The sequence below is a fragment of the Ambystoma mexicanum genome, chromosome 6p (assembly GCF_040938575.1).
Source record: "Ambystoma mexicanum isolate Mex_15411 chromosome 6p, UKY_AmexF1_1, whole genome shotgun sequence".
In the NCBI taxonomy this organism is placed as follows: Eukaryota; Metazoa; Chordata; class Amphibia; order Caudata; family Ambystomatidae; genus Ambystoma; species Ambystoma mexicanum.
In genome coordinates this window covers 336,906,288-337,050,466 of record NC_090935.1, presented here as the reverse complement: position 1 = coordinate 337,050,466, position 144,179 = coordinate 336,906,288, and positions in this window count along the sequence as shown.

Below are 144,179 nucleotides of genomic sequence, written 5' to 3'. Positions count from 1 at the left end.
TAGCAAAGATCTCTCAAAAACATCTCAATGCAATGAAAGAATCCTACACTTTTTGTGTTATCTGCATCATGAAATCTGCTGATTGCATTTATGTTTTTCCCAAATGTAGGTTTCCAAAACCTGGGAAATGGTTGGGATTGATCTGCTTGGTCCCCTGCCACGTACACCTGAAGGCTATCAGTACATCTTGACTGCTACTGATTATTATTCAAAATGGGTGTATGCGTATCTTTTGCAATCAAAGTCTGCGTTGGAGGTAGCGAAAAATCTTGTTACCATGATATATGAGTAAGGATTTTGTCGGATCAAGGGTCAGAATTTGTAAGTTGGGTAAGTAGTGTAAAAAACAGTTTGGTAGTACCAGATAGACATATTTTTTAATGTGTCCCTTTTGCATATGTTTTGTGAATGGTACTGTATACAATCTGCAATAAACATTAACATGGCAAACCAAATATATTTGTGTATTATGAGTCCATCCAGGGGAATCCATTTGTCTTTTTTATTTTTTTATAAGTATAAAAGAGCTTATATCACAAATATACAGTTTTCTTTTTTTCATTTTACTCAATTTTGCACACCAAATGTAGCACTTACCATTAACTATGCCATGGTCCTCTGTTTCCATTGTAGTTAAATATGGATTTATGTAAAAGTTTACAAATAGAACGCAGCGTGGCAGCAGCCTATCACCCCCAGACCAATGGGTTGGATGAGAAAACCAACCACAACATCAAGAGGTAATCTCCGGTCTATTTGGAATATGTTATACATTCACCATTGTTGTTTTGCAACCATTTTACCCTTAGCAAGGCAAAAGAACATAGGGGCCAGTGGTGGTCATGAGGTGTGACAAGGCAGGGTTGCCCCGCCCTAAACAGAGAGAAAAGCAGTAACGCAGGACAGCCAGAGCTTCAGGGCTCCTGTGAGATAACTAGATGTTCAAACAGTATACATAGATGAGCGTTTCTTATGTGTGGGTTTTGCACGGGCAAGGTACAGCACTTTAGGTCAAGATGGCAGTGTGGAGCAAGAATGGTGTAGACCTCTCACTGCAGTGGTTGGCTACTTATTGTGGCAGTGTTTCTTTAATTCTCTTCCAGCGATGTCTGTGTAAGGAACATTCTGTGTAAGGAACATTTATTCCGTCTCACTGGGGATGTCTGTGGCTTTCTTTAGTTACTGCTATCGAACATGGAAGGGAGTGAACATATTTCAATGTAACGTTATTTTACAAAAAAATGCAAATATTATAACCATGTTGAAATGTTTTGCTTTCATTGCCACCAAAGGTCTCTCCTAAAGGTAGTAAATGAGAAGCAGAATAATTGGAACCAGTTTCTGTTATCCATCCTTTTCTCGTTGAGCAGCAAGAAGCACGGCTCAACCAATTTCACTCCATTTCAACTAATGTATGGGCGCGAAGCGGTGTTTCCATGTGAATTGCCTGTAACTTACGCAGTAAGTTGAACCATGTTGTATGTGAAAACTATTGTGCAAAAACGACTTGTACCATGTCCTGTGATTGGTTCTATGTCACAGTACCGCATTTTAAATAGTGAACACAAAAAAAGCTTTACGGTGCAGCTTTTTTTGTGGTGCCTTTATAAAATGTCATATTTTTACATATTCCCTACCCCAGCATCCCTTGCTAGGCGATTCTCTTCCCCGCCCTCAACCACTTTTGACCTAATACTTCTGTTATATTGGAAGAAGACTTCCAAATTGAACATTCATATGAAAATGACATGGGTGTTACTCGTAAACAAGACCAAAGTTCAAAAGAATTTTTGTGGGGCATACAGGTTACAGCATTGGTGTTGCATTCATTTACTGTCATCCTTCTATTCTGGGGTGCTAAGTATCACCTTTGTACTTTACACAGTGAGAGGTTCCTTATATGTTTGGTAGGACAACATGAGCCATACAGGGGTAGTCTGTATGGCTGCAACACAAGCACATATGTTGGACTCATTAAACTCTTGCTGCAGTGAGTCAAGTGCAGCACATTTGCTTTGATTTGATTTTGATTTCATTTGATTTGATTTGCTTTGATCTTCAGCGAGACTGCTGATTCCAATGTACTCCTCCCATGCAGTGAGCCTAATATGGGCTGTTGCATTGATTAACCTTAACATTTTGATCACCATTTGTAGCATGTCTTTATTATACATCATTAGCTATTGACAGAAAGTACAAAATAAGTTGTGTAACAATATTTTATTTTAAGCTGGATCAGATTTTAAAGGCAGAAGAGAGTGATTATGTTAAAGGAAAAGAAAGGAAACTAGAGCAAGAGTAGCAGAGATTGTTGCTGTCGCCCAACGTATTCAACAGGACACTTATAAGAAAAGAGTTTTAAAGAGGATCAGAAATATGTCTATGAACGTTGGTGACAAGGTACTTTGATTGAACGTCAGGAATAAAAGTCGCAAAGGCGGTATACTGGAACAGAAGTACGTTGGACCTTACATAATTAGGTCTTTTGAGGGAAAGAAAGTGTACCTACAAACAATGTAAGGACAAGACTTGAGGAAAATGATTGATACTAATCATATAAAGCTGTTTAGAGACAAAATGACTCCACAGGATAGCACAGCTGCAGACCATCGGGATATGCAAGTCCCAGGTAATACAAGTATAGGTTATCGATGCCTATTTGCATGTTCTGATACTGAAAATGCAACCCACATTAGAGTACGTACATTGCAAAACATTTTGCATTTTTAGTTTCTCATATGAAGTTATTCGTAAAAGTACATTATATTTTAATTTTGTAAGAGTTTTCAGGGGGAGTAAGCTCACACAATACGTGAGGAGCCCAGCTGCAGAAGAGAAATAATTATAATAATTATAACCCAGGGAGTGAATATGTATCACCCCATTGTCGAGGGTGTGTACATGGCTGGTAACGGGACTTCCTATGCTAGAGGTAGTTTACTGCTACCAACCATTTACGCTGCCTCCCCTCAAATCACCATTTTGACTGTAGCCATTCCCTCATTGATATTTGAACCCTATTGTTTCCTGTGATAAAAGAGGATTAACTTCTGCAGGGCTAACAAAATGAAATGGAGATTTAATGAATAACAGTGTAGTTTCAGGCTTATCCCACCTGCTGCAAGTAATTATTTTCTTTCACCGTTTAAAAATGAATTGCCCAAAAGATTTAATTTGTAAAAGTTACTTTATTGACCACAAAACACATGGCTGAAATGGCGATGGCCATGATAGGGAACTGAATTTCAAACCTTTTTTAATGTACTCATTATGAAACAGGTGAAGTTCCAGGCCATCTCATCCTGTGTAGCAACCAGTATACTAGGCGGACGCTACAGAAACGCCTCATACAAAAAGGTATTTCACTTTCACATGCTGTGTTAGGGTGGCAATGGAACAAGAAAATATGTACACATTATTTGTAATGTGATTATGAACTGTAACTTTTTTTTCCCATTTTCAGTTTCCACTGCAGTACAGTGATGAGCTGTTATGTTCCTACAATACTGGGGATCATTGGATGATTGTGGTACAATTCCTTTTTAATCTTCAACAAATTAGGGCGGTGGGGTTGTTTCCACTAGTTCGTGTGTATGGTGGACACAGTTCCCTAACATACAATTTTTTTAATGTGTAGATTATTGCCTTGAAGGACAGAAACCTTCTTTTAATTAATGCAATGGGGGAAGAGGGTAAGCACAGTCGCAGGATTCTGCAAAACTGGAGGTAAGTAAGTATTATTTGTTAGTTAAGTAGGTTATGTTGTAAAACCATTCTCCAGCATTGGGTCTGTCATCGATTCAAATGCTCATGAATATTCCCCATCATCATGCTGGGAATATTCGGCAAAGAAATAATCAGTTTCAGTTTGATTTCTGAACTGTCTTTCTCCTAACAACCAATCACTGAACTCTGGGTCATACCTCCCCCAGCCAATGACTACCCTCTACCTAAGCCCCTCCTCTGGCAGCCATCTTCAGATTTTTACCGCACAGTGTGTGATTGGAAAACCTATTTGGAAACATGATCTACTACTTTACCTAATAGTGAGAACATATTAGTCAAGTTTTGAAGGCCACCAGATGATTGTAACTTAAATGGTGCATGCCAAATCATAACACCACATGTTTAGATTGTCTGGTATGATATGATATGGCATTTATAACACGTCTATACACAATTGTTTCAAGGCGCGACGAGGCAAGGGGGGGGGGAACAGTGGAAGACAGACATCGATCCTAATAAGCCAGGCATCATTCAGATCACGAAATGGTGACATGAACAGTCTGCTTTCATTATGTCTTCAATTGAAATGAAATCCTAAATTCCGTACGTTAAAAGGAAGTGTGATGCTGCAAGCTTTTAAATCCATGGGGACCTCTGACATGGTTATTTGGTAAAACCATTATTAAATGGTGCAAAATTACTTAGCATATGCGTTAAGATGTACTGTTATCTTTACAGAAAACTTTTGAGAAGCCACTTCCCAGAGAATGTAACATCTTGTTCTTGGAATGTAGAACACTGCGCAGATGAAACACAACAGGATGGTGTCAACTGTGGACCTTTAATCTTGAAAGTAAGACTGTGCTATACATTTCAACATTTGTCATTTATGTGCAATTGCCAACTCATAAGATGTCCTTTCTTTTCTTCTCAGTTTGTGGAGACGTACCTTTGCGGTGGAGATCTAAAACATGTGCAAACAAAAACGAGTGATTTTGATGACTTCAGAAACCACATTGCTGTGCAGCTAATGCAGAATTCCAGTGAGAACACATAACAAATCTTTTAATGTGGTCTCCTGTGTTAATGTCATGTACTGACGACTTTATCTTCCCATGTCTGAATCCAGGTTTCCCAATTTGTCACTGGAATTAATTGTTTTGTACATTTCTTTACTGGTATTTTTACTCCGACCGTACAAAACTGTATACAAAATGTAAAGATTCCCTCCAGTGTAAGGCATACCCTATGTAGCCAACAATAATGTGCTGTCACTAGGAAAGATGTGCATGTGTTTGTTTAGAGGAGTATATTTAAGAAATGATCAACACTCGAGTTATAGAATTAAGCCGTGATTTACCCAGTTACACTTTTCTCTCATGCAGGCAACATTGACGACTACCGTATGGCTTGTAACCTCATTGGGCCTCATTCCAAGTATGGAGGTAGTCATGGCGCAAATACCTCCCATACCGGTACTGTGTCCGGTTTGGTGAGATGGGGACTTACCGGTCCAGTCCGACCTTGGTAGGACTGGTAAGTCCCCATTCACCAAACCATTCCCCATTCCCATTTCAGCCCTCATAGGGCTCAATGGGAAGGGGGAAGTAGCTAATAACGGTACCGCAATTTGCGGTACCGTTATTGGCTCACTTAGCGGGTCCCTTAGTGGTAAAACCAGGCGTTAAGGAAGGGACCTACTAAGGGAACTTGTAGTTGGGCGCAAAGGGATTACCGGCACCGATATCCTTAACGGTGCCCGGTATCCCTTTGCGTCCAACTCAGAATGAGGCCCATTGACTCAATCTGCTTGGATGAAGCAATGGTCAGTTCAACTATACTTCTATTATTCTTTAAAGTTACGTTAACAAAAATACAACTGTAAACATGTACACCCCACCCACTCCCCCCTTGATGGCAGTCCATAGTGCTCAAGTGTCATCTCCAGGCTTTGTTATCCTTGGGGTCATGAGTCAGTGCTGCACTGCGTGCTTCTCTTCAGTCCTCGGGGCACCTCCCCTGTACTTGCTAAATAGTAGGCTTTAAGGTCTGGTTCCCCCAACCTGCCTATAATTTTCATCCTGAGCCTTTCTAGGAGGGGCAGATAATTTTCTTTACAGTTGTTAGACCAATTTGCCAATTTTGATACCCAAAGGCGTAGCAGGTCGTCTTTTTCTTTTCAGATTTAGGGTTATGGGTGTGTGATCTGAGTATGATGGTGTCGAGCGAGATCCCCGTTGTGTGGCCAGGCAGACTTCCGGAGAGCCACACATAATCTATCCTGCAGTGCGTGTGCTGTGCAGGTGAGTAGAAGATGTACCCCTCCTTGTCTTTCTTGAATCGCCCTCCATGCGAGAACCAAGGTCAAAGTTCCCTTTGTGTCCCCTGTGCTATTTTGGTTCTGTCCTTAGAGGGTTGGCATGCTATGTTAAAATTCCCTGTTAGGATAAGTGGCGTTTTTGCACCTGTTTTCAGTTTGGTCAAATGTATAATGGCCTGAAATCATGGTATTTAACGGTGGTGAGAGTATCACTTGTGTAAGTACAGAAAGGGCAGATGCTAGGACATAATTATAACTTATTACACATCTATAGGCGATTATCGGTACAGTTGATGTCTGTAACTTGAATGCACGTTGTGATCATTACTCTATTGCTAAAGTAGTTGTCATTGTACTGAAATGCAAAGAAACTTACATTGGTGTTTTTCTAATTAATAAGCGACTTTACTTTGAATGTTAAAGATTTTTGTTTTATGTCATATGTTTGCTTTACCAGGTACAATGTGAACAATGTAAGAGATGGGCGCATTTCACTTGTCTTCCAACAACCATTAAAACGCAAGACCTACAGTTGCAAGATTTCCACTTCCTGTGTTGGAAGTGCACAAAAGTGCATTAACATTGTAAGTGATATGCAATTAGTACTTCCACTGATTGAATGTCACTGCTGAAGCTGTTTCTTTGTCTTATGTTTCTCCCGGCTGAGGTCTGGTACTCACCTACTGCTCCTCAGATACTCTTGGGCTCTTCTTCTATGGCCAGAGAAACTAGCAACCCATTATGCTCACTAAAGGGATTGCAGCGTCTTTGGGCTACCTTTTCATTACTCTGTCTCCCTGTTGTGAAGACTAAACTGTGTACTAGTGTTGCAGCAACCAGTAATGTAGAGACTGTAAAGCAAAAGAAGAAATCTAACGTGCATAATGTAAGACAGCGAGTTACACGACAAATGTTTCCGAGGGGACATTTACACATAGCAGAAGAATGCAGTGTTAAATGAGCTAACATGAATGCTAACACTCTGACCTACTTATTTCAGCCTTTGTTTCTTTAGTGCATGCCTTAACCATCTACTGAAGTGGCACTTGGGTCTTGTTGCAAGCACAGAACTGACAATCCCGACTAGATGTCCAAGCCAGAGCTAAGTAGCCTTGATTATTCATCAATGCATAATGTGTGTGTGTGTGTGTTTTGAATGCCCTTCTGAATGATTGGCTGCCTAAGCCTGGCTCAGCAATGTGAATGAGAGAGAGATATTTCTGGAACCTCTCACTGACTAGAATTATTGAGACTCAAGCGCTTTAACTCTCCCAAAAACCACCCCACCTTACCCCGCTCAAACACAAATGCCTGCCTTGTCCTGATAATTGTTCAGCTTAGCCACCTGACTCTGGCTCCTTGTGGCCAACCTGGAGGGGCCTTCTGGGCTCGTGCCACTTGCTGTGCTTCCCGTGTCGGCTCCTGTCTCATCCTCAGGTGCACCTTTGTCCCACCACAGGACATGGCTGTCGGGGCCCGCAGCATGTACCGCCTGCAGAACAGGTATTATGCTTCGGTGCTCTGTACACCATCGCCACAGGCTGTGGCAGTGTCAAATTTACAGTGGTCCCACTACCACTCTGCTGCCCGAGGGCCCTGTCAGCAAGGGTCCCGGTCCAACTACTCCCCTATTACTCCTCACTTATGCAGCACAGGTGCCGGAGCAATCAGGCTACCATCTTGTCTTCGCCCATTGTTTTGATAAGGACAACATAGAGTCCATTTAAGTGTGCCTGAGGAAACATACATTGGTTTATTTGGAAGACTTCAGTTATAATTGGAAGCTAAAATGTCACTGGCAAAAAGATAGTGAAGGTAGAAAGTGGTTTTGTTACATTTTAAATCTTCGTAGGACTATAAACCCGGGAACTCTGAGATGTAGCAGAATCTAAATTAACAGCTTGTCTGAAACGTGTATCACTTGTTTCAAAATCATTTTGTCTTGTATTGCTGACATGCGCAGCTGATGCACCTACTTTTTTTTTACTTGAGTTTCCAAACAATGGTCATTGTTGCCATTTGTACGACCACTCTTGACTCATTTCTTTAACAGAATCGGTCGCAAATTCCCTCTGTGAGGCTGGCATTTTTTTTTAAACCAAAGAAGCATACATCCGGATTGCCAACTGAGGAACTAGGAGACAGCTCACAACTGTAAGTTAGAGCTTGAGTTGCAATCATCTTCAGTAGATATCAGATTGTCGTCTGTGTTGGTAGGGAGTCGAACAAACAGAAGTGTGGGCATCTAGACCAATGACGGCTAGATTTCCATTTGAGCTTCTTTCTTTGCAATGCTGCTCATTTCCCTCTGGAATCATGCAGTTGTCAGCTCTTCTTCCCTCTTTGTCTGTGTTAACTGTGGTGGTTTCAAGAGTCTGTCTTGTAAACGACTGTCTGGTAAACCAAGGCTAATCATATCCAGATCATCTTTCAAAATGGTACTGTCATTTTCATGTTTCCTTTTCTACAAGGCATTTTGTCATTAAGTATGACCACGGATCGACTCGCATCTTCAGTAGATATCAGATTCTCCTTCTTATTGGTTGCATTAAGTGTCTTGGCATCATGCTTTATTTCTTTTGTATGTGCAGGAGAAGAAACAGCCATGTACTTAACATTGTATTGAGTTCTGCGCTGATTAAAATGTGGTATCTTGTAGCAGCTACTGTCACTGGTCGACAATAGGTGTAAGTCATCTATCAACTGGGATTCTGAAGAGGCACCCTCTTCTAACATCTGGACATTCATCGCACTTTGTTTTTATTCAGATAGTCCATGTACAAACTCCCTCCTTTCCAGAGGTAGAAGATGTGGCCAGATTGAAAGGACGACAATTTGCTGATTATGTTCCTGTCCTGCCACACCATAAAGACACAACCATACAGAAAATGTAAGGTGGGTACAAAACAAGGAATGAGGAAGCATACTCAGGTGTACTGTCCCCAATGCCCTTCCAAGCCAGCCCTCTGCCTACAGCCTTGTTTCCTTTTGTATCATACAAAGGAAAAGTTCTGGGGGATCAACTGATTTACAGGAAGGCCCATCAGGTTCTCACCTTCTGCCCCTCACACACTCCTGGGCTCTTCCTCTATGCCCAGGGAAACAAGCAACTCATTATGCTCACTTAAGGGATTACAGCGTCTTTGGGCTAGCTTATCATTACTCTGTCTCCCTGGTGTAAAGACTGAATTGTGTACTAGTGTTGCAGCAACCAGTAATGTAGAGACTGTAAAGCAAAAGAAGAAATGTAATGTGCTTAATGTTAAATAAAAGCATAAATCTGCTTATGCAAGTTATGCAACAAATGTTCCCGAAGAGACGCTTACACATATCAAAAGAATTCAATCTTAAATGAACAGAGCACTAACACTCTCACATACTGATTTTAGCCTTTATTTCTTTAGTGCGTACCTTCACCATCTACTTAAATGGCACTTGGAATGTCATGCAAGCACAGAACTGACCATCCTGACTACATCTGCAAGCCAGAGCTAAGTAGCCTTGTTTATTTATTGATGCATAACGTATGCGCATACCAATGTAACTTGTATGAGTCACAACTGTCGCCACGCACTGAATGACCATAACTAATGTGTTATATGCATGCTGCACAGTAGTGAAGCACGCAGTGGGTAAGGTGTTGGGCAGTCTCTTGTCTCAACATAGTGTCAAGGTAATGAAGTGTGTGATGCGCACAGCCTCATCAGGACAGAGATTTATCAACAGTCATGAAATCATTAGAGGAGAAGCAGATGTCACCGAGGAGCATTTGTCCAGCATGCAGTCTGGCATGGATTCAGATGCTTCTGAATATTCCCCATCGTCAGGCTGGAAATCCTCGGTAAAAGGAAAAACTGTTTCACTTTTGTTTATAAACAGTCTTTCTCCTATAAACCAAAGACTTATTATACCGAGGATACCCAGCCCAACGACAGGGAGTATTCATGAGCATGAGTACCAACTTCAGTTGGAATGATAAATGTATGTAAATATGTTCTCTGTAAAACTCTTTCTTTCCACACCATCTACCTAACTCTTTCTGGTTACCCTAACTCGCCGTGCCTATCCAATCCAATGGACCGTAACCCTCTAGCCCTTAGGGGTTACAGTGGCCTGTGTACTACTATAGTGCAGGTGACATAACCCTACGGGGATGCAGGAATTTGTGCTGCCCCTGCGTAACAGACAGAGGACCTGTGACACCTGGAGACACTGCTTCCTCCCCACACTTCCCATTCACTGAATCACTCTGCAGTTGGTAAGCATCTCAGCATCCCGTTCTCCACCCTCTGGGCAGCTGCGGCTCAACTGTTTCTAGTTTGGGGAGGTTCATGGGAGTTTACTAAGTTAATGGGACAGGAATAACAATATCCCATAAACCTAAAATTCACTCACACAACAGAGAACAAAGGAGAAAAGAACCTTAGAATAGTGGTAAACAGGGTGCTGAAGCACCTCAGGCGAAAACACCCCAAGAACTGTGAGAGTAGGCTCACAATTTATTTAGTGATTTGCCGCGGGATACCTGGGCCTGCAGTTGCAGACCATTGTGCTTACTGTGATGACATGTACATTGTAATTTTGAATTTCACATTAATATGTGTCACATGGATACAATCCTTCCTAGCCAACAGAACCATGAAGGTTTTCTCATCTGTGGCTGCAGCAGACCCCATCCCCATCACATGCGGTGTCCAACAAGGGTCCTGCGTCTCCCCTACCCTCTACAATATCTTTACAAAACCCCTCTTTGACAAACTGGACCATCTGGGTGTCACCTACACCAACTACGCAGATGACACCCAGATACTCCTCACCATCACTGGCAACTACAACACTGACGCCACCAGGATCAACGAAATCTTCGCCATCATTCAGGCATGGATGGCCACACGGCCTCTGCCTGAATGATGAGAAGACCGAGCTCCTCCTGGTCGGGTCCCCCAATAACCTACAGAAACTCAGCCCCGACTACTCCAAATTCATCATAGATGGCAAGATCATTCCAGTTGTGAATAACATGAAAACCTTAGGCTTCTACCTTGACGCCAATACCAACCTCTCCAAACAAGTTAATATGACTGCCTCAGCTACCGCCTACACGGGAAAATTAATCAGGGCTTGTAGACCTTTTCTATCTACAAATAGCTGCCTCATTCTGGCGAGGGCCCTCATACAATCGAAGCTTGATTATTGCAACAGCCTCTACCTTGGTGCCAACCAAGTTATAATCAAGAAACTTCAGATCCTCCAGAATAATGCACTGAGAGCAGCATTAAATATTCCCAGGAGAGAGCACATCTCCCACATAAGAATATCCTGTAAATGGTTATCTATTCAACAAAAAATCGACCTGAAAACTGTAACGCTCACCTGATTCCCGTAGAGGCGCCGGTCTTGACTGGGCGTATACCGTATCTTCAAAGGTGATGTGTAACACAAGGCTGGCTCTTTGGGCTGGACCTCTGTGCACTGTATGTCTGACTCGAAGGGTAAGATGTCTGCAGATAGAAAATATGGGATTAATGAACTGGGTTATTGAATGTCTCTCTCTTCTTCCCTTTCTCTTCTCCTGTAGAACCCCAAAGGTCAACGCTCTCACCTTAGGTAAGTGAACGCCGTGCTCTCCATCTGCCTCGGGGCAGGGTGCTGTAACCAGTTTCTTCACTGGATAAGGGGAGCAGGCCTCTTGACTTCAGAGGACTGCTGTCCGTCGTTTACTGCACGAACGGTAAGTTTCGAGTAATTCTAATGTCTTTAAAAGTCTTTAGTAATGATGTCTCTTGTTTTGCAGGGTTCCGGCGATGGCGGATGACGGGCTGAAGTGAGTTGAAGATGGAACCCGTGTGATGAATTGAAGCGCCTGGAAGCACGTAAGTAAGCGCTTGTTGCCTGCTTCACGATGCGCTCTAACTGTCTTTTTATTTTGCAGGTACGAGTTCGGAGCGGCTGCAGGGTGCCGGAATACCCACTGGGTTAGATGTGGAAAGGAGTAATGGCACGTGAGTATTAAAGTTCCCCAATGTCTTTAAACGCACCTTGTTTTGTCTTTCAGATGCGGGATGCAGTGCCGAAGGCCTCCGGAGCGTGCGAAGAGTTGGTAAGCTTTTGCCTTTCAGATGCCGGAATGCAGTGCGAAGACCTCCGGAGCGCACGAAGAGTAGGTAAGCCTTTGTCTTTCAGATGCCGGAATGCAGCGCGAGGCGTTGATGACAGCCGATGGATCAGGTAAGTGAAGCGCTGTCACTGAAGACCGTAATGCTAACCTGTTCTTTCTTGTCTTTATAGGTGTTGCTGAAGACTGGATTCAGGATGGTAAGCCTTTTTCCTTAGGCCCAGGATCAGATGCAGAAGACACAATGAGCATTCTGCTGCAGAGGATGCAGAATAACGCAAAGCAAGATTCATCCATCTAGTGTGGTTTAAATAGCCTCCTGTAGTGCTTAGGTGTCTCCTTCCACAGCCACGCCTAGGTAAGAAAAGAGTTCCTGCTTTCCAGAAGAGTTCCAGTGTTCTGAACCTAGGGAGTGGCTCCTGCCCCACCCAACAGGAAAAGTAGTTCCAAACAGAAGAGGATCAGAGGCTCAACTGGCAGGCAAGTAAGCAGCATGGTCTGCTGCAGGTAAGTCCACCCAAGCATTATGAGCCCGGCGCTTCCAGCGCTGGGACTGGGCATATTTATGAGCCTGGTGCCACTGGCGCCAGGACTGGGTCCAAAAGGTCCCAATTGGGACTGGTTGGCCCTCGGAACCTGGGTTATGGATCTGCTTCCAAGGGAGTTGGGAAAACCCTGACCTTTTGGAAGCAGAGATCATGACAGTACCCCCCCTCAAGGCCCCTCCCAAACCGGGCTTCTCCGGGGGTTTTGGCTTGTCAGGAAATGTTCAGTGAAATCTTTTGATTAGGCGAGGAGCGTGGACATATTCAGCAGGTTCCCAGGATCTCTCTTGGGGGCCGTAGCCTTTCCAGTCAATTAGGTAAAATAGTTTAGATTTGGAGATCTTGGAGTCCAGAATGCTTTTGACTTCAAACTCGAGTTCTCCATCAACTAGGATGGCTTTTGGAGATTTAGTTAGTCGGGTTTGAGGTTGCACGGGTTTTAATAGAGAGACGTGGAAGACCGGATGTATCTTCATGTGCGGGGGCAAGTCCAACTTGACCGCTACTGGGTTTACTATGGTAGTGATGGAATAGGGACCAAGGTATCTTGGGTTGAATGTGCGTGGCCCTTTTAGAGGTAGATATTTGGTGGATAACCAGACTTGATCCCCTATTTGATATTGAGGGGCTTCCTTCCGATGTTGATCTGCTCCTTTCTTGTATTGTTCTTTAGCCCTTTGAAGGTGAGAAACAGCTTCCTTAAAGGCTTGAGTGATTGTAGAATGCAGGTAGTCTACTGCTGGTGTTTCAAGATCTTGGAGGGGATCCAACTCCGAGGTTCGAGGGTGACTGCCGTATAAAAGAAAAAACGGGGTTTTCCCAGTTCCCGAATGGACAGAGTTGTTGTAGGCATATTCGGCTATCCAAAGGATGTCTTTCCAAGTTTTTTCAGTTTGTTGCAGCATGCAGCGTAAATACTGTTCCAGAGTTTGATTGGTCCTCTCGGTTTGTCCGTCGGTCTGAGGGTGGTGACTGGTCGATAGTCTCACATCAATTTGAGCCGACCGACAGCAACTTTGCCAAAAATGAGAAATAAATTGACTACCTCGATCCGAAATTAGAACCGAAGGAAAACCGTGCAGTCGGACGATGTTTTCGAGAAATTCTCGGGCCAGAGTTGCTGCTGTTGGCAAGCCTTTGAGCGGAATGAAATGCGCCATCTTGGAGAATAAGTCCACGATTACTAGAATCGTATTGTATCCGGAGCATGGAGGTAGATCGGTGATGAAGTCCATAGAAAGCGTATGCCAAGGGCGAGGTGGGATGTCAATAGGGCGTAAGAGGCCTGCTGGTCTTTCCTTTTGACTCTTGTTTTGGGCGCATACTCCACAGGACATTATAAAGTCTCTGATATCTTTTTTCCAAGACGGCCACCAGAAGTAGCGCTTGATTTTTTCTGAGGTCTTGGCCATACCGGGATGTCCTTCCATTAAAGAATCGTGATAACAAGAGATTACTTTTTTCTGTAAATCTGTGCTGGGCAGGTATAATCGTTCTTGGAAATACAATAAGTTGTCCTTTACTGCAAAGTCCTTTCCCTGCAGATGCCAATTCTGTATGTCTGCTGGAGTTACAAGTTGCCTGGCTTTATCCTTAACTTGCTCTATGGATTGTGTGGCGATTACACCCAGAATTCTTTGTTCGGGAATGATTGGTACAGGTTTAGGGTTGATCAAGTGTTCTTCCACTCCCATCCGAGAAAGGGCATCAGCTTTACCGTTTTTTGTACCAGGTCGATAGGTAATTATGAAGTCAAAGTCGGCAAAGAATAATGCCCAACGGAGTTGTCTAGAGGATTGGGCTTTTGCGGTTTTCAAATATTGCAGGTTTCGGTGATCCGTAATCACAGTAACGGTGTGTCGGGCCCCCAGCAGATAATGCCGCCAAGCCTTAAAGGCAGACTTGATAGCCAGAAGTTCCTTGTCAGTAATCGTGTAATTGATTTCAGGAGGCGAGAATTTGCGGGACCAAAATGCCACGGGATGCAACTGATTGGTTACCGGGTCCTTTTGTGATAGAACTGCCCCCATGGCAAGGCTTGAAGCATCAGTTTCCACGATGTAGGGGAGTTCGGGGCGAGGGTGTTTTAAGATTGGTGCAGAGATAAATCTAGTCTTCAAATCCTGGAAAGCTTGTTCCGCCTCGGTAGACCATTCAAAACGTTTGTTTTTCTTTAACAAGGAAGTGATGGGCTGGACTATCCGAGAAAATTCGGGGATAAACCTGCGGTAAAAGTTAGCGAAGCCTAACATGCTTTGCACACCTTTTACGGAGGATGGTGATGGCCATTTGAGAACTGCATCGACCTTCTTTGAATCCATACGCACTCCGCTAGGTGATAATATGAATCCCAAGAATTCAACTTCAGTCACGTTGAAAACACATTTTTCCAACTTAGCGAAAAGTTTGTGTTGACGCAATCTTTCGAGGACCATTTTCACGTGTTTCCGATGTTCAGATTCCGATGAAGAATAAACGAGGATGTCGTCAATGTAAACAACAACACACACATCTATGAGCTCTCTGAGGACATCGTTCATAAAATATTGAAAGGCGGCCGGGGCATTGCAAAGTCCGAAGGGCATGACCTGATATTCAAATAGCCCATATTTGGTGCGGAAGGCCGTCTTCCATTCATCGCCCTCTTTTACTCGTACCAAGTGGTAGGATCCTCTAAGATCCAGCTTTGTATATATGCATGCTTTTCTGACTTGGTCCAGGAGTTCAGGGATCAAAGGTAACGGATATCTATTCTTGACGGTGATCTGGTTCAGGGAGCGATAATCTATACAAGTTCTAAGGTCTCCTTCCTTTTTTGGAACGAAGAACAAAGCTGAAGAAGCAGGGGACTTGGAAGGACGAATAAACCCATTTGCCAGGTATTGATCCAGGTATTGTCGAAGGTGAAGGTTCTCAGGCTCGGTGAGGGCATAAATTCTACTACAAGGAGGAGTAGATCCAGGTATCAGGTCTATCTGGCAGTCATAAGACCTATGAGGAGGTAGAGAGTTAGCCTGATCCGTCCGGAAAACATCTTGGTATTCTAGGTATTCGGGAGGTAACCGGGGAGTCTCTGAAGAAATTGCTGCCAGTGCAATACCAGGTGGAGGGTGACAAGTAGAGACACATTCTGGAAACTGGACCGTTCTTGCTCGCCAATCGATCAGAGGATTGTGTTTCTCTAACCAAGGTATTCCTAGAATAATCTGAAACTGAGGAGCCTTGATCACATCGAACACGATCTTCTCATGGTGTCCATCTTGATTTACTAACGTCACTTCTTGAGTGGTATGCATTACTGGTCCGGAGGCTATCTCCGTTCCATCCACCGTAGTAATGACGTCCTTTACAGCCTTGGGACAAAGAGTTAGATTCATCCTCAAAACCATTCCATGATCCACATAATTGCCGATGGCACCGCTGTCGACGTAAGCTTCAATTGCATGTAATCGATCCGGATTATCAGGGCTAATGAGGACCATGGGTATCACGAAATGCGAGGTCACGGAACTGGTTTTCACGCTCGGCAAGAGGACCTCTATTCTTGTCGGGCGAGGTCGTTTCCCTGCTCAGAGTTTGTAACTTTGGTAACTGCAGCTCCTACTGCCTTCTTGGCAGGTTTCACCGGACAGTCTCGAAGAAAGTGCCCTGAGTTTCCGCAATAGAGGCATAATTGCAACTGTTTTCTCCTTTCCCGCTCCTTTTGTGTTAGAGGACCTTTCAGGCCCCCTATTTGCATGGGTTCCCCGGAGTCTACTCCTTTGGAAGGAGTTGGCGGTTTGGAAAATACTCGAGCATCAAACTTGGAACGATCGGCCTTCCTGTTCTGCAGTCTGTGATCTATTTGAACGACTAAGTCTATATAGTCCGAACAATCTTGTGGGGGATTCACTACTTGGGCTAACACATCTTTGAGCTCTCCACGTAGACCTCTATAAAACAGCGTAATCCTTTTGTCCTCAGGCTATTGAGTTTCCACTATCAGTCTGTTGAAAGACGCAATATAAGCCAAAAGGTCTTGATTACCTTGTTGCAACGAAAGAAGCTCATTGTCCAAGGCCTGCCCCTGTGAATGTCTTGCGAACAGTTTTTCCATACTGAGCTGAAAAGCTTGAAAATCATGGAGGACCGGATCATCTTGATTTACTAGAGAGATCGACCAGTCTGCCGCATTGCCACTAAGGTACGAAAGCACGAAAGCTACTTTAGCTTGATCAGTTGGAAAGGCTGCTGGCCGGCATAAGAAATGCAACCGGCACTGATTGATAAATACTGCAAACCTCTTTGGGTCACCAGAAAATCGTTCGGGCGGAGCCAGAGGTACATTCCCAGGTAGGTTGATCTGCACTGGATTCATAGAGGATGTAGAAGGAAGATTTCCCCCAGATGCGGGTAACGGGGTCTGTCCGGCTTGTGACTGTAGCAATTGTCTAGCGAGATCATCTGTTCGCTCCTTGGAAATAATCAATTCCCTTCTTAGAGCGTTTGTTTCCTGACGGGCTGCATGCACTTCTGCTCTTAGTTCCCCAAGTAACTGGGCTAGCTGGTCGGTATCCGAGGTTTCCATAGCGCCTGGACGGGAGTTTTGCGGTAGGCTTTGCGTTCTGTAACACTCACCTGATTCCCGTAGAGGCGCCGGTCTTGACTGGGCGTATACCGTATCTTCAAAGGTGATGTGTAACACACGGCTGGCTCTTTGGGCTGGACCTCTGTGCACTGTATGTCTGACTCGAAGGGTAAGATGTCTGCAGATAGAAAATATGGGATTAATGAACTGGGTTATTGAATGTCTCTCTCTTCTTCCCTTTCTCTTCTCCTGTAGAACCCCAAAGGTCAACGCTCTCACCTTAGGTAAGTGAACGCCGTGCTCTCCATCTGCCTCGGGGCAGGGTGCTGTAACCAGTTTCTTCACTGGATAAGGGGAGCAGGCCTCTTGACTTCAGAGGACTGCTGTCCGTCGTTTACTGCACGAACGGTAAGTTTCGAGTAATTCTAATGTCTTTAAAAGTCTTTAGTAATGATGTCTCTTGTTTTGCAGGGTTCCGGCGATGGCGGATGACGGGCTGAAGTGAGTTGAAGATGGAACCCGTGTGATGAATTGAAGCGCCTGGAAGCACGTAAGTAAGCGCTTGTTGCCTGCTTCACGATGCGCTCTAACTGTCTTTTTATTTTGCAGGTACGAGTTCGGAGCGGCTGCAGGGTGCCGGAATACCCACTGGGTTAGATGTGGAAAGGAGTAATGGCACGTGAGTATTAAAGTTCCCCAATGTCTTTAAACGCACCTTGTTTTGTCTTTCAGATGCGGGATGCAGCGCCGAAGGCCTCCGGAGCGTGCGAAGAGTTGGTAAGCTTTTGCCTTTCAGATGCCGGAATGCAGTGCGAAGACCTCCGGAGCGCACGAAGAGTAGGTAAGCCTTTGTCTTTCAGATGCCGGAATGCAGCGCGAGGCGTTGATGACAGCCGATGGATCAGGTAAGTGAAGCGCTGTCACTGAAGACCGTAATGCTAACCTGTTCTTTCTTGTCTTTATAGGTGTTGCTGAAGACTGGATTCAGGATGGTAAGCCTTTTTCCTTAGGCCCAGGATCAGATGCAGAAGACACGATGAGCGTTCTGCTGCAGAGGATGCAGAATAACGCAAAGCAAGATTCATCCATCGGGTGTGGTTTAAATAGCCTCCTGTAGTGCTTAGGTGTCTCCTTCCACAGCCACGCCTAGGTAAGAAAAGAGTTCCTGCTTTCCAGAAGAATTCCAGTGTTCTGAACCTAGGGAGTGGCTCCTGCCCCACCCAACAGGAAAAGTAGTTCCAAACAGAAGAGGATCAGAGGCTCAACTGGCAGGCAAGTAAGCAGCATGGTCTGCTGCAGGTAAGTCCACCCAAGCATTATGAGCCCGGCGCTTCCAGCGCTGGGACTGGGCATATTTATGAGCCTGGTGCCACTGGCGCCAGGACTGGGTCCAAAAGGTCCCAATTGGGACTGGTTGGCCCTCGGAACCTGGGTTATGGATCTGCTTCCAAGGGAGTTGGGAAAACCCTGACCTTTTGGAAGCAGAGATCATGACAAAAACCCTCTGCCTCACCTATAAAGCCTTAAATCACCTAGCCCCCCAGTACCTCACCAATAAACTCTCCCTCAAGCCTAGCACAAGATTCACCAGATCATCCAATACTCTCTGCCTCACTGTGCCCAGATTCTCTGCCAAAAGAGCGGGAGGCTCGAGCTTTAATGTCCTCGCCCCTCAACTCTGGAACACGCTGCCATTGAGTATGAAATTGACCAAATCCTTCCAATTGTTCAGAAGATTAGTCATTAGTTGGCTTCTGGAGAAGGCAATCCTCAGATAAACTAAGCTCAGTCCCAACTACACATATGGTACATACTTCGAATAGATAGACTAAGCTCAGTACCAACTGTATATATTGTACATACTTTGAAATGCTTCCTACTACCTGCCTGTACATACTATATTTGGCATCTTAACACACAATTGTATAACTGCTTATTTACTGTAACTATGTAACCTGTCCTTAAGCGCCCATTTACCCCTGGGTCTGGAGCGCTATACTAAATAAAACAAACAAACAAACAAACAAATATTATAAATATATTTGACTTGATGCACCACTTGCTGTATAGGCGCATTATAAATGCCCAATTAAGTATTGATAAATATGTTCATGGTGTCATATGTTACATTTTGGTGGCTATTGTATGCATCTTTGTTGAGTCTTACGTATTTTCATCTCTTTACATTTACAGAGAAGTCATCCTCATTGGAGCATTCAGCCTTGGCTTGTGTGGGTTACCTGAATTTCACACCAACCTCCTGATTGACAATGCTTCGAAGTTGTCAAAGAAAATGTTCTTGATGACTTTTGTAATTTATTTTCTGTTAATACATATTTCATTGAAAATAATAAAATAATTAGCATAAAACTTGATTGCTTCTCTACTACTTTGATTCTTTGTGTTAACATTAATAAAATCAGCGTAATTTCAAGTGGCCTTCAACTACACAGAATGTGGCCCAATAAAGCAAATGGGGGGCTTGTACATCTATGCTTGCTGACAGGAGCAACAGATTGCGATGGAACATCACATACTGTTCAGTAGGAACAATTTTGCTGTGCCTTGAAACTTCATCCTGGAGAACCCCTTGGTAGTGCTAATGAAGATGTAAATCATAAGCTATACAATATATATAATTGAAATCTGTTTTCTGACACAACATTTTTGATTGGGGTGTATGTCTAGGCAAACAGCCGGACACTCCTGGGCCACAGTGCAGGTCAATTGAGAGAGTAAGTGTCGTAAGGTGCATGGGTGAACCAGTTATGTGTGTAGTTGATGTACTCACCTGATGGTAGTTGCATCCTAGCATTAGGTGTGGTGTTGATATTAGTTGAATGTGTGAAATCTGGTGGGTGGACACCCAGACTGGGTTCTGGCTGCGTTATGCCTGTAGGACGCTTATGTGTCCAGCTAGTCTGGTTTGTCATGGGATAGTGATGAGGTGTTTGTGGGGTAGTGGTCGTATATGAGCAGCTACACCGAATTGATTGAGGGATATAGGTGCACTCTAATTGTGTGATGGTGTAGAGTAGAGAGTAAGCATACTGATATGATATGATTTTTCATCCACACGGCGCCTGAGCGCAATGCGCTTCAAAGGCATTCGATGTGGAAGGGAGGGAAAGAGGGAGAAGGCAAAGACACTCCCACAGGGCATGAACAGCTCAAATGTCAAGAATAGCTACTGCACTCGGTCTAGAGACACCTAGACAGTGTAGGTGATAGTGCACAGACAGGAGGGTATGCCTGGGAACTGGGAACTGTAACATGGACCGGAGGGGTTGGGTACACAGCGGCAATGCAGGGGACCGGGGGTAGGGGCAAACTGCAACAGCATGCAGGGGGCCAGAGGGTACAGAGACATCACAAGACCAGAGGGGCTGGTGGTATACTACGACATTAAGGGCGACCAGAGGGGGCTGGGGGCACACAGCGACAACATGGGACATGAGAGGGGCATGGGGTAGACAGTGATATCTTGGGGGACCAGGCGAGAAACAGGGGGCATCACACTGGATTGGAGGTTGTTGGAGGGGCAGTGACGAGATGGGAACCAGGGGGTCGAGCCACACAGTGAAACGTTGGCACCTAAGGGGTTGTGGGCACACAGTGACGAGGGAAATAAGGGCAGTGGTACACAGTGACAACTGGCGGATAGTAGTTCAAGAAACTCATATCAGTTAAGACTAGAGATCTGACCAATAATCTGACCAATCAGGGAGGTGAGACGGGCAGGGATCAGGAAGAGTAAGCTGGTGGGGAAGGCAGGGAGAGGGATTCACTGAGGCACAGAGCACAGATTAATACAATTAAATGGCAAAAAAAGGCTTTCAGGAGCTTTTAGATGCTTTCCACTCACCCCGCTTTCACAAAACCATTATTTACCAAAGCAAAGACATTGGGTAATAATTGTATTATCGCTGTGTTGCAACTAACCATCGATCCACGACTATTCGGAGATAAACCTGCCACACCGTCCATGTTACCAAAATTAAACAAGGTTTATAATTTGTTTAGGTTTCCAATCTGTTCAGATCCCTTATGGTGTACTAGAGATTGTTGGGTTGTTCCATGGTTTAGAAACCAATATTTATCCCTGCACCACTGGTGCACCGGAAGTTGGTTTGTCACAGTGTGCCTCATATCCCAAACAGAACGGCTCTCCTAATTAGCTAATAGTCACCAAAGAGCAATACACCCAATCGGAGGGTTTGGATAGCCAACTATGATTCTATGAAGGCCACTTGCCTCCGGAACTAATACAGTTGTGTCCTTCTGGGAGAAGTTAACGATTGGCAGGTAAAGGAGGAGTGCTTCAGTCAGGAAGGGTTTCGAATACAGAGGCAGTCAGGCACATACGATGTGGCCTTGAGAGATGCAAGGATGACAGTGAGTGTCTCCAATTGTCCAGATGGATGCGGTTTTGTGAGGTGGGATGTGTAGTGTGCAGTCAGTTGTACCGTTGGTTTCAGAATGAGTGTAATTGTTTCAGTGAGGGGAGGCGGGACAGGACTTCTCTTCAATGGGCGATAATTGCACGAGACAGAAGCCACACTTTTCACTTGGTGTGTGATACTTAGCAACACTTTATGCACCAGGTTCCCATACAGTCCCCAGGAAGTGTTTGAGCACGAATCAGGAGAACCCACAACCAGCCCTCTGCAAGAATGTTTTATATGTTACCTATACCCTGCTACAAGTACTCCCAGGGCGTTAAGTGGGGTAAGAAAGTAAGGGGGTGGGGGCTCATTTGGGGGGCGTGTCTTGCATGATGGCCATGGTCTAATAACAGATGGGGGCGGCCTACCTACGAATATTTTAAAAATGGTGTGGCCTGCTAACTAAGTGCATATCACAACACAGTGTGCTTGCTACATTCCTTAAAGTATTAGAAATCAATGCTCAATATCATTACTTATTGGACCCTCACAAAAGGGTAGTTTTATTAGCAGGTTCATTGGCATCCCATCACGTAATTTGGGCAAGACTAACCCTTCAAAGGCACTACTCATCTCCTCTGTCGGGCCTTGAAAGGGAGCCCCAGGCAATTCAGACACTTTCATCTGCCTACAGCACCTAAGCAGCTAGTTTTGTGGCAAGGAGCCTCTCCCTCCATTCAGTAATTTATGAGTGGGAAAGCAGCCGGAGCCAGCCCTGAGCCTTGAAGGGGGAAGCGTAGAGGAGAGCAACAGGAGGATAGCAGGAGCCTTGAAGGGGCAAGCGTAGAGGAGAGCAACAGGGGGACAGCAGGAGCCTTGAAGGGGCAAGCATAGAGGAGAGCAACAGGGGGACAGAAGGAGCTTGAAGGGGCAAGCGTAGAGGAGAGCAACAGGGGGATAGCAGGAGCACCCGTGGAGCATCATAAGGACCCCGACAAGCGCAACAGGTGAGGCCCCTCCATTAAGGCGAACACACAGAGGAAGATACCATAGGACAGAGCAAGGGAGGGAGGAGGCTTCGGGCCACAGAGCAGTCAGCTATACCCAGAGGACTACATCACAACCCCCAACACACCAACCATCCAGGAGAAGCTTGAGGCCAGGGAGGTCCAAGGCACCGCACCCTGGAGGCCCCGGAGAGATCTGATCAAGGGCCCACAAGAGTGACGCCAGACCCCCCAGTTCCCCAGAGCAGGATAAAGGAGATAAGGTGGAGCTTCCAGGGGGGGCAGGCACGCCTAACCAGACAAACGGTGGCAACCACAGGAGATGAAGCCTCTAATATGAAAAGGGGCAAGGCTGACACCCCAGGTTGGGGGGGGGTCGCTGGGAGATGTTGCCCTCTAAAAGCGGGGGAAATAAAGGACCAGGGGCCCCGCAGACCGGGTCCAGGAGAGAGAGAGAGACAACCCGCCAGGTATAGCGCCCTGGACCTCCACGAGGAGAGAATCCCCAAGTAGCTGCAGAACAGAGGTCCTACAAAAGGAGGCCCACGGGAGAAGGAGGGGGACCCACCAGCACCTCATTACCACAAGACCGGGCCTCAAAGACATTACATAAAGGGGTTTCTCCCCCCCATGAAGCTTGCGGTGTCAGAGAGGCCCAGAACCAGAATAAAAGCAACAGGGAGCTAAACTTTAAGGCAAAATGAAAGCTCGGGGATGATAACCACCCCAATAGATAACACCACAGGGGGTTTGGGGCTCTTCGAATTGAAAATGGGCCCGGACAAGCGCACAGGTTGTACAGTTGGGAAAAGGAAAGGACTCAATTGTTTTTTTTATTTTTATTTTTTTATTGTGTATGGTTAAAATGTACCTTTACAAAACAATCATCACATTAACAGTAAAATGTGTAAACTTCTAAGCAAAAACAGCCTTAATACTCTAAAATAAAAAAATAAAAAATGAAAGGACTCAATACCCGCGAATCCACAGCACATTCGCCGCCAGATTTTGTTCTCACTACCTAAATGATGCAACATGGGATTAAAAATGCTGAGGCACAGCTCCTGTTGCCCAAGAAGGACGGTGCCAAGCCGCCATAGGGTTAAGTTGGCACAATTCCTCACAGGCGGCTTTGCAGGGCAGCAGAAATGTCATTTTACGTGCCGTCAAAATTTGCTTAGGCTGCCGTCAGAATTTACTTAGGCTGCCTAAATGATGCAACATGGGGTTAAAAATGCTGAGGCACAGCTCCAGTTGCCCGGGTAGGGCGGCACCAATCTACCATAGGGTTAAGTTGGCACAATTCCTCACAGGCGGCTTTGCAGGGCAGCAGAAAATGGCAATTTACGTGCCGTCAAAATTTGCTTAGGCTGTTGTCAGAATTTGCTTAGGCTGCCTAAATGATGCAACATGGGTTAAAAATGCTGAGGCACAGCTCCAGTTGCCCAGGAAGGACGGCGCCGAGCCACCATAGGGTTAAGTTGGCATAAATCCTCACAGGCGGCTTTGCAGGGCAGCAGAAAATGGCATTTTACGTGCCGTCAAAATTTGCTTAGGCTGCTGTCAGAATTTGCTTAGGCTGCCTAAATGATGCAACATGGGTTAAAAATGCTGAGGCACAGCTCCAGTTGCCCGGGAAGGACGGCGCCGAGCCACCATAGGGTTAAGTTGGCATAAATCCTCACAGGCGGTTTTGCAGGGCAGCAGAAAATGACATTTTACGTGCCGTCAGAATTTGCTTAGGCTGCCATCAGATTTTGCTTAGGGTGCCTAAATGATGCAAAATGGTGTTAGAAATGCTGAGGCATAGCTCCAGTTGCCCGGGAAGGATGGAACCAAGCCACCATAAGGTAAGTTGGCACAATTCCTAACAGGCGCTTTGCAAGGCAGCAGAAAAAGGCTTTTTACGTGCCGTCAGAATTTGCTTAGGCTGCCTAAATGATGCAACATGGGGTTAAAAATGCTGAGGCACAGCTGCAGTTGCCCGGGAAGGACGGCGCAAAGCCACCATAGGGTTATATTGGCACAACTCCTTAAAGGCGCCTTTGCAGGGCAGCAGAAAATGGCATTTTATGTGCCGTCAAAATTTGCTTAGGCTTCCATCAGATTTTGCTTAGGCTGCCTAAATGATGCAACATGAGGTTAAAAATTCTGAGACACAGCTTCAGTTGCCTTGGAAGGACGGCACCAAGCCACCATGGGGTAAGTTGGCACAATTCCTCACAGGCGGCTTTGCAAGGCAGCAGAAAATGGCATTTTACGTGCCGTCAGAATTTGCTTAGGTTGCCATCAGATTTTGCTTAGGCTGCCTAAATGATGCAACATGAGGTTAAAATTTATGAGACACAGATCCAGTTGCCCGGGAAGGACGGCGCCAAGCAACCATAGGGAAAGTTGGCACAATTCCTTACAGGCAGCATTGCAAGCCAGCAGAAAATGGCATTTTACGTGCCGTCAGAATTTGCTTAGGCTGCCGTCAGATTTTGCTTAGGCTGCGTAAATGATGCAACATTGGGTTGAAAATGCTGAGGCACAGCTCCAGTTGCCCGGGAAGGAAGGCGCCAAGCCGCCATAGGGTTATATTGGCACAATTCCTCACAGACGCGTTTGCAGGGCAGCAGAAAATGGCATTTTACGTGCCGTCAGAATTTGCTTAGGCTGCCGTCAGATTTTGCTTAGGCTGCATAAATGATGCAACACAGGGTTAAAAATGCTGAGGCACTGCTCCAGTTGCCCGGGGAAAGTGGCGCCAAGCCACAATAGCGTTAAGTCGGCACAATTCGTCACAGGAAGCTTTGCAGGGCAGCAAAAAATCGCATTTTACGTGCCGACAGAATTTGCTTAGGCTGTCATCTCATTTTGCAATCGCACAATAAATGACGTAACATAGGGTACAAAATTGCCACCATATGGTTAATGCTGCACTGCCCTGTACAACACAGGTTTAAAATTGATAACATGGGGTTAGTAAAAAAATTGGGTACAAATTGCTAACATAGGGTTAATGCTGACTGCTCCGTACAACATAGGGTTGGCTACAAAAAACACTGTCAAAAAAATGCCATCGGGAGCATTCTCTGACAGGTTAATGCTGCACTGCCCTGCACAACATTGGGTTAAAATAGATAATATGCCCTGTGGAAACACAGGGTTAATGTACCACTGCCCCTGGCCTGTGGAAACATAAGGTTAATGTAGCGCTGCTGTCAAAAAATGGCATCGGAAGCATTTTCTGACGGGTTAATGCTGCACTGCCCTGTACAGCATAGGGTTAAAATAGATAGTATGCCCTGTGGAAACATAGGGTTAATATGGTTAATGTGGCGCTGCCCCTGCCCCGTAGACCAGAAAGCATTTTCTGACGGGTAAGCAAAATCCAACGTTACATGCATCGTCGGATTTTGCTTTGCCATTGAAATTCACGCATGCGCAGTAGCACCCTAAGCATTTTTCGACGCGAAGCAGATTTCGACGTTACACCGGTCGCAGCGGCCACAGTATGCATACCGGTCACTGAAGCCCTGGCTATTAGCGCCTTGGTTGACGCCATTATCTTTCCGACTCCGCCATGGTGAATGGTGGAATTACCGCCCCATTCTAAGGTTGGCGGGTTTGGTAATTCCCCATTCACCAAGGGCCCTTCCCCATTCCCATTTTTGCCCCATAGGGCTCAATGGGAATGGGGAGGGCGCTAATTACGGCACCGAAAATTACGGTGCCGTAATTAGCTCCTAGGTCCCTTTGCGGGTTGGTTTTTTAACGCCTGCAAAAAGCAGGCGTTAAGTACCAACCCGCAAAGGGAACTCAGAGTAGGGCGGTAAGCGTTTAACGGCACCGGTCTCGTTAACGGTGACCGTTAACCCTTACCGCCCGACTCGGAATGACCCCCACAGTATGCCCAAATGACATGAGTGCTATACTGGTTGAATCATCAAAATCCAGAAGCTCATGTCCTCAATATATCACTTTATACATAAAGTCCAGGATGAGGTGATATAAGGTGAATGACACAACATATATGATAAACAACAATCCCAAATAGGCCAAATAATCGGTGCACCGTTTGCAAGGAAAACTACGTTTTATTACATGCAAAAGTATCAGCTGGTCTCGTAGAACTGAACTGACACAGAGCTTGCCCACCCCAAGAAGTTACATCTTTTATAGCGCAAAACCGCAAATTAACAAAATAATATAGATCACAACATGATACCGCACTCCACGTTGGCTAACACCTATGTACAATTCTAATGATCCCTTACAGTCCATTACACTATTGGTCATATTTTATCTAAACACATTCCACTAACACACGTGACCTACTATATCATCAGTAGGTGATTGATTAACTGCCAGGTACATTATTACCATAATACATTTCTTCAACAGGTAAATATTCCTGACCACCGCGTGATGTGCACACCTCCGTCAGCTCCTGATCAAAGTGTGACTAGCGAGGTCAACTCTGCTTTTGATAATACAATGGGTCTCTTCATTATACCTGACACTATGACATGCATAACTAGCTCCCTGCGCTTTTAGATACATTTATTGGCATCACCTCTCTCCTCCCATCCCAAATCACAGTACAGTCCTAGCAGGTCTCCCCGCTTATCTCTCTGGGAACCCAGGTGCCCATGAATTACGTGATTGGGTACCACTCTTATGTTTGAATTTTGCATATTTATTGATCCCAAGGTACAGTTAAAATGGAATGCCCACTTTTCAGGTGAGGGCAGTAGTGCTCTAAATCTTTGGCAAGTCTCTTGGTATCACAGAACCCTTTGCCCTGCTCCCATGAATTCAACCTGCAAAGGGTGCCGACCTACCCTTGCTCTCTGGATCCAACATTACCTTCCCAGCTCCTCCAAACTCTTCAGATGGACTCAATTAACTGTCATTGACACAGCACAGATGGCTGTGACCTTGGCCGCATAACTACTCTCTTAGGAATGGAAGGGGGACTAAACTAAAAAGAGCTGCAGCTCTAAGTTAGACCTTTTTCTCATTACTCATACTCCTACCCACGTCAGCAACCTACTCACAGATCCCGTGAAACATAACACTGAACACTACTACTAAATAGAAACTACATCACCCTATATTCAACCTCTGCAACGTAAATACATTGTTGCTCTTTCTGTGTGACTATATGGTGTTTCCAATATGTGTCGAAGCAAACTACAAATGGATACATATGCATTCTACTGCATGCAATGAGAACTGCTAGCACTAGGACACCTTCTAATATGTTTTTCGCAATATAAATCTCTTCACCTGACTGGGAATTTGGACCTGCAACCCAACAGTGAAATCCATTCTAAATGATATGAATACATTTCATGGCCCCCTTGAACATGCAGAGGAGAGGATTTCTATGATAAAGCACAGAATGTAAAGTATGGGGCACCTCCAGGGAGGATTCAGTGAGCTAGACGGAAGTGTTAAAATGCTGGAAGAGAGAAACAGGATGAACAATATAAGAATATTCTTCTTTCCATAGAAAATGGAGGCCTATGGCCTGGCTGGAAATGGCGACCATCAACAGTACAACTGACTTTCTCTCCCCCGCTTGTGTTATTTTAAGGCATAAAATAAGCATTGACACAGCAATGTGCTTCTTAATGCTGGAGGTTTGCTAATTAAATTGGCACTTGTGTAGCACAGCAGGTGATTTAAGTTACCTATTTAATGGAAATACAGATCACCCTGCATTCCTCTTGCCCTCGGGGCTCTCTCCACCCTATTTCCTCTGTTCACTCAAGTTCAAAAGTGCTAGAGAATCCAGCAGTAATCGTCTTCTCCCCTCTTCAAAGTGGCAAAGGCCTGTGTGGGAGTGCTAGCTAAGAAAAGGTCTTCCCATTTCATATGAAGACAAGGCAGAAGTAATCAAGGTGATACTTTAATTAAACTGACTATATTCTGTTTGGCAAAGACCGTGCTAGCTTTATTTTTTTTAAAGCCCGGCAATATCAATATTTAAAATTTGAGCTGTTACATAATGCATAATTAAAATATTTCTTTTGTAAAACACTGCATTTGTTCAGTAAAGTTTAAGTTAGTGTATCTAAATCTCAGTGTCAACTGCATTTCATTTTGTAGGGGAAGGTGCATCATTTTGACAATTGAACACTGGGCATTTTGACAATCAGGCACGCATGGCAGCAGTGAACGCTCTACCAACTGAGCTATCTTATCGGCTATAGCTACCAGAAGACCAGCCACTCCAGAAACAAAGAGCCGCATGCTGCTGGCCACAGTCTAGGGGCCTCAATGAAAACATTTTTTTGGGGTAGCAAGGGAGACCACAGGGGTAGCAAAGGAGACTTCAGGGGTCACACTTGTAACCCCTGGCGACCCCTAAATGACGTCCCCGTATGCAACGCAAACACCATGAGTGAAACAAATATTCTGCTGCTTCGCCATGTGAGCTTCAATGTATAGAGCAGTGTTATATTTCAATGGAACTTGCAAAATGGACTTAATTTGCAATGGGGATTGCTACTTACGTATGACATTTGATTCAATGGTTGTTTTCAATGACTCAAGTTTAGAGTATCCTTAAAGGGCAAGCTCCTATATTTCCCTACCTTTACTCTAGAGGTCACTTGTTTCCTAAACACTGGCTGGCTAACATGGGTAGCAGCTTGGGTATTAAGCTGACACTGGGTCTTATATTTGTTCTATATGAAGCGCTTAAGCGTAAGTGCTATATAATAACACATCATTATCGTTTGGCCTTGGACGTCTGCTTTCACCAGAGGGAGATCGGTATATGCTACGGGGGCTTGAGGCCTGACTGCCCATGAATGGGGGGGTTCCCATATTAGCCACACATGCCACCCCTGCCTCATGGTGGGGACCTAAGGAAGAGACATGGGGATCCTCCTCATACCACCCAGGTGCCCATCATCCATTGTCTATGAATCATGCCCTCACCTGACCCCACCACCAAACAAGGATCACCATTACATGGGTTATGCGCCCCCTGTGATCCTCCTTTGGCCACAAGTGAAAGTTCATGAGCATCATTGTGGTGCCCAAGACAGAGACCCTGCTTGAATGCCTTAAGGCAGAGCATGCCTATTGCTACACCCCCCCCATCCCTCTACCTGCCTGTCTTTCCCTTTGGCAAACTGAAGTAGTCACCGTCCCATAACCAGATGGGCAATGCCATGGGTTGGGATACTGCTGACCTGCCAGAAACGTCCTAAGGAAAGCCTTAGCCTGCCTTTCATTCTCCTCTTGGGGAGTCAGTGTTGTAGTGGCCCCAGCCTCCTCCTCTGCCATCTGCTGGGCATCCCTGATCCACTGGCTGGAGCCATGCAGTCTCCTGCAGCAGCCACAGCATCTCTTCCCTCTCCCCGTCGTGTTCACGCAAGACTCACACAGACAATTGGATAGAGTTATTGGTGCACACCCTAGGGAATGGGAGTGACTGATCCAAAGAACGAAATCTCAGATTCACAGAATAGCAGCAGGATAGGTACAAGGGAAAGGTGTACGGAAACGTGTGGTTTTCTTACTGATCTGTAGGTGACCAATGGAGAAAATGTGTTTTGTGTTGTCTCGGATGACACCAAGTGGAAAGGAAGCACTAGAAAATGCAAGCAGTCATTGTATTACAATTACGAAGCAAGCCTAAAAAGGGCAAGACAGGAGAGGAGGGCCTAGAAATGAGTTTATAAAAAAACACAATCAGCTAAAGACACCATTGAAGTCCTCAAGCACACAAAATGTCTCCATAAATACACCAAAACTCCTCCAAAACAGGTTATGTGTGTCTGTCTTGTATACATACCTCTCAACAGCAAAAGAAAAAAACAGATTAAGCAGAAAGTTAGATGGGCCTTTATCAGGCCCCCAAAACCTCTTTAGATACTTCATGCCTGGCTGGCTGAACCCTGTTTTAAGTTTCAAGACCCCGGAGTGGCCGAGAATCGCAAGCTGCCTCCAAATCCAATGTAGGTTTCAACCTAACAGAAATGCTGGGGTATCCTCGTGAAGTGGGTGAAAAATAACAAAAATGGCCTGGCAACCCAGCATCAGCATTTTGAAGAAATGCATGCTCCCCTCTTTATTGATAAGCATTATACCACATAGATGCACACGTGACAAATATATACTAAACAAACAATAATACTGTACACTGAACTATCTGGCCTCACGTGATTCACCTTTACTGCTACCCTTGTGATGTATCTATTTATTTCAGATGCAGTAAGCAAGGTGGGGCAGTCTTCATCTCAATGGGATGATGCCTCAAGTTTATCCAGGACAATCTTGATTAGACATCCAGTCCTGTTTTCACTTTAGCTTTGATTATCCCATTTTATACCTGAAATGAAACAGGAGAAGTGTGGTCATCTGAAGGACATATATTTTAATGATTAGTTTGTGGGCTGTGTACCCTGGAGACCAATTTCGCATCTGTTACGTTCCTCACTAGGCCTAATTGTATATGTTCGATCAAAATATGTATTCCCTTTGTAGTTTTATTCCTGCATTTTCCAGAATTTTGAAAAGCTTGGAAACAAAATACACACCAGAATGAAGCACCACACAAGAAATTAACATGTACACTGGCTCTTTGAATGTGGCTGCCTCTGGAAGACAATCGGCCTCATTACGAGTATTTAGGTAGCCATGCCGCTTTTTGCAGAATGGCTACCACCATACCGGGTACCGGGTCCGGGTTCCAGGAATAGGGAAATACCGGGCCATGCCGACTTTGGCGGGCCCGGTAATTCCCATCTACATGACCCGGACCCGGTACATCCCCATTCCCATTTGAGCCCCCTTAGGGCTCAATGGGAATGGGGACGATGCTAACAACTGGCCCGTTAATGATGGGCCTGTTGTTAGCATCCTGGTCTGCTAGCAGGTCCCGCTAAGGACTCCTGGTCTGGCCAGTCGTCCTGAGCGGGACCCGCTGCAGACCTCGTAATGAGGCGGCCCGTAATGAACGGTGCCGGTCCTTACCAGCACCATTCATTACGGGTCCGCACTGGTTGTAATGAGGCCCAATATATGAACATTCCGAAAGTGGAAGACAATTGACACAAAGTTATTATTTTAATGACACAACATTTTCAGTTTCTCTTGATAGATAAACACCATCCTAACAGCCTCGGGGATTGGAATTAAGGTTCACGCTTTCAGTTGGATTGCTTCCTTCCTTTGAGATAGAGAGCTTCAGGTTAGGTCACACTTCTTCCTCTCCATGCCTTCTGCCTCAAGCTGCGGTGTTCCCCACACACCTGTCTTTTCGCCATCACTCTTAAGGTGTACTTATAACCTGCTAATATTACTGCTTACTATGTGTCCTTTAAGACTTCCAGATGTTGTGCTATGTGGGAAATCCCAATCAAGATCTAGCATTCATATTTGTGTGTCTGTTCGGCATAACTGACTGGATGATTGATAATTCTTTTTGCCTCAAAACTTCAAAAAATATATCAGCTTGCTTATTTCTCCCATCCTTCCTGAACTGCCTGTCTCTGAGACTACTACTATGAGTTCTGCTCCGATCCTTGTATCAGGTGCATCCCCTTCAATATCTTACTGCACTTAACACTTAAAATTCGGACTGTTACCAGGAAAGTGCTGTTAAGCGGCTTCACTTCAACAATACAGCTAAGTCAATGCCTAGTCTGGGATGCTGAGGGAAACCCTTATTGATATATTTTTAGGTCCAGTTCATGTACTCTGGATGACAACCCTTATATAACACCCCTCTCTTAGAATCCCCCCGACCACACTGAGCCAAGAAGTAGGTCTGTCTTGCAAATTTAAAAGGTTTATATGAGAAATATAACAATATATATCTATCACACTTTTATAATAAATTAATATTGGATATCACACTTAAAATATGACAGTGATCAACAATGGATAATGTTCTACTGGTAAACTGATTTGGTTACTTAGAAGTAGTATAGAGGATGAGGTAGCTGAAATGCTTTTTGGTTTCAAGGAAATGCAAGGTGGAATAAATGCAGTACAGAAAATAAACTGATATGGTTTCACAAGAGATAATATGTTCACTTTTCCCCTGGTGGCAATTCACCCCCCCTATATGCAATGCAAGGAGATGGAAGTAACACATACAGTCTTCAGGAATACAATCAAATACAATACGGAATTCAGTTCCCCCCACCAGCAAGCTTAGACAACAGGTATGCTTTTTAAAACACGGGCAAGAGTGCTTTGTAATGTGGTGGCAAGGAAGTGAAAAATGCTAAACTTGCTTTTAATTCCCTATAGGAGGTTCAGGGTGAGTGGTAGACACTTTAACTAAGTTCAGGTCAGCCCTAACAATGGTTCAGGGATGGTTATTAGGTTGCAAACGAATTTTAGCAGTTCAGGCAAAAGCGGCTATCTTTTTACAGATGACAAAATCAGGCTAAATCGCAAATCATGGTACATTTTGCGAGTGCGTAAATCGCGATTGCGGTAAAAGTATAAGGAGTAGGAAGTCGGTTCTAGGCTTGTTGGAAAGCTTAGATTCTAGGATTTCAGAGGAAAGTTAAACTCAAAATGACAGGTGACAGCTTGCAGCTGCAGAATTGACAGGTGACAGTTGTGCAGCTTTAAAAATGACAGATGACACGATTTCTAGGAGGCTGTTCTAATTAGGTTAAAATAGTTTGGATTAGATTATTTTAACTAAGAGATTGGGTTCTGCACAGTTCTGGCGGATACTCACTCCTAATTTTGAAATGAATGGGCCTCGTCACGGATCTGGTCAACACGTCCAGCGGCGGTTCTCTCTGCTCGGCGGGTCAATCAGGCACCGGTTCTGCTCACAGCAATCCGGATCCCTGGTTCTGCTCACAGCGGTCTGGGTCTGGTCTGTGGTTCCAGCAAAAGTTCTTGGCAAAGAATTCAAACAGCTCACCCGGCTGTTGAATAGTTTGGTTAGGTTTGCTGGATTCTGAAGGCCTGCTGAGAATACTTTTGCTTGCAGTGGGCCTTCTAGGTTCAAAGTTCTGTAGTCTATGGGTCCCTGGTTCTGGTCTCTGTCTGGATGGTATGTCGGCCATCAAAATGCTCCGCAGAAATGGAAAATGAATCTCTATCTGTCCTGCACTGTCTGCTTTTATGTGTTTAGAAAGTGGGTGGAGAGGCTAGCTTCACTAAGCCTGCCCCTCTCTTAATTTAATAGGTCAATAGATTCTTTGGTCTCTGATTTGGGAAGGGATGTGTGTCAGAGTGATGTCATTTTTATGACCTACAGAAATGACACTCCCCTGGTCAATGTGCACACAAATCTCTTTCTGATCCAAATACATATTTCCCAGGTACACAAGTGGTTGACATTACATGTACATATTACACATTGCTTAAGGTAGTCTCTGTTCCGACTCTGGCGTTCCTAGGAGCTTGCATTCAAAAATGGCAACTTATTTTCAATTTTAGTGGGTTTTGCAACATTGGTTTTTCATCAAAAATGATACAAAGGTACACCCACCTTCTCCAAATATCCCATTAAATTTCCAGGTCTCTAGCTTAAATACAGTGTCTACAATATTCATAATTAGCAGGGTTTTGCCCCAGAACATGGTACAAATTGGAGTTTGGACTCAAATCGTGAGGGCATTTTCCATACTAAGACTCTCAAAGCTGTACATTCCTGTCATTTGGTTACAATAAGTTATCACTGTTTCTATAAAATATATATTTGTTGCAATTCAACTCCCCAAAGTGTTTGGGTCCGCCTCCAGAAGTCTGGGTGGGTCAGTGATCACATGTCTCTCCTTGCTGGCAGAGGGCTGTTGACAGGAAACACTCAAAATTAACATACCCCATTCAACTGAAAGGGGCTATTGTCTCTCTCCTCCAGGCTGAAGGGGAGACCCCCTCCCTCTCACTCAGAAGGGCCATGTGATATCCTGCCTCCTGTTGTGAGTCTCTGGGGTGTTAAGAGTACTCAGCCTCTTGGCCTTTGGGAACAGCAGGTGGCTAAGATTTTTTAATTAACCCACAGGCTTTGAAGTCCAGTTGACTCAGGTCCCTTTTTCAGCCAGTTCTCCTGTCAGAGTTTAGACCGCTAGCGCCGTCTTGTGGAATTTGTCGGTACTGCATCCATTTTTGAGTTGTCTTGAATTTGACAGGAGATTTTTGCTATTGTTCTGATAGGCATCCTGACATTAGAGTGGTTATGTGGAACCCCCCCACAAGAAGGTTGAATCTTTAGAGTGGTCTTGTGCCCATGATTTCAGCAACTTTTTGACATCAGTAAAACTGATTTTTGAACAAAGGTCTCCGGTATTAGCTATCTTGCAATGTTTTAACTTGACATTTGGAGCTTGATCTCAAAGAAACAGAGGTGATTTAAAAGCGCTTTTGCTCTGACAGGTGCTGCTATTTTTCCTTTGGCACCACCTTTCACCCCTGGCGCTTTTGGTATGCGCACAACTGCGCGGTTCTCCTGGACTCTGGGATGGAATGATGGGCGGCGACAGCTCATCCCCACATCTACCCAGTCTATTGATTCAGCATGGGTCAAAACCCTTCACAGTGCATTATCAACTCCGGATATTGAATCATACTCTACCTTTCCTCAACATGTGCCCTAAGGTGGAGGTGAGACACGAGTTATAAGTAATCCAGAACAAAGATTGCTGTGATGATACTTGTCTCGAAACCCAGAGACCATATAACACCAGCTCTTAAATCCTTACCTGTGGAGAAGAGTCTATACATTAAAGCACTGAGCATGATCCAGTATGTTCATTGTGGAGTGGGTCCTGGCTATATCCTACAGAAGACCAAGAAGTACTGGCCTACTAGCTGTTGGTGTTGTTAATAGCTTTATTTTGGCAGAGCTATGAAAGTATGTCCAGCGTACATATAAAAACAACAATAAAATATTCCACGCAGGGCAGCACAATTTCAACAACGTTAAAGTGCAAAACAACCATTAAAAAGCACCCCACTTGCATACCAATCATAACATGGTCAATCAATTCATCAGCACAAATCACACAACTTCATTTGTCAAAATTTAAAAGCACAAATGATGCTAAAACTTCACAAATTCATTAACATGTAAAGGAGGACCACAGGTTATTCAATAAAACTGAAACTAAATATATGGACACTAACGTTTCAATAAACCAGAAAATGATGAAGGTACAAAATATCAAAAATAGCTGTGCTACACCGTGAATAACCCTGTACAAAAGGTTGGTCCCTGCAAATAAAATAATAACACGGGCCACTTGAATTAAAACCCTGTAGGTGAAGATGCCAGAAAGATTAACCTCTGCAATTTGTCCTAATAGAATGAGAGACTTTGTTCTTAAAGCACCTGCTATATGAATATAGGGTGACAGTGCAAATGATATCACCTAGTTGGCTTTAGATTTACCAAGTACCAAGCCATTCCTAAGATTTTGGACTAAAGCTATTTCAGCAAAAGCTTAAGAAAACATGACCTGAGGTTGTAAATGGGGCACACAAAGAGGAAACTGCTCTGGATTTTCCCTGTGCAACAAACACAGGGGCCAAAGATGGTAATATTCCTAATCAGAATTTTATATAGAGGGCACAGAGATATGCAGGAGATCCAAAATCCAAATACTCTTCGTGATTAAAGTCCAATTTAAGGTACCAATAATCAGTTGCAAGAGTGGCCCTGGAACAGGGTAGCATTGCCCTTTCCCTCTGCGCATGGTCAATCCTATGACCCAATAGACACTTCGAGCTTGCTACTATTTTTGGCGCGTTACGCCAAAGCTCAACAAGATCAAGCTCCTGCAATGAGGCACAGACATGAAAGCACCTTTTCAAACCCTAACCACCACTGTGAGATAGAACATCCCCCATTTCCTCTCTGTATTTTCCTAAAATGGGGTGTGGAACATAGAAATAGCCAGTATCAATCTGGGGATGGCAATAATGTCAGATGTGAGTCACTGGTTAGGTCCCAACCATAAAGTCACATTTGTGGTTGATACTGGAAGGCACAACCCTTTTTTGAGGATTTGATTCTCAATTAAGACTTGTTTAGTCATTGATGAGTAGCCATAAACCTGCACCGAAGCTGGCTGACAGCTTTGGTCTGTTGATCATAAAGCTTCAGCAAAAGACAATGCATGCCATTACTGTTCTTTTGGCTGAACGTCAAGATAACATTGCTCTGTCTCTCTGGGACAAAATAGTCTTATCCATCCACCATTATCGGGAAACTGGATACACAAATCGGTCCACCTGCTCAATATCATGACATTCAATCATAATCCTCAATCTGGTGGACCCCCTCTGTCCTGTCTTGTGAAAGACGATTGACTTGGCCATATCACAGTTAATGATAAGGCTGAAGCATTTACAAGTGTCTTAAAACACTTCTGACTGCTTGTGGAGACCAGCAGGGGTCGTTGAGAGCAGTACGGCATCATCAGCAAATAATAAAATTGCGATTTTATGCCCGCCTAATTTGGGTGCGTCAGTTTGAAGATCTGTGAGTCTTAATATAATTGTATTAATAAACAAGAAGAATAAAGTTTGTGCAAGCACACCCCCTTGTCGCACCCCTAGTTCAATAAAAATTGGTGCAGTCAAATCTCCTGCTAGATTCCTCCTAACTCTAGCAGTATTGCCTTTATATAGACCCTGAATTCCATGTAGAAGCTGTAGGGGTATATTAAGCTCTTGTAGTGCCTTCCAAAACTTTGCCCTAGGGACAGCATCAAAGGCACATTAGGAGTCAATGAATAAAATATACGGGCACATTTTCTTTAATTGAACATACTTTTGGAACAGCAACTGAAGTCGAAAGGCCTAGTCCATGGTGCTCAGGCCAGGTTGAAATCCAGCATGCAGGTTACTGATGATGTTCTCACCACAAGCCCAATCTTCCAAATGTGCTTACAATGCCCTGGCAAAAATGTTGCCGCAAGCATCCAAAAGTAAAATAGTCCTATAGTTCCCAGGGTGATCCCATCCCCGTTTATGCACAACAGAACCTTGGTGCAAGATTCCAGTATCTTATCCAACTTGATAACTACATTAAATAGGCAGTTAAACACAGATTCCCAAATATCAGGAGCTTTTTTGAATAGATCAACAGGTACCATATCAGGGCCAGTGGCCTTATCCAATTTCGGCAACTACAGTGCTTTGTTTATCTCCGACAGAGGAAAACCCAATGGTAAGATATCCCCTTGACCCTGAGGATATGATGCCACCTGATCAGGAGTGCCGGTATCCACATAGGGACCATATAGATTTAGTGGACCAGCTGTGCATTATCATTGCATCTGGCCACTGAGACCTTTCTCCAAATCTCAGCACTTTCTTTACCAACTACAGCCTTGATCAACCCCTGCCAGGCTTCATTATCAAATTCCCTCTTTTTAGATTTAACAAAGCTTTCATAATGAGCTCTACTTGGTTGCAAAGCAGGGGTGTCATGCAAGGCTCCATGTATAACCAACTCGATGATGTCACTGATAGCTTTACGACAATCCCTGTCATACCAAGTGTTGGATGTGATTGGATCCTGAGCCAGATTACAGGGTTTAGTTACCACCGCCCCTAAAATCATCATCATATCCTCAGATAAAGAAGTTACACATTCCATAGGAACATTAGGGCTAAAGATATGCTCCATCTCTGGCAAAATGTTCTCATAGATAGGAGATTCCAGAATGTCTTCAACTATTGTTTGCCATTTGATCTTTCTCCTGGCATGACCGGACATGACTATATTATGAGTAGGAGAAGCACTGACCAAAGATCAAGCAATGTTCTCCTTTAGCGCAATGCTCACACAGAGCGGTCTGTGGTTGCTGTCAGATCGAAAATCGGCAAACATGTCCACTAGCATGGGCCAATCTCTCATGCTCACAAATACATAATCTATGTGAGAAGATTTCGTTCCACTAGAAAAGGTACTCCTGTCTGGCTGATCACTTGGCAATCTGCCATTGACAGCCCTAAGCTCCTGATTGATCAGCACACGACTAGTGCTAAGTGCTAGCTTGAATGCGCACTGTGGATAGTCTTCTTCTAAGGTAGTGATGTCCCACGTTGTATCTTCATCATCCGGCACATGCTCAATTGGGTGCAGGGGCTCTAACTGCAAGTTAAAATCCCCCACTAAAATAATACAATGTTAATTCTGAAATTTAGCTCTGGCCAACTCTACCCTATTTATTAAGAGATTGATGGTACAAGTTTCAGGTTTGCTCCAAGGTCAATTATAGATGTTAAATAAAATGAGGGTCTGAGCCTCACCCCTTACAGGGGTGTCATTAAAGTGGATTTCCTGAAGATCATCAGAGCCAGTAACAACAGGTGAAAGAACAAATTAAATAAATGTTGTGTCAATCCTTGTGGTAAAAGAACCCTCGGTCTGCCCCTCGCTCCTTGTTTTCCAACAATGTGAAATGTTTCATAGCCCTGCAAATGATAATCCATTAAAGCCCATGTCTCCTGTAGACAGATGATGCTAAATGTCCTTATGTATGCCGCCCATTCACTGTTATTCAGGTTCTTGGACAGTCCTGCTATATTTCAGGACACTATTTTATCCACCCCAGGTTCCAATACCGGAGTCTGCATCATCACAGCTGGTGGACTAGAGATTGAGAAGAGCCTAGACACTCAACAAAGTCGAGGCCCTCCCATTCAATCTCAGATTAATTGTAATGGACAAAATTAGCCAATCTGCTCTTTCACAGAGGGGCTGAACTGGCATCGGACAATATGGGGTGCTGTGGTCCTAATATAAGTGGGTGAGCATCAGTATGTGAGGGCTAGGCTCTGATGTCTAGCATATTAACATCTGACAGTTCAGGAGAATTAAATACCCACCCCAAATCATATTAGCACAATTATTATTTACTTTAGAAAGTTAAAGCCGGGACACGACAGTTTAAGAATATTGATTCCTTACAGCCTCCCTCCACTTTTGGGATTAGCAACACATAGGATTGCGCAGAAAGTCTATTATTTCAAAATAGAAATAATCAAACAATTTAAAATATATACAAAGTATACATCTTTAACATTCTCTATGGAATCCAGATGTCACTACCTACTACAATGATAAATGATCAATACACTGGTCAATTCAATCGTCAAAGCGGAATTTAAATTTGATATAGACTGTTTAAAATCATACACACCGCCATATGTATATTTAGTTTACACAGAGTGCACATTCTCCATGGGTTCAAAAGTCAATGGGTTCAAGAAAATAAAATTAAATTAGAATAACAGTGCCTATCTAAATCTCTGCTTTTCAATAATTACAAATAAGTACCCCTTGTTTTGTTTAAATGGCTATGTTAGTATTTCAAACAGCACTTTAGAAAACTCAATTTAAAATTAGGTTACTTGATATTCACGCATGTAAAACGTTTGAAAACATTTCTATTTAAAATGTATGTGTGAGGAATTGTCATCTGGAAAGGGTGCAAAGCCCCGTCAAAGCCCTGGCTTGTTTGATTTTTAGCAGATAAAAGGATGCAGTGAATCATTCTCGAAAGGGGTAATCTGCTAACCAGATCCCCCTTTGTCCCACCTCCATGCCAAAAGCAAAGTGTGCTTGTGCCCTATTGCATCAGTAGCCTGATCCACAACACCCGCTCTGCTTGTGGTGCAGAGCAGGTTCAAAGTTCACAAGATGCCAACTCGACCGCCACAGCGATGGCAACGCCTCTGCAGCACAGGGACAATATTTAAGTTTTACCCCCCTGGACCCACACTACTATGATCATGAGTACCCCATGCTGGTGGCAGAGTCATTTCTAAGAATAAGCTAAGCCTGAGTTTAGGCATAGTGCATGGCGATATTTATGATCATGGCCGCCACATCCCAAATGATATTCCACATGTGACAGCTGTGCGTCACCTCTGCGGTGGAACGGAATGTGTATTTTGCCAGATGGACCGATGCTGCCACATGCGGGAACAGAAACCCAGAGCACCCAGCCTCTCTTTGATCCTCTTTGGGAGGGTCGGTAACCTCTTCCTCCAGAGACAGCTGCACAGCAAGCAGCTGCCATGGGTCCAGGTATCAAAGGAGCACACCCATTTAGGAGGAGGAGCCTCACACCAGGGTGCTGCATATCCAAAGGTCTTTGTTGTCAGTAGGAGGGATGGGGGGTGGGAGTAGGATAGGCAGTAGTACTCTGGACACTGGAAAAAGCCTCCCATCATCTTTCAATGATGCATCAGCTCAATGTAGGAGCAACTCACAGAGAAGATTTTGCCAGTCCTGTGTGCTTTCTCAAATGTTTCTCTGTTCATTTCTCTGCCCTGCCTCCCTCGACTTAGGCTTTCCATAACCACTTACCACTGGCTGCTCTGCACCATTATCGGTGCGTTCTCATGGTCAGCTGACCGAGCCACACATACTCTTTAGTGGATCCTCCAGGGTAGCCTTGCCTGGGCAGCCAGTGAAGGGCATAGGAAAAGGGTGCTTTCCTTTGGGTGCTCACCATCCCTGTTTGCCTGTTCGCCCTGTGTGCCCCAGCCCTGCCAGATGCCACACCCTCTGCAGCTATTTCCAGGCAAGGGACGCCTTCATTGAATCTTACCACTGGGATTGTTGCAACTGTTACTTCTAATAGTGCTCAAGATGTAGCTTTGTTGCTCTCAAACGTGCCACTGTTCATACTCGGACACTCATTCTTCTTGCCCCAAACGCAGGATTTGTAAGTCTGCTACTCTAATCCACCTACTCTTGGGTTTGGCCACTTATGCATTCCTCTGCCTGGATGTGGGTTTCTCAAATTAATTGCTTTTGTTTTGCTCTGCATACTTGAATTTTCTTCCTTCCGGGTCCAGGGTGTGGGTTCCCAATTGAATTGTGCTGCTGTTTTGCTCTGTCATACTTGCATCTTCTGCCCTTGGGGTCCTGGGTGTGGGTTTACCAATTGAATTTTGCTGGTGTCTTGCACTGCCATACTTTCATTTGTTTCCCTTAGGATCCAGGATGAGGATTCTCATTAGAATGTTGCTGCTGTTTTGCTCTTCCATACTTGCATTTTCTTCCCTTAGGGTCCAGGTTGTTTGTTTCCCAACTGCATTGTGCTGCTAGTTGGGTTTCCCCATTGAGGTTTGCTGCTACTATGCACTGCCATACTTGTATTTTCTTCTCTTAGGGTCCAGGGTGTGGTTTTCCCAATTGAATGTTCCTACCGTTCTACATTGATACACCTGCATGTCCTTCCCACAGGCTTCTAGATGTGTGCTTCAATTTTAATACTTGCTACTGTTTTGCGTTGCCTTGCTTGCACTTAGCCTCCCACAAATTTCAACAATTGGGCGTCCCACTCAGCATCTTGCTACTTCTCTGCATTTGCACTGCATGTACTCCTCCAAGAGTTCTCCAGGTTGGATTTTGCAGTTTTGTGCTTTGCCTATGTTGTGTTTGCCACATTTGCATTTCTCACTCCTTGAGCCAGACAGGTGTGGGTCAACCACCTCCATTCATCCCCAACCAGCACTGCTCGACTACATCCATCCAAACACACATCACACAAAGACACATCACATCAAATATAATACAGCCGAGTCCCAAGCCGTTGACATAATCTGACTCTTTCGGCTCTCCTACTCCCTTGACAGGATCAGGGATTGGTCCCCTAAAACAGACCTGAGGACTTGTGCCCTTAAAAGAAGAAGTCTCACAGGCCTTCAGCAGAATTCCCTCAATTCCACAAGGATCTTTTAAGGCCAAAGAGACATTCTCAACATTCTCACCTGGACCTCCCTTGGTACAGTTGCACTTCCCAAAGCCCTGCGCCGGAGTTCAAGAACGAGCCGTCCTAGACAGAGAGGAAGTTCTGCCCCCTAACCACTCCCAAAGAACATCAGGAGTGGGAAGGGCTATGAACCCGGACCAACCATTCTGCAATGGATATTCTGTGCCAGATGAGCAGAACCCGAACTGGAGTATTCTGCCCTCTAGTCCTTTGTGAAAGCCTCACAGCAACCAGAGGGTCATACCAGCCGAAGCTCCTTTTTCTACCTCACCGAACCAGTCGCTCCATATACTCTGCATCCTGAACAACAGGGATGGTTCTGGTGTTGATGTCTGCATTCCTCCAACCAGCCAAACTATTGCACTCCATCTAAACTAGCTCAACACTGTACTGTCCCTTGCAAAGCACATAAACAGCTAGGCCCGAAGAGACTGCTCAATGCCGGAACCCAAACTGATTCTCTGGAGGGTTACTCGCTAACTCTAATTGGGGTTGCAACCATGGTTCAGCACAGCTAGCCAAGAACTGCCGCCTCATTGAAGGCACATTGATGCACCCTAGATCACCACTTCCACGACCATCTCCCTCTAACTCGAACCACTTGTGCATCACTTGCTCATCACTCCAAGAGGCATAATCCCTGGCTAACTGTGGAGGGTTCGTGAAACCACCCCAACATGCATCATTTGATCTGCCGCTGTTCGACCACACAGAGCACCCGCATTCATCCCTACTTGTTGCCCGCCTGCTGCCAGGGCCCCATGATGCTACGTGCCGACTGAGCCTGATTAGCTTGCATCAACATTCAAACCTGGGTCTTATGCTTCAGCCCGCCAAGAACTGCATCCAGGTACTGTAACCCTGAATTGCCCCCAGGGTCCACTCGGACCCTAGCGACTGGTTAGGTCATGATCGCTCCTGTTTTCAACCCAATATCCTTTTTGATGTAGTACCTTACCTACCACCCTGAAACTACGCTGAGAGTGCTACTTGCTACTGGCTGTCGCATCTTCTACCGTTCTTTCCTTTGGGGTGTGTTTATGTGCAGTAATCTCTTTTAGTTATACTTGCAGATGATGTGTTTCATTAGTGTTTATATTTTATAGAACCTTGATTGAACATTCCCTTTATTTTGGAGTTGACACTGTTGTTTGGGTCACTACTGGTTCACATTCACACCTCTCTTAAGTGTGTAGCCTTTCCTCAGCCTATGAATCCACAAAAGGGAAAGGAGGTGTATCTCTTAAGCGCTTTGAAACTTGTATATAGGCACTATATAAATAAACTATCAATCAATCTCTTGATTGTATCTGTTTTACCTTTTTGATTGTGTTGTGTTTTGTTTTGTTTTGTGGAATTATGAGCGCTGAGTGGGCCTTTTTACCCCAACTCATTCTTGTACTCCTGCGAGGCAGAATCCAATTTTTCACAGTGTGTTTACTAGATTCCCTTCACTGGTGTTTCTATTGTGTCAATATGTAGGAATAGCACCTTTGTCATTTTTCATGGGCAATTTAAAGTGGGAAAAAAATAGGTGGCAGTGAAAAACCCTTCCCTTTCTCCTTCAGTAGTACAAAGACAAAAACATGATTTTGCTCAGTGGATTTCCCAAGATACATAAGTATTTGGTCAATTTGATCAAATTCCAAGTTTCAAGAGTAACTTACACTTCTGAAATATTTACTAATTTCATATGATGTACAATCAATTAATATACCCCCTTAGTTATTTCACCAATAAGAGGTGCTAGGATATAATCTATTCTTCGTTACAGTATACCTCCCCTCAAAATTATATTTCCCCATGGCATTATACTCACATAGGAATTTCTTTTGGCTGTTTCACAGGCAGGTGAGTCCCTCTCAAGGACTGGTTCAATGAATCCCCTCTGGTAACATATGGGCATTAGTCGGTGAGATGGTTCAGCTTCCCTCCACCACCTGGTTTCTCTCTTTCTTTAGTGGCCCATCTGCTTCCTTTTCTGTTAAGAATGGCTTGAGGATGAACTCCATATAAGCATCTCTCACAATGGACTCCCAGCAATCCAAAATGGGTCCAAAGGAAAGCAAGCTATTATATCCTCCTTTCTGTTGTTTAGAAATGTTTTCTGATACCCTTCTTCCAGTCAGTCTCCTCTATAGTCAGTCAGTCACTTGTGTGTGACAGACTTTTTATTTGTATTGTCTGATACCTTCACTCAAAAATTCAGTTCCCATTTTGGAATATTGGCCTGGCCAGTATGAATGCTAGGATATATGAATCACTGGTGTGTGGCTCTTCTCTAGAAAAATATTGATATTCATATAATTTGCATAATTAAAAGAATGCTGGGGGGCGCTGTTGTGCGCCGAACAAGATGGCCGCCTGAAACGTGAGCTCCGTGGCAGGCAGATCGCTCGATCCTGATCTTGGGCATTTATGATCTACAACTTGTATCAGACTGCTACGATTCGCGAACTGCTGGACCCCAAAGAAAATTGGCGCCGGTAACCCTGTAATCGGGAACTGCCGCGACCATACCCCATCGCCCGCGAATCTGTGCGCCGAAATCTGGCACTCGAGGAGAGCCAGACTGTCCAGGCCTTCGGTACTGTAGCACCCCACCACCCCCATGGAGGCCCGAGTGGCGGTGGAATACCTCTGAGTCAGTGACCGGGAGCGAACCACGGGATTGCTTGGGCCCGCGCCCAAGCCAGGCGGCCCCAACTCAGGCCCTTATCGACTCCTATATCGGCCCTCACCCTGCTGTCTCCCCCCGCTGTGCCCCCCCCTCCAACGAGATTCCAGCACCGGGTTAGAGCTGCGGCACACCAACGGACACCAGGTGCTGCGCTCCCCCGCTGTCGTGGACTGGGTTTCCGGACCGTTGGCGCCCGTATGGAACGTGGGGGTTGGGGTTGCTGCTAACCCCTGGCCGTCCTGTAGCGGAGAGAGGGACAAATTTATGCGTTGCTCCGCGGGGGTCACCAACCATCCGCACCCAATAGAGGACGACCTGCTCCCGCCGAGCGACGTGCTGGGACCCTCTCGCAGACTGCACTAGATCCTTGCCAGCACTTGGAGGGGCCCGGACCCCTGGCGGCCTGGCTGCGGCCTGCTAGGATCCCCCGTCTTCCGCGTTGTCTGACTTTGGACTCCCCGGCGCTGCTTGGGTTGCACCCTGCCAGCCTCTGCCTTAGAGGCCTTGATCCCCTGGGGGCTGCGCCTCATTGTTCCTATCCGTGGAGGCGAGGGACACCATCGGCTCTCCTTCCTCTCTCCTGAGTCACATCACTGCCACAATGACTAAAGGGACTGGGAAAAAACAGAGCTCCATAAACATGTTCACGAAGACTCCGGTCGGCCCTGCTGAGGCGGCCTCCGAGCAGGCCCCTGCCACTACCTCATCCCTTGCTACCTCAGAATCTCAGAACATGATGGACTTTATCCGTGAGGGGTCTACCACGCTCCACTCAAAGTTAGATGACACGAATGGTACTATATCCTCTATCAAGGCCCACATTGAGAGGACTGACAGTCGAGTGCTGGAGGTCGAAACCAGGGTGAGCTCCGCCGAGGACGGTCTGGGGGCGCTGCGTTCGGAGGTCACAGCTCTATCTAATTGCGTCCTTGAGGTGGAGAAGAAAAATGAGGACTTGGAATCTCGCTTGAGGCGTAACAACCTCCGTATCATTGGGGTCCCTGAGAGTGGCATCGGAGAGCCGATGGAAGACTTTGTGGAACGCACATTACTGTTGCTTCTGGATTCACCGAAGCTCTCTCTGCAGTTTGCCATAGAGCGGGCACACCGGGCCCTGACGCCTAGGCCCAAGCCAGGTGCACCTCTGCGACCCATTATAGGTCGTGTCCTTAACTTCCGGGACCGTGATGCCCTCCTTAGAGCTGCAAGACTCAAAGGTGAACTTCTACTTGATGGAGCAAGGATACACCTATACCCTGACTTCTCGGTGGCTGTCCAGCGGGAGCGCAAGACTTTCTTGGCTGTGAAAAGGAGGCTCAGGGATCACAGAGTCAAATACTCCATGTTGTACCCCGCTAAGCTACGAGTGTAGCACAACAATCAGGTGTCCTTCTTCACGATTCCGGAGGAGGCCTCCAGGTTTATCGACGATCATTTCCCAGGTTGACCTTCCTCCCCAGCTATTCTGCTACAACTACTCGGAGTGCCCGTTGGGGGGGCACCGACACCGGCTCTCCCCCGACACCAAGAATATACCACACTTGTACTTCTCAACAATTGTCAGTTGGATTACTCTACATGACTGTGCCAAGGTAAATTGTGTCAATTATAGTTTTCAAGTCACGTCCGTAGCATCATTGTAGGCACCATGTTCTAGCTGGATCTGCCACAGGCCCGGAGCGGCGTCATCAGTCCGGCCCACAGGCCCCCAGGCGTTGATGCCACTGGTTTGGATTTGGTTAAGGGGTTTTGGGGTTGTCATTCCTCGTGTTGGGGGAGGGATGTAGGTGGGGGTGGGTGGGGATAGGTGTTTTGTTATAAAAAAGTTTGGCGCTGGCAGCGAGGGTGGACCGCAGGGTAATGCAATGTTAATGGGGCTACAGGGCTGCAGCATCGGCCCACTGGACATTATCCCGGCGATATGAGCGTCACTGCTCCTCTGATGGAGGACAATCTAACTTTCATAAGCTGGAATGTGAGGGAACTGGGCAATTTTAAAAAAAGTGAGACGGATACCGCTGCATGTGGAACAGCATGGATCCAAGGTTCTGTTCTTACAAGGGACACATGCGCGGTCTGAACATTGTTTGAGATTTGCTAGAACCTGGGGCCCCCAGAGATACTTCACCAACTTTTCCACTCAAAGTCGTGGGGTTATGACTATTATTCATAAGAGTCTAAAATGTACACTCATTTCGTCACAAATAGACCCCCAGGGTAGATATGTACTTCTCCATGCAACACTCCAGAATAGGGAGGTGATCTTGCTGAACATCTATGGCCCCAACACAGATGACCCGGAGTTCTTCACACACCTCACATCTCTCCTGGGTGGTTTCCCTTTGGTTCCTATCCTCTGGGGGGGGGGCTTCAACACCATTTTTGATACAGACCTTGACAGATCTGGTTCCAGGCCCCGCCAACTTACCAGGGCAGCCTATGCTACACTGTCGTCCCTCCCCCGCCTTGCGGCTGTAGATGCATGGAGACTGCTCTACCCTGATTCCCGTGTCTATTCCTTTTACTCTTCAGTCCATGATTCCTATTCCCGAATCGATAGGTGGGTGGTCTCTGATGTATTGATAAAACATGTGGTACAATTAACGATCCTCCCTAGGACCCTATCTGACCACTCCCCGGTGACCATCACCATGGGCTGGGGACTGGACGGTGACCGTACCAGACGCTGGAGGATGAAACCTCATTCTCTCCTTGACCCTCTGTTCAGATCGGAGCTCGAGGTAGCCACTGAGGAGTACTTCGAAATAAACAAGGACTCAGTGTCCTCCCTGGCCACCCTATGGGAGGCCTTTAAGGCATATATTAGGGGCATAGCACTGCCCAAAGAGAGTGGCATACTTAGAACAATTCGAAGGGATATCGCTGTCAGCGAAACCAAACTGTCAACCCTGGAGGCCCAGTGCTCGCGGTCCTCACCCCCCGCGACCCTTGCAGCTATAGGAGTAGAGCTGGACGTTTTTCGATCCCTGGCGGAACGGGAACAAAAATTCCTAGATAGCCCCGGCCTGGCGAGGAGATACGAAGAGGGCGAGCGCCCTGGCCGCTTCCTTGCTAGACTCGTCCGTCATGAGCTGGGTGCTCCACATATACCTGGGATTGTCCGATCGGATGGCTCCTTGGATACCACGTCACAGGACATCAACTCGGAGTTCTTTGCTTTTTACGAAGCCCTATACTCCAATTCGGACGAGGCCACAGAGGCAGAGGTGGACTCCTATCTTACGGCTCTCCCCCTAACGGTCCTCTCTCCCGAGACCGCTGGTTCCCTTGATTGTCCACTCACCCCTGAAGAGTTTACGGAGGCCATAGACTCTCTCTCCTCGGGGAAGGCCCCCGGCTCTGATGGCATCCCGGTCGAATTCTATAAATGTTATAAGACTCTCTTACTCCCTCACTTACTAGCTCTCTGGGAGGAATCGGTGGAGACAGGCACACTTCCCCCATCACTCCGCGAAGCCACAATTACAGTACTGCTTAAACCTGGTAAACCTGCCACTCAGTGCAGCTCATATCGCCCACTTTCTCTCATAAACTGTGACACAAAAGTTTTTGCTAAAATGTTAGCGACCAGGCTTGCTCCCTGTATGCCATCCATTATACACCCGGACCAGGCGGGGTTCCTTCCAGGCCGCTCCACCGCTCTGAACATTAGACGGCTCTTTAATATAATCAGCAGGATCAGCCCCAATGTGCAGGTGGTCGCCGCAACCCTCGACATGCAGAAGGCGTTCGTTTCTTGGCGGTACCTCTGGCGGGTGCTCGAACAATGCAAATTTGGGCCGGTGTTTCGCTCCTGGGTCAAGGTACTTTACTCAGGGCCTGTGGCCAGTGTCTGCACGGAGGACATATGCTCCCCATGCTTTAATATTGCCAGGGGCACGAGACAGGGCAGCCCGTTCTCCCCCCTGATCTTCGCTTTAGCGATAGAACCTTTCGCCGACATGCTTCGACAACTTCACTCGCACTGAGGGCTTCGCTCGGCGGGTCAGGCTGATATCGTATCCCTCTACGCTGATGATGCACTCCTTTTTGTGCGGTCCCCCTCCACTAATTTACCCCTGATATTGAAAGATGTTATCCACTTCGGGTACATCTCAGACCTCAAGGTGAACTGCACAAAGTCTACGCTCTTTCCGCTCACGGAATGCACCCTTCCCCCCCCCGATACTATGGGGTTCCTGTGGGCGCCATCGAAGTTCACATATCTGGGGATTGAAATAATACGTCAGTTTGAGACGACCCTCGAGGAGAACTATCAAAACTGGCGGGTAGAATAGGGTTATTAAAAATGATAGTATTACCCCAACTGCTATACAGGTTCACCAACGCCCCCCTGTGGCCAGGTGAGGGTTTCTTCCAAGCATTGACATGCAGTACCAACTCATTTCTGTGGCATTCGGGCGCGGTCAGGCTCAAGCTTGGGACCCTGTCCGCCCCGATGGCTGACGGCGGATTTGGGGCCCCCGATTTTCTTAAATACTGGTTGGTCTCCCAAATCCAATACACGTCTTACTGGTTTAACACAGCAGACCCTCCTCCACATGTTAGACTTGAAAGGCTGGCGGTCAGCGACCGAGACATCCGCTCCCTGGTGATACAGCCCATTCCTGGATCCGGTGGCCTGCACCTCCCTGGTGCTAATGAAAACGTGGAAATTGTTAGATACTCCTCATCCATTTCATGGCAATCTCCCCCTCTGGAACTTTCTCCCCGGGATCCCACGAGTTCCGCCGTCGACTGCGCGCAGATGGGCTGAGGCGGGATACGAGTTGCTCCGTGACGTATTCGAGCAGGGTAGCTTTGTTGAATGGCCCGACCAGCCGCTGCCCTTGAGGAGTGGCCCGAGTGCATGGCTTCAGTATTCAGCTTTACGTAAAACCCTTAAAAGAAACTACCCCATGTTTCCGGCAATGCCACCAGATGATCCTGCTATCGAAGAACTGACTTCCCCCACACTCACTAGAGGGAAAATATCTAGGCTATACACAATGATGCAATCCAGAACCACTCCGAAATTCACTGGGCTAAGGCGGGCGTGGGAGGAGGACCTCGGGGTGGAGGTGACGGACGAGCGCTGGACCCACATGTGCGCCCGTATACACCAGGTATCTTTCAATTCCTGTTTTAAATTAATTCAATTAAAGGTATTGCATAGGTTTCACTATACCCCGAGCAGGTTGCATCGTATGTTTGGGGATTACTCCCCGAGATGCCCCAGGTGTGGGCAGGATGGCGCAGACTATATGCACATGATCTGGGATTGCCCCCGCCTCTCCCAATTTTGGGAGATGGTGTTCACAACTGTATCTGCTATACTCGATCAATCTATCGACCCCTCCCCAATGAAGGGCCTGTTCCATGACTTTCCAGAACTACCCCGAAACTCCCGGAAACTGGCCGGCCTTTGCATGCTCCTTGCGGTACGAGCCATTCTGCTTTGCTGGCTTCGCCCCACACCCCCCACACATACGCAATGGCTCAGAGGTCTCACATGGGCCTCAGACACTGAGGAGGCATGTACCTGTCTACAACCAGTCCACTCGAGGCCTTGGGATGTCTGGGTCCAGTTTCTCTCCTATATGTCAGATCTAAATGCGACTCCTGATACAACTTCCCCAACTACTACACCCACCCATGCGGGTGATTCATCCTGAGCCAAGGGCTCGCTTATACTGCATTTACACTGTATGCATCCTTGATGGAAAATGTTAATGCTAGATGCACTGCCTGTATGCCTGTATTGGTTTAACTGTTCCTACCTTGTGCTTACCTTGTGTATTGTTCGCCTGTGTTCTGCTGCCAAGCTGTTTAATAAAAAAAGGTTTAAAAAAAAAAAAAAAATTAAAAGAATGCTGCAAAAATATAATTTTACATTCAGCTGATAGACTTTTTCACTCTGAACAATTAAAAAAAGCATGTTCCTACGACAGGCTGATCAAAAGAAATTCAGTAAAATATTATCCCATGTGTAAGTTTTAAAGATGCACTTATTTTCCTTATTTAACAAAATATTAGATAGCAGTTCACATTCCCAGGCCTGGCAGTAACCATATGGTGTCCGTTCTTTGAGGCTCAGAGCTGGGCTATTAATGACCCCAGAGAAGCCAAGGTGTCATGGCACTATTGTAAGAAGGTACATTGAAATTAGGCTGTTTAGAGCACAAATGTTGACACAGTTCTCAGCCTCTTAAGCGATTATATCAACTGGCTTCATAGATGCCAGAGTTTATGTCATTGCAAGCATGAATGGCATCGCTAATGGACCTGTTTGATGAAAGTTGCTGATAATTTGGGCAGGCCCACTGCAAGTCCAGGTTTCAAAATATATTTCTGTATTAGTAAGAAATCCATGGATAGACCAAGTGACAAATGTAAACTGTTAATGGACATCATTAGTATAATTACCAAGGACTGCATTTCGGAACAAAGAGAGCTTTTGATCCTTAGCTTTGGGATCATTTCTTCTGGTTAACCCTCTCTTCACTACTGTTTGCGGGGTCAGATTAAATGCTATTTTGCATTTTAGCCATTAAGGCTGGTTTTATGTGCAAATGTAACATATGAAGTCATTTTCTTTTCCACATCATATTTTGTTCTTTAAACAGCAGCATTATAGCAGTTGTGCAATCACGCTCATGTTGATAACAACTTTTGTCTTCAAGTCTCTGTAGGTGTCTTATATAAGGGTGATTCACAGTCCTATAAGGACAAAAGGAGAAATAATGTAGGCCTCAACTCGATTTTCACTTCTCATTAATAAAATGCTGTGCTTTTCCATCCCATTCCGATGGCCATCCATTTAATACAGATGGATGTATACTTCATTGTAACTAAAAATATTTATTTTTGTGCACTGTCATTTATTTGAAAAAATATACAATTGTTGTACCTGGTCTACTGACATCACATTTCCATGCATGTGTTTCTTTCAAATGCTTTGCGAAGAATGAAGTTCACATATTTATTTATTTAAATGTGGAATTTTCATTTGCTCTTTTTCTTGTGTACACAATATACTGTCACTATGAAATCCGTGATTCTGCCTAGCGTGCTTCTACTCTTAATGTTAATGTTAAAGGACATTTGTACTGTGCACTATCACCACCGGAGTGGTCCACTGGCGCTCTGGCGGCCCTGAAAGAGGGGAAAGGGAGGGTGAGTTAGTGGGAGGAAGCTGGAAAAGTGCAAGAGAGCAGTGATCTGCTGTTGGCAGCCTCAGTCCGGTGGGTCAGTTGGCTGGGCCTTGGGTGTTTGCGGCTGTTAGTTGTCGTGTACTGTTGTGCAAGTCTACGTGTGTTTTTGTTTTGTTGTTGCAATGTAGTGAAGTTTGTGCGGTTTGTTGTGCTGTAGGTTTGTGGTTGTGCTTGGTTTGGAGTTTGAGAGGTGTATGCAGAGGGGAAAATTGTTAGTGGATTGGCTAGTTGGCATTTCTGTTTCTAAGTGAGGTGCTGGGTTTGCGCAATCTCTCTCAATGGCGTGTGGGGGATTTTCTGCGCCTCTGTCCTGATCTGAGATTGTCCGGTATTCCTACTGTCCCGTTCATATCTGGCCTTCCCTTCCATCAACTTCCTTCATAAACCTTACCTGCCTTCCAGGTGCTACAAGACAAAAGGAGGGGACGCATAGGAAAATAGTTACGGTCGTACTAGGCTTTGTGAAGTTCTTATCGTGCAAGTGCAGAGACAAAAAGTGCAGGGGAGGGTGGATGTAGTGGGACAGTGCTGGGAAATGGGGTAGGGGGTTACGTGCAGGAGAGGAGGGCCTGAGCGATGAGCAAGTGCTGAGAGGAGCTATGTAGGCAAGCGGCAGGGGATAGGGAGAAGGGAAACCAAGTGCGATGGACGGGTGGACCACATTCAGGATAGTCTGGGAAGGGTGCCCCAGGGCAAGTGCTGCTTAGGGACGCTTGGGGAGACTGGTCAACGAGCGCCTGACCCCTGTAAGACTCATAAGGGACCTGGCACCAATCCCAGCGGCATAGGGGAATTAGCAAGGGTGTAGGAGAGGGAAGGAGGAGAAAAAAAGGAATTTATTGAAAAGTTTCTGCTACTTATGGTGGTCCAACTCAAGTCTGAGGGGAGCAGGGAGGCCATTCCTGCCAGAGAAAGGGATATAACTCCGGCTCTCTGTTTGGAGAAACGTTTGAGCTGCAGAGAGTTGGAACTAGAGGACCGAAGGACTCTAGCAGGGAGGTATTTAGAGAGAGCAAGCTGGATGTAGAGAGGCCCCAGGCCCCAGACATCCTTGTGGATGATGCAGAGGGTTTTAAATTGATCCTTGCCATCACCGGAAGGCAGTTGACAGATTTTAGGGCTGGAGATACGCAGTACCTGCCCTATTGTGGATTATTAGAAGACGGCACTAATCCAGCCTAGAGAGAACTGGAGCTCTGGAGACATTGAGCTTCTGGGGGAAGGTGCAAAAAGGGAGAATGCCTCTGAGGAGGTGGAGTTGAAAGTTGTACTTCTTGGCAAGGTCCATGATGTGAGGAGAGAAAGAGAGTGAGGAGTCAACCATGACCCCAAGGTTTATTGTCTTACAAGAGGGTGCAGGCAGGGGGGCCAAGAAGGGTGGCCAGAGGGAGGGAGGAAATGGGAGGCAGGCGTCCCGATGAGAAGGATTTCCATCTTAATGGCATGAAGAGAGAGATCATTAGCAGAGCACCACGTCTGGATCAGACAGTCAGGTATGAGAGAGGAAGGAGAGGCGGTAGAGGATGGAAGCGTAAAGGAGAGCTGTGTGTCGTCACCATAGCACTGGAAGTGAGGAGAGAAGGTGGTGATCAAGTGGGCCAGAGGGGCAAGGTAGATGTTGAAGAGCCATGGTGATAGGATAGAGCCCTGGGGGATGCCACAGGTTGAGGAAGAGGTGGAGGAGAGAAAAGGGCCCAACTGCACGTTGGAGGGTCGATTTGAAAGGAAAGAGGTCAGCCAAGCAAGTGACATGTTGGTGATGCCTTGGGTATCACAGATAATTTATGAGGATGGCATGATTGACAATGTAGAGCATAGGTGCACAATTTACAGCCCGTGGGCCAGTTGTGGCCCACCACACTGTTTTGTCCAGCCCGCCAGGGACAAAGACATTCCTAATGGAGGGCGGCCCACAAGCAGCATTGGCCGCCCTCCATTAGGAAAACATCTTTGTAACTCTTCTGGGCCAGACAAAACACTGACCCTCATTGGCTCAGTGCACACGCACCACGTAGCTCCTACGAGTCACATAGTGTGTGTGTGCTGTACCAATGGTGTTCCAGCACTACGACTGGCGTGGTCAATAAGGCTTGATGCCAGAAGGTATTTCAGCCTTGCCACACCAGCTGTAGTAACAGAGACCTCGCCAGTATTGTAGCACGTCCGCGGTAAGTACCTATTTGGGAGGGGGGATATCTGTCCTACCTGTTTCTGTGAATGCATGTGTGTGTGTATGTTGAGATGCGGGCGTGGGGGGATGTGGCAGGTTTGCCTGCCTGCATGTATGTGTGTGTGTGTATCTTGAGATGCAGTAGTGGGGGGATGTGTCGGGTCTGCATCGGGCCTGCCTGTATGTTTGTTTTTGGGGGCATATTGAGATGCGGGGTGGGGGGATGAGTCGGGTTTGCCTGGATTTGTGTTAGTTTGTGTATGTTGAGATGTGGGGGTAGGGGGTTGTGTCGGCTCTGTGTCGGGTCTGCCTGTATGTTTGTTTTTGTGTGTATGCTGAGACGCAGGCTGGGTGGGATGTGTCGGGTCTGCTTGTATGTTTGCTTTTGTGTGTATGTTGAGATGCGGGTGTGGGGGAGTGCCGGGTCTGTCTGTATGTTTGTTTTTGTGTGTATCGGCAGTGTATGCTGAGATGGGTGGGGGGTGCTGGTCTGTATGGGTGAATGATGTATACTTGTTGTTGAAATGCTGAGTTGGGGGTGGGGGGTTCCGGTCTGTATGGGTGCATGGTGAATGCTTGTTAGTGGTATGCTGAGTTGGGGGTTGGGGTTCGGGTCTGTATGGGTGCATGGCTTATGCTTGTTAGTTGTATGCTGAGTTGGGGGGTGGGGGTTAGGGTCTGTATGGGTGCATGGTTTATGCTTGTTAGTTGTTTGCTGAGTTGGGGGTGGAGGGGTTCAGGTCTGTATGGGTGCATGGTGTATGCTTGTTAGTTGTATGCTGAGTTGGGGAGTGGGGGAGTTTGGGTCTGCATGGGCATGCTTGTTAGTTGTATGCTGAGTTGGGGGGTGGGAGGTTCGGGTCTGTATGGGTGCATGGTGTATGCTTGTTAGTTGTATGCTGAGTTGGGGGTGGGGGGTTTGGGTCTGTATGGGTACATGGTGTAGGCTTGTCAGTTGTATGCTGAGTTGGGGGGCGGGGTGGTCTGGTCTGTATGGTCGCATGGTGTATGCTTGTTAGTGGTATGCTGAGTTGGGGGTTGGGGTTCGGGTCTGTATGGGTGCATGGCTTATGCTTGTTAGTTGTATGCTGAGTTGGGGGGTGGGGGTTAGGGTCTGTATGGGTGCATGGTGTATGCTTGTTGTATGCTGAGTTGGGGGTGGGGGTTCGGGTCTATATGGGTACATGGTGTATGCTTGTTAGTTGTATGCTGAGTTGGGTGTGGGGGGTTTGGGTATGAATGGGTGCATGATGTATGCTTGTTAGTTTGTATGCTGAGTTGGGGGTGGGGGATTCGGGTTTGTATGGTTGCATGGTGTCTGCTTGTTAGTTGTATGCTGAGTTGGGGTGGGGGCGTTCAGGTCAATGTGGGTGCATGGTGAATGCTTGTTAGTTGTTTGTTGAGTTGGGGGTGGGGGGTTCGGATCTGTATGGGTGCATGGTTTATACTTGTTAGTTTTATGCTGAGTTAGGGGTGGGGGGTTCAGGTCTGTATGGGTGCATGGTGTACGCTTGTTAGTTGTATGCTGAATTGGGGGGTGGGAGAGTTTGGGTCTGTATGGGTGCATAGGGTATGATTGTTAGTTTGTATGCTGAGTTGGGGGGTGGGGATTCGGGTCTCTATGGGTGCATGGTGTATGCTTGTTAGTCAGTGTGGTGGGGTGGGGGAGTTCAGGTCTGTATGGGTATGTTTGCATGGTGCATGCTTGGTAGTCTGTATGCTGAGATGGGGTGGGGGATCGGGTCTGTATGGCTATGTATGCATGGTGCATGCTTGTTAGTCTATATGGTGGGGTTCGCGTCTGTATTGGTATGTATGCATGGTGCATGCTTGGTAGTCTGTATGGTGGGGGGTTCGGGTCTGTATGGGTATGTATGCATGGTGTATGCTTGTTAGTCTGTACGCTGGGGTGGGGGGTTCGGGTCTGTATAGGTATGTATGCATGGTGTACGTTTAGTAGTCTTTATGCTGTGGTGGGGGTGGGGCATTTTAGGTCTGTATGGGTATATATGCATGGTGCATGCCTGTTAGTCTGTATGGTGGCAGGGTGTGGGTCTATATCGCTATGTATGCATGGTGTATGCGTGTTAGTCTGTATGCTGGGGGGTGGGTTCGGGTCTGTATGGGTATGTATGCATGGTTTATACTTGTTAGTTGTATGCTGAGTTGAGGGTGGGGGGTTCAGGTCTGTATGGGTGCATGGTGTATGCTTGTTAGTTGTATGCTGAGTTGGGGGGTGGGGTATTTCGGGTCTGTATGGGTGCATGGTGAATGCTTGTCAGTTGTATGCTGAGTTGGGGGTGGGGGAGTTTGGGTCTGTATGGGTGCATGGTTTATGCTTGTTAGTTGTATGCTGAGTTGGGGGTGGTGGTGTTCAGGTCTGTATGGTCGCATGGTGTAAGCTTGTTAGTTGTATGCTGAGTTGGGGGGTTTGGGTCTGTATGAGTGTATGGTGTATGCTTGTTAGTTGTATGCTGAGTTGGGGGCTGGGGGATTCGGGTCTGTATGGGTGCATGGTCTATGCTTGTTAGGTGTATGCTGAGTTGGGGGGTGGGGTGGTTGGGTCTGTATGGGTGTATGGTGTATGCTTGTTAGTTGTATGCTGAGTTGGGGGTGGGGGTTCGGGTCTGTATGGGTGCATGGTGTATGCTTGTTAATTGTAGTTGTAGTTGTTAGTTGTAGATAATAGGGTATGGATGTCTTCCTCAAATGTTCTGAGTGGACCGGGCTGTCTATAGATTAAATGGATGGTGAGGGTCTCGGAGTTAATTAGAGAGAGTTTAATGGTGAGGACTTTGCATGATTGTAAAGTTTGAGGGGAGCTGTCTCAGAGGGAGACTACATTTGCAAATGATAGCAATACCTCCGCCTCGTATTTTCTCTCTGTCCTGTCTGAATATCGTATAGCCGCCTGGGACAGCTACCAAGAGCAGTGGTCCTGCCGTGTTATGTAGCCATTATTCAGATATGGCAAGGAAGTCAAGTTTATCTGCCAATATTAAGTCAGAAATGTCCGTTGCGTGGGCAACCAGGGACCTAACATTTATAAGGGCTCCTTTAAGAGGGTGGGCCTCGATTATGGCTGTGGCATGGATAGGATTGGTTAGCATGGAATCAGCTCTCTTAGATTTATGCAAAGTCTGCTGCTTCGAGGTGGCATAAAGGTGAGGCGAGGTAATAATAAGGTTGGCATTGTTAAGCTTCTCGCAGATATGGAGGTTCGCTTTTTTGTTTGTCGAGGGTAGTGATCTTGTGATTTTTGTTAGTCTAGCGCAGATTCTAGAATTCCTATTTTTTAAGGTGCAGGGAGTGCTTACATATGTACTGATCGGAATGCTATGTAGTGACATTTTAGTCAGTATAGGTAGGGCTTACACAACACCAGGGGGTAGTAGCCAGTCACAGTACGATAGGAGACTAGGAGGCTAGTTATAGAGAGTATACTAATAGCGTAGAGGCTGTGAGTAATAGTGTGCATGTTTGGCAGGATATTTGCTAGTAGTTGGGCACTTCGAGCAACACAAAATAGGCAATTTGTGTGGGCACAGGATAAACAGTAGGCTAGTTCAATTGAGCACAAGATACACAGTAGACCAGTTCATTTGGGCACAGGATACATAGTAGGCCAGTCCAATTGGGCACAAGATACACAGTAGGCCAGTTCAATTGGGCACAGAATACACAGTAGGCCAGTTCAATTGGGCACAATATACACAGTAGGCCATTTCAATTAGGCACCGGATACACAGTAGGCCAGTTCAATTGGGCACAGGATACACAGTAGGACGGTTCAATTGGGCACAAGCTACACAGTAGGCTGGTTCAGTAAGGTGGTGGGGCGGCTAACATTTAGCGTGAGAGGATAGCAGTATAGCCATAAGCAATAATAGACCCCCCAGTATGGGTTCGTGGGATAAGAAGGAGACTGGTCGTGGCAATGTTCATTCAGGCATGGTCAATAAGTAAGGTGATCAATGCAGAGTGTCGTTGTACAAGGCACATTGGATAGGGTACATTCAGTAAGGCATGATAGGCTGAATTGCCTGTATATCCTGATACAATTTGGAGAGCAAAGCTTCAAATCCACGTTCCTGGCCACGTTATAACATATTGAGCGTTAGTACAGTATGCACATGTGTCTCTTGACAAGCGGGTGACATCAATTGCAGGTGGAATGGGGTTGTGACACAGTGCTCATAATTCGAAATAGGGGGGTGTTGGTGATGCAAATCACCAAACGTGAGGAATGAGGGATTGCCTTGGTAACGATGTACAGTAGGGCAGAAGGGTCGATAGGTATGGACTCAAGCGCGGGGGTGGTGGGTTCGGCGATGGACTCAAGCGCGGGGGTGGTGGGTTCGGCGCCGGAGATGATGGGGTGGCTGCTTGTGATGAGGGAGGCTGGCAGTGACTGGGAGAGCAGGTGCAGGCACAGCATAATTCCGGGAGGAAGCATGTAGGAATCAGCACGGTCTCAGAGGCAACAAAGCTGGCATAGCAGGGAGTAATCCAGTTGCATAGAAGAATAGGAGCAAGACTGCTTTTATCTTTAGTGTTGGCTAGATCTGTAAGGTGTCTAAGCAGTGCCACTTTGGGTTGGAAGAGCATGCAGGCCGGCATCAACTTTGAGGATTCGGCGAGTGGAGTAGGTGCAGCACTAGAGGCACACACGACAGGACAGGGCCTGGCAGGGGTAGCTATTGCCCTCAGTAATTGGCCTTTTTAAGAGTCCGGCTTTGGCTGCCGTCTCCATAGGTCGGAAGTGGGTAGATGTACAGTGGGCCAATCTGCACAGCGTGGAGGTAGGCTTTCAGACAAAGAAAGTAGGCATGCTGGTTGCCATGCAATGACAGGCGCTATTTTTTACTTCATCGGATTCACTGGATTCAGTGTAAAAAGCCCATCAGGGCTTGCCTTTGCATTGGTTAAAGTTGTATTTTGCAGGTTATACAGCAATGAGGATGGCAAGGCAGGGCTTTTCATGGCATCATAATGTATTACATGCGGTGCATGGCTCACAATATCATTGTACCCACTCTTGGCATACCTGCGCAGCAGTGGAGACTCGACTTCCCCAAGGTGCAGGGAGGCACCTGCAATTATCTAGAGGGCACAGGACATCTTTGCCCCACAGGGCTCTGGGACAGACAGGGGTAGCTAGCTAGAGGCCTTAGTAATCATCCTTTGTAAGGGGCCGGCTTTGCCTGCAGGCTCCATATGTCAGAAGGAGACAGCTGCACTGTGAGGCAATTCGCACAGCGCGGAGGTGGGTGGGCTTTCAGACAAAGGGATGGTGGTTATGATGCAATGGCAGCAGCCATTTTTGACTTTATCGGATTCACTGGATTTGGTGTAAAAAGCACATCAGGGCTTGCCTTTGCATCAGTTAAAGTCATATTTTGCAGGTTATACAGCAATGAGAATGGCAAGGCAGGACTTTTCGGGGCATCAACAGTTATTACATGCAGTGCATGGCTCACAATATCATAGTACCCAACTGGGAATACGTGCACAGCAGTGGAGCTTGGACTTTCCCAAGGCACAGTAAGGCACCCACGATCATCTGGAGGGTGCAGGACATCAATGCCACATGGGGCTCTGGGCCGGATAGGGGGGGGGGGGCTAGAGGCCTTAGTAATTGGCCTTTGCAAGAGGCTGGCTCCATTAGTCTGGAGTAGATTGCTGAACTGTGGGCCAATCCGCACAGTGTGGAGGCAGGCTTTCAGACAAAGAAGGTAGGCATGCAGTGATGGTGGCCATTTTCGACTTCATTGGATTCACTGAAGTTGGTGTAAAAAGGCCATCTGGGTATGCCTTTGCATTTGTTAAAGTTGTATTTTGCAGGTTATACAGCAATGAGAATGGCAAGGAAGAGCTTTTCAGGGCATCTACAGTTATTAGATGCGGTGCATGGCACACAGTATCATTGTACCCTACTGGGCCTACCTGTGCAGCAATGGAGCTTGGACTTCCCCAAGGTGCAGGAAGGCACTCACGGTCGTCTGGAGGGTGAATGGAACCACATAACAAATCACCATTGTTTTGTTATGCATTTGTAAATGCTGGGCAATAAGCCTCTTTGCTGCGGGACCCCCTTACCTATGCACTTACCTTACTAAACCTTTCCCATATAGATACATTAATCCCCATACACACTGTAGTATAATGCCTGGTAGCTCCCCCAGCACATTGTAGCCACTGTGGTGTCATGTCAAGGACTCTCTCAATGACTCCAATCTCAACCCGTACCACACGTGCACTGTTAATCTCCCAGCACAATCACACTTGTAATTAATTGAACTTGGGTATTATCCTGTTCTTTTACAGATACCACAAGCGTCACCACCAGAAACTATATAAAAATAACCCAGAAAACATGAAACAGGTACTTCAGTCCTGCATTCATCAACATCATAAGATCTGTATCTTCTCTTTCAGAACCAATGTTCCTTAAAAATAACTACAACCAAAGGTAGCCTGCTGAGGACATAGACAAGCAATCCATTTTATATGTCTATAGTAGTGGGTGGAGTGAGATTCTTTTACTCATATTCAGAACAGACTATTCCATCTATCTTCGCCGAATATGGATAGCCAAAACCCAGAGCCACTGACTGACCCACACATTGGAGGACTGAAGGCATAGTGTGCTCTCTTTATCTAGTGTTCCTTGTGCAGAGCCAGGAAGTGCGTGTGGTAGTGCTTCAGAAGAAAAGGTAAGTAGATTAGGGGGGAGTTGGGGTCTGGCATCAGTTTAGAGGTCCTGGGGGCAGGGTGAGGGAGTCCAGGCAGAAGGCGTCATGCTGGCTGGGTCCCAGAGTGAGGGTATGAGGCACAGCCTCCATTACACATCGATATGGGATGGTGGTGGTTCTAGGAGGGTATGTGGGGTGAAAGCTACCATAAGTGAGGAACACAGAGGCCAGGTGTTATTGGAGTTGGGTTTGATGGGTGGGATTTGGTGGGAGGTCTTTCAAGGATCTGTGATTTGATTGGTTGTACTTTGGTTGAGTTTCATAGATCCGAGAAAGACAGAGTGCATTAGCACATGTAACTGGGACCTGGGCAAAGGGTGGTGTAGGTAGCGGGAGCATGGGTTGAGGGGATGCATGTGGGGCCTGGAGGATGTGGGCAGGAATGAGTGGAGCAACCTTAGAAGGTGTGCTTTCATTGCACAGTAAACCTTGCATTTCTGGCCACCTGACTGTCTGATGCCAGTGGTAGAAGGGGCCCCCTTTTGCACAATGTTACATTTTGACAGGTGGACACGCTCCCTGCTTATGGACTTAGTCCCTCCTCCTTTTGGCAGGCTTTGATATATAAACTTAATATAGAAATGATATAAAAAATGTTTTCTATCGATTTTATATGAAATGTATATTTCACATAACGTGTATATAATTTATATCAGTTTTGATATAAGTGAATACATTTGCTATAAAATCTATATAAAGATGGGAGCAGTGGTTGACGGTGTTGCTTGGTCAAGCGCCAAGAGCGAAGTGAGCTCTGAAGACAGGGACTGTCAATCTAGGTTTTCGCAGAGTGACACAGCGATAACTTAGCAGAGGGTTTCCATCCCGGGGTGATAGGAAGTGGATATACATTTTAAATCAAATTGATAAGCCCCCCAAAGTTTTTGATAGCAATTTTATTGAACCCCAATAATTTGTTCATAAACTTTATTTACATTTGAAATGATTTTTATATAAAGTTGCTGTACATTTGATAAGTACCCCAATATTTTGATATATGTTTTATATATTTTAAGAACCCCAAGAACGTTTGATATAATTTTCAATCTAAAGGGATGACACAAAGACTATGATGGTGTGGGGCCAAGGGCTTACAGCCCCGAAAATATATAGCCTTTGTGGTAGGCCTGGGAAACACGGGCACTCTTTCAGCATTCCAGAGGTTTATTCAGGAAACGACGATTATGAACGGCCGTAGTTATGATGAGGGAAAAACACCTGTGGAAGCCCTGGGCGTTCCGAGGATAGTTATACTCCTTATTGTCTACTGGGGGTGATGAGCTGGAGGTCGCTCAGGATATGATTGCAGAATGCAAGGCATGTGAGCTCTGTGAGAACATATCTACACTCTCTGTCGGCAGCGAGCCGTCATTCACTATTACAGCTATGGGGCACTCTGTTAGAGATTGCATTCAAAACCTTAGGCAGCATGTGACCATAACAGTGCTACTCTGGAAATGGTGACTTGGAATGCCAATTGCGTAGTTCTGGAGCGGCCACTGTTGTGGTACCTGGGAGACCATTCAAAGCCAATGTGTGTTCTGAAGTCAGTGGTCATGTATCTATGGTTCTGCAGGCGGACATGATGCCACAGAGTGATTTTGTCCCACTGGAGCATTAGGACAAAAGGGGTTATAAGTAAACTGTGTTTCACAGACCCCTCTGCGGCTCTGCATCCCTGCAAACAACATGTGACAGGGGAATTGCTGTTGGATGGTGGTTTTGTACTGTTCAACCAAAGACGATTAATACACAATGGAATGCCAGGAATGCCAGCAATTCTGATGACTCACACCAAGGCTTGTGTGGGCAGCAGGAAACACAGATAGATCTTTGTATTTAGCTCACCGGAATGCAGGCTGTTATGCGACAGCTATTTAAACACACCTAGGGAAATACACAAGGACATTTGTTTATCAACTAAACCCAACGGCAGACAGCAAGGCTATTTTTAAATTATGACAGAAGGATTGCACATGGAAAAATCTGCAGGCTGACCATAATTTGCCGAATATGCAGAAAATAGAATGCTGCCCTTTGTTGATAAGAAAAGTGTCTCTGGACCCAGGAAACAGCTAAAATTAGATTTTTACAAATAAAAACACACACATGAGTTCAGGAAGCATTAGTGTGTTGATAGGAAACGTGGCGCTGGACCCAGGGAACAGCTAAAATCAGATTGTTACAAACCCCATTTCCCAAGTAAGCACAAAATACATGAGTTCAGAAAATCTGTATGTGTTACTAAGAAAACTGTTCAGGGAGGGGATGCGTTTTCACCACTTAAAACAGGGTTTCTGACACCAGCAGGGGTTTTATCAAACCCACTGTCAGAGTGCTGGCCTGATGATCCCCTTTCAGCGACACTAATTGACTTGGAACAGCTGATTTCAACTCTGCAGGGGACCTTTCTTTTCATCTGGATTTGAGCATGGTACCGGGAGACCCCTGCAAAGCCTTTTCATTGGAAACTGGGCCTGCTGTTTATGTGGAGTTGGTTTCAACAACATCAAAAAGGTGTGTTTGGGGGATGCTGTTGCGCACGATAGAAATGGCCGCTTGATCCACGAGCTCCGACCCGACTGAAGCCCTGAGCTAAATTCATCCTGCATAGGAGCCACCCACAAAGCTGTAACGTCGCAGACCATACAGTTGAAGGTTTTGGGTACGTGTACTGAAAATCCTGGTCTGAGGAGACAGCGTAATCTGTGAGAAACACTGTGCCAAAGTTTCACTGGGGCCAAGCAGTGGCACAAGCCGCCCATGAGAACCAGGTGACATAGAGGCTGAGACGTGGACGCTGTGCTGAGGTGGGCCACAAGAGGAGCAGCCTCGTAACTTTAGTGAATGCCACTGCATGGGCGAGCCAAGAACATGACGGTGAAGAGAACCCTTGATTCCACAAACACACATACATAGGTGGATGTGCGGCCCAGCATTTCGGCTGAAGGAGGTACTGACTACACCATCAGCTGTGAAGCTCCACGACGACCCTTAGCCTAGCGGGACGTGGCGCTATCGTTCGGAGTGCACCATCTAATCGGGAGGGATTCTAGATCCTGCGCCACAGACACATAACAACTATTGCCGGCGCTAGTGGAGGGAACTCGGTGGTGGACCCGGCCCCACACAGGAAAGGCAATAATTACAGCCCCGAGGACAGCGGAAACTGAGAGGGACATGGCGCGACACGCGACTGTCGGCCCAAAAGCAGTGACGGGCGGTAACAGGACAAAGCACCAGAGACAGGGGACTACAACACCGCGGACCGTGAGTACTGCCCATAGGACCCTGGAAATACATATCAGCCCGTAAACACTTACGCCGTCAATATGGGGCCAAAAGGGCGCCAGGACAACCCCAGACCCCATACACAGCATGTGGAGTCGCTAAAGACAAGGATACGCCCAGCGGTTCTGCCTGCTGGCTCCCGGGCTGGGCACCTGCTATACCAAACCATGCACACGATCAGTGACCATAGTGCTGGCGAACATTGAGGGGCAGTGATAAACCTATATCTGGGATCACATATACTATAAGAACAACCTTTCCAGTACTCGTGGCTCACTGACGGTCCATAACCACACGGGAAGCCCTGTGCACCCAGCATTGAAGAACGGCAAGGCAGTTGGTCACACAGACCCCATCGCTAATGAGGGGGTGCCGAGGATATTAGTGCACCCCACGCCCCTGAATATCAGCCCTCTAGTTGAGTTTTCTACGATACTTGGGTCCACACAGGGGGGACGCCCGGGTCTCATGTTGGCAACAATCTGAATCAAGCAGCCCATGTAGGACTCGCATCTCACAGCTGAAACAACATATTGGTGGCATGTGGTCATAACGCAGATCATGGGTGCCAGCTAGCTTGGGTCAAACAAAGACACTTATAATGGAGGCTGGAGAGGGCCCTGTTGGAGACTGAACCGAACACCAAGGCCTGAAACAAGAGCCGACATCATTTTTGCGGGGTTATAGCGCGTGTGCAGTCAATGACTGGACACAACACTCCACACTATGTGGAAAGACATAACCCACTCGTCGGTCATTACGAGAACACACCCGAATAAGTGAATAAGTTAGACATGACGGGCTCCGAAGCGGGCTGAGACAGAGGGCCTGATCCTGTCCTCAAAGTGCAAAATAACGGGAAGTGCAGGCTCCTCCACACCACCATGTCAGCAATACTGAAGGCTGACCATGAAGGGGATCTGCCACTACACATGAACATCCGGCTTCAGTGAACTCTGAAGAGATACTACAGATAGACACATTCATACCCGGACTCAAAAGTGAAAAGAATCCGTCGGCACACAAGCCCTAATGACACATGTGCAGACAAGATTTTGAGACTACCACAAGACACTAAGGAATTAAACAATATCAGAAGCAGGTCATATACCTTGGTCCAACCGGTACTAACATCCGGACAAAACAAGTCCATTAACTCTGGACAGTACGCTACTTACCATGGGAGAGCCACAAAAATCCAGGAAAACGACGAAAGGTGCGGGCGCAAAAAAGAAAGGCCCCATGGACTCATTCACGAACAGTCAAACATAGGGCGTGACCATTCAGATACCCACAGTTTCCAGTGCTGTTGGGTGTCCTGACCCACGTTTAAGCTATCATGCTGCAACATTTGGTGCTGTGGGCTTAGAAAATTCAAGATGGCGGAAAACCCACATGTGCGCCGAAATCCAGGAAAGCTGCGCAGCTTGTGCGCCCACCAAAATGGTTGCCTCACTTGCCACCCACCAGTGCGAGAATGAAAGGCCGGGTTGCCATGAGGGAAATGGGTTGCCAAAGGAAAAACAGTAGCGCCGGTTAGCTTCAAAGCGCTTTAAAATCACCATTGGACTACCCGCACAGTAGTCTGAAACCATTGGGAATGGCAATGCTGATTGCCAAATGCAACCTAGAATTGTTGGGAATTCATTTTCTTAAATCCCAAAAATGGGTGCAGTACCAGTACTCACCACTATCCAAAAGCCGGCAGTTTAAAACCACCCTGTGTTTCTCTGAAGGCAAGCCAAAGTGCCTATTTCAAACATTGCAATATGTGCAAAATATTCACTGAACACCAGCAGACATTTGGTAGAATGGAGTTTTGTGTGCCTACAAAATCTGGGAAATGAAGAGCCCAGAACAATGCTTATAACAAAACTGGCTGAGCTATGGAGTCAGCAGTTTAAGTTGCACTGGATTTAAAGACACTAAAATCGAAAATGTTTAGATTAAATGAGTGACCTATGTTTGGTGTCACATGCCTTTGTAACTGTTGAAATGTCATAGTTTTGCACTTAGAATCAGCATTCTAGCTGCATATGTAAAAATGTTTAGTTTTATTTGAATGCAGGAACTGGGGAACAAAAAGTGACATTTTATCTGAAACCTGGCTTAAGGAACTAAATTCTGCCTGGCAACTACCCCCATCAGGAGTGAAACTTGAGTCACAGCTGTGTTCCCAGGCCTAGCTGCCCTTTTGCTGCTCACACTAAGGATATGCCATCTATCTGATAATTGAATTACCTGTGCTCTGCAGGAAAGTGAACAAAGCCCTGTCCTGGCTCAGGCAAAGGTTTTATTGGCAGGAGTCGTAAATGGTCATAAAAAGTGGCTTCCTCCTGAGGAAAGGGGAGGGGCACTGCCTGTGAGAGCAAGCTGGCTTGGCAGAACTGGAAAAACCAGAAATTCAACCTTGTGCTGAGGGTAAACCACACCCCTTTGGAGCCAGAACATAACTTTAAAAAGATGAATAACTCATAGAGCGGACATGTGAAAATTTTATAAATGATACCATAATTCTTGTGATTTTTCTGCCCACAGTTTAAGAGGTTTTTAGAACCGGTGGTATGTTCAGGGGGGTGTCAGCGGAAAAGTGGGGATAACTCTAAATGTATGCATGTTAAAAATCTGAAACTTCATCAGTTAATGTCCGTACTCCCTGCGCACATGTATGTAAAGTTGGGTCAATGTCAGAAATTGCAAAATCAGTTAAAAAGTGAAATATGTGCCATTTCTGAATGCAAGCTCCCAGGAAGAGCAGAGTTTGAACAGGGGATACCTCCTGTAATGCATGATGGGTGCATATGATTTTAAAACAATATGTACCTCTGCAAATATGTATTTGTTTCAAATCTAGATTTGTGTGTAAGTTGACAGGAGGAGTGGACTTTCTGCAGGCTGTAAAATGACATCACTCTGACTCACAGTTCATTCCCCAATCAAATGATAAATGGAAGTTTGACCAATTAGAAGCTGAGAGAGAGGTAGGGTCAGTGATGCTAGAACACACCCACATTCTAAACACATAAAAGCAGACAGACAGGACAGATAGGGACTTTTCAATTCCATCTGCAGCGGGACGCTCTGCCGGAAAAATCCATGCTTTACCTCCATCAAACCTCCAGAGAGCCAAACTAGAGACTTCAATCTATCCAGAACTAGAGACCCAGACCAGAGAACCAGAGAGAGCTGACCCAGATCCCTGTGAAGTGCAGAGACCAGAGGCGAATTTAAAACCCTGACCAGATCCGTGATGAGGCCCATTTCACTCAAGAATATAGTGTGAGTACCTAGAAAACTGTGCAGAACCAATCTCCTAGTTAAAATAATATAATTCAATCCATTTTTAACCTAAGTAGAACTGCAGCTTAGCAATTGTGTTATCCTGCCATCATTTTTAAAGCTAAAAAAGTGTGCGTTTAAAATTTCAAATCTGAAAAACGACCTTTATTCAATCGTTCATATCTCCGCAACCGTTTGTGCTAGAGACTTGCAGTAACTTTCATTTTGAAGCTGAGATCCTAGGCTTTCCTAGGACCCCAAAACGATAGAGATAGTCCTTGTGGTTCCTCTGTAATAGCGCTCGGCGCATCCGCGAATTTTACCGCGATTTGCAAATTTCTTCACATGTAAAAACTGCTGTGGCTTGCCTTCCATTTGCCAGAAATTCGTTTAACCTGCTAACTATCCCTGCATCATTGCTAGTGTGAGCCTGGACTAATATTAACTAGATACCACTCACCCTGAACCTCTGAAAGGGAATTAAAAAGCATTTCCAGCATATTTCTCATCCATTGCTAGCACATATCAAAGCATTTGGGCCTGTGTTTTCAAAACTCCTATCTGTGTTTTCAAACTTCTGTAGTCTAAGCTTGCTGGGGTGAACTGAATCACATTTTATTGCATTTCTGAGAACTGTGTGTTTTCCTTCCATTTCCTTGCCTTGCATCAAGGGGGGGAGGGGATTGCCAGAGAAAAGTGATTACATTGTTTTGTTGAAATCATATTGAGTATCTCTATACTGCATTTCATTCATTCAACCTTGCATCCATTTGAACTCTATAAAGCATTTTGTACCACCTTCTTCTTTTGTTCCTATTTACCAGTGTGCTACCTTATCCATTTCATCTCAACTCCTTAGTAATTATAAAGAAGTGTGCTAGTGCCAGATTCTCTGTTGTTAATCTGTATCATATCAGATTAAGTGTGATATTTAATTATTAATTTATTATAAAGTGTCATATATATATCTATTGTTTAAATTATCAAATAAACCCTTTTAACTTGCAAAACAGAACTACTTCTTGGCTCAGTGGGGTCAGGGGGATTCCAAGAGAGGGGTGTTATATAGGGGTAGTCATCCAGAACGCATGAACTGGACATAAAGATATATCAATAAGGGTTTTCATTCAGTATCCCAGACTAGGCATTGACTTAGCTGTAGTGTTGAATTGAATCCTCTTACAAATTGGGGGCTCGAGCCGAGACGTTGGGTTAGATTTACCACTTGTGCAGCTTAATACAGTGTGCTAACTGACGGGATACATACATCCGGTCGGATCACCACGCTGCATTACGCTGTGAAGCATTCCTCAAAAGGGACACCCCAAGAAAAGTTCTGTTCTGCAAAAATAAAATACAAACTTCTGTAAGTCAGGACAGAGACCAATCTCTAGAATGACGACCTTAGTAGACATGAAAATGGCCAGAGAGCACCTCTTGCATAAGCTATTTGTGAGAGGTGAATGGACCGAACAGGGCCAGGATGCGTGGTTGCAGGCAATCACACAACAGGTCACTGAAACAGGGTCAGATATATATAGAGATCAGGGTCCATTACATGTGGCCCTGAGCGAACTATATATGGCTCCTAAAGCCAAAGAGGAACACAATAAGATTGCCAGGATAGCAGCATACCTGTACCTATATATGGGAGACATGCAGGATAGATGTGCTGAAAGCCAAAATCTGGCAAATAGGCAACAGATGGTGTTAGAGAAGGTCCAATCTGACCTGGTCTCTTCTGAGCAGAGGCTGCAGAGGAGCCAGGAGTCAGAAAATGACAGCAGACTGTACATCACTAAAATAACGGAGGATATGGATGTGCTGCAAAAGGAAAAGTCAGAACAGGATACCAGATTTCTGGCCTTGCAGAAGGAACACCAAGAAGGTTTGGACTCCCTACTGCAAAGCCAGAAAAAGCTGGAGCAACAGCTAGACTTCAATAGGGCATGTGCTGAGCAGGTAGTCACCCTGCAAAGCCACCTAGATAGAGAGAAGGCAGAGAGCAACAAACTAATTCTGAAAGACCTGGATACCCAGGCAGAGTTTGATGAGGAGCGCCAAAAAGCTGGTGCCCTTCAACGGCAAAGGGACGACCTGGCGGCACAAATGCAGGCTCTTAGTCAGGAAAGAGACGCCATAGGCCAGGAAGTCTGCCATCTAAAAAGAAAAATGGAAGAAAATCACCTGGCCCACCAGGGACTGGGTGACCTCCAAAAAGAACACCAGAACTTGTTAGAGCACACCAGGAGGGTGGAGGATGCTCTAGCAAGAAAGGAGCAGGCCAATAGGGACACAGCTCAGGAGGTAACCCTCCTGCAGCAAAGACTGGCCCAGTGCTCCAGGACCAATCAGGAAACACAGAGAGAGAATGAAGCTCTCTGCCAGCACAATGATAGGCTCCAACAGCAGGTAGCGATGCAGGAGAGACTGATAGAGTCGAGTAAGGCCTTAACTGAGGAACTGAAGGCACAAATGCAGGCTCTTGCATTGCAACAGGGAGCAGGGGCGGATAGAGATGAGGTTCGCTGGGAAATGGAAACTCCGGAGCATAACCTCAGGAGCCCTAGTACCAGAGGCCCTCATACCTCTCAGTCCCTGGACTCTGCCACCCCCGTGTCCCCTGGCGCACATGAGCACAGGGCCACAGGGATGGCAGATTACTATCCAGCCAGAAGCATGGGGCTCATAGGCCAGTACCATCCAGGAATGGAGGGGCGGGCATCCGGGTATGGGCACCCAAGCATGGTGCAATTCAGTGGGGAACCCCGGGAGAATAGGCCCATTAAGGGCATCCTGAAAACCTCTGCCCAGTTAGGTCAGTGGGGGGGGTACCCAGCAAATCCTGGCAGCAAGGAGGAATCTGAAGACTCCTCTGAACTGCGCAGGACACAGGAGACCAGGTCCCCACATTCTGCCAGCCATTCCCAGGCTCGCAGAATCCGGGAAAACCTGGAAGAACAGACGGGAACCTCTGGGAGCAGTGCCTCTGAGTCCGAGGATGAATGGACAAGGGTTACCCGAACCAAAAAGGCCAATAAGGCAAAAAGGGCCTTGCTTAAGGACCCCTTAAAGCAGATTAAGGCGATCAGGAGCGTCATCACGCCTTACCATAAGAACGCTAAGTATTCTGTTTGGGAGCACTTAGAGTTGTTTGAACAAATGATGGAGACTTTCCATTTGAAGGACAGCCAAAGCTGTATTCAATATGTAAAGTGGACCTTCTCCCCGGAATACTCCAGTTTCTTTGCAGGGCTGGAGGACCAAAATCATTTAAGATGGTCCACCTATAAGGCGGCCATCTTGAAACATTTTTCTGTTCACAGAAATCCTCAAGAGGCTCGCAAGGCAGCCTACAATTTGCAATGTGGGGAGGATCAGGCCCCACAAGAATTTGTGCAGGAGTTAAAGCGTGCTTTTGCGCAGACCACCAGAAGGGTGCGCACAGACAGTCGAGAATTCGTTAATACATTTTTTCATGCCTTGCCCAAATATATCATGACCCAGCTCGTGAGGGATTTTCACGAGAAAAGATCTTTAGACTGGGTCATTGAACAGGCTACCCGGATCTATGAGGTGCAGAAACCGGTAGATAGCAAAAGTAATGCCCAGAAAAACCCCAAAGCCAACAGCACCCCTGCTGCTGCCAAGGTGGCAGAGGTAAAGGTCACCCCCGTTTTGGATTTGGAGATGGGGGGGCCTAAAAACCTACCTGCACCTAATAATGCTAGGCCCAGGAGGTCCTCGGGTCAGTCACAGACAGGGAGCCAAGGAGGCAGCCCCACAAATGGGGTCCCTCGCTCTCCTTATTATGTAAGTCCCCGTTACAAGGGAAATCGACCCATCCTGGGTTACGTGTGGACTCCCCCAGCCCAAGGGGGGGGATCCAACCGAGCACCGAACCCAGGGAACTTCCCTCCAAACTTCCCACAGGAGGGCAGAAATTTACCAAACCCTGGGCAGAACTTTTTCCCCAGATATCCACCCGACTTTCAGCCCCAAAACCATCCATCCTTCTTTCCCCAATTCCCTGAGCCCAGACCACTGAATCCGGGAGAGGGGAGGCCAAGGGTGGAGGGGTACACAAATCTTCCCAACCCGGGGTATTACCAGAGGAGGGACAGCTACCCTTCCCGGGATCAGCCCAGGGGAGAAAACAGGGCCCCGTATCAGCCTGAGCGGGTTTCCCAGTTAGAGCGCCAGGTTCAAAACATGGCGCGGGATCTGGGTCACATACTGAGGGCTCAGCAGAACCCTCAGATGGGCGTGCCGGCGCAGAACGCACCCAACTCTGGACCTGGTGCTCCAGAACAATGACGGGGGCAGCACCCCGATAACTCACCGGTTCCCAGGGAGGAGGCACAAAGGGAAGGGGGGTGTAAAGCCTTGGAGGAAGCTTCCTTCCTCACTTGTAAACAGCCCCTGGAAACCCAGGAACCGGAAACGAAATCTCTTGCCCCTGAAAGTCTGCCTCCTAAGGAGCAGAGGGGGGGTAGGAGAAACAAAAGACCCAAACAGACTCAGTTTGAGGAGGAGGTACAGATCTTCCAATTTGAGGGAGAGGGATCCTCAGAGGATCCTGAGAAAAGGATCTTCTCCTTCAGAGAGGGGGGAACTCCTCCCAAAGAAAAATGGGTCCCTAGGGATGCAAATCCAGACTGGGGAGATGTGGAGACTGAGCTACCGCCGCCCACCATCTCATCCCAGAACCAACCGCAAGAAAATCCCCTGGTTCAAACCCATCCTGGTGGCTGCCTCCAAAAAGGGGGGGGCGGCCCAGAACCGGAGCCAGGGGAACCCACAATGGCTCTGATCTCCAGTTGCCAACTTTTTCTTTCAGATTCCCAAGGCTCTCCACAGAATTCTGCCCAAATCTCTTCGCTAGCGATGTCCAAAACCAGAAAATTAGCCCACCAGTTGTCCAAAAATGTACATTATCTGTGCCCCCTTGAGGAGAAGGAGCGAAGATATTATGCCCCGGTACAAGTACAGGGGCAGGGTACAATCTCGGCACTGGTGGACACTGGATCTCAAGCTACCCTTCTGTCCAGAAGGGCCTTTGACGAACTGAATGCAGGAAGGGGAGAGAATTACCAAATTCCTCTCACCTCTCTTCCGGGACAACTACAGAACTTTGACGGGAAGGAAATTCCCGTTGAGGGGACTGCAGACTTGGACATTAAAATTGGGCGACACAAGTTGAAACACCCGGTCATAGTTGTGACCCCAGAGGGCACCCCTTGTTTACTAGGGAATGACCTCCTGAGAAGGTTGTCACCCCTAATAGATTGCGTAAACAAGGTCCTCTGGACCCAGACTAGCCGACCAATAAAATTAAAACAGAGTGTCAACCATGTTAGTTTAAACGGCACCTGCCACATGGTTGAACAAAAATCTGACCAAGTAGAATTTCACTTCCAGAACAACCAAATTCCAGACGTGACAGTAATAGCAGTAGGACAACAGACTGGTGATGGGGGGTCCTCTCTATTTCTGAAAATCAACCTTCCTTCCAGTTTAAGGTGGTATTCCACGCTGGAAGGAAACACTCTGAAATTCTATACCAATCCACAATCTGAAACTCCCACTCCTGTAGTCCAGAAAGATGTGAAATCAGCTCAAAGCCTGGCTGATATTCAGCAAATTGGAGAGCAGTTGTTCATCCCTGTTCAGTTAAATGATGGGAAGGACTCTGTTCTCGCTCGAGTGTGCGTGAACAATGGTAAGAGCTTCATCAGCGAAGCCATGTTTCGCCAACTCCCAAAAGATCCAGCCATTCCCACCTTCAAACTGATAGACAAGTGGGAAATGGACCTGGAAGCACCCTATTCAAAACATCTCCTGCCAAGCAGGTGTATGCTCAAAATCTCCATTGGCAACAAGAGCATAGTCCACAATTGTTGGGTCGTGCGAGACGTCACTGCCGCCTTTTACTTAGGCAGTGACATTCTCAATCGCTTTGCCATTAGTTTGGACCTAATAAACTTCAAAGCTTGGTCCCGATTAGCGGATAATCCCATGGGCTTTGATGATCCAGAAAAAGCATTTAGGTCAGCTCAATTGCTACCTTATGCAGTTGAAATTCAGGTTAAAGAGGAAGTCACCATCCCAGAAAGGACCCGACAATTCTCCCTGGAAGTGAAAGTTAAAAGGGGACAAGAGTTGAAAAACCCTGATGCTTACATACATCTAAATGCTTCTCTCCAACAGCAAGGGTTGGGGGTAAACCCAACTCCATTAGTCAACATAGAACATGACACCATTCCAATAGAGGTGGATAACAGCGACTTAAAGAGTATTACTCTAGCCGCAGGCACCATTATTGGAATGGCGGTTGATGACCGACATTTCTCCATTGATCTTGTAAATGAACTGTTAGGACCAATCCCCAAGGACTGTGTTGACAGTGACAGTGAGGACAATACAACACCAGACAGGATTTTCACCCGGCATGGGGGGAACTTCCTGGTGTACACTTCCTGCCCCTATGGTAAGGAAGATGTGACGTGTGACTTCAGGAGGGATGAGGTGATTTTCCAGGTACATAAGGGCTGCCTTTCCCACCTGAAGCCTCCGGTCCAGATCAGCACTCTGACCAGGGACTTCTCCACCCAGCTGGAGGAGGCCGCGGAAATAGCCAAACCAGAAGTCTTTCCAGGCTTCAGGCAGATGGTGGAAGAGAGAGTCAACCTAGCTGATGCCTGTGGGACTGTGGAACAAAAGCAAAAGTTGAAACAAGTTTTCTTGGATTTCCAAGATCTCTTTGCGGTAGACTCATATGACTGTGGTCGCACTGACATCCACACAACAACAATCCCCACGGACCCTGGCATGACTCCTGTGTTTGTGAAGCAATATCGCTTGCCTCTCGCATCAATGGAGTCCCTTACTGAAATAATTAAAACCTTGAGTCCCGGGGAATAATCCGTCCAGTCCACAGCACCTTCAATAATCCGGTGCTGGGGATATTGAAGCCAAACGGCCAGTGGAGACTCTGCGCCGACCTCAGGGAGCTCAACAAACGGGTCCATACTTCCCGATGGCCTCTGCCCTACATTGACCAAGGGCTGGCCCAGATTCAGGGGTCACAGGTATTCACTGCAATAGACCTGACCAATGGATACTGGACCGTGCCTGTCAGCAGGGAGGACCAATACAAACTGGCTTTTACCTTTGGGGGCCAGCAGTACACATGGACCCGGACTCCCTTCGGATACCTCAACTCCGGCAATGAATTCAACATTTTCCTACATAAGGCCATGCCCGACCTGGGTGCGAGGGGTAACCTGTCTTATGTAGATGATGTCCTCATCAAAAGTTCATCTGTGGAGGAACACATAGCGGAGATCCGTTATGTTCTGACACAGTTGAGGGCCGCCGGAGCAAAACTTTCCTTTCAGAAAGCACAGTGGTGTAGAACCCGTGTTAATTTCTTGGGGCATGAGATTACTCCTCAGGGCCTCTGTCCCCAGGAAAAGAAAGTGGAAGCACTTCAGAAACTGAAAGACCCCACAACTCTGCGGGAACTAAGGAGCCTCCTTGGACTGACTAATTACAGCAGAAAGTTCATTGAGGGCTACGCAGAGATCACCAGACCCCTGATTCATCTCCTAAAGGGGGGGGGTCAAGTGGGAATGGGGTCCAGAACAAGCCGAGGCAGTAAGACAACTCAAAAGAAGCCTCTCACAAGCGCCTTGCCTAGCTTACCCTGTCAGAAACAAGGAGTTCTTCCTGGAGACGGGGTTCTCTAATACGTGCTTGACGGCAGTATTATACCAAAAGCATGACAAGGTCAATAAAGTAATCTCATATGCGAGCAAAACTTTATCCTCTGTGGAGGAGAAATTCAACGATTGTGAGAAGGCACTCCTGGCGACGGTGTGGGCATTGAAGAATTACCGCCCGTTTATCCAGGGGGAACACATCATAGTGGAGACTCCACACTAGCCTCTGCAATATCTCCAAAGTGATAGAATCCGGGCCGGAAATGTGAGTAATTCCCGAATTACTTCCTGGATTCTGTCAATGCAAGGCTTTCCTGTGGAGGTCAGATATGGCCAAAACAAGAAGAGTCCCCTCGCGCAAGGTCTGGCGGACTTGCATGATTGTGCCAGAGAAAACTGTCTCGAGGACGAAAGTCTAAAAATAAAGGACAACATGGAGGCATACCTTAATTCCCCCCACAAAGTCTTTGAAGAAGACAAGTGTGAGGGAATGCCCACTGTCTATGTGGATGGATGCTCTTACCATGTTGACAACAACGGGGAGAAAGAACTGGTGGCCGGCGTAGGGAATGCATGGGTGAATGAGTCCCCAGAACCCTCCGCTGGATACAAAATTGGTCCCCGAAGTAGTCAGGTGGCAGAATTGATGGCTGTGCATCAGGCCATCCTCACTGCTGTCCAGCATCAACTCCACAAACTGGTCATAATCACAGATTCGGATTATGTACGGAACGGGTTCGTGGAGCACCTGGTTAATTGGAAAACCAGAGGCATGTTATGTGCTAACAACAAACCCTTGAAACATGGGAAGTTGATCCAAAACATTGATGATCTGGTCACATCGAATGAGATGACCATCTATTGGAAAAAGATCAAGGGTCATTCCAAAGTAGAGGGACCAGACAAAACTGGAAATGACTTAGCTGATCAGCTGGCCAAAACCGGGGCCATCCAAGGGGATCTAATTGAGATTGAGTCCCTGTTGGGGGAAATCCAGGTCACTGCCATCACTAGGTCCCAGACAAATGCTCACAACGACCTTTCAATTGCACAATGGAGTAAGGAGACCCCTGATGCTGATTTGATTACTGCTCAGAAGGGGGATCCAATTATTGGTAAATTTTACCAGCACCTTGAGGACCCTGAGAACTTTCCCCTGACGGATACCGATTACATTGGGAAAGAGGACCTAAGAGTGTTGATGAAATGTCCAAAAATGTTCCGAATCCAAGACGGTTTGCTGGTAAGGAAATCCAAAGCTGGCCACGATCAGTGGGTGGTTCCTACCTCATTCCGAAGCCTGATGTTAAGTCACGCCCATGATGCGGCCACTGCCGGTCATAGGGGGTTTCACACAACATTGGAAATCTTAAGAGAGTTTGCATACTGGCCACACATGGGGCAGGACCTCGACCAATACTTGAAGGGGTGTCTTGTGTGTGCACAATTTCAGCCGACATCCCTCACACACCGGGCGCCTTTACAAAAGAGGGGAATGACACTGCCATGGTCAGATTTACAAATCGACTTTGTAGGCCCTGTGATTCGCTCAGCTAGGGGGAATAAGTACATGTTGACTGTGACATGCTTGTTTACCAAGTGGGTGGAATGTCTCCCAGCCCCAAATTGCAAGGCAGAAACTGCAGCTGCCTTGATGATTAACCACATCTTTTCCCGTTTTGGTCTACCTCAAAGGATTGAGTCAGACAGAGGTAGCCACTTCACCAGTGAAGTAATGACAAAGATGTGGGAGATACTGGGGGTCAAGAGAAAGCTGCATATTGCTTATAGACCAGCTTCCTCTGGGGCAGTAGAGAGATATAACCGGACAATTGTGAGCATATTAAAGAAGTTTGTGGCAGATTCTGGGCCAAGTTGGGATATCCGATTACCTCTGGTCCTAATGGCTATCAGATCTACCCCTTCATCTGCAACCAAAATGTCACCATTTGAGTTGATGACTGGACGCAAGATGGTGCTTCCTCAGCATTTGCTCTACAGGACCCAAGAGCAGACACTGATAAATGCCTCCACTACTCATGAGTATGTAGAGAATTTAAGGAAACACCTCCAACATGCTTTTGCTTATGCTCAGCGGAATCTAGAAAGATCAGCTGATAGCATGAAGACCCATTATGACCTGAAAACTTCCAGGAAGGAATATCAGGTGGGAGACCGGGTCTATCTATACAGCTTCCAAAGGAACCAGGCCAAGCAGCGCAAATTTTTGCCTACATGGAAGGGACCCTTTGAGATCGTCGATAAGATCTCCCCTGTGGCCTACAAGATCCGCATCCCCAAAGGCGGTTCGGCAGAGGGAGAAGACAAGTGGGTCCACATAAACCAGTTGAAGTGTTGCCATCCCAGGCACACTCTGCAACAACTGGAGGAATCCTCTGGAATCCTAGCGGGTACTGTCTCAGACTAATTCAGTTCCAATCATAAAACATACCACATCTAGTCTCTAAAATATTGTGATTTGCATGAAACTGTCTCTTAGTTATACTGTTTTTTATCAAAATAAGAATGTAATGTTTCGTCATGATGAAATGCATATGCTATCCCACCATCTCAACAGTGGTGGAAAAACGTCTATGAGTAGGTATTGCCGCTCTTCCTTTGTCGTCCTAGGCGAAAGAAGACCTTGAGACTGGCCAAGGAGGACGATCCGGAGACCGGGAACGAAGATCCAATGGGCCCAGTGGACCGCCCAATACTCCCATCAGGACTGGCGAGGAGAACCGATCGATCAGTACCGGATGGAGAAGAAGATGCTGAACTGTGCCATCTACAGAAGAGGAAGAAGATTATGCGGACAGACCGGTGCGTGGGTCAAAACCCTTGTGCACCCGACTCCCCATCGACTCAAATTCAAAGTGTAGTCGCGTGGGGGGGCTTGTTGGGTGTCCTGACCCACGTTTAAGCTATCATGCTGCAACATTTGGTGCTGTGGGCTTAGAAAATTCAAGATGGCGGAAAACCCACATGTGCGCCGAAATCCAGGAAAGCTGCGCAGCTTGTGCGCCCACCAAAATGGTTGCCTCACTTGCCACCCACCAGTGCGAGAATGAAAGGCCGGGTTGCCATGAGGGCAATGGGTTGCCAAAGGAAAAACAGTAGCGCCGGTTAGCTTCAAAGCGCTTTAAAATCACCATTGGACTACCCGCACAGTAGTCTGAAACCATTGGGAATGGCAATGCTGATTGCCAAATGCAACCTAGAATTGTTGGGAATTCATTTTCTTAAATCCCAAAAATGGGTGCAGTACCAGTACTCACCACTATCCAAAAGCCGGCAGTTTAAAACCACCCTGTGTTTCTCTGAAGGCAAGCCAAAGTGCCTATTTCAAACATTGCAATATGTGCAAAATATTCACTGAACACCAGCAGACATTTGGTAGAATGGAGTTTTGTGTGCCTACAAAATCTGGGAAATGAAGAGCCCAGAACAATGCTTATATCAAAACTGGCTGAGCTATGGAGTCAGCAGTTTAAGTTGCACTGGATTTAAAGACACTAAAATCGAAAATGTTTAGATTAAATGAGTGACCTATGTTTGGTGTCACATGCCTTTGTAACTGTTGAAATGTCATAGTTTTGCACTTAGAATCAGCATTCTAGCTGCATATGTAAAAATGTTTAGTTTTATTTGAATGCAGGAACTGGGGAACAAAAAGTGACATTTTATCTGAAACCTGGCTTAAGGAACTGAATTCTGCCTGGCAACTACCCCCATCAGGAGTGAAACTTGAGTCACAGCTGTGTTCCCAGGCCTAGCTGCCCTTTTGCTGCTCACACTAAGGATATGCCATCTATCTGATAATTGAATTACCTGTGCTCTGCAGGAAAGTGAACAAAGCCCTGTCCTGGCTCAGGCAAAGGTTTTATTGGCAGGAGTCGTAAATGGTCGTAAAAAGTGGCTTCCTCCTGAGGAAAGGGGAGGGGCACTGCCTGTGAGAGCAAGCTGGCTTGGCAGAACTGGAAAAACCAGAAATTCAACCTTGTGCTGAGGGTAAACCACACCCCTTTGGAGCCAGAACATAACTTTAAAAAGATGAATAACTCATAGAGCGGACATGTGAAAATTTTATAAATGATACCATAATTCTTGTGATTTTTCTGCCCACAGTTTAAGAGGTTTTTAGAACCGGTGGTATGTTCAGGGGGGTGTCAGCGGAAAAGTGGGGATAACTCTAAATGTATGCATGTTAAAAATCTGAAACTTCATCAGTTAATGTCCTTACTCCCTGCGCACATGTATGTAAAGTTGGGTCAATGTCAGAAATTGCAAAATCAGTTAAAAAGTGAAATATGTGCCATTTCTGAATGCAAGCTCCCAGGAAGAGCAGAGTTTGAACAGGGGATACCTCCTGTAATGCATGATGGGTGCATATGATTTTAAAACAATATGTACCTCTGCAAATATGTATTTGTTTCAAATCTAGATTTGTGTGTAAGTTGACAGGAGGAGTGGACTTTCTGCAGGCTGTAAAATGACATCACTCTGACTCACAGTTCATTCCCCAATCAAATGATAAATGGAAGTTTGACCAATTAGAAGCTGAGAGAGAGGTAGGGTCAGTGATGCTAGAACACACCCACATTCTAAACACATAAAAGCAGACAGACAGGACAGATAGGGACTTTTCAATTCCATCTGCAGCGGGACGCTCTGCCGGAAAAATCCATGCTTTACCTCCATCAAACCTCCAGAGAGCCAAACTAGAGACTTCAATCTATCCAGAACTAGAGACCCAGACCAGAGAACCAGAGAGAGCTGACCCAGATCACTGTGAAGTGCAGAGACCAGAGGCGAATTTAAAACCCTGACCAGATCCGTGATGAGGCCCATTTCACTCAAGAATATAGTGTGAGTACCTAGAAAACTGTGCAGAACCAATCTCCTAGTTAAAATAATATAATTCAATCCATTTTTAACCTAAGTAGAACTGCAGCTTAGCAATTGTGTTATCCTGCCATCATTTTTAAAGCTAAAAAAGTGTGCGTTTAAAATTTCAAATCTGAAAAACGACCTTTATTCAATCGTTCATATCTCCGCAACCGTTTGTGCTAGAGACTTGCAGTAACTTTCATTTTGAAGCTGAGATCCTAGGCTTTCCTAGGACCCCAAAACGATAAAGATAGTCCTTGTGGTTCCTCTGTAATAGCGCTCGGCGCATCCGCGAATTTTACCGCGATTTGCAAATTTCTTCACATGTAAAAACTGCTGTGGCTTGCCTTCCATTTGCCAGAAATTCGTTTAACCTGCTAACTATCCCTGCATCATTGCTAGTGTGAGCCTGGACTAATATTAACTAGATACCACTCACCCTGAACCTCTGAAAGGGAATTAAAAAGCATTTCCAGCATATTTCTCATCCATTGCTAGCACATATCAAAGCATTTGGGCCTGTGTTTTCAAAACTCCTATCTGTGTTTTCAAACTTCTGTAGTCTAAGCTTGCTGGGGTGAACTGAATCACATTTTATTGCATTTCTGAGAACTGTGTGTTTTCCTTCCATTTCCTTGCCTTGCATCAAGGGGGGGAGGGGATTGCCAGAGAAAAGTGATTACATTGTTTTGTTGAAATCATATTGAGTATCTCTATACTGCATTTCATTCATTCAACCTTGCATCCATTTGAACTCTATAAAGCATTTTGTACCACCTTCTTCTTTTGTTCCTATTTACCAGTGTGCTACCTTATCCATTTCATCTCAACTCCTTAGTAATTATAAAGAAGTGTGCTAGTGCCAGATTCTCTGTTGTTAATCTGTATCATATCAGATTAAGTGTGATATTCAATTATTAATTTATTATAAAGTGTCATATATATATCTATTGTTTAAATTATCAAATAAACCCTTTTAACTTGCAAAACAGAACTACTTCTTGGCTCAGTGGGGTCAGGGGGATTCCAAGAGAGGGGTGTTATATAGGGGTAGTCATCCAGAACGCATGAACTGGACATAAAGATATATCAATAAGGGTTTTCATTCAGTATCCCAGACTAGGCATTGACTTAGCTGTAGTGTTGAATTGAATCCTCTTACAGTGCCCAGGTTGAAACCGAAAACAATCAAAGGGAAGACCGGCTAACAACTATAGTGCAGAATGGATTCCTGGCAATCAATGTTAAGTTAGATGACATTGTTGCCACCATTGGTTCTCTGAAGGCGAGAGTGGATAACGAGAGCTCACAAATTACTGAGGTGGAGGGAAGAATCAGCTCAAATGAAGATACCATTGCCCACCAAAGCTGGGAGATCACCCAAATGGAAGGAAAACCTGTCCAAGCTACAGAATAAGTGCGGGGACCTCAAATCAAGATCCAGGAGAAACAATGTTCTTACGGTGGGGGTGTCTGAAAAATTCGGAAAAGGCCCAATGGAAACGCGAGTTGAAAACCTGCTTAAATCCCTTTTTGGACCGGAATCTTTTTCTGAACACTTTTTAGTTGAAAGAGCACATTGTACGTTGGCACCTGCACCTAGGCCGGGAGCACCACCTCGCACGATCATTGCCTGCCTCCTCAATTACAGAGACAGAGATGCAATCCTGAGGATGGCGAGGTAACTGGGCACACTGCAACAGGAGGAAAGCTGCATACATATATATCCAGACTTTGCGGTAGGGGTACAGGTGAGCAGAAGATCGTATGAACCAGTCAAGAAACTCCTAAAAGCAAGACAAATACCATATGCCCTGATATTGCCGGCCAAGATGAGGATCCAACATGCAGAGAGGGCACATTTTTTTGAAAACCCGGCTGCGGCAATGGCCTATATTGAGGCCTCCATACCCCTGCCCCCCAGAGAGAGGAGACCCAACCAGAATGGCAGAACCCACCCTGATGATGAGAGACACGACCCAGATGACTGAGTGCAACATGAACCTATATTCTTTGAACTAGTTACCGTATTGGTTTGATTCTGCAGGTGGCCCTGTATGCTACCCTTGAATGGGATCGGGAGCCTGGATCTGATGGCCATGTGATAGCAGCATGACTACCCCGGGAGAACTCCACAAGTTTACAAGGGAACATCATCAAGTTGGGGTGGATGATGCAGGTAGGTGAGGGGACATGGGGGGAGGAAGGGAAGGGCGTTCCGCTAAAGCCATCACAACATGGTTTATATTGAGCGGACTGTTTGGGTTTATAGGTTTTAAAAGTTGTCAAATTCATGGTCATACAGATGCTGACGCTACCCACACTGAAGTTTGCATATTCACTAATAAATTGCATAGTTGGATACAAAGATACATCAATCCATTGCAGGTGACGGGCTAAAGATCAAACTAATAACATGGAATGTTTGCGGGCTTAACAACCCCATGAAATCCAGAAAAATTGGGGCATACGTGAACATGTACAATCCTTACATAGTAACGAGGGGACCAGTAATGCGAACATATTGGCCACCTGGGGCAAACAAAGGTACCATACTGATTACTCTACCCAGGCAAGAGGGGTAATAACAATATTGCATCTATCATTGGGATTCTGGACCAAAGGCCACAAAGTGGACCCCCTTGGGAGATATGTAATAGTGTGGGGTGATATAGCAGCCAAACCAGTCATTTTAGTCAATACCTATGGCCCTAATGTCGATGATCCGAATTTCTACCTCAACATTTTAGAAATACTCATTTCTTTAGAGGACTCCGACATAATTTGGGGGGGGGTGGTTAACCTGGTCTTAGACATGTCATTAGATAGATCCTCAACGGTCAGAAGGGTGCCGGCTAAGGCAATGATTGCACTTAGCCAAATCATACCACAACTATCATTGATAGACGCATGGAGTGAATTGTACCCACAGAATAAGGAATATACATATTATTCCACAGTAAATGACTCAGAGTCACGTATTGACTACTAGCTCCTTTCCACTTCCATGTCAGACTCATTAGGAAAATGTGAGATCCACCCTCGGACATTATCAGATCACTCCCCCGTATCTTTAGAACAGACCTTTCGAAACTCCCCAAAACCAGCAAGACGATGGAGAATGGCTGCCAAAATACTACTAGACCCCATGTAGTTGAGTCCCTATACATGGAAATCGAGGAATTTTTCACCATCAATATGGGAATGGTAGAGAGATACTCCACACTCTGGGAATCATTTCAAAGTATGGATAAGGGGGGTTCTGATATCCAAAACCACAGGCCTATTATAATCTGTATGGCGTGAGCTAGCAGAGGTCGAGTCTAAACTGCAAAATCTGTAAATAGCCTATAGTGTCACACACAATAAAGATACACTTGCTGACATTAATGCACTATTAAAGGACTTTGATGGGTTGGCCACCAGGGAGATACAATATGTGGGATGTTTTTACCCATGCATCCAAGCCCTACCATAAAACCGTGCAGTACTGGCATGGAAAACATCATGATGGCCAGAACTCCCCAGAGAGTGCACAGGGAAAAGATGAAGAATAGGCTGCCACCCATTTTTGCCTATGTTGTGAGCACAGGAGGGCACCTCCTAAAACCACCATTGGGCTACACACACAGTAGCCTGAAACCATTGGGAATGGCAATGCTGATTGCCAAAAGCAACCCAGAACTGTGGGGAATTCATTTTCTTAATGTCAAAAATGGATGCAGTACCGGTGCTCACCACTATCAGAAAGCCAGCGTTTTAAAACCACCACACTTTTGTTTAAAACTGAACAAATGAACCGAAACCAGGCCAAGGAAAGACTTGCTAAGAGGTGGATACAATGTAAAACTATATTCTGAAATGACTTGAAGGAAGTAATTATTTAATGTATATATAAAAAAAATAGCTGCATGTAAGTTGGATTTGAATGTAGAAAACTGGGAACTAAAGTGACATTTAGCTGAATTCTGCCTGACAACTACCCCCGACAGGAGTTGAACTGGCTCAACAACTCTTCCCAGGCCTGGCTGCATCCTGCTGGTCCCACCAAAAGGAGATCACATGGCCCTGTTGTTTGAAAGGGGAGTGGCACCTGGGGACTGCAGGGAACTGAACAATGGGCCTTCTTTGGCTCAGGCAAATGTTATATTGGGGGGGTCGTAAAATGGCTTCCTCTTGGGGGAAACTGGGAGGGGCAGTGCCTCTGCTAGCAAGCTGAGCTTGGGGGAAGTGGATAAGTCAGTTATTCCACCATGTGATGTGGGAAGCCACACCCCTTTTTGACCAGGGCATAATTTTAAAAAGATAGATAACTCATAGTGCGGACTGGTCAAAATTATATAAATAGTTTCATTATTCTTGGGATTTTTCCGTTCACATTTTAAAAGGTGTTAGGACCTTGTGGGATATTCTTGGGGATAGTAGCGGAAAAAAGGTTGTTACTCCAAATGTATGCATGTTAAAAATCTGACACTTTATCATCTGAAACCCATATCCCTGGTGCACATTTGTGTAAAATCTGGAAAGGTTTAGAGGTCGTTATCTGGATGAAAAGGGGAGAATTCTGTCATCAGTGGGCATAACATCGTACAAAGACAGGGATCGATGGTTTGGTGCTACAGAAAATATGTTAGCTGGACCTATAATATGAGAAAAATGGTACATAGATAAATATGTATTTGGATCAGAAATAGATTTGTGTGCAATTTGAAAAGGGGAGGTTCCTCTGACCATAAAACCTACAGCATCACTCTGACACTCCATTTCTCCCCCACAATCAAGGGAGAGAGGAAAGCTTGGCCAATGATAAATGAGAGGGGCAGGCTTAGCTAGGCCCAGGCACACACCCATTTTCAAAACACATAAAAAGGGCCACTGAAACCCAGGTAGGGGATTCACTTTCCACTTTCTTGCGGGACGCTTTGCCGGGAGACTCCAGACTTCAAATCCATCAACCTCCAGAGACCAGAGATCCAGAGAGACCAGAGATCCAGAGAGACCAGAACTGTGCAGTGCTGAGAGCAGAACCAGAGACCAGACCGCTGTTAAGAACCACCCGCCGGAAGTCCCGTCCAACCTGACCAGACCTTGACGGCTTATTTCAAAAATATAGTGTGAGTACTCACTGTGCAAAACCAATTTCTTAGTTTAAAATAATCTAACCCAAATTATTTTAGCCTAGTAGAACTGCCTCCTAGAATCGTGTCATGCTGTCATCTTTAAAACTGAAAACTGTCATCTGTCATTTTGAACTTTTAAAATTTCAAATCCGAAAAACTACCTTGACTAAATCGGCTGTATCTCCGGAACCGTTGGTGCTACTCCTTATAGGGCCTCCGTAATTACGCTCGATGCGCGCAATTACATTTGACGCGATTTGACATTTTGCACAATTTCAGCCACGTGTAAAAATCAGCAGCTCCTTGCTTTCCTTTGCAAAAATTTGTTTAACCTGCTAGTTACTCATAGAGCATTGTTAAAGTGAGCCTGAACTAATATAAAGTAGCCATCACCTACCCTGAACCTCTAGAGGGAATTAAAAGCAATTTTAGCACCTTTTCACTTCCTTGCAAACCACATTAAAGTAATTTGCCTGTGTTTAAAACTCATACCTGTATTTCTCTAAGCTTGCTGGGGGAACTGGAACTGTGTATTGCATTATAAAGTGTGATTTGTTGGGATTCTTGAAGACTGTGTGCTCTCCTTCCATTTCTTATATTGCATAGGGGGGGGAGTGAATTGTCAAAAGAAAAAGTGATCATATTACTTTTTGCTAAAATCATAACAAGTATTTCTGTACTGCAATTTATTCCTCATTGCTTTTCCCTTGAAACCATAAAAGTATTTTCGCTGCCTTATCCATCCTATACCAACTCCTCATTGATTGTAAAGAAGTGTGCTAGTGTTAGGTTACCCATTGTTGATCAACATTATATTCATAAGTGTGATATCAATTATTAATTTGTTATAAAAGTGTGATATATATATATTGTTTAATTTTACAAATAAACCTTTTAAATTTGCAAAACAAACCTACTTCTTGGCTCAGCGGGGTCGGGGGATTCTGAGAGAGGGGTGTTATACAAGGGTTCATCATCCAGATTATAACGTGCCATAAAAATATATAAATAAGGGCTTCCCTTGGGCATCCCAGACAAGCCACTGACTTAGTGAGATTGCTTGATTGGAGTTACTTACAGAGTGGGGGCTCGGAGCTGGGATATTCTGGGTTAGATTTACCACTTGTGCAGATTAATACAGTGTGCCAACTGACCAGATACACATATCCGGTTAGATCACCACACTGTTTTACACTGTGAAAGCACCCCTCAAAGGAACGCTCTAAGGAAACGGTCTGTTTTGCAAAACAAAATACTTACTGTTGTAAGTCAGGAGGGAGATCAATCTCCAGCATGACGACCGTGGTAGATATGAAAATAGCGAGGGAGCACCTCTTACATAAGCTATTTGTGAGAGGTGAGTGGACTCATCAGGACCAGGCGGTCTGGTTGCAGGCAATCGCGTAACAGGTCACTGAAACAGGGTCAGATAAATGGAGAGATCAGGGTCCCCTACATGTGGCCCTGAGTGAACTATATATGGCCCCTAAGGCAAAAGATGAACACAATAAGATTGCCAGGATAGCGGCATATTTGTAGCTATATATGGAAGTCATGCAGGACAAATGTGCTGAAGGCCAAGATCTGGCAAATAGGCAACAGATGGCATTAGAAAAGGCCCAATCTGACCTGGTCTCTTCTGAGCAGAGGCTGCACGGGAGCCAGGAGTCAGAAAATGACAGCAGACAGCACATCACTAAAATAAAGGAGGATATGGATAGGCTGCAACAGGAAAAGGCTGACCAGGATACCAGATTTCTGGCCTTGCAGAAGGAGTACCAAGAAGGTTTGGACTCCCTTCTGCAGAGCCATAAAAAGCTGGAGCAACAACTGGACTTCAACAGGGCATGCACAGAGCAGGTAGCCACCCTGCAAATTCGATTAGACAGAGAGAAAGAGGAAAGCAATAAATTTATTCTGAAAGACCTGGATACCCAGGCAGAGTTTGATCAGGAGCGCCAGAAAGCTGGTGACTTCCAAAGGCAAAGGGACGACCTGGCGGCACAGATGCAGGCTCTTAGTCAGGAAAGGGATACCTTAGGCCAGGAAGTCTGCCACTTAAAAAGGAAAATGGAAGAAAATCACCTGGCCCTCCAGGGACTGGGTGACCTCCAAAAAGAACACCAGAACTTGTTAGAGCACACCAGGAGGGTGGAATATGCTCTGGCAAGAAAGGAGCAGGCCAATAGGGACACAGCTCAGGAGGTAACCCCCTGCAGCAAAGACTGGCCCAGTACTCCAGGATCAATCAGGAGGCACAGAGAGAGAATGAGGCTCTCTGCCAGCACAATGATAGGCTCCAGCAACAGGTAGCGATGCAGGAGAGACTGATAGAGTCTAGTAAGGCCTTAACTGAGGAACTGAAAGCGCAGGCTCTTGCATTGCAACAGGGAGCAGGGGCGGATAGAGATGAGGATCGCATAACCTCAGGACCCCTAGTGCCAGAGGCCTTCACCTCTACCAGTCCCTGGACTCTGCCACCCCCATGTTCCCTGGCGCACATAAGCACGGGGCCACAGGGATGGCAGATTACTATCCAGCTAAAAGTATGGGGTTCATAGGCCAGTACTACCCAGGAATGGAGGGGCGGGCATCCGGGTTTGGGCACCCAAGCACAGTGCAATTTAGTGGGGAACCCAGGAGAGTAGGCCCACTAAGGTCATCCCGAAAACCTCTGCCCAGTTAGGTCAGTGGGGGGGATACCCATCAAATCCTGGTAGCAAGGAGGGATCTGAAGACTCCTCTGAGCGTCACAGGACACAGGAGACCAGGTCCCCACATTCTGCCAGCCATTCCCAGGCTCGCAGAATCCGGGAAAACCTGGAAGATCAGACGGGCACCTCTGGGAGCAGCGCTTCTGAGTCGGAGGATGAATGGACCAGGGTTACCCGAACCAAAAAGGCCAAAAAGGCAAAAAGGGCCTTGCTTAAGGACCCATTGAAACAAATAAAGGCAATAAGGAGTGTCATCACGCCTTATCATAAGAACGCCAAGTATTCTGTTTGGGAACACTTGGAGCTCTATGAGCAAATGATGGAGACTTTCCATTTGAAGGACAGCCAAAGCTGTATTCAATATGTAAAGTAGACCTTCTCGCTAGAATACTCCAGTTTCTTTGCGGGGCTGGAGGATCAAAACCATTCAAGGTGGTCCACATACAGGGCGGCCATCTTGAAACATTTTTCTGTGCACAGAAATCATCAAGAGGCTCGCAAGGCAGCCTACAATTTGCAATGTGGGGAGGATCAGGCCCCACAAGAATTTTTGCAGGAGTTAAAGCGTGCTTTTGCACAGACTACAAAAAGGGTGCGCACAGACAGCAAAGAGTTTGTTAATACTTTTTGTCATGCCTTGCCCAAATACATCATGACCCAGCTAGTGAGAGATTTTCACGCGAAGAGGTCACTAGACTGGGTCATTGAACAGGCTACCCGGATCTATGAGGTGCAGAAGCCCATAGAAAATAAAAATAATGTGCAGAAAAACCCCAAAACCAACAGCACCCCTTGCCCCCGTTTTAGATTTGGAGATGGGGGGGCCTAAAAACCTGCCTGCACCAAATAACTCTAACACCAGAAGGCCCTCGGGCCAGTCACAGACATGGAGTCAAGGAGGTAGTCCCACAAATGGGGTCGCTCGCTCCCCTGATTATGTAAGTCCCTGCTACAAGGGAAACCGACCCATTCTGGGTTATGTGTGGACTCCTCCAGCCCAAGGGGGGGGGATCCGGCCAAGCACCTAACACAGGGGATTTCCCTCCTAACTTCCCCCAGGAGGGCAGAAATTCACCAAACCCTGGGCAGAATTTTTTCCCCAGGTATCCACCCAACTTCCAGCCCCAAAATCATCCATCCTTCTTTCCTCAATTCCCTGAGCCCAGACAACCTAATCCGGGAGAGGGGAGGCCAAGGGTGGAGGGGTACCCGAATTTTCTCAACCAGGGGTACTACCAGAGAAGGGATAGCTACCTTTCCCGGGATCAGCCCAGGGGAGAAAACAGAATCCTGTATCAGCCTGAGCGGTTTTCACAACTGGAGCGCCAGGTCCAAAACATGGCACGGGATCTGGGTCACATACTGAGGGCTCAAGAGAACCCTCAGATGAGCATGCCACCGCAGAATGCCCCAAACTCTGGGCCTGGTGCTCCAGAACAATGACGGGGGCAGCACCCCGATAACCCACCGGTTCCCAGGGGGAAGGCACAAGGGGAAGGGGGGTGTAAAGCCTTGGAGGAAGCTTCCTTCCCCACTTGTAAACAGCCCCTGGAAGCCGAGGAACCAGAAACAAAATCTCCTACACCTGAAAGTCTGCCTCCTAAGGAGCAGAGGGGGGGGTAGGAGAAACAAAGTACCCAAACGGACCCACTTTGAGGAGGAGGTACAGATCTTCCAATTTGAGGGAGAGGGATTCCAAGAGGATCCTGGGAAAAGGATCTTCTCCTTCAGAGATGGGGGAACTCCTCCCATGGAAAAATGGGTCCCAAGGGATGCCAATTCAGACTGGGGAGATGTGGAGACTGAGCTACCGCCGCCCATCATCTCATCCCAGAACCGACAATACCAAAATCCCATGGGTCAAACCCATCCTGGTGACTGCCTCCTAAAAGGGGGGGGCGGGCCAGAACCGGAACCAGGGGAACCCACAATGGCTCTGATCTCCAGTTGCCAACTTTTTCTTTTAGATTCCCAAGGCTCTCCACAGAATTCTGCCCAAATATTTTCTCTTGCAATGTCCAAAACCAGAAAATTGGCCCACCAGTTGTCCAAAAATGTGCATTATCTGTGCCCCCTTGAGGAGAAGGAGGGAAGATATTATGCCCCGGTAAAAGTACACGGGCAGGGTACAATTTTGGCACTGGTGGACACTGGATCCCAAGCTACCCTTCTGTCCAAAAGGGCCTTTGATGAACTAAATGCAGGAAGGGGGGAGAATTACCGTATTCCTCTCACCTCTCTTCCTGGACAACTGCAGAACTTTGACGGGAAGGAAATTCCTGTCGAGGGGACTGCAGATTTGGACATTAAAATTGGGCGTCACAGGTTGAAACACCCGGTCATAGTAGTGACTCCAGAGGGCGCCCCTTGTTTAGTAGGGAACAACCTCCTAAGAAGGTTGTCACCCCTAATAGATTGTGTAAACAAGGTCCTCTGGACCCAGACTAGCCGACCAATAAAATTAAAACAGAGTGTCAACCATGTTAGTTTAAATGGCACCTACCACATGGTTGAACAAAAATCTGACCAAGTAGAATTTCACTTCCAGAACAACCAAATTCCAGACGTGACAGTAATAGCAGTAGGACAACAGACTGGTGGTGCGGGGTCCTCTCTATTTCTGAAAATCAACCTTCCTTCCAGTTTAAGGTGGTATTGCACACTGGAAGGAAAGACTCGGAAATTCTTTACCAATCCACAATCAGACACTCCCACTCCTATAGTCCAGAAAGATGTGAAATCAGCTCAGAGCCTGGCTGATATTCAGAAAATTGGAGATCAGTTGTTCATCCCTGTTCAGTTAAAACATGGGAAGGACTCTGGTCTCGCTCGAGTGTGTGTGAACAACGGTAAGAGCTTCATCAGCGAAGCCATGTTTCGCCAACTCCCAAAAGATCCAGCCATTCCCACCTTCAAACTGATAGACAAGTGGGAAATGGACCTGGAAGCACCCTATTCAAAACATCTCCTGCCAAGCAGGTGTATGCTCAAAATCTCCATTGGCAACAAGAGCATAGTCCACAATTGTTGGGTCGTGCGAGACGTCACTGCCGCCTTTTACTTAGGCAGTGACATTCTCAATCGCTTTGCCATTAGTTTGGACCTAATAAACTTCAAAGCTTGGTCCCGATTAGCGGATAATCCCATGGGCTTTGATGATCCAGAAAAAGCATTTAGGTCAGCTCAATTGCTACCTTATGCAGTTGAAATTCAGGTTAAAGAGGAAGTCACCATCCCAGAAAGGACCCGACAATTCTCCCTGGAAGTGAAAGTTAAAAGGGGACAAGAGTTGAAAAACCCTGATGCTTACATACATCTAAATGCTTCTCTCCAACAGCAAGGGTTGGGGGTAAACCCAACTCCATTAGTCAACATAGAACATGACACCATTCCAATAGAGGTGGATAACAGCGACTTAAAGAGTATTACTCTAGCCGCAGGCACCATTATTGGAATGGCGGTTGATGACCGACATTTCTCCATTGATTTAGGAAATGAACTGTTAGGACCGATCCCCAAGGACTGTTTTGACAGTGACAGTGAGGACAATACAACACCAGACATGATTTTCACCCGGCATGGGGGGAACTTCCTGGTGTACACTTCTTGCCCTTATGGTAAGGAAGATGTGACTTGTGACTTCAGAGGGGACGAGGTGATTTTCCAGGTCCATGAGGGCTGCCTTTCCCAACTGAAGCCTCCAGTCCAAATCTGCACTCTGACCAGGGAATTCTCCACCCAGCTGGAGGAGGCCGCTGAGATAGCCAAACCAGAAGTCTTTCCAGGCTTCAGGCAGATGGTGGAAGAGGGAGTCAACCTAGCTGATGCCTGTGTGACTCTGGAACAGAAGCAAAAGTTGAAACAAGTTTTCTTGGATTTCCAAGATCTCTTTGCGGTAGACTCATATGACTGTGGTCGCACCGACATCCACACCACAACAATTCCCACGGACCCTGGAATGATTCCAGTGTTTGTGAAGCAATATCGTTTGCCTCCCGCATCCATGCAGTCCCTTACTGAAATAATTAAGAACCTTGAGTCCCGGGGAATAATCCGTCCAGTACACAGCACCTTCAATAATCCGGTGCTGGGAATATTGAAGCCAAACGGCCAGTGGAGACTCTGCGCCGACCTTAGGGAGCTCAACAAACGGGTCCATACTTCCCGATGGCCTCTGCCCTACATTGACCAAGGGCTGGCCCAGATCCAGGGGTCACAGGTATTCACAGCAATAGACCTGACCAATGGATACTGAACCGTGCCTGTCAGTAGGGAGGACCAATACAAACTGGCTTTTACCTTTGGGGGCCAGCAGTACACATGGACCCGGACTCCCTTCGGATACCTCAACTCCGGCAATGAATTCAACATTTTCCTACATAAGGCCATGCCCGACCTGGGTGCGAGGGGTAACCTGGCTTATGTAGATGATGTCCTCATCAAAAGTTCATCTGTGGAGGAACACATAGCGGAGATCCGTTATGTTCTGACACAGTTGAGGGCCGCCGGAGCAAAACTTTCCTTTCAGAAAGCACAGTGGTGTAGAACCCGTGTTAATTTCTTGGGGCATGAGATTACTCCTCAGGGTCTCTGTCCCCAGGAAAAGAAAGTGGAAGCACTCCAGAAACTGAAGGATCCCACAACTCTGCGGAAACTAAGGAGCCTCCTGGGACTGACTAATTACAGCAGAAAGTTCATTGAGGGCTACGCAGAGATCACTAGACCACTGATTCATCTCCTGAAGGGGGCGGTCAAGTGGGAATGGGGTCCAGAACAATCCGAGGCAGTAAGACAACTCAAGCGAAGCCTCTGACAAGCGCCTTGCCTAGCTTACCCTGTCAGAAACAAGGAGTTCTTCCTGGAGACAGGGTTCTCTAATACGTGCTTGACGGCAGTATTATACCAAAAGCATGACAAGGTCAATAAAGTAATCTCCTATGCGAGCAAAACTTTATCCTCAATGGAGGAAAAATTCAACGATTGGGAGAAGGCACTCCTGGCAACGGTGTAGGCATTGAAGAATTACCGCCCGTTCATCCAGGGGGAACACATCATAGTGGGGACTCCACACCAGCCTCTGCAATACCCCCAAAGTGACAGAATCCGGGCCGGAAATGTGAGTAATTCCCGAATTACTTCCTGGATTCTGTCAATGCCGCTTTCCTGTGGAGGTCAGATATGGCCAAAACAAGAAGAATCCCCTCGCGCAAGATCTGGCTGACTTGCATGATTGTGCCAGAGAAAACTGTCTCGAGGACGAAAGTCTAAAAATCAAGGACAACATGGAGGCATACCTCAATTTCTGTAACGCTCACCTGATTCCCGCAGAGGCGCCGGTCTTGACTGGGTGAATGCCGTATCTTCAAAGCTGATGTGTAACACACGGTTGGCTCTTTGGGCTGGACCTCTGTGCACTGTATGTCTGACTCGAAGAGTAAGATGTCTGCAGATAGAAAATATGGGATTAATGGACTGGGGTTATTGGGTGCCTCTCTCCTCTTCCCTTTCTCTTCTCCTGTAGAACCCCAAAGGTTAACGCCCTCACCTTAGGTAAGTGAACACCGAGCTCTCCATCTGCCTCGGGGCAGGGTGCCGTAACCAGTTTCTTCACTGGATAAGGGTGCAGGCCTCTTGTCCTCAGAGGACTGCTGTCCGTCGTTAACTGCACGAACGGTAAGTTCTGGGCACTTCAAATGTCTTAAAAGTCTTTTGTAATGATATCTCTTGTTTTGCAGGGTTCCGGCGATGGCGGATGGCGGGCTGATGAGAGTTGAGGATCGAACCCGCGTGAGGAATAGAAGCGCCTGGAAGCACGTAAGTAAGCGCTTGTAGCGTGCTTCACGATGCGCACTGACTGTCCCTTTTATCTTGCAGGTACAAGTTCGGAGCTTTAGAGAAGCTGAAGGGTGCTGGAATACCCACTGGATTCGGCGTGGGATGGAGTAATGGCACGTGAGTAATAAAGTTGCCCAATGTATTTAAACGCACCTTCTTTTGTCTTTCAGATGCGGGATGCAGCGCCGAAGGCCTCCGGAGCGTGCGAAGAGCTGGTAAGCTTTTTGTCTTTCAGATGCCGGAATGCAGTGTGAAGACCTCCGGAGCATGCGAAGAGTAGGTAAGCCTTTGTCTTTCAGATGCCGGAATGCAGCGCGAGGCGTTGGTGACAGCCGATGGACCAGGTAAGAGATGCGCTGCCACTGAAGACCGTAGTGCTAACCTGTTCTTTCTTTGTCTTTACAGGTGCTGCTGAAGACTGGATTCCAGGATGGTAAGCCTTTGTTCCCTTAGGCCCAGGATCAGAAGCAGAAGACACGATGAGCGTTCTGCTGCAGAGAATGCAGAATAACGCAAAGCAAGATTCATCCATCGGGTGTGGTTTAAATAGCCTCCTGTAGTGCTTAGGTGTCTCCTTCCACAGCCACACCTAGGTAAGAAAAGAGTTCCTGCTTTCCAGAAGAGTTCCAGTGTTCTGAACCTAGGGAGTGGCTCCTGCCCCACCCAACAGGAAAAGTAGTCCCAAACAGAAGAGGATCAGGGGTTCAACTGGCAGGTAAGTAAGCAGCATGGTCTACTGCAGGTAATTCCACCCAAGCATTATGAGCCCGGCACTTCCAGCGCTGGGACTGGGCATCTTTATGAGCCTGGTGCCACTGGCGCCAGGACAGGGTCCAAAAGGTCCCAATTGGGACTGGCTGGCACTCGGAACCGGGGTTATGGGTCTGCTTCCAAGGGAGTCAGGCAAGTCCTGATCTTTTGGAAGCAGAGATCATGACAGCACCCCCCCTCAAGGCCCCTCCCAAACCGGGCTTCTCCGGGGGTTAGGGCTTATTAGGAAATGTTCGATGAAATCTTTTGATTAGACGAGGTGCGTGGACATATTCTGCAGGTTCCCAGGATCTTTCTTGGGGACCGTAGCCTTTCCAGTCAATCAGGTAAAATAGTTTAGATTTGGAGATCTTGGAATCCAGGATGCTTTTGACTTCAAACTCGAGTTCTCCATCAACTAGAATAGGTTTTGGAGATGTAGTTAGTCGGGTTTGAGGTTGCACGGGTTTTAATAGAGAGACGTGGAAGACCGGATGTATCTTCATGTGAGGGGGCAAGTCCAACTTGACCGCTACTGGATTTACTATGGTAGTGATGGAATAGGGACCAAGGTATCTTGGGTTGAATGTGCGTGGTCCTTTTAGAGGTAGATATTTGGTGGATAACCAGACTTGATCTCCTACTTGATATTGGGGGGCTTCCTTCCGATGTTGGTCTGCTCCTTTCTTGTATTGTTCTTTAGCCCTTTGAAGGTGAGAAACGGCTTCCTTAAAGGCTTGGGTGATTGTAGAATGCAGGTGGTCTACTGCTGGTGTTCCAAGATCTTGGAGTGGATCCAACTCCGAGGTTCGAGGGTGACTACCGTATAAAAGAAAAAACGGGGTCTTCCCAGTTCCCGAGTGGACAGAGTTATTGTAGGCATATTCGGCTATCCAAAGGATATCTTTCCAAGTTTTTTCAGTTTGTTGTAGCATGCAGCGCAAATACTGTTCCAGAGTTTGATTGGTCCTCTCGGTTTGTCCGTCGATTTGAGGGTGGTGGCTGGTCGAAAGTCTCACATCAATTTGAGCCGACCGACAGCAACTTCGCCAAAAATGAGAAATAAATTGACTACCTCGATCCGAAATTAGAACTGAAGGAAAACCGTGCAGTCGGACGATGTTTTCGAGAAATTCTCGGGCCAGAGTTGCTGCTGTTGGTAAGCCTTTGAGTGGAATGAAATGCGCCATCTTGGAGAATAGGTCCACGATTACTAGGATCGTATTGTATCCGGAGCATGGAGGTAGATCGGTGATGAAGTCCATAGAAAGCGTATGCCAAGGGCGAGGCGGGATGTCAATAGGGCGTAAGAGGCCGGCTGGTTTTTCCTTTTGACTCTTGTTTTGGGCGCATACTCCACAGGACATTATAAAGTCTCTGATATCTTTTTTCCAAGACGGCCACCAGAAGTAGCGCTTGATCTTTTCCGAGGTCTTGGTCATACCGGGATGTCCTTCCATTACAGAATCATGATAACAAGAGATTACCTTTTTCTGTAAATCTGTGCTGGGCAGGTATAACCGTTCTTGGAAATATAATAGGTTGTCCTTCACCGTAAAGTCCTTTCCCTGCAGATGCCAATTCTGTATGTCTGCTGGAGTTACCAGTAGCCTGGCTTTATCCTTAACTTCCTCTATGGATTGTGTGGCGATTACACCTAGAATTCTTTGTTCGGGAATGATAGGTACAGGTTTAGGATTGATCAAATGTTCTTCCACTCCCATCCGAGAAAGGGCATCAGCTTTACCGTTTTTTGTACCAGGTCGATAGGTAATTATGAAGTCAAACTCGGCAAAGAATAGTGCCCAACGGAGTTGCCTAGAGGATTGAGCTTTTGCGGTTTTCAAATATTGCAGGTTTCGGTGATCTGTAATCACAGTAACGATGTGTCGGGCCCCCAGAAGATAATGCCGCCAAGCCTTAAAGGCGGACTTGATAGCTAGAAGTTCCTTTTCAGTAATAGTGTAATTGATTTCAGGAGGCGAGAATTTGCGGGACCAAAATGCCACGGGATGCAACTGATTGGTTACTGAGTCCTTTTGTGATAGAACTGCCCCCATGGCAAGGCTCGAAGCATCAGTTTCAACGATGTAGGGGAGTTCTGGGCGAGGATGTTTTAAGATCCGTGCAGAGATAAATCTAGTCTTCAAATTCTGGAAAGCTTGTTCCGCCTCGGTAGACCATTCAAAACGTTTGTTTTTCTTTAACAAGGCGGTGATGGGCTGGACTATCCGAGAGAATTCGGGGATAAACCTGCGGTAAAAGTTAGCGAAGCCTAACATGCTTTGAACACCTTTTACGGAGGATGGCGATGGCCATTTGAGAATTGCATCGACCTTCTTTGAATCCATACGCACTCCGCTATGTGATAATATGAATCCCAAGAATTCAACTTCAGTCACGTTGAAAACACATTTTTCCAACTTAGCGAAAAGTTTGTGTTGACGCAATCTCTCGAGGACCATTTTCACGTGTTTCCGATGTTCAGTTTCCGATGAAGAATAAACGAGGATGTCGTCAATGTAAACAACAACACACACATCTATGAGCTCTCTGAGGACATCGTTCATAAAATATTGAAAGGCGGCCGGGGCATTGCAAAGTCCGAAGGGCATGACCTGATATTCAAATAGCCCATACTTGGTGCGGAAGGCCGTTTTCCATTCATCGCCCTCTTTTACTCGTACCAAGTGGTAGGCTCCTCTAAGATCCAGCTTTGTATATATGCATGCTTTTCTGACTTGGTCCAGGAGTTCAGGGATCAAAGGTAACGGATATCTATTCTTAACGGTGATCTGGTTCAGGGCGCGATAATCTATACAAGCTCTAAGGTCCCCTTCTTTTTTTGGAACGAAGAACAAAGCTGAGGAAGCAGGGGACTTGGAAGGACGAATAAACCCATTTGCTAGGTATTGATCCAGGTATTGTCGGAGGTGAAGATTCTCAGGCTTGGTGAGGGCATAAATTCTACTACAAGGAGGAGTAGATCCAGGTATCAGGTCTATCTGGCAGTCATAAGACCTATGAGGAGGTAGAGAGTTAGCCTGATCCTTCCAGAAAACATCTTGCAATTCTAGGTATTCAGGAGGTAACTGGGGAGCCTCCGAGTAAATTGCTGCCAGTGCAACACCAGGTCGAGGGTGACAAGTAGAGACACATTCTGGAAACTGAACCGTTCTTGCTCTCCAATCGATCTGAGGATTGTGCTTCTCTAACCAAGGAATTCCTAGAATAATCTGGAACTGAGGGGCCTTGATCACATCGAACACGATCTTCTCATGGTGTCCATCTTGACTTACTAGCGTCACTTCTTGGGTGGTATGCGTTACTGGTCCGGAGGCTATCTCCGTACCATCCACCGTAGTAATGACGTCCTTTACAGCCTTTGGACAAAGAGTCAGATTCATCCTCAAAACCATTTCCTGATCCACATAATTGCCGATGGCACCGCTGTCGACGTAAGCTTCAATCGCATGTAATCGATCCGGATGTTCAGGGCTAATGAGGACCATAGGTATCACGAAATGCGAGGTCACAGAACTGGTTTTAACGCTCGGCAAGAAGACCTCTATTCTTGTCGGGCGAGGTTGTTTCCCTGCTCAGAGTTTGTGACCCTGGTAACTGCAGCTCCTACTGCCTTCTTGGCTGGTTTCACCGGACAGTCTCGAAGAAAGTGCCCCGAGTTTCCGCAATAGAGGCATAATTGCAGCTGTTTTCTCCTTTCCCGCTCCTTTTGTGTTAGTGGTCCTTTCAGGCCCCCTATTTGCATGGGTTCCCCGGAGTCTACTCCTTTGGTAGGAGTTGGTGGTTTGGAAAATACTCGAGCATCAAACTTAGAATGATCGGCCTTCCTGTTCTGCAGTCTGTGGTCAATTGGAACGACTAAGTCAATATAGTCCGAACAGTCTTGCGGGGGATTCACTACTTGGGCTAACACATCTTTGAGCTCTCCACGTAGACCTCTATAAAACAGCGTAATCCTTTTGTCCTCAGGCCATCGAGTTTCCACTATCAGTCTGTTGAAAGACGCAATATAAGCCAAAAGGTCTTGATTACCCTGTCGCAATGAAAGGAGCTCATTGTCCAAGGCCTGCCCCTGTGAATGTCTTGCAAACAGTTTTTCCATACTGAGCTGAAAAGTTTGAAAATCATGGAGAACCGGATCATCTTGATTAACTAGAGGGATCGACCAGTCTGCCGCATTGCCACTAAGGTACGAAAGCACGAAAGCTACCTTAGCTTGATCAGTTGGAAAGGCTGCTGGCCGGCATAAGAAGTGCAACCGGCACTGATTAATAAATACTGAAAACCTCTTTGGGTCACCAGAAAATCGTTCGGGCGGAGCCAGAGGTACATTCCCAGGTAGGTTGATCTGCACTGGGTTCATAGAGGATGTTGAAGGAAGATTTGCCCCTGATGCGGGTAACGGAGTTTGTCCGGCTTGTGACTGTAGCAATTGTCTAGCGAGATCGTCTGTTCGCTCCTTGGAAATAATCAGTTCCCTTCTTAGAGCATTCGTTTCCTGACGGGCTGCATGCACTTCTGCTCTTAGTTCCCCAAGTAACTGGGCTAGCTGGTCGGTATCCGAGGTTTCCATAGCGCCTGGGTGGGAGTTTTGCGGTAGGCTTTGCGTTCTGTAACGCTCACCTGATTCCCGCAGAGGCGCCGGTCTTGACTGGGTGAATGCCGTATCTTCAAAGGTGATGTGTAACACGCGGTTGGCTCTTTGGGCTGGACCTCTGTGCACTGTATGTCTGACTCGAAGAGTAAGATGTCTGCAGATAGAAAATATGGGATTAATGGACTGGGGTTATTGGGTGCCTCTCTCCTCTTCCCTTTCTCTTCTCCTGTAGAACCCCAAAGGTTAACGCCCTCACCTTAGGTAAGTGAACGACGAGCTCTCCATCTGCCTCGGGGCAGGGTGCCGTAACCAGTTTCTTCACTGGATAAGGGTGCAGGCCTCTTGACCTCAGAGGACTGCTGTCCGTCGTTAACTGCACGAACGGTAAGTTCTGGGCACTTCAAATGTCTTAAAAGTCTTTTGTAATGATATCTCTTGTTTTGCAGGGTTCCGGCGATGGCGGATGGCGGGCTGATGAGAGTTGAGGATCGAACCCGCGTGAGGAATAGAAGCGCCTGGAAGCACGTAAGTAAGCGCTTGTAGCCTGCTTCACGATGCGCACTGACTGTCCCTTTTATCTTGCAGGTACAAGTTCGGAGCTTTAGAGAAGCTGAAGGGTGCTGGAATACCCACTGGATTCGGCGTGGGAAGGAGTAATGGCACGTGAGTAATAAAGTTGCCCAATGTCTTTAAACGCACCTTCTTTTGTCTTTCAGATGCGGGATGCAGCGCCGAAGGCCTCCGGAGCGTGCGAAGAGCTGGTAAGCTTTTGTCTTTCAGATGCCGGAATGCAATGCGAAGACCTCCGGAGCATGCGAAGAGTAGGTAAGCCTTTGTCTTTCAGATGCCGGAATGCAGCGCGAGGCGTTGGTGACAGCCGATGGACCAGGTAAGAGATGCGCTGCCACTGAAGACCGTAGTGCTAACCTGTTCTTTCTTTGTCTTTACAGGTGCTGCTGAAGACTGGATTCCAGGATGGTAAGCCTTTGATCCCTTAGGCCCAGGATCAGAAGCAGAAGACACGATGAGCGTTCTGCTGCAGAGAATGCAGAATAACGCAAAGCAAGATTCATCCATCGGGTGCGGTTTAAATAGCCTCCTGTAGTGCTTAGGTGTCTCCTTCCACAGCCACGCCTAGGTAAGAAAAGAGTTCCTGCTTTCCAGAAGAGTTCCAGTGTTCTGAACCTAGGGAGTGGCTCCTGCCCCACCCAACAGGAAAAGTAGTCCCAAACAGAAGAGGATCAGGGGTTCAACTGGCAGGTAAGTAAGCAGCATGGTCTGCTGCAGGTAAGTCCACCCAAGCATTATGAGCCCGGCGCTTCCAGCGCTGGGACTGGGCATCTTTATGAGCCTGGTGCCACTGGCGCCAGGACAGGGTCCAAAAGGTCCCAATTGGGACTGGCTGGCACTCGGAACCGGGGTTATGGGTCTGCTTCCAAGGGAGTCGGGCAAGTCCTGATCTTTTGGAAGCAGAGATCATGACAATTCCCCACACAAAGTCTTTGAAGAGGACAAGTGTGAGGGAATGCCCACTGTCTATGTGGATGGATGCTCTTACCATGTTGACAACCACGGGGAGAAAGAACTGGTGGCCGGCGTAGGGGATGCATGGGTGAAGGAGTTTCCAGAACCCTACGCTGGATACAAAATTGGTCCCCGAAGTAGGCAGGTGGCAGAATTGATGGCTGTGCATCAGGCCATCCTCACTGCTGTCCAACATCAACTCCACGAACTGGTCATAATCACAGATTCGGATTATGTACGGAACGGGTTCGTGGAGCACCTGGTTAACTGGAAAACCAGAGGCATGTTATGTGCTAAAAACAAACCCCTGAAACATGGGAAGTTAATCCAAAATATTGATGATCTGGTCACATCGAATGGGATGACCATCTACTGGAAAAAGATCAAGGGTCATTCCAAAGTAGAGGGACCAGACAAAACTGGAAATGACTTAGCTGATCAGCTGGCCAAAACCGGGGCCATCCAAGGGGATCTAATAGAAATAGAGTCCCTGTTGGGGGAAATCCAGGTCACTGCGATCACTAGGTCCCAGACAAATGCTCACAATGATCTTTCAACTGCCCAATGGAGTAAGGAGACCCCTGATGCTGATTTGATTACAGTACAGAAGGGGGATCCAATAATTGGTAAGTTTTACCAACACATTGAGGACCCTGAGAACTTTCCCCTGACGGATACCGATTACATTGGGAAAGAGGACCTAAGAGTGTTGATGAAATGTCCAAAAATCTTCCGAATCCAAGACGGTTTGTTGGTAAGGAAATCCCAAGCTGGCCATGATCAGTGGGTGGTTCCTACCTCATTCCGAAGCCTGATGTTAAGTCACGCTCATGATGCGGCCACCGCCGGTCATAGGGGGTTTCATACAACACTTGAAATCTTAAGAGAGGTTGCATACTGGCCACACATGGGGCAGGACCTCGACTAATACTTGAAGGGGTGTCTTTAGTGTGCACAATTTCAGCCATCATCCCTCACGCACCGTGCACCTCTCCAAAAGAGGGGGATGACACTGCCATGGTCAGATTTGCTAATCGACTTTGTAGGCCCTGTAATTCGCTCGTCTAGAGGAAACAAGTACATGTTGACCGTTACATGCTTGTTTATCAAGTGGGTGGAATGTCTCCCGGCCCCAAACTGCAAGGCAGAAACAGCAGCTGCCCTGATGATTAACCACATCTTTTCCCGTTTTGATCTACCTCAAAGGGTTGAGTCAGACAGAGGTAGCCATTTCATCAGCGAGGTAATGACAAAGATGTGGGAGATACTGGGGGTGAAAAGGAAGTTACATATTGCCTACCGGCCAGCTTCTTCTGGAGCAGTGGAGAGATACAACCGAACCATTGTGAGCATATTAAAAAAGTTTGTGGCAGATTCTGGGCCAAGTTGGGATATCCGATTACCTCTTGTCCTAATGGCCATCAGATCTACCCCTTCATCTGCAACTAAAATGTCACCATTTGAGTTGATGACTGGACGCAAGATGGTGCTTCCTCAGCATTTGCTCTACAGGACCCAGGAGCAGACACTGATAAATGCCTCCACAACTCATGAGTATGTGGAGAATTTAAGGAACACGCACTATGATTTGAAAACCACCAGGAAGGAATATGATGTGGGAGACCAGGTCTATCTATACAATTTCCAAAGGAACCAGGCCAAGCAGCGAAAATGTTTGCCTACATGGACGGGACCGTTTGAAATTATAGACAAGATCTCCCCTGTAGCGTATAAGATCTGCATCCCCAAAGGTAGTCTGGCAGAAGGGGAAGACAAGTGGGTACATATAAATCAGCTAAAGTGTTGCCATCCCAGGCACACTCTGCAGCAACTGGAGGAGTCCTCTGCAATACCAGAGGGGACCACTCCAGAGTAATTCAGTTCCAACCCTAAAATATTCCACATATAGGATATAAAATTCTGTGATTCGTGTATATATATATATGTTCTTGTCTCCTAATTTTAAAAAAAGAAATGTATATGTTCATATCTTCTGATTTCTAAAATGTATATGTCGCCCCCTATATCAATAGTGGGGGAGAAATGTCTATGAATAGGTATTGCCGCTTTTGCTTTCTCATCCTAGGAGAGAGGAAACCATGGAGACTGACCAAGGAGGACGACCGGGGACCGGGAGCGGAGATCTGAGGGGCCCGTGGTACCGCCCAATCCTCCCATCAGGACCAGCAAGGAGAACTGATTGATCGACTGGAGGGAGGAAAAGATGCTGAACTGTGCCATCTATGGAATTGGAAGAAGATGAGGCGAACATCCGAGATCTTGCGAGTTCCATCAGTGAAAGATCAGAATGGCCGTCGCAAGAGGGGGGGCTTGTGGGATGTTTTTACCCATGCATCCAAGCCCTACCATAAAACTGTGCAGTACTGGCATGGAAAACATCATGATGGCCAGAACTCCCCAGAGAGTGCATAGGGAAAACATGAAGAATAGGCTGCCACCCATTGTTGCCTATGTTGTGAGCACAGGAGGGCACCGCCTAAAACCACCATTGGGCTACACACACAGTAGCCTGAAACCATTGGGAATGGCAATGCTGATTTCCAAAAGCAACCCAGAACTGTGGGGAATTCATTTTCTTAATGTCAAAAATGGATGCAGTATCGGTGCTCACCACTATCAGAAAGCCGGTGTTTTAAAATCACCAGGTGGATACCATGTAAAACTATATTCTGAAATGACTTGAAGGAAGTAATTATTTAATGTATATATAAAAAAATAGCTGCATGTAAGTTGGATTTGAATGTAGAAAACTGGGAACTAAAGTGACATTTAGCTGAATTCTGCCTGACAACTACCCCCGACAGGAGTGGAACTGGCTCAACAACTCTTCCCAAGCCTGGCTGCATCCTGCTGGCCCCACCAAAAGTAGATCACATGGCCCTGTTGATTGAAAGAGGAGTGGCACCTGGGGACTACAGGGAACTGAACAATGGGCCTTCTTTGGCTCAGGCAAATGTTATATTGGGGGGGTCGTAAAATGGCTTCCACTTGGGGGAAACTGGGAGGGGCAGTGCCTCTGCTAGCAAGCTGAGCTTGGGGGAAGTGGATAAACCAGTTATTCCACCATGTGATGTGGGAAGCCACGCCCCTTTTGACCAGGGCATAATTTTAAAAAGATAGATAACTCATAGTGCGGACTGGTCAAAATTATATAAATAATATCATTATTCTTGGGATTTTTCCGTGCACATTTTAAGAGGTGTTAAGACCCTGTGGGATATTCTTGGGGATAGTAGCGGAAAAAAGGTTGTTACTCCAAATGTATGCATGTTAAAAATCTGACACTTTATCATCTGAAACCCATATCCCTGGTGCACATTTGTGTAAAATCTGGAAAGATTTAGAAGTCGTTATCTGGATGAAAAGGGGAGAATTCTGTCATCAGTGGACACAACATTGTACAAAGACAGGGATCGGATGGTTTGGTGCTACAGAAAATATGTTAACTGGACCTATAATATGAGAAAAATGTTACATAGATAAATATGTATTTGGATCAGAAATAGATTTGTGTGCAATTTGAAAAGGGGAGGTTCCTCTGACCATAAAACCTACAGCATCACTCTGACACTCCATTTCTTCCCCTCAGTCAAGGGAGAGAGGAAAGCTTGGCCAATGATAAGTGAGAGGGTCAGGCTTAGCTAGGCCCAGGCACACACCCATTTTCAAAGCACATAAAAAGGGCCACTGAAACCCAGGTAGGGGATTCACTTTCCACTTTCTTGCGGGACGCTTTGCTGGGAGACTCCAGACTTCAAATCCATCAACCTCCAGAAACCAGAGATCGAGAGAGACCAGAGATCCAGAGAGACCAGAGATCCAGAGAGACCAGAACTGTGCAGTGCTGAGAGCAGAACCAGAGACCAGACCGCTGTTCAGAACCACCCGCCGGAAGTCCCGTCCAACCTGACCAGACCTTGACAGCTTATTTCAAAAATATAGTGTGAGTACTCACTGTGCAAAACCAATTTCTTAGTTTAAAATAATCTAACCCAAACTATTTTAGCCTATTAGAACTGCCTCTTAGAATTGTGTCATTCTGTCATCTTTAAAACTGAAAACTGTCATCTGTCATTTTGAACTTTTAAAATTTAAAATCCGAAAAACTACCTTGACTAAATCGGCCGTATCTCCGGAACCGTTGGTGCTAGGAGCGAAATTTAACTTTTATCTTAAAGCTAAGATTCTAGGCTTTCCAACCTAGAACCGACTTGCTACTCCATATAGGGCCTCCATAATTATGCTCGACATGCGCGATTACATTTGCCGCGATTTGACATTTTGCACAATTTCAGCCACGTGTAAAAATCAGCAGCTCCTTGCTTTCCTTTGCTAAAATTCGTTTAACCTGCTAGTTACTCATAGAGCATTGTTAAAGTGAGCCTGAACTAATATAAAGTAGCCATCACCTATCTTAACCTCTAGAGGGAATTAAAAGCAATTTTAGCACCTTTTCACTTCCTTGCAAACCACAGTAATTCGCCTGTGTTTAAAACTCATACCTGTATTTCTCTAAGCTTGCTGGGGGAACTGGAACTGTGTATTGCATTATTAAGTGTGATTTGTTGGGATTCTTGAAGACTGTGTGCTCTCCTTCCCTTTCTTATATTGCATAGGGGGGGAGTGAATTGTCAAAAGAAAAAGTGATCATATTACCTTTTGCTAAAATCATAACAAGTATTTCTGTACTGCAATTTATTCCTCATTGCTTTTCCCTTGAAACCATAAAAGTATTTTCGCTGCCTTATCCATCCTATACCAACTCCTCATTGATTGTAAAGAAGTGTGCTAGTGTTAGGTTACCCATTGTTGATCAACATTATATTCATAAGTGTGATATAAATTATTAATTTGTTATAAAAGTGTGATATATATATATATATATATATATATATTGTTTAATTTTTCAAATAAACCTTTTAAATTTGCAAAACAAACCTACCTCTTGGCTCAGCGGGGTCGGGGGGATTCTGAGAGACGGGTGTTATACAAGGGTTCATCATCCAGATTATAACTTGCCATAAAAATATATAAATAACGGCTTCCCTTGGGCATCCCAGACAAGGCACTGACTTAGTGGGATTGCTTGATTGGAGTTACTTACAAATATATTGCCGCCCCAGCTTGAGCTTGTCGATATGGGGAAAGCAACAAAGCTGGAAGGTCCCTGGCCAACCTAATCAAAGCTGATCGACAACAAAATCTTATTACAAGAATTAATTCGGCTGAGGGGAGGATAGTAACAGGGGAGGTGGCCATAAACCAAGAATTCTCCAAATTCTGTCAGGAGTTGTATGCAAATCGGGATACAAGAACGGAGCCAGACATACGGGAATACCTTGACTAGCTGGAATTCCTGAAGCACCCCCTAGAAACTAAATTAGGTCTCGAACAACCGATAACTGAAGAAGAAATCACAGAAGCAATTAAGTCATTGACATCCGGGAAAGCCCTCGGTTCAGATGGCCTGGGGTTCGAACTCTATAAGGAGTTTCAGATGGAACTAGTCCCGATACTGTTAAATGTATGGGATGAGGTGCTGGAACGGAACATACTGCCTGATTCAATGAGGGAAGCAATAATTACTGTATTACCGAAACCCTGACGTCCGCCACAGGACATGTCATCCTATAGGCCCCTGTGACTAATTCATGCAGATGCCAAAATATTCACTAAAGTGTTAGCGAATAGACTGCTACCCAGCATGCCAACGTTGGTACACTCAACCAATGCGGGTTCATTCCTACAAGATCCACTGCCCTGAATCTACGTAGACTATTTGGGATAATGGCACAAATAGATCCAGGTGCACGTGCAGTAGCAGTATCCTTAGACGCCGAGAAGGCATTCCACTCAGTGTCATGGGTGTATCTCCTCACGGTGTTGAAGAAATTCAGAATAGGCCCTAATTTTTAATAAATATGTAAAATATTGTATACAGCACCAGGTGCTAGAGTCCATACTAATCGCACGATCTCCAATCTGTTTTCATTGGGTAGTGGTACCAGACAAGGCTTCCCATTCTTGCCTATACTATTTGCACTTACCATAGAACCTATGGCAATATTCGTTAGGCAGAAACACGGGGACAGAGGGATACAAATGTTAGGCCCAACTGACTCTATCTCGCTGTATGCAGACGATACCCTCCTATATATCTGAAACCCAGAGGCTAATCTATTACCTCTTATATCTGGCATACACAAGTTTGCTGAATATTCCGGATATAAGATCAATGAAGGGAAATCCGAAATATTCCTGTTAACTCCAGCCACCACATGCCCAGCGGTAACAGCGGGACTTAAGTGGTCAGCCCAACACATTAGATATATGGGCATATTGGTCTCTAGAAACAGACAGACACTGTATGCAAACAATCAGGAACAAATATGTACAGCTCCTTAGTGCAAAATTTCCCATATCTATGTATGGCCGGGTTGCTATCTTGAAGATGGTTTTTCTCCCTAAATTGCTCTACCTCTTCATGAACATGCCCATATGGCCAGGAAGAACCTTCTTTGGGAGGCTCCACTCCATGGTGATATTGTTCCTTTGGGATGGGAAAACAGCTTGAATGAAATGGGAGAAAATGGTCGAACCGTACTGCTCGGGTGGCATTGCAGCCCCTGATTTTGAGTTGTATTACCAAGTCGCACAGGAGCAATTCGCCAAACACTGGTATGATTTATCAGACCACTCGTCCCACATATGAATAGAGAAATTTTCTGCATCCCCTATCAATCTCCGCTCAGTTATCTTCAGTCTACACCACAGGGATACATGCCCCTTCATACCCGTTAGCAGTATGGTGCGAGCATGGGACGCACTATACAAGAGATTAAAGATAGATGCGCCCTACGACCCAGACGTCCCCTTTTGGAATTTCCCAGACATCCCTCCAATGTTAGACAAAATTCTACAGAGAACCTGGGACCCCAACAAAGAAATCAAGATGCGGCACATGTTCCCAAACGGGAGGTTTGTGACCATGGATGATTTCAGCAATTCGGTTGGAAGGGGCTGGCTCATAGCACTACAATATCACAGAATTAAATCAGCATTTAGAACACGATGGCCGCTTTTCCCAGATGAACCCCCCATACATCCATGCTTGCAGGCAGCGAGATCGGGCAAGGGCCTGAGCATCTCTAGACTGTATGAACTGGCACATACACACTCCCATACACTTAATGATGTTAAAGACCAATGGGAAAAAGATTTGAATACGCCCATCACTGACGAGAAATGGTCCAAATACTGCATGCTCACAAAAACAGTATCACTGAACGCTGGCCTGCGCTTGATTCAGTTCAAGGTTCTTAATAGACTTCACTACACTCCAGCCAAATTGGCCAAATTCACAACTTAAAACACTGGGTAATGCCCAAAAAGCACGGCACCCCAGGCGGGGTCGTTTCACATGTATTGGGAATGCCTGGTGGTGGTGGGATTGTGGAAAAAAGTAGCAGATGTTATAGAGGAGATAACTCATATCCCAGCCTCTCTAACTCCCAAAAATACTTGTTCAGGGACATCGGTAAGAGCATGGAAACCACCAGGCATCTATTTAATGTCTCATGTGTGATCGCAAAAAAGTGTATATTGCAAAACTGGAAAAGCGCCTTTCCACCACGAATCGAGAACTTCCTCCGAGAACTGCCCTATGTCAACGAATGTGAGGAACAATATACTCTGTATATACCCAGGATGTGGCGCCCCAAGGACATATGGGCCCCGTTTTGAATGTACTTATGCAAAATGGTATCAGATGAAGAAGCCTATATGTAAATTTAAACATTAAGACCATCAGTGAAAAGAGTCTTAAAAAAAAGGTGTGTTTGGGGGTATTTTAAGAAATGTGCATTAATGTATTGTTTTTGTCTTTTTTCTAAAAAATTACTGTGGTTTTATTCAAGCATTGATGAGGCGTATTGTACAGTATTTATTGATATTCAGGCCCTTTTTGAGATAGGCCAATTAAAGATGTTTCATGGTGCTTTGAATTCGCTCAAAGGTACTAGGCTGTGCATTTTGAAACTAAACAGCTGGGGCTTTTAATGACATGTCATTGAAAATAATGTACAGTTGTTGATTAGAATGGTCTGTGGTTTTGCATGTAATTTAGGATAACGTAAATGTGTTGGTAGAACCGGATTGTGTGTTAAACTCTAATTGCACTTTTGGTACACTTGTCTTTTTGTTATGCAGTATATGTGCATGCACACAATGAATTGTTTCAGTTTCACACTGCCGATAGAGTTGATAAATATTTTTAGTGTACAATATTCAGATTGTATTTAAATATGTGCAATGTGAAGTTAGTATTTGGGTATGTGCCAAATATCACAAATGTTGTGCAAATGGTATAGCCAACATTTATTTGAACAAAGCACTAGAGTTGATATGTGTCAGGCCATGAGACAGGCCATAAGGTAGGCCAGTATAATGTGTTTCATAGTGCTTAGAATATGCTCAAAGGCACTGTCACCGCCACCCTTATAGCCATCCCAAACATTTTGTTAAAAAACAAAATGCCAAAGTATTTGTACGTAATAAACCCTGACTGCACTTTTGGTGCACTTGTCTTTTTGTGATGCAACATATTTGCATGCAAACAATGCAGTGTTTTTGTTTCACAGCATCAATAAAATATTTTAGTGTGTGAAATAATCAGATTGTATTCAAATGTGTGCAATGTGAAGTTAGCATTTGAGTATGTGCCAAAGATCACACATGTTGTGTTTAATAAAAGAATGCTGGAATGCTGACTTTTTTTTAAAGGGTTGCACGTGGCAATGTTGTATACCAGGCTCTAGATGTTTGGGGATGTGTAAAATTCAGTTACTTTCAAGTTTTCATGACTGTAACAGTGCATGTTTTAGATTGTGTTGGATTTGTTTTATACTTCCAAGTAGGCTTTGCATTTTATTTTATTACGCGAGCAAAGTGACAAAAAGCAAGACAGAATGCAGCTATTCTTTGTCTGCAATGGAAGCTCAGAGTGTCGGCCGGCATCTTTAAATGTGAAAGCTGCAATGTGTACTTTAAAACCTGTTTGTGAGGTAGAAGTGTGCTAGGACTTTAAAATATGGTTTTTAACTTTTGCAGTGTTTTATGCAATCTTGACAATGTGTACAATGTGAAAGCCCAATTCAGGCACTGTGGGAATCGAATTTTTGCCAAAGATCACACCTTTGATGAAGTGATGTAGCCGAGATTTATTTTGTACAAAATGACAGTATGACAGATTTCATTTTAAGGGAACATTTGCTGAGGTGTTACACCTGGCTTGTTTGGTTATGTGTCATATATTAATGGAGGATTGTTTCTGTGTAAAAGGTGTTCTATTCTGATTCCATATTCTTTCTGTTTAGAACCGGCGTGTCTTCCAACAAGTGGATGGTGCATCGGGCAGATTCTGAAAAAATGGCCTTTGGAGCCCATCACCCGACGTCCATTGGATTTATGGATCTAAGCTTACCCATGGATGTGGATTGTCGACCGTCACAACCAAAATATGCTGATGCCATGGAACTAGGGCTGCCACCGCATACGGCTACAGGACTCTTGCATCGAGGATGGATGTGCGTAGCAAGGTCTTGAGGAATGTACCATTGGAGGGGGATGTTTTGAGGGGGATTGAAGCCTCAGTAGTATGGGGTGGCCACCAACAATGTAGAATGGCTTTTGGGGTACTTCAAAGAGCATCAGCAACCAGTATCATGGAAATGTTTCGAGAAGAGAGCAGGGTTATTGGACTACATTGCTTTCTGCAAGTACAAGCTATAGAGTGGTTAGTGGCCCACACTGCTTTGTCATTGCAAGGGGGTATACAGTGGAGGAACTACTGCTAACGAGGTGGCAGGTATGCCGTCAATCTCTGTCCAGGCGAACTGGCTTGACTGGTTTGATTTTACCCATGCAAGTGTCAACACTTTGAACAATTGAGTTTCATGGCCCTTTTTTTTACCACATGACACCTTTCTATAGTCCTGTCCACACAGCAGAATTATATAGGCAAGCGCTGGGGATTTGAATACTGCTGCCATTTGAGAGCCCAAGGATCTGTAACGGGGTTAATGTTTTGTCATTATCAGAGGATATTTAGTTGGGGGGTGCTACAGCTATCAAGGTATCTGTCATAGCTTTCACCACAACAGCCACCACTACAGGATGTGCTTGTGGCAGCTACAATTTTTAAGTGTGAAGTATTGCCCTGCAAGTATCATGGAGTGGGGAAGTCATATGTTGGATGATTCAATATAACATCTAATGTTTTGTCGTGTATCATAGACAGTAGATGTGCGTTTTATATAGTTTTAAAAACCATGGTGTTGAAACAGACAGATATGCAAAAGCTGTCATATGTTTGTATTCACCGCTTCTAGGTAAGCCAGAGTAGACCATGCATTTAATTTGTAGGTTTTCATGTGGTGTTTAAGTGCCGAATATACACATCCAGATACAGCAGTGTTTGTTTTACAAACACCTAGAATGTTGAAAGGCTAACCACCTGCTGTGATTTAACGTACCCGGGGAGTTTGCACATAGATATATGTACATGGTTTGTTAGTGTTCAGGTATATGTCATTGTGGATACCAGGCTATGACATTCATTTGTGTGTGTGCTGGCAGGGCCTTTGAGCTACGGCAAGAGTTATTTTGTCAGAAAAACTCTAGAAAACACCAGTCACTGCAATGAAACTAGTTCCTGATAATATTGTCTGGTTTAACAGCTGCTGGCAACCACCTTATACCACCTTCCAACAGCAGTTTAAGCACCTTTTGTTGTATACGATATGCCCGAAAGTCTCAATGATGATCGTTTCCTTCTGCCAAATATGGTGACTACGGTCATCGTGGATAATTTGATGACCAAGGAGAGCCAGAATGCTGAGCTAAAAAAAGCCTTTACTCAATACTCACACCAACACAATCTGTGCATTTGTTACATCATGCAGATCTTGTTCCACAAGGGAAAGAGTAACAGATCTATAATGCTAAACTCTAGTTATATAGTGTTATTTAAACCCCCTAGGATAAACTACAACTAGCTATGATAGCCTGCCAGATGTTTCCGTCCAAAAACGTGTTTCTTAATGGAGGATTTTGAATAAGCAACCAGTATGCCCTATGGATATCTCCTAGTTGATTTAAAAACAAACACTGTAGAGCATTATAGGTTGCGCAACAATATATTCCCGCTGGGGTTACCCAATGTGTATATTCCTTAAAGGACATCTAAAAAACATGAATCACATTGCCATTTTAGTTGTGATCTCTGATGATTTGGTGGCCGCTATTTCAAAAATTGCTCAGACCGCTTTAAACGATGCGTACCCCTAACACTAAAGTATGTTGAAAAAGAAAAAGAAGGTCATCAAGAAGCTGGTCAATAAGCTGATATTGCTAAGGCTAAAAGAAAAGCAGTCTTGCAGCCTGGCGGATTCATAGGATCTTTGATAGACATAGCCCTAGCACTAATCACCAGCTTTCTTAGGGGGTAGTGATGGAGCACACCCATAAAATGTATTTGGGGGACAAGCGGCAGTTTGAAAGTCTGATGACCACCACACCGCTGCCAGAATGGGATATACGGAAGGTTGCCACAATGTGACTTGACTCAGCAGTGAAGGATGTTTTAAACAGACCTAATTTGCCGGTTCATGATAAAGTAGCTCTTATGTACGGATATTTTGCATAGATATTTAAACCACGCCTGACGCAGCGATGCAGAGAATAACAGAATATCTTTATACATGCAGTCCAAGGAATCTAGAGGTGTGAAGACACCACTAGGGCCAGATCCGGTAGTGGCACCCATGCTGAATACTCTTAACCATTGCTATAAACCTAACGCGGAACTATTGCTACATTAGATGGAACTTGCAAAGGATGTGGCTTGCTGGACCGATAGGGGTGAGTTTATTTACAGAGGCTGGGTTTTAAGGGGTTCAAACCTGTAGGATGCAGTACGGGGTGTTATGAATCAGCACGCCACATCTATAATAAATGCCCCCATCAGCTGTTACGAGTTTATGCAAGCAGTCACTGATTTAAATATCCCAACAGCCATTGTGGGTAACGTCACTCAACAATTTCTTCTGGAGTGGCTAAAGACTGGTTCCCCCATTACTCGTCAACAGCACTGCCTTCTAGATACCCCTATAAACAGCCCCCATACTCCCAGTCCCAAAGTGGCATGCAATAGCAGCTGGTATAAGGAATCTTTACCCATCCCCTCACAAATCTATGATGCCCCCATCAATCAGACAGCTGAAGCGTCTAGGGATGGAAAGAGATACAACTCCCCTATATGGTTATATGGTTATATGATTAATGCGCTCCTCATGATGGTCAGAATGTATACATTTCTTTTTTCTGTATTGGCATGTTTGTGGTATAATGTTCATTCTCTATGTATTAAGTATGTCTTTTTATTTTTGCAAATATAAAAAAAAAATCTAATCATAAAACGGACTGGTTCTTTATTACGTTGTATTATTTATTACGTATAATGACACACGACGCTTAGTGAATTTTAAAAAAGTAATTTTATTGATAGATGTATCACTAGATAGGTGACCCACTTTTACATTTTTGGCACACTGTGAACATTTTGCGAGATCTTTACACATTAGGTAACACCTTGTTAACAAATCTGGCCACCATTTGATCATTTTGATTGTGATTTTTCGAATACTTTTTCAAAACAGCTGATAGCGATCTCCATTCATACATTTGACTGATAAAGAATATATAGTGCTGACCACAGGTCATGGCTTTGAAGTCTTCAACTGGCCCAGTGATATAACGTAAATACTTTGCAAGGCTTTTCACATAGTCCTTTAAAATTCTAGTGTATATGGGATATTGTAGGAAGTGCGGCAGACTATCAAACACTGTTAGCACATCCCCCTCCAATCACAAAGCTATCCATTGTGTTCCACCATGGACTTGCAGATCGGTGTTCACCATCAACCTAATCAGACGATTCATGGGTAGGTGCTTGGGACATGTATGGCTGGCATACACACCTGAAATGTTTTCTAAGTGTGTCTATGCATACACATAATCCTTTTATCTGTAGAGTATCCATTAAATATCAAAACATATTTTTCTTTGTTTGTTGATCTCGAGAACGCTATCAAAAACTCTCCACACTAGTAGCGAGTGCATGGTGGTTAGGTTTCTTTCAAAGTTTATTTCAGCATGTAGGTTTCCGCTCCTCAGGAAGTTGAAATGACGAGCTGATGCACTGTCGGGTCTTAGATTGAAGGTCAGTTGTGTTTAGCCAAGAGCATACTCGTTGCATGTGATTGAGACCGGTGCATCGTGCATGTACTTCCCTGTGACAGCCATCAGGCCCATGTATTCACGGATCATGTTTGTAACTCCAAAGTTAGGAGCGTATTCTTTGCCAGGGATCAGGATTCCATCCTTATGCAGACCTGCATGGTTCATGCAACAATGTTTGAAGTCAAACGTATTTCGATCATATGCGCCTGTCATCGATACTGTTTCAAAAATACCCTTGATGATTATTTTTGGAAGGTGCCCCATGAACAGGTTGTCTTGACTGTTATCCAGCTACCACTAGGAATGTTGAATACTTTAAGGGCTACTCTCTCCATAGGATCCTTCACGTTAGATATATGCATTGCCTCTACATGTGCCATTCTAATGGTCAAAGAGACGCTTACTTGTTTGATGAATAAACTAGGAGATATGATGACTAATTTGCATTATTGAGAACCTCTGCTCATAAGACAAAAAGCGTCCTTATTTCTGGATAGTTTTACTTTAAGGTCAACACTGTTAATCAATAGTTTATCCTGGAAGAAAAGGTCAGTGTGTGACGGCCTAGTAAATTGAATACTCTACTGGGACAGGCATGAAGGGCTCTCTTCACGAACCCCTTGTTATCACTGTCCAGAGCGGTGTTGTCAAAATGTCCCGCATTGTCGTGAAAAAAGAAGCCTGCTGAGAGCTGCTTATTTAGGACATTGTGGCCACAATTTAGTAGGCTCTCTATATAGGCCCTGTATGCATACATATTATCACTCCGCGTGATCGTTCTATTGTCCAAAATCACGTCAACCTGGTTGAACATGCTGCCTATCGGGTAGGCGATCGTGGCCACTCGTGCTGTAGCCGCAGTGTCGGTCCCATCCGCCTTTGTTATTTTACAGGTTAGAGGCAGCAGCATGTCACTCAAATACAGATACATCTCAGTCGAACCTGATACAAAGAACACTATGGGGGATATCAGAGACAGAGCTGCCAGGAGCGAGACTTACATGTATAATCTGTTACTGGTATGGGTTTGAAGTACATAAAGAGATTGAGCTCCAATTTCACACACTCCCGGGAGGCTCTGTGTACGAAGGCCATTGTTCTTTAAAAGATATCACCACCCGAATATCTTCTACGGATAACAGTCTTCTTCTTCTTACTCGGTTGTCCGCATCAGGCTTTTGATCTACTTTTCTTGGTTGGTTTCAGGGGGCCGCGCAGCGGGAACGCTGACCTCTTCCTCTTAACGCTCCTGCGTGAATTATAAATGAGTCCTGATCCATCCTGGCCCTTCTTTGTCTGTCTGGTGAGATGCTCAGCAACCACTGTCATCACGCTTCCCATGACATCTCTGCAATATTGGTGGCAGCCGTTTTCATGTGCGGTTTGACTAATTCAAAACCGTGATGTAGGAAGGGCATTGCATGTCTAAAAAGACATCTAACGATACCGCTGAGCCCTGCACCATACATTACGGGGGTCACGCTAAAATATTGCTGGTCGCCGTAACCGGCCTGGTTCATGAATTATTCCATATATGCCCCGGGTCTCCATAGTTCTTCACTGCAGCCATTATAACATTGTTTTATAAGTCTTTCAGCCAGAGTGGTCTGAAGTGCAACCACAGACAGATATTTCTGCATTTAAATGATACAAGCTGCTCTGCGTTGTCTCTTATCTGTATATTGATGGTGTCTAAATGTTTTTTACACACAGGGACATAATTGGGCGTGTTGTATTGAATGTTCACAATATTGTTGTTTTTCCTTTAATCTCCACAGTTCTAAGCAGTGGGGTATAGCTATCCCCCACCATTTCATTCTCCAAGATATTGCTGTAAAGCAGTAAGCTATAAAAACCCCTGTTAATATTGGCGCAGGTATTATCCCAAGTTTCTTCACTTCCAATGTGTTGCACGTTTCCCAATATGTTAAGCAGTTTTCCCGTTGTTGAAAACCTAACAGATGCATCCGGCCCCTGTTGCGGATCTAGGTGTAGCATTGTATCGCCATACTCGGGTATGATTGATGCAGCTTTGTTGATGACTGACATAGTTCTGTATATTTGGATAATGCTCCTCAGGGAACCCGCCTGGCCAGAGCCTCAGAGAGTTTGTTCATTTTATGATAAACGTGGCTTACCCTGGGGCTAAAGTGTCCCACTTTTGGAAATACTGAACTTCAGTGAGCTCAACTGTCCATTGCCCCTGCAAATGTATGGGTTTGGCCAGCTTCACTGTGTATTTTGTTCCCTGTGCATGTCTCGGTTGAAGCGTAGCTGGGCAGCATAGTAAAAAAGTGCATACTCCATGCCGCCCTGTTACATACCCGTGGCCTCTAGAGATTGGCTGACCACCCAACTGTTGAATTTGTAAGGCCACCCCAGCCATTTGATTAGATATTGTTTCCTGGCTCCACGTCCTTTACTCTTTATGACTTTTTCAATTCTATAAACTCTCTTGGTTTTTACTGACTTTATTGATCTCCTCTCTGTAAAAAACACCTTGAACACCCTCCCCTGAACAATCAATTAGTGTGTATATGTAGAGTCTTTCCCTTTGAGTCACTCTATTTATGTTAAAGATCTTGATGCTGTAGTTCTGCTCATATCCCTTTGTAAAGACGGCATTGCGTTTTGAGATCTGCACATGATCCCCTTTTTAAGGGGCATAAGTGTCGTCTTTCTAAAAAATCTATTGCAGTAAAAAAAAATCCAGAATGCCAGGTAATTTTGCAGCGATACACCAGTGGGGCTGATTTTGATAGATCTATAATGCATGTTGTTATACACATGTATAAATGCTGGTAACACCTCCACATACCTATGGGTATTTTTAGCCATGGAAAATCACCAGAGCCGTGTTTTAAAAGTTTGTATAAAATGTTCTACAATAGAGGCTTTAACTTTGCGGTGTGTTATGAAGTGATACACCCCGTGTTGCTTTAGAAGATGCTGTAGCAGCTTATTTAAAAACTCTTTACTGGCATCCGTCTGTAGTTAAGCAGGGACTCAGCCTTTGTTAAATATGCGTTTTAAAGCCATCGCCACGCTGTGACCCATCTTGTTCTTTAACGCCTCAACATAGCTGTATTTTGATAGAACATTGATGCCGGTTAGAATGTAGCAGAAACCAATGTTGTCCTTGCGGAACTGGCTCAAATCCATAATATCTGCCTGCCATTGTTGGTCAACATCAGATACCAAAGTCCTTTGATGTTTAAAATGTTTTTGGACTAGCATGTGTAGCTTCTAGCCCTCCTCCCTGAAATCTGGGTCTTTACTGCTCCCTGTGACACCTGCTCACCATCAGTTTGCAGTTTACAGCACATGCTGTCAACCTCTGCATAACTACCAACACCTCCTTCATCATAATATAGTTTTGACAGCTTTAGATCAGACATGTTCTCCAATAACCGCTCAACATAAAGATGTAGCCAAGATGTATAAGCAGCACATTTTTATTAACATTTAAACAAGTATTTGAATTCAAAATGTATTCACATTACTAGAACAATTGGTCCTGCTACAGGCTTGGTAGTACATGCGATTACTGCACAGACACATTGCACACCACTTTTCAAAGGGGGGTTATTCGCCGATTGTTTTAGACATGCATTGTTCAGCCCCTATGCAAATCCTTATATGTGACAGCGGCTGTGTCAAGTGCAGCAGATCTAATACTCTTTTAGGGCTCAACACGTAACATATTTTACTTAGCAAGTTATCAGAGTAAGATAATTTCCAAACATTCGTGAGCGTCCTGCCAAGGATCATAAATTGCATGTCCTTAGCACCATCTGTAAAAGTGATGTTTTAAAAACGCCCCAGCTACTACAGCCTTAAACCCCTCAGTAGCCTGAATATCAATGCAGGAGGGAGCCGTTGTTTCTGTATCATCTTCATTACCAAGATACAATCCTTACACAGACTGTTATTGCCCAGACTTTCAATTAGTTTTGAACAGCAAGCACAATGAATAATAACATTGTCTTTAAGGCTGTCAGCCTCCATTACCGAAACACAGTCTAACATAGGCTATTATCAGCATTACCTCATGATTTCAAGTTGATTTGAACAGCAAACACAGTAACTATTGATTGTCTCTGTTATAGCTTGGAGCTCAACACATGACCCTGTTTTTCATCAAGTTCTTGTCTCTGTTATAGCTTGGAGCTCAACACATGACCCTGTTTTTCATCAAGTTCTTGGGGGGTGGGATCAGTCTCCGGCGTCATCACGTCCTGAAAAACCCTACATTCACAGTCCATGTCTTCGGAGCCCACATTGGCAGTGGCTGATTGCCCCAAAACCACATCGTTGTTGTCCCAAAATTCTTTGGGTTCATAGTCAGCCATTAAATCCTGAGCGTTTTCCATCTCATCACACACCATTAAAAAAATCAGAAATGTGACTATCTTCATAGCCCCTGGGGCTTTCCGAGGGTGTTTTCCCCTCATCATAACTGTAGCTGTTGATAATCGTCATTTCCTGAATAGCCCCTGTAAAGCTGAAAGAGCTAACGTGTTTCCCAGGTCTACCATAAAGCGTATATATCCGGGTTGTAAGCCCCTCCCCCATGCCATCATAGCATTAGGGGGGTCCCTTTAGATCGAAATATACATCAAACATTTGTGGGATTCTTAAAATATATAAAATGTATATACAAATATTGGGGTTCTTATCAAATGTATGCCAACTTCATATAAAAATAATGTATGATATGATCGTTTATTTATATAGCGCCTATACACAATGTGTTTCAAAGCGCTTCAAGGCAAGGGAGGGAACAAGGGAAAATACAACCACATTCTTACAGGCCATGAACAGTAAGGATGTGAAATTAACTATCGTACTCGGCCTGACGACATTTCAGATAGTGCAGGAGCTAAGACATAGATAAGGAAGGGAGGGGGAGAGTGGGAAGGAAATGGAAATAGACAGGCGACTACCGTACTAGGCCTGACGACATTTCTGGTAGAGCCGGAGAAAAACAAAAGGTGAGGGAGAGGGGTGCAGAAAGGGAGGGGAGGAACAAAACAAGCGACTATCATACTAGGCCTGTCGACATTTCAGATAGTGCTGGAGGGGTGGTGGGGGGGGAAAAAACAGTAATGGGAGGGTGGAGGAAACAGACGAGGTTGCTATCATATTAGGTCCAGGGACAATTCTGATAGAGTAAGTGCATAGAAGAAAGAAAGGGGAGGAGATAGGAAAAGGGAGACGGGAAAGGAGGAGAGAAAAGAGAGTAAGCAGTCAAAAAGAGTGGAGAAGCAAGAGTAGAGAGCGAATACAATTGCAGAAGTAAGTAGTAACACATAATGTTGCAAGCCAGGATACAAGATGAAGATGGGAACAGCATGATTCAGGGCCACCGTAAGTACAAGATGCAAAGGAAGTCCAGCATGAGAGTTGAGAAAGAGTGACGCACCGTGAATGAATGAATTCCATAAAAGTCAATCCAGCATTGGCCACAAGGCAGTGATGATGAAGGAAGGCACCAGTGGGCGGGGCTTACTAAGTGGTAAAAAAAAGCATCAGCAGGTAGGAAGGTACCAGTCGGGAGGGGCTTAGGCCAGGTGAGCTAGATCCACTTGCACCTGCTCCCCATCTGCAAAGGAAAAGAAGCCGGAGGGCTCCTTTAGTTGGGAAACAGAGCAGCAGGCAGGAAGGCACCAGGTGGGCGTGGCTTGCTACGTGGTGAAAAAGAGCAGGAAGCAGGAATCCACCAGGTGGGCGGGGCTTGCTAAGTGGTGAAAAAGCGGCAAGCAGGAAGGCACCAGTTGGGCGGGGCTTGCTAAGTGGTGAAAAAGAGCGTCAGGCAGGAAGGCACCAGGTGGGCGGGGCTTAGGCTAGGTGACCTCGATCCACTTGCACCTGCTCCCGATCTGCAAATGAAAAGAATGTAAAATGTATATAAAGTTTATATAAACATTATTATGGGGTCAATATAAAATTGTTATCAAAATGTTTGGGGGTCTTATCAATTTGATATAAAAATGTTGTCTGCTTCCTATCACACGGGGGCAGGACCCCTCTGTGACGTAATCACTGTGTCACTCTGAAAAACTGTAGATTCACAGTCCCTGTCTTCAGAGCTTGCTTCATTCTCAGCGCTCAACCAAGCAACATTGTCGATCGCTGCTCCCATCTTTATGTAGATTTTATATAAAATGTTTATTCACTTGTATTAAATGATATAAAACATATACCCACTTTATCTCAAATATGCATTTGATATAAGATCGATGTAAAAAATATTTGTTATTTTTATATCAAATTTATATTAAGCTTACATCAAAGCATATCAAAAGGGGAGGGACTAAGACCAGAAACATGGGGCGTGCCCACCTGTCAGAATTTTGATGGAGACAAAAGAGGGCCCCTCCTACTTCTGATGTCTTTTCCTGCAGGTGCTAATTAACAGTGATGCTAGGAAAACAGTGAGGCAGGATATGGACTAGGGGATGGGAATTAAATGAATTGATTTCTTCTTGTAAATAGAAGAAACATTTATCTTGAAAATTACAGTAAGTGATCAAAATGTATTACCAGAGAATCAGAGGCAGGATATAGGGCAGGGGAAGTGATGTGGTTTGATTTTCTGGTGTTTGCAAATGGTGTAGAACTTTTTGTTGAAAATTACAATATGTGATCAAAATGCATTAACTTCATTGGTATATGAGACTCAACTAACAAAAGAAAAGTCGAAACGCTATTCCAATGAAACTGAAGGTGAACGAAATGCTGCAGAATCACTTTTTCTGAAACAACGTTTGTTGGAAAAAAGGAACTTGTTAGTGTCTACTTTTGCTAGCAGCAACATCACAAGCTCCCATTAGGCCCTAAAAGTAATCCCATATTTTATTATTATGGTGGTGAACGTTCTGAAGTCTCAGGAGTAGTGTACATAATTCAGTGCCTAGGTGGAATTGCTTGTTATAAAACAATACGCTGCACCCACACATCATTAATATCACATGCTGCATGGGCCATCCTACTGTTGTATAAATGTAAACCAACAGAGCACCTTTGGGCAGTCATCCTAACGCTGAAGGTGTGCACAACACATGTTTGGTCTATTGAACAGAAAGGACAGATAGCAATAAAACACTTTATTTGTTTTAATATGAGCATAAGCATAAACTATGTCAGTGATCAAATTCCTTTTCCGCCTGAATGTTCAGAAATCCTCTCAGTTTCTGCTGTGGCAATCTCCTCATTCAGAAGCTGCCCCAAGGTTGTCCCTCAGTGGGCAAAATGAAAAGAAAAGAATACTTTCTTTTTTTTAAATCTTCACATTGCTTCAGCTTCAGGTTCAATAAACCTAATGCATGAAACAGATTTCTCTGTTCTGCCAACTTGTTGATTCGGCCAACGATGCTGGTATCACCGAAATAGTTCTCTGCGCAAAGAATAGTGCGGTTGAAACCAGTTTGGGCTTGGGCATGGGTTTGAAGCTCAAAACCCAATATGGTTGAAGAGAAGTAAAGCATTGTAGAGGGGCCTTGCATGGACAGCCCCTATAATAAAATGAATGTACAATTTCAGGTTTTATGTCAGAGCAATAAAAGGACGCTCCTTCCTTCTCATTAGGGTATCCTATATGTAATTGTAGTCATCATTTATATAGCGCCTTTTACCATTGCTATAGTATCAACGCATTTGTGGTGAGAACGCACTTGGGTCGCCCTCGCCCCTGCAGTCAAGAGTAGAGGTTTAGAATAAGTGTGTGGATTTTGGCCAAGATAGGGGATTAGGTGGGCTGAACAGGCTCCTGTAAGCAACTCCAGAGATCAGGCATGTGGTTGGGTGCTGAGGGAGGTTAGGAGAGTGTGTGAGTGCAAGAGACTCGTTATGTGTCCTGCTGGACCGAAGGACGTCACTGTATTTTAATGGCAGAGATGTTGAGGCTTAGTCTCGTGTAAGTCGATAAAATGTTATGTGCCCAGCTAGACCAAATTTGGCGTTGGTTGTTGCTGCATTCTGGTGAATGAGTGTGGATAGCCGTGCCTGCAGTCGATGTCTACCAAAGTGATGCTTATGTACATATCTTGAGGCTGGGGTGGAGCTTTGGAATTGACACCGTGGCCAGTGAGAGGGAGTCCTCTTGGCCCACTAGCCAGATCGCCCTAATAGGTCTTCGAAGCGTCATGGATAAGCTATCATATTGCATCTTCTAGGCATGCTTTATCGGTTGTTTTATCATCTTCTATGTAAATGAAGTACTCTCCAGTTACCCTTCTCGGGACACAAAGATTTTACAAAAATATAATATATTGTTCCTATTCATTAATGATTTATCTTGTGTATTTACTCATCGTACTTGATACATGCAGAGCTGGCAAAGGATATCTTTACCTTCAGGGCGTGTTCAATTAGTGATATAATATTCATGGAACTTGAACAACATGGTTCACTCTGACCAACCTGTTCTAGGAACATCCTGATGGTACAAAAAGTAAAAGGGAGATAAGGTGTGAGAAACACTCAACTGAAGGTGATGTGTGTTAAAGGAAAAAATGAATGCAAGAAATACTCTCGCTGCACTGGCAGCCTTAGGGACTGATCACTGTTGCCAAACTGAATGAGTTGAGTAGGTAAAGGAAGCTGAAATGTCAGCCAGGATTTCGAAACATAGACAGATATGCTGTGGGTTCCGTTTAAATCAATGGCAAGAAAGCTGTATAAAGAAACATTTTCCTAACGTTTCTCCTGTTGGGTACACAATTAATTAATTAATTGATTATTACGTGCCTAATACCGCAGACTAGTCTCAAAGTTTTGGGCTGGCATTCGAACCAGTGTTGCTCTGCATTGTCTTGTTTCCAAGACAAATGTATTTCCCATGAACTATCATCCCGGCCCTTTCTTCTTCTGTTCATCCATCTGTGTCATCACTGGTCCAGCCTTCAAGTTCCTGGGTGCCCAATCCGTCTCCAAGCCATGTGAGAGAAGCTGGCATTTATGAGCCGAATCCGCAGAGACTGACTTTGTCAGTGATTGTCTCTGGGGTCCTGATGTATTCTATGGAACCCTGTCATGGGCCTCCTAGCTCCTGGAGTAATTGATTTTTGTGCATTGACATTTCCTGGTCTGAATCCTGCTTGTTTTCCATCCTTCTCAAACCTGGAGACAGAGCTCACCAAGCAGAGGGGCTTTTAGTGCATATGGTGCTCGCTTCTTTGGCAGCACCTATTGGCTAGTTCTGGTACTTACTTTACTTTACCCTCATATAGAAGGCTCTCGTATGCACTTAGTTTGGTTGATTCCTATAGAGAGCTTTTACAACCATTTAAATACTCCTAAAGTAACTAAAAAGGGTACTTACTTGACTTTGGGCATTTTCCATGGACTCCCCTTTGTATATACACCAATGACTGCATTTCTAGTTGTTGCTTGTGATGCATAATGGACTTTAAAGTAAGGCATCATTGTACTGGTCTCCTGTACATAGAAACGTATTGGGTTACTGTATCTAACTTTTGTTATTTTGTTTTGACCTATTCTATTTCTAGAAGTATTCTAACACCATTTAGGTCTGGTATTAAGACCAGGGCCATCTTAACAGTTTTGGGGACCCAGGGCACAGACAACCTTGAGGCCCCCCCTCTGAAACCCATGTCCTACTCCCACCCCCCTCCAAACCCATGTCACCCCCATCCCCGAAACCCATGCCCCTCCCAATGTGAAAAATGAAGGGATTACATATCTCGAGTCCAATTGATACTCCTCTAAGCTTTGTGGCCTTGGCTTTTTTCTTACAAATACATTTTTATGAAGTAACACAAGTCCTGCAGTAAACGCATTAATGGCCTAAACCTTGCAGCACATCCATTAGATTGAAAAAGGTACCAACCTGTTACCCCGACTTAGAAACTCCTTTTGACTTTCTCTTTATCAGTAAGCGCTTATACACCCCTCAATACACAATACACAAATCACAAATGGCCTTCCAAAACGGTTGAGCAGCGCGCAGCCTCCATTCTTAAAAAGACATATGTCCGCCGATTGTTAAACACAGACACGGTGTAGACGTTGGTTTGCCAATGCCATACAAGCTTGTGCCCACAACCTAATCAACACATTCCTATTCTGAAACACGGCTTTGCATTGGGGCTCAGATCCGGGAATAACAACACTTTAGCTCTATCAACCAAAATGTCTGTTTTGGGGGCTGCTTCCCTTAGACTGCCCGTGCACTTCATGTCGCACTGAGTTCTCCCACCATTTTTGCACCAGCCTCCACAGAAGTCCTACTGTACCTGCCTGTGATTTTGAAGACCTGTTTAATATGAACAGGATCAACGTCCTGATGGTGCCTGCGGCCCTCATCATGCAGAATGGTATGCGCGCAGAACCGTGCTCCAGCTTGAGCCTCCCTTTCTGAAAACGAGCATAAGACACAGGCATGCATCAGTCGCAGTCTTCCCCGGCAGTCTAAGATATCTGAGGTTCAATGCCCTATTAAAAGTATGTATCCTAGGCCACATCCGAGTGAAGACACGAATCCGCGTACCACTTGCATCCAGACACGCCAATGGGAAACTCTTTTCCATTGTCAATGCACAATATTACCTTCATTGACAACGTAAGTATATGGGTCATTATTCCCCTAGTAAATGTTCCATGGCTCCTCGCCGCGCATCAATTGTATTTGCACTGAAAAACACTTTAAACAAAAAATAAATGTACATAAACACGTAATGTCACGAATTTATGTCACAACATAATGCCATCACTTTGGCAATCATTTGAATTCCCTCTGGTTTTGGCAAATATTATAGGAATGCACTATTAAATTCAAGACTGCATTACGAAGTACCCAGAACACTTGTAGATGTTATTGCGGCACCTGATACCTTGAATGTTTCCTCTGTACTCATTTACTCAATATAGATTCAAAACCCAAACATCAGAAAAACCGGAATGGGTGGTGGCACAGGCACTGGCATGAGAAGATGTTTAATACAGCATTGTATTCACTGTCATACACCAGCCAGCTTACTACGTCAAGCCTGATAGTCGGTGCGCACACCAGCACCTAACACCCCACCACCATTCCATAACTGCCGACGTAACTCCATCTTGCCCACAACACTCCTATTCCACTACTCATGTAAAGCTTGCAGAACGGAAGACGCCATAACTGCTACCCGTTCGGCCGCTCCACTCCTCTATTAATACCAACCGCAACCGGAATCACAGTTTTTTTTTTCTCCATGTGATGTCATCAACTAATGTATCAGTTTCAGTTCCAGCTAGACACACTGGCACCTAGGGGAGTTATCACATGGGCCACGTGGCCGTAAAAGACTTGTAAAAGAAGAGACTCAGCTCAACTCAAGTGCTGTGTTACTGTGTGCTGGTTGGGGGTGGGGGCACTGGCAGAGCAAGAGCGAGCAGAAAAATCCTTGAAACTTGCTAAGAAGTTAATGAATGCAGCTATGCTCAGCTCAATCAATTACATTGTTGACTTAGTTTTCACTTGACCTTTAAGTCACTCACACACGTGTAGTGCCGGAGCCCAGCAGGCCCCAGCCCGCAGCCACGCTGCATCATTTGCCTGCCTGGCTGCAGCAAGCACTGAGGCACGTGTCGTGTCACACACTCATGTGCCCAGCCCAGCAACCAACATGCAACTCGTGGGGGCCCCCTCCCAGGATCCCAAGCAAGGTGCCCCCTGCAAGGAGGCAGGGGCATGTCCCCTGTTTGCCCTCCCATAAAGACATCTCTGATTAAGACCTTTATTTGTAGGCCTCTGAAGATTGTTAAATTATTAAACTCTTTAAATCCCTGTAGGCATTACACTTATGTTAAGGAATTCCTGGTTATCTATTTGGCTATGTGTTAGATGCAGTGGGAATAGTGTGACAATGTATTGGCTTCTGTGGACACTGATCGTGAGATAATGTGATTTGACTAGGTCCAGGGATCCCTTTCCTCCCGACCTTTTAGCATTATGAATATAGGGTTTACCATGGGATATAGTTCCTGCATTAGTTTTAGGGGTGGAAAGGACCTTAATTAAGGACCTTATTGTTTTTATCGACATTGTTTATTGTGTTTGGTGCCCTAAACTAGTGGTACCTATTTAAACTTCTAGTAACTATGTAATAACTTGTATATTAGGGGGTGTGGCTTAACAGCCATGGAATAGGCTGCTCCTCCCATGTTCTCCCGCAAATCCGAGTTTGATCCTGACACTCGCGAAGAACTACGATGATTGAAATGATGGATAAACATACTCGCAGCTGTCAGAATGTGAGAGGCGCGTATTGAGCGTCTGCTGGAGCGGATCGAGACTGTAGTTATGGAGCCATAAGTGAAAACGCTCGGTCCCGTGAAGTTGGAAACAAAATGACAGATGCCAACAAACAAAGGAATACGCTGAGGCGCTGACTTGGGCACAGAAGGTGACCGCCGCGCAACATAAGAAGTTCAGGTATAACCTGCGGGAGTGAACATATTGCATCCTCAGCGAGGGAACATATTACTTTTGGCGGACCACCACAATGTATGTATCGTAGTGATACATTGTTTCACGGGGCAGAAAGCTTCCCGTGTTGCGGAACACGGAGCAGATTATTTTTTTTTAAATAGTTTTTATAGATTGTGCTTTTTACAACACAAACTAGTAACCAAACAATAAATATATGTTATAATGCAACAATAGCGTGTCTTGTACTACCGTATCAAATTCTGTAACCTTCCCATCCTGCCACATGTCCCTGACCATTGCAATGCCTTTCGGTTCCCAATGCTTGCAAATTATCTTCCATAGCTAGTCATCCACTCTCGCCAATGTCACTATCAGTATTTGTGGGGACAATGGGATCGAGTTCTCCATAGTCTGGCACTCTCTCTGCCATATCTTCCTTCACATTCCCAACGTTCCCGGGCATCCCTTCTGGTGTGCCTTCGGCAACCAGATCCATTCTTTCAAAAAGAACGGGGCGCAATCGGCCTGCAGTAGTCTTCACTCTGGTGTAAGATCGTCTGATAACCACCTGGCGACATACTGCAGTTGACTGGCCAGGTAATACATCTCGAAATTTGGCAACCTGATGCCCCCCTTGTAATATGTGTTCTGAAATTTCCACGGTGCTATCCTATTTCTAGTGTTGTTCCATATAAATCCCCTGCACAGGCTGTTAAGTTTAACAAAGTATTGCTTGGGTATTATGTATGGTATATTCACGAAAAAATGTAGCAGCCTAGGCAACACCACCATCTTTAATAAAGCCACTCTCCCCACCATGGTCAAGGGGAGCTTGGCCCAGAACGTCATACTGCATTCGATGTTGAACACTGATTGCTCCATGTTGTGTTTATGTTCGATCTCAGGTGTATGGTATATGTCCACCCCCAGGTACCTGAAGGTCTCCGTCTCCCACTGTATTTGGAGCACCAGTAGCTCTTCTCATGGTGTCCCTTTATACCTGCCTAGGGGAAATATACATGATTTCTTGGGAATCACTGTAATTCCGGAGAATGATGCAAACCTGTCCATCACTTCTAGTATGTATTCCAGATTCTCCTCAGGGAATCTCAGATACAGCAACAGATCCTCTGCATACATTGAGGTCAGATACAGCCCCCCTTTTGCAGGTATCACCACTTCTCTGTAAAGATGCCTTAGATATATCACCAGGGGTTCCAGTGCCAGGATGAACAGCATCAGGGACCATGGGCATCCTTGTCTAGTGCCCCTGCCGAGCTGCCATCTATCAGAGGTGACTGCACCCGTCTTGACTCGTGCCAGTGGTGCGCTATACAGCAAATGCACCCATCTCAGATATACCGGCCCTATCCCATAGCCTCTCAGGGCCGCCATCAGCCATGGCCATTTGACAGAGTCGAAGGCCTTCACCGCATCCAGTGATACTATTGCCATTTCCTGTGTGCTCGCCTTCGTTTGATCTACGATATAATGGAGCCTCCTGAGATTGTCAGATATGTTCCTGTGTGGGACGTACCCCGTCTGATCTGGGTGTATGAGTCTACTGATGACCGGTCTCAACCTGTTTGCTAGCACTGCTGTTAATATCTTGCTGTCTTGGATCAGCAAGGATAGGGGTCTATATGACCCACATTCTGTGCTGGGTTTGTTGGGCTTGAGGAGTGGAACTATGATCGCCTCCTTCAAAGTTTCCGGCAACACACCTTTTTCCAATGCCTCGTTTAACATTGCCAGCATTGGGAGGAACAGTTCCGTCTTATATGTTCTGTAAAATTCGCCAGGGAGCCCATCTGTCCCCGGAGCCTTATTAGTAGGTAACAGATTAATCACCGCCCCTAACTCTTCGAGGGTATTTGAGGCTCCAGATTCCCCCTTTCCTGTGCCTCCAGTTTAGGAAGGTCGATGTCTTCCAATGTAAATAGAATATCCGCCTCTGTTTCCCGTCCCGCCTCGGCATATAGTTGCTGGTAAAAATATACAAAGCCATCATTCACTTCTTCTTGAGTGTCTAGTGTTCGCCCAGTTTTGTCTACAATTTCTCTTATAGGCTGCCTAGGCGTTTCGCTTTTGTACAACCAGGCCAACAACCTGCCTTGTTTGTCTTCCCCGCATGCTGCCTTTCCACGTACCCGAGCCTTATATCTTGAATGCATATCTCCTGCTAGTTCTGATGTGGTAAAAATGTAATTGTGTGCAATTCCTGTGGTACCGTGTAGTGGGAATAGTGACAGTCTTGTGGGTGGTGCATCCTCCAAACATCCACTGGGTGGAAGTCCCCCAATAGGGCTTCAAGAGCCTTAGCTGCTGCGGCGGGTCTCACCAACTTATTATCTGATCTGCCCATCTTGGAGACCAACGTGCAGTTTAAATCTCCCCCCATAGGGTGTCCCCCCATGTAAGGGCTAATCTTACCATACAAGGTCTTGGTAGCCCACTGTGTCATGATTGAGGGTGTATGTGTTGATAATAACCAGCTCCCTGTTTTCCACCAGGCCCCATATCACTACCATCCTCCCGTCAGACTCTATTGTGGACTGTACCAGCTTAAAGGGGACATATGGTGCTATCCAAACAATGACTGCTCTTCTCGCTCCTATGGTAGTGCCTTGCCACTTCCCCCCAGTACACCCTGCTTCTCTTTTGTAAGGTGGGTTTCCTGCAGTAGGGCGATGTCTATTTTTTGCCGTTTCAAATACATAATGATCTTATTTCTCTTCAAATAACTGTTGAGCCCCCTGACATTCCAGGCTATTTTAAGGTCTCCCATTCTATCCGTATCCTAATCCTCCCGCAGTCCCCTTACTCTTTGCTTTATGCATATAGGTGTAAGCTCATATCCCAAACAACCCCGCAAACTCCCCATCCCATCTCCCTCCCCCCTCCTCCCCTGCCCCAACTGTTGCCCCCTGCCAATCCCCTTCTAACTTCCCAAACTTGTTGCCCAGCTCCATTCCTGGATCTCAGGCTACCCAACATCTAGCTCTTTTCTCTGTCTGATCGATACTCGGTACACAGCAGCAGGATACCGCCCTAACAGTATCCAAACTAAACTACCCCAGCGGGTCGGTAGCGTGTCTCTTGGTGCTATGCCTCCTGCTACGCGTTACCTGCACCTCATAATACAGGACCATATAAGTTAAACCATTGGTCTCTTACGCAATCTACTGTAATCCAGTCCCGATGTCACTATTTGTACCGTACTTATCTCCCAAAAGGCATCTTGTGTAGGTATGTGGTACATGCAAAGTTCCAGTTCATTTCTCCATCGCAGTCTCCTTCTGGTCATCCGTTCCCGTCAGACAGTTCCTTGAATCTAGCCATGCGGTCAAATCCTCTGGTGATTCGAAGAATAAAGCTTAATTCTTCAGGAGCACTTTCATTCTTGCCGGATATAACAACATGTATTAGTGTCCTGCCTCAAGCATTCTCCTTTTCACTGCCACATAATTCAGGAGTTGCCTCTGCACCAAAAGCATGTAGTCTGGGTATGCGGTGATGGTTGCTGATGTTCCGCTGATTATCCCCCCCTTACGGAAGTGTTCCAAGACATTCTCCCTGTCTTTATAGTTTAAAATCTTGACAATGATAGGCTGCGGTGGAGCTCCCGGTGGTGGCCTCCTTGACTGGGCCCTGTGCGCCCTCTCCACTTCAAACCCTTGGCTTAGCGTTCCCTCAGAGATTTCCTGCAACAGCATGTTTTCAACATAGTTCATCGGGTCAGATCCCTTTTCGCCCTCTGGAAGCCCTACTATGCTCACGTTGTTTCTGCAAGCCTGCCCTTCCGCTTCTTCGGCTCTATTCTCTAAATTGCGCACCTGTTGTTGCAACACATGAACGTCTCTTGCGTTAGTCGTGCATGTGCTTGTGTACTCTTTCACTTCCTTTTTGAGGGTCCCTGTGAGCTCTGCCAATGATCGTACATCTTGCCGCAATTAGTTCACATCAATGCTGAAAGCTCTCCTCTCCTCTGACTTCACCCTCTCTACCCATCGGGCCAAGCCACTTCCATCACTGCCACCTACCTTCTCGGTCATCCGACCCATGAAGCGTGTGTCAGCTGAGGCTATTGCCGCCACCTTCTCACCCCCCTGTCTCCCCTTGGCTGACTCTCACCCTTACACAACCCTCTCCATGCTCCACTCTGCTATCTCTGATACTCTTGATATCCTTGCCCCTGTCATGAGAATCCGCCTGAAGCCCAAAGCAAAGTGCAACTCCTGGTACGATTCAGACCTTGTCACCCTAAAACGTAAGTGCAGGGTGGCCGAGAGGAAATGGCGTGCTTCATGTACCTCCTCTGACAAACTGGCCTGCCGCTTGCTGCAAAGGCAATACCGGCTCATATCCAAGCCCGCGTCTCTGCGGCATCTAACAACTCGACTGAAATCTGTAACGAACTGGACAATCCTGCTGCAGTCTCTACCTCTCCTGTCCCTTCCCCGGCCCTCTATGCGCCACTGGCCTCTCATTTTGTCTCTAAAACTCAGGACATCCTGTCCTCATTCTCCTCCTATCGCCGCCTATCCCCTCCCTCCCCCTACTCCCTGCTCTTCCTCTGGCCCTTCTGCAGCCACCCCTCCTCCCTCCTTCTCTGCATTTCCCATTTTCTCCGCAGACAAGGTTTCTAGACAAGTCTAATCTATGAAAGTCTTGTCGAAACAGGTTCACATCTGTTCCTCCAAAACTATTAAGGACCGCATCGACTCCCTGGCTCCTGCCCTGGCTGATTTCTGCAATCTCTCCTTCGCCACCGGAGTCTTTCCATCCATCCTGAATCACACCCTTGTGCACCCCCTTCTTAAGAAACCCTTTGCCGACCCCTCATGCACGGCTAATTATCGGCCAATCTCCATCACTCCCTTCCTGGGCAAGCTCCTGGAGAAACTGGACATCTCCCAGCTTAATCTCCATACTGAATCTGTTGGTTGTCTTCATGACCATCAGTCTGGCTTCAGAGCTGCCAGAACCACGGAAACTGCTCTCCTGAAAATCTGTGAAGGTCTGCTCTCAAACCTTGACTCTAACACCCCTTGTGTTCTCATCCTGCTTGATCTCTCATCTGCCTTTGACACTGTCAACCATGCCATCCTGCTCAACCATCTCCGTGATAACCTGGGCATCACTGGTCAGGCTCTGGAGTGGCTGACTTCTTTCCTCTCTGACCGACCCTCCCAGGTCCAACTTGGGTCCTTCCTCTCTGCTACATTCTTTTCTACCTGTGGTGTCCCCCAGGGGTCTAACCTCTCTCCCTGGCTGTTCAACCAATACCTGGCATTCCTTGTCACCCACATCGCTGCTCCCTGCCCCAACTTTCAATGCTATGCAGATGACACCCAGCTCATTTTCAGGCTACCCTCTGCCTCCTCCTCTCCTTCCCTCATCTCTGACTGTCTGTCTGCTATCCAGGAGTGGTAGGCCACCAATGTCTTCTGCCTTAATGCCAGTAAGACTGAGATTCTCCTCATTGGCACACCCGCTCCCTCCTTTCCTGTTGCTCTCTGGCCGGCCTCTCTTGGTCCTCTTCCCGTTCCCACCTGCAAAGCCAAAAAGCTCAGGGTCATCTTCGACTCCACACTCTCCTTCTCTCCTCACATCTCTGACGTCTCCAAGAAGTCACACTACCAGCTGCACTTCGTCAGAGGTATTCTGCCTTTCCTCTCCTTCCCCCAGAAGTTCACTATCTCCAGAGCTCTGGTTCTCTCTAGGCTGGACTATTGCAACAGCCTCTTTCTAAATCTGCCTGCTTCTACTCTCCACCCTCTGCAACTCATCCAGAACAGGACTGCAAGTCTTGTTCTTGGCCTCAAGCCCAGGGATCATATCTCTCCAGGACTGAAATATCTGCACTGGCTCTCAGTGGCTGCGAGGATTAAGTTCAAAACCGTCTGCATCGTCCACAAGGCCTTCTGGGGTCTGAGTCCTCAATACCTTCAACTCGCTCTTCCTACATATCTTCATTCACAAGCTCTTCGCTCATCTGCCTACAACTCCCTCAGGGTCAGTCGCTTTTCCAAGCAATGGGTTGTTGGTAGATCTCTCTCCTTGGCTGATGCCTCCCTCTGGAGCAGCCTCCCTGCCTCCCTCAAACTTGAGGAGAACCATCTCTGGTTCTGGAAACACCTCAAAACCTTTCTCTTTGCTTCTGCTTTCTCTCCTCCTCTCCTCTGCTGACCTCCTGGCTGATGCTGGCACGGCACTGGCTACCTGGACACCCTCTGATCCCGGGCCCAGGTCCCTCTCTCGCCAGCGTCACACACCTGCACTGTCCACCTGGCAACCCCCACACTTGGAGACTGTCCTGTATCCCTACAGTTCCCCATCAGACCGCGATACCTTAAGTCCGCACTTAGTCATGCACTTGCCTCATGCTGGCCACTATTTTACTTATTATTATTATCAATTCCCATGTACTGCACTTTCCCTCCTCCCTTCCATCGCACTTGCGTGATCTGAATGACACGTGGCCTAGTAGGATCATCGTATGTCCCCCTTGTTCCCCTCCCTTGCCTCGTTGCCCCTTGAAACACTTGTGCATAGGCGCGTTATGAATGCCATATCATATCATATCATCTATTTTAGACCCCAGCGCAATCTTCAAGTCTGATATGGCCATGCTCATCTTACTTCCCCATGATGTCTTCAGTTCAGCTATGGTGTCCAGTATCTGTTGGTTTTTGAGTGCCATCTTCTCAATGCCTCTAGTGCTTTGTCCTTTCCCGCTGGCTCCTTCAGTCACCTGTGGTGATTTGGCAAACTCCTCCATGGTGGACTGTTTCCCTTTGGTTTTGGGCAATTTGGATGCCATTTTCGCTTATGGAAGGGGCCGTAGGTCTGTTACTGCCCCAACTCTTGGATCCATTGCTGTCCTGGGTGTGCTCCCTCGGGTCGGTGGACATGCACCCAGACCTGTCCCTTCCGGGTATGTTGGTCTTGCGATCTTTCTTGTCACAGGGTCACTCGCCCCAAGGAGGCACGTGCAGACCTCGGTGTCCTTCGGGGCCAGCTCTGGTTGATAAATTGATTGTGGCTGGAGTCTTACTGATAGGCTACAGTCCTGTTTCTGTGCTGGCCACTGGGTCCTCCCAGGGTGTTGAATTGTTTACTGCCCCTTGCTTATGTTCCCCATTCTCAACCAGGCACCATTATTGCCATGCCACCATCCGTTACAAACTCCACTTAAGCGATGCTCGTGGCTTCTCACATGTGCACCCTCTGCGGGGCTGCTTGCCCATCTAATGTCGTTCAGGTATTGCCAGCTTGTGATGTCCTTTGTAAAGCACCTCAACCATCAGCAGTTAACTTTGTGCTCGCTCGCAGTCACCTGCTAGATACAATGTATCACGCTGATCTCATAAACAATTTCGCTCCTTTGATATGTTTCTGCCAGCATCCATTATGCTGCAGAGTGCAGCCCGCTCCTTCGGGTCTACGCACCCGACTTTGCTGGCTTGCCTACCGTTTCATGTATGCCCAGCGTCGAGCTGGTAATGTGTGCCAGCCCCTGCAGTGTGTCTCTCTCTGTGGTTGTTGCGGATGGGGGCTTGTGCCTCGCGCGCTCCTCCGACGTGCACACAGGGCACCAGCTCCACTACAATGATGAAGCACTGCAAGCATGCAGCGCCTGCTCAGCGGGTCTCCGGATTTACCGGGACTCCACCAGCTGCAGTCCGATGAGCTTTTCACATCTCCAGGTGCCCGTTACCATCACCTGCAACAACTTCAGTACTGTTTCCGATGAGTAGGGTGTGAAGTCAGGGTTTCATATGTGCGTGTACCGTGCTGCCCTATTTCCGACTCATACTTCCTGCGGTCTCCAACGAAAATCCTTCTTGTCCGCTGTTTTGTCAGGTGGTCCTTTTGATGTCTGTGCCCACCATTTTGGTTTCTTAGTCTGTTCTCATCCGCATCAAACCAGGCTCCACAACTTGTGAATCTGTGTACCAAGGCACAGGCCAACCTCAGTGCGTGTGCATCATACTTTCCGACGGCCAGATCTTCAGTTATAGAGATCTTGGGTGATATTCAGCATACATAAATTCAGATCAATTCCGGATCTGCAGAGCTACCAAGGAAGCCACACCCTACTCCATGGCTAGTTAGCCATGCCCCCCACGGAGCCGATAGTTATGCTCGCCACGGAGCACCCAGGCTCGCGATGCTAAGCATTCCCAGGCCGCGACCCAAATTTGCACCAGGGTGGTGCTAGGACAGCGGACTTGGAAGGTACGAACAGCCTAAGTGAACGGGAGTGTGAGGCATGGACCGACCTCTGGTGATGGTTGGTCCACACTGAATACAGTGAGTGTTACAGTGCATAGAGGGTCCCTGGAACGAAAGTGATCATCTGTTCAACAGATCGTCGTGGAACCGCATACAGCTGGCTGGAACTTCTCTGCGCTGAGGCTGCAACAATGGATAAGCACAACGAGCGCTTTAGGGAATTAGGAACAATAGTGACGGGGGTGTCCGGAATATATATGACAACAACTTGTTAGAAGGTTACAATGTAAATGAGGAATACGGCATGCATGAGACAAGGAGAGGGCTGCCTGCTATTGATGAGCTCTAGCGTGGAGTGGAGGAGCACAATTGCGGGCGAGTGAAGTGCCACTGATGGAGGCATATGTGCTGTCTTGAAGAGAAGGCACACAGACCGGACACCGACACACGTATAGCCCCACAATAAGAAGGGGCCAGAGGAGCCCAGCAAGGAGCTCATAGACCAGAGGCAGCACTAGTGACTGCCATGGGTCCACATGAAGAGCAACAAAGGCAGCTGTGAGGCAGAGAGGAATGGTGGGGAACCCTCCAACATAACATAGGAAGCGGGCATTCAGCCTCTATTTTGGAAGGCGTCAGTGCGCCTGCAATAACACTCCCGCCTCCCTGATCCGGGCTCCAGAACCAAGTCCACCAGTGGTAAGTCGCAGGAGACACCTAAGGAGGTAGTACTAACGTGAGGCAGACTCACAGATCAACACAGTCCACAATAGAGCCGGAAAAGGATGCAGATACTGCCACACGTGCGGTAGCTCTGTGAGAGACACCCAGTATAAAATTAGATCCAGACAAGCACGGCTCAACCGGAGCCCAAAAACACTGCATATACACCAGTGCAGAAGAGAGAACCCGGCATATCATAGCAGCCAGATGCTGGCGGAAGGGGCAGATACAGAGAAACACTGCACAAAGTACGAACATCAATAGATGGGAAGACAAGGTCAGCCATAAAAAAAGAGACAGTTGCTGCGACCAGTAAATGGACTAGAGGAGCGCAAGGTTCAGGGTTCTGCATAGCTTGAGACACAGGGGAATGATATGGCACTGTGAAAGCCAGCAGGACGGCGAGAGAGATGGCATCCAAAATCAACAAGGTTAAAGGGAAGCAACCTACGATGGACATTTTCACCAAACCGCCGCAATCACTGGATGCGCCTGCACATGCAAAAGGGGACACACGAGGGACAATCACCCCACTGAGTGATGATCATCAGAAACTAGAGGCCATTGCCGAGCTGAAAGCCTCATGGGGAGGCAAGATCGACGCGGCCATGGCAGAACTAAAAGTCGCACTGGAATTTAAAATTGATTTGGTCAGTGTGGACGTTAATCTCTTGAGACAGGATGTAAGAATGCTGGCTGAGCACACGAGTGGCCTAGAAAGTAAAGTGAAAACCAACATAGATGTCAGCACGATCAACGCCAAGGAGGTCCATATACTACAGCAACAGGTGCGCAATCTGGAAAACTGAAAGCAGTGGAGAGGGAGAATTTAGAGGTCCGAATTACGTTAGACAAATTAGAAGCAGTGATTATGCTCCTGCCTACTAGTAAAGCTCCAGGGGCTGATGGACTCCCCAGTGAGTTTTACAAAACATACAAGGCAGAGTTGCTCCCCCCACTAATAGCAATGTTCAAGGAGGCATTAGACAGAAGGATGCTGCCAGAGTCTCTGATCGAGGCTATTATCATCCCACTTCTCAAGCCTAAAAAACCATGCATGGACTGCGGTTCATATAGACCGCTATCCATGCTCAATCAAAATAGCAAGATACTTACGGCAGTGCTGGCTGCTAGACTGAGACTGGTTATCAATAAACTCATACATCCTGACCAGACCGGGTATGTTCCGTACAGAAGCATATCCGATAATCTTAGAAGGCTTCATCATGTTATAGAATAAATGGAAGGGACCCCCAGGAGGTCACAATTATCTCATTAGACGCAGTGAAGGCCTTCTACTCTGTCAAATGGCCTTGGTTGATGACGACCTTGAAGGAATATGGAGTTGGGCCCACGTACTTGATGTGGGTTCAATTGCTGTACAGTAAACCACTAGCTCGAGTTAGGACAGGAACGACCACCTCAGATCGATGGCACCTCAGTAGAGGTATTAGACAGGGATGCCCATGGTCCCCGATGTTGTTTATTTTAGCATTGGAACCCCTGACAATATACTTGAGGCAACAATATGGGGAGGTGGGGATCAACAAGAAGGGAGGGCAACATCTGATATCAATGTATGCTGATGACATGCTGCTGTATTTGAGGTATCCTGAAGAGAACCTACAATATATTCTGGAGGTAATGGGGTGATACGCGGTGCTGTCGGGCATAATAGTGAAACACAAGAAATCATGTATGTTCCCCCTGGGCAGATATAAAGGGATACCGCAGGAGAAATTGCCGGTGTTACAAATACAATGGGATACCAAGACCTTTAGTTACCTGGGGATTGATATACACCACAGTGTCGAGGTCGAACACAAACAAAACAAGGAGAAGACGGAGGCGAACATTGAAAACAGCATGAGGTTCTGGGCCAAGCTCCCTCTGACCATGATGTGGAGAGTGGAACTGTTAAAGATGGTGGTGCTGCCTAGACTGTTGCACTACTTTGTGAATATACCATATTTGATAACCAAGTGATTCTTTGTTAAAATCCAGGGTATATGTAGGGGGTTCATATGGTACAACACTAGGAGCAGAATAGCACTATGGAAACAGCAAGACATGTATTACCAAGGGGGCAACTTTGAGATTTACTATCTAGCCAGCCAATTGCAATATGTGGCAATGTGGTTATCAGAAGAGCCCACATCGGAGTCCAGGTTGCTGAGGGCTGAATGTGTCCCGCTATTCCTGAAAGAATGGCTATGGTTGCCAAAATCACAGCAAGATGGGGGGACAAGAATATTAGACTTGGGATGGAAGATATGGCGGAGGACTTGCCGGGTCATAGAGAAGCCATCCCTGTGTTCCCCACAGATGCCACTAATGGCACTGAATGGAGTGGATGAGAAATTGAGGAAGACAGTACAGAAGCATTGGGAACAGATTGGTATAGCAATGCTGGGGAATGTGTGGCAGGACGGAAGGCGGTGGAGTTTGACACACTGCCAGAAAACTCCAGTTTACACCGGGGACAGTATATCACTTATATAAGGTTGGAAGATAAAAAACACTTAGTCAGAGATAGCTCTGGAGGGTCAACCCGACACAGCAATAGAAACATTTTATGATGTGTCAGATGGAGGCCATGAGGTCTCCCGAATCTACGAATTGTTGATGTCAAGGGTGGGGAAGGAGGTGATCCAGTTGAGAGGGGACTGGGAAGAGGAAGCCGGGGAAGCTATGAGTGATGGGTTGTGGGTGAGGGTACAGGGACACCACAAAAAAAGTGTCCAGGAACGGGAGACTCCAACAAATCCAGTTATATGTCACCCATAGAGCGTATACGACCCCTCAGAAGATTGAGAGGTTTAAGAATGCAGAAATACAAACATGTCCTAAATGTGGTGAAGAGAATGCGGGACTGGTACATATGTTTTGGGCATGCCCAGAAATAAGGTGATTCTGGGGGGAGGTGGCCCACCTTTTGACTGGGAAAGAGATTAGAATGGAGGTGGAGTCTTTGTGGGGATGCATGGTAGGGGGTTTCCCTAGACCGCGTAAGTTGAAACATGTGAGTAAATTCTAAAACCTGGCTTATATACTTGCTAAGCGCAGAATTGCCATGAGCTGGAAAGCAAGTAATAGACCAAAACTGGTTGCTTGACATTCAAAAATTTGGCGGATGCCGAAGCGTTGGTGTGGAGAGAAGCAGTTGATAGAGGGCGATAGGAAGAAGTGGAGAAATTGAAGGCCTGGAGGCACTTAGTGGCTACACTCTCTGCCCAGACCAGCCTAGAAAATGATGGTTCCTCGGGGGAGGCGGAGACAGGGGTGTGCGCAGAAAAAGTAGTGGAGGGTGGTGATGTAGGGTGGGCTCGTGGTAAGAGAGGGGGGTAAAGGGGAGGCAGTGGACACATCATGAAACAGTACATGAGACTTGAAACATATAATTGTTGTTTACTGTCTGTTTTCTTTTGATTGTTTTGTTTGTTGAAATTAATAAAAATTGTTTAAAAATAAAATAAATAACTTGTATATTCATCAGTAGGCCTGTTTAGTGTAATTTCATGGTCTATCTTTTGGGATAACTGTGCCTAGCCATGAGCCTTCTGCCTTTCCATTGACTGAAGCCAATACTGCTCTGCTATTCTAACTAATAGTGAGAGCCTGGACTATCTTTTACCCTGTCTTACGCTTCTAATTATGGTTTCACTCTCCTCACTACATGGCTAAAGAAAAGTCTCACAGTCGCCTTAATTTTCCTCTAAGCAACATGTTGGTAACCTTTTGATGTGCGCTGAACATGTTGGTAACAGTGAGTTATTTTTAAAGCTTTTTCCAATGTACTACTGTGCTCCTTTCTTTTTTACCACGATAATGCCTTTTTATATTCAATATAGTTAAAAAGGAGCTGCTTCTGCTTCTCATGATTCAATACGTGGTCTTTGTGCAATCTTCTTCGTTGGCTGCTTTCCTGCCATGTGATGTCACAAATGGTCACTTGGTCCAATGTCATCATGCCCTTTCATGCACAGGAAAGTCTGTCAGTGATCTGTGTGTCTGAACTGGGTGGAACTGGGGATTGCTACTGTCTGGACCCAATCAACGTCCCAGGTGTGTCTTGTTGCTTTGACCCCCAGAAGCGCAGTGATTCACTCTGTGAGGTGATCGACAACGTGGAGGTTTGTGTGCCATTAACAACAAGGAGCTTTGATAATTACGGTAAGGAGACAAAATGTTTCCCAGTTCAGGACGTGGAGGATAGCAAGTGTGGGTTATGACTGTCACCACTTTTGGTATTATTGTTGCTGCTGCCTCTGAAATTCCCCCTGCTTACTGCCGTCATTTTACACATGCTTCTCCTAGCAACTCTGAAGGCCCGATACTTAAGTGGGTGTTAATTCCCGAAAATCTCGTAAAAAATGGTAATGACATTTTCGATAATTATCACCTATTCTGAATGTGGCACATTCTTCTGAAGTCGGTATGAATGCGCCACTTTCGAAGGTTATGTGGCGGTTGCTAGGATGGGTGGGAAACCAATCTAGCAATCGCCACATTCATTACAAGCCACTTAAGACAGGTATTCTTGTGGCGCCCCTCCACTTTTAAATGAGCGCTAAAGTGGCACACATATACAGTACCAATTTGGTGCCGTGTTGTGGAGGAGTGCTACAGGAAGCCGGTATGCCTTCTTACTAATTTACACAATTGTGCCTGTGAGCCTATGCCCTTTTGCCTGTCTATACCTTACTATATCCTTTCTCTTTAATTGATTTCCTCGTGTTTTGGTACATTCGATTCCTGGTGGGTTTTTCACAACTCTACACCTGCATTCTTCATTGGGTTTCTGTGCTTCTGGAAATCCGAATCCTGATGTGTTTTTAACAACTCTTCACCCCCACAAGGCAGGTTCAAAATGTATTGAAATATGAAGGGCCTCAGCAGCACTTTTGCAAAATAACGACTATGTCGGTATTTTACAAAAATACTGCCAAGATTTTTCTATTGCGCCCGTTCCGCCCAAAAACAGGCACAATGCTGACAGTGCAGTCGTGAACTACGAGGACGCCCAGGCCCATTTGAGAATAGTGGTGGAGGCTTAGCGTCCAAATTTGGTGCAGTGATTCATGCTCTTTAGCACATTCAATGCGCCAATTTAAGAATCAGGCCCTGAGTGGTCTACGATCTGTACATGCGAGTGCCTGCTGACGCTTGAAAAGGCTGGAAAAATATTTTCCACTCTGGGCCTGGTTCATAACTTGGCACAGTGAACGTGCTAAAGAGCACGATTCACTGTGGTAATTAAGGACGCCCATGCTCCACCAGTATTCTCAAGTGGGCCTGGGCGCCCTCGTAGTGCATGACAGTGCCCCTTCAGGATTGTGCCTGTTTTAGTGATAACAGGCGCAATCCTGAAATCTCTGCAGCATTTTGGTAAAATAACAACATATTCATTATTTTACAAAAATGCTGCCGGGAACACTTTTCTATACACCAAAGCAAGCAGCTTCAACGTTGAAGCTGCTTACTTTGGTGTACTGGAAAGTTTTCATATACACCTGTGTACATGAAAGTGTTCATTCATTTACACGAAAGTGAGCAACTTCAACGTTGAAGCTGTTTACTTTGGGGCATTGGAAAGTGTTCATATACACCTGTGTAAATGAAAGTGTTCATTCAGTAAAGTAAGCAACTTCAACGTTGCAGACTACAACATTGAAGCTGCTTGCTTTGGTGTACAGCCATGCAGTGTATATGAACACGTTGGTGCAAATTAAAGTGTTCATTCATTTACACCAAAGTAAGCAGCTTCAACTTTGCAGACTACAACGTTGAAGCTGCTTGCTTTGGTGTAAATGAAAGTGTTCATATACAGCCGTGCAGTGTATATGAACACTTTGGTGCAAATTAAAGTGTTCATTCATTTACACCAAAGTAAGCAGCTTCAACTTTGCAGACTACAATGTTGAAGCTGCTTGTTTTGGTGTAAATGAAAGTGTTCATATACACCCGTGTGCAGGTGTCCGCAGGGGAAGCCAGTGATGCCAGCAGCTAACAGACACCAACAAAAAAAAACTGTAAGTGTGGCCTGGGTGGGATGTAGAGCAATAACTCTACTACAGAAAGCCCCCGCAACTCTACCTTACCTCTCCATAACGTAGACTGCCATAGACTGATGCCATGCATACTTAGAGAGATTTGTGACCACCATCCTAAATCTACTCCTGGCTGGACTGTAAAAGTTGTCTTGCATCACATACTAACATACTTGCCAATGATTACATGTGCCATACCTAGATAGAATTGTGAACATTAGCCTGCGCCGCATCTAGACAGGATTGGGAATGTAAATGTTAGCATATGCCACATATAGATGGAATTGTGAAGGTTAGCAAGTGCCGCACTTACAATTGTGAACATTGGCCTGCGCCTTTTCACTTATGGAAGGGGCCGTAGGTCTGTTACTGCCCCAACTCTTGGATCCATTGCTGTCCTGGGTGTGCTCCCTCGGGTCGGTGGACATGCACCCAGACCTGTCCCTTCCGGGTATGTTGGTCTTGCAATCTTTCTTGTCACAGGGTCACTCGCCCCAAGGAGGCACGTGCAGACCTCGGTGTCCTTCGGGGCCAGCTCTGGTTGGTAAGTTGATTGTGGCTGGAGTCTTACTGACAGGCTACAGTCCTGTTTCTGTGCTTGCCACTGGGTCCTCCCAGGGTGTTGAATTGTTTACTGCCCCTTGCTTATGTTCCCCATTCTCAACCAGGCACCATTATTGCCATGCCACCATCCGTTACAAACTCCACTTAAGCGATGCTCGTGGCGTCTCACATGTGCACCCTCTGCGGGGCTGCTTGCCCATCTAATGTCGTTCAGGTATTGCCAGCTTGTGATGTCCTTTGTAAAGCACCTTTACCATCAGCAGTTAACTTTGTGCTCGCTCGCAGTCACCTGCTAGATACAATGTATCACGCTGATTTCATAGACAATTTCGCTCCTTTGATATGTTTCTGCCAGCATCCATTATGTTGCAGAGTGCAGCCCGCTCCTTCGGGTCTACGCACCCAACTTTGCTGGCTTGCCTACCATTTCATGTATGCCCAGCTTCGAGCAGGTAATGTGTGCCAGCCCCTACAGTGTTTCTCTATCTGTGGTTGTTGCGGATGGGGGCTTGTGCCTCGCGCGCTCCTCCGACATGCACCCAGGGCACCAGCTCCACTACAATGATGAAGCACTGCAAGCATGCAGCGCCTGCTCAGCGGGTCTCTGGATTTACCGGGACTCCACCAGCTGCACTCCGATGAGCTTCTCACATCTCCAGGTGCCCGTTACCATCACCTGCAACAACTTCAGTACTGTTTCCGATGAGTAGGGTGTGAAGTCAGGGTTACATATGTGCGTGTACCGCGCTGCCCTATTTCCGACTCATACGTCCTGCGGTCTCCAACGAAAATCCTTCTTGTCCGCTATTTTGTCAGGTGGTCCTTTTGATGTCCGTGCCCGCCATTTTGGTTTCTTTGTCTGTTCTCATCCGCATCAAACCAGGTTCCACAACTTGTGAATCTGTGTACCAAGGCACAGGCCAACCTCAGCGCGTGTGCAGCATACTTTCCGACGGGCAGATCTTCAGTTATAGAGATCTCGGGTGATATTCAGCATACATAAATTCAGATCAATTACGGATCTGCAGAGCTACCAAGGAAGCCACGCCCTACTCCATGGCTAGTTAGCCATGCCCCCCCACGGAGCCGATAGTTATGCTCGCCACGGAGCACCCAGGGTCGCCATGCTTGGCATTCCCAGTCCGCGACCCAAATTTGCACCGGGGTGGTGCAAGGACAGCGGACTTGGAAGGTACGAACAGCCTAAGTGAACGGGAGTGTGAGGCATGGACTGACCTCTGGTGATGGTTGGTCCACACTGAATACAGTGAGTGTTAAAGTGCATAGAGGGTCCCTGGAACGAAAGTGATCATCTGTTCAACAGATCGTCGTGGAACCGCATACAGCCGGCTGGAACTTCTCTGCGCTGAGGCTGCAACAATGGATCTAAGCACAACGAGCGCTTTAGGGAATTAGGAACAATAGTGACGGGGGTGTCCGGAATATATATGACAACAACTTGTTACAAGGTTACAATGTAAATGAGGAATACGGCATGCATGTGACAAGGAGAGGGCTGCCTGCTATTGATGAGCTCTAGCGTGGAGTGGAGGAGCACAATTGTGGGCGAGTGAAGTGCCACTGATGGAGGCATATGTGCTGCCTTGAATAGAAGGCACACAGACCGGACACCGACACACGTATAGCCCCACAATAAGAAGGGGGCAGAGGAGCCCAGCAAGGAGCTCATAGACCAGAGGCAGCACTAGTGACTGCCATGGGTACACATGAAGAGCAACAAAGGCAGCAGTGAGGCGGAGAGGAATGGTGGGGAACCCTCCAACATACCATAGGAAGCGGGCATTCAGCCTCTATTTTGGAAGACGTCAGTGCGCCTGCAATAACACTCCCGCTTCCCTGATCCGGGCTCCAGAACCAAGTCCACCAGT